Source organism: Mixophyes fleayi, chromosome 2 (genome assembly GCF_038048845.1).
Source record: "Mixophyes fleayi isolate aMixFle1 chromosome 2, aMixFle1.hap1, whole genome shotgun sequence".
NCBI classification, from domain to species: Eukaryota; Metazoa; Chordata; class Amphibia; order Anura; family Limnodynastidae; genus Mixophyes; species Mixophyes fleayi.
The window spans coordinates 42726697-42870875 of NC_134403.1; the positions used below are offsets into that span (position 1 = coordinate 42726697).

Sequence of the window (144179 nt, forward strand, 5' to 3'; positions counted from 1 at the left end):
GAGAGTAAAATATTGTATCAGATATATTTACCAAGAAACAGGCTAATGGGATGTGATCCAATTTATAAGCCATTGTTATTACCTAGATACAACTAACTAAAGCACAAAAAGTATTCCAGTTAAACCCATACTAATATTATCTTTCACTTATACATTCCAAGAAATTCCACAAGACTGTACAACTGTCCGGTGGCTCATTGCCTTGAATTGAATCAACCCCATATTGTCCTATAGATTATAACCTTACAAGCAGAACCCTCGTACCTCTTTGTCAGTCTATTAATACCCATCATCATCATCATCATCATTTATTTATATAGCGCCACTAATTCCGCAGCGCTGTACAGAGAACTCATTCACATCAGTCCCTACCCCATTGGAGCTTACAGTCTAAATTCCCTAATATAGCACCAGCCTCATTTTGTTACTACGTTAGTTCCCAATTGTAAAGTGCTACAAAATATGCTGGTGCTCTATTAATGTTATTATTAATAATAATAATAATAATAATAATAATAATAATAATAATATGTGATCAACCAAAGGCGAAAGTATGGCTCAGTTCTGTACTGATGGTTTACACACTAGTTTAATTAAAGAAAGTAAAGCAAAAAAATTAGTAACTTTGCACCTGGGCAAAACCATGTTGCATTGGAGGGGGAGGTAAATGTAAAATGTGGGGACAGATTAATAGTTGGGGTAGGGCATGTCCTAGATCAACTTTATATTTCAGTGTAAAAATAAAGCTATCACGTATTTGTGTGTAACATGAATAAACAGCCAGGATTTAACTTGTGCGCAAAAAAATAAACTAATATGCACCCCTTGCATTGTAACATGATTTTGTCCAGGAGAAAACTTCATTTTTTTACCTTACTTTTAAAAAAATGCAGATAAATCAGACATGTGCACGTCCATATTCAATAAGGATATAAAGATACCTCTGATGAATACGGGTCTATGCTCGCTCTGCCCTAACAGACACTACACTGCAGGGCAGTAGGATACCTCCAATACATATGTTGCATATACTGCAGGATACCTTCAATACACATTTGAATATAAAGTCCAAAAAGAAAGCAAAGAAGTAAAAAGAACTCAATTAATGGCACCTTTTAATTTAGTAGTTAATGGCAAAACATTAAAAAATGTAAAAAAAAAATAAAAAATTCATCCCCCTGTCCCCTAAAATACATTCATTATGATGTTATTAATGTCTACTGTACATGAAATGCATTTTTACAGTTGCTCCTAATTGCAAACACATGTTGTAGCATGCATACGCTGCCGTCATCACTAGTAATCGGCACTTATACCTGACCTGTAAATTGTGCAAAATTAAACAAAAAAACAGAGAGCGTTGGTTTAAGAAAAAATATGTCTGCATTATTATTAAAATATAATAAAAATGAATCACGTACACGTGAAAATATTCGCTCAACGTGGCCGATATAAAAATAGAATCTACAATATATATTTCACAAACTCAGTAACCTCTGCAAGTAGTGGTTGGTTATTAAAGATCTTCAGGTATACTAGTTGCAAAAATGAGTTCTGAACCACAGCGACTAATCAGTAATTAGTTATTTAACACTAACTAATTAACTAATTTACTTGGCATTGTTTTCACATTTAACATTTAATTACTGTTTCATTAACAAAGCCATTTAAACTCTGGCTGGATTACAAAAATAAATAAATATTTTATGACCATCTCAGCAGTGTCTCACACTGAAAGTGTTATTCTGTCCAGTGTTTTCTGTTGACTTCTATTGTGTTTCAGTGATACTGTTCAAATACACAGAGCATTTAAATTCCTGCAGTGTGTGCATTACTAACCTGTGAGGCTGTTTACCTGTTGCCTCAGATTTCACTATCAACGCATTTAAATACTTCCATCTCAAGAATTTCCTGAATACATTTAGTGAAGTACTATTGTGGGCGCTATCACTACTCTGATATTTGATAACCAAACTCTCTGAAACATCTTTTTATTGCAAGCAGCCATATAAACAACAATGCTGGTTTCAATCTCATTACCTGACCTTAACTACTTGCAAATAGATAGTATGTTAATGTATACAGGCTTCATTTACTGCTGTGTGTTCTATGTTTATGTCCATTTATAAATATAAGGGGAATTATTATGTGACTGATTGGGTTTATTCAGTTATCCACAGGTTGATTGCTATCAATTATTGTTTCTACTGCTGGGATTCCTGGGGACACATATTTATATATATTTATATATTTATATATAATCCTGTAGATCCTGCAGTGAACATAAGCTATACAACAATTATGACAATGCAATACTATGTGACCCATCTACTTGGATCACTGGATTAATCTTAACATGACAAAAAGGATTGTTAGATGTGTTTTGGGCCAATGTCCTTCAGATGGGAGGTTTGGCAAGAAGCATGCAGTCAACTTATACTTTTGTTGCATATTTTGACTAGCGTATGGTTTTATTTGAACGAAAAATAGAATCGGACAAGTCCTTGGTTATCACCAACAAATGCCTGTTACAGGGCTGAGCTTCTGTGTTGGTCAGTAAAGTCTAGACAAAGTGGTGAATTTAATCAAAGTGTGTCAAATTATTATTTATTTATAAGGCGCCACAGATTCCATGGCGCTGGATACAGTAAGAAGTCACAAATATATAAGGAAACACATAAGTAGCACAGATGAGTGGTAGAAATGCTATGGTGACTTACACAGAGTGCAGCAAAAAATATAGCAGTATGAACAAGGCAGTCAGACAGTAGACAGATGTGGGGAAACAGGTAGAGAGGACCCTGCCCGTGAGAGCTTACATTCTAGAGGGAGGGGTGGTGAGAGACAGTAGGACCAACTGGAATAAAATGGAGATGGTGGGCGCGAAGGAAGAGGAGGTAATGGGAGGAGAATCAAGGCAGAAGTCAGAGGCAGAGCGGAGAGGCCGGGTAGATATGCACCTCGACACAAGATCAATGATGTATGGGGAGAAGTGTTGGTAAGGGCTTTGTAAGTGAGGGTAAGGAGCTTGAACTGAATTCTGTAACGAATAGGGAGCCAATGAAGGGTTTTGCGCAGAGAAGTAGCGTAAGAGGTGCGGTGTGAGAGGAAAGAGAGCCGCAGCATTTAGGATGGATTCAATGGCAGAGAGGTGAGAGACAGGAAGGCCAGCGAGAAGGAGGTTGCAATAGTCGAGATGAGAAATGATGAATGAATGGACCAGGATTTTGGTTGTTTCCTGAGATGGAAAAGTACGGATTTTAGTAATGCTACAGAGGAGGAAGTGGCAGGATTTGGTGAGGCACTGGATATGAGCGGTAAAGCTGAGGGCAAAGTGACTTCAAGGGCGACTCCAAGGCAGCGGGCTTGTGTAACAAGAGAAAGAGTGATGTTATCAACCGGTGAAGGAAATATTGGGAAGAGACCAGTTTAGAGAGGTTCAAAAGTTGAGCAATTTGGCAACAGGCAATGGGAGAGAGGGAGCGGAGGAACTTGGAGGGAACAGGGTCTAGAGCACAGGTTGTAAAAGAGGAGGAAGAGAGAAGAGTGATGTTCTCAAATGTAAATACACTTAAGCCACAACACCACTTGTATTCTTACTTTGAATTACTATATTAATAGAGCAGCTATAATAGGTTTGTGGTCTAGTCCAGCGAAGAACAGAGAGGGTGCAGTGGCGGATGAAGAGGAGGCGTCCAACCGCGACAGGAACTAAAGTGCTGCAGGTTTTCCAGTCTTTCTTAACCAAAAAAGAGTCTCAATAGGTCTTTGGAGGCCTCATACATTTTTTTAAAGAAGCCTGCAAGGTTTCAATAGCCTCTAACCCTTCCCTCACGTACCTTAATGAGCCGCCTGACCACCTCTTCTTTCTTTGCCACTGTGCCCACTTTGCACTTCACTTCCTGTAATATTCTGTTAATTTGTGAAATGTAAAAAAAACCCCTAAACTCATTTTTATTATTTTTAACAAACATATTTCCCATGTTTTATAGACTGTAACAATAAATAACATTGAATTTGAAACTCTGAAACAAATGTTAACATTTATTAATTCCATCTTCTTGCAAAAGAAACTTGGATGTTACATTTGAAAATGACATGCAAATAAAATCTATTACAGTAACATTCTGCCTTCATAGTGTCAGTGTTTCTAGGCAGTGGCTGTGCCGGGATAGTGTGCCCTGAACTGCACTTTGTCTTTTCAATGACTGAGTGGAATAAGCTGGATCATTGCACAGCACACTATATACAGAGCATTAACCTGTGCATGGTGCCTCATTAATCAATATATAGTACATGTGCCAATCGATAGCTGTTTATTAACTGAGCTGTACAGTTAATAAAACAACACAGTTCTAATGAAACAGCCTATAGTCAGGTACATGCTGGTGTTGCGTTTACATTTTTTAACACTAGTAAACCAGATGGCAAATGCAAACCTGTCATGGATACCCCCCAACTGTCCTGATTCAAGGGCAGTAAAAGAGCTGGGGCTTACAGAACCGGGCGGGATTTTGACCCAAAGTGGTTGGGAATTGGGCACTTATGGGCCTTTCTGGGTGTGGTTTGCATCGATCAGGGTGGAGCTTATTTTGTCCCATTGGGGATGTATGGTCATGTGTCTATTATTTGCATTTTTATAACCATTTTGAGGTCATAGGAGGTCTCTGTATGTGTTCCCAAAGCATTTACCTGGAATAGATGCATATAGATAGAGTAAGATGAGTTTGGAAAAATGCAGCGCAAACACAATGTACCTGAACACTTGTAAATATGTGGATTTGAAGCAGTGGGTTGTATTTTCAGAGCCATATATTTACATTGTACTAGTGTTAAAAATGCCAGTGAAATGCATGAAATGAACACCAATGAGTACGAAGCCTTAAGCAGATTGTTTTTTTATTTGTGCCTTCAGAGTAGACCTATTAAAGGACCACAGCATCTATAACATAAAAGTTGTCTTGTAACATGTGCTTTTTGAGTACTTGCATCACTGTATGTTATGGGAATACACCCACACATTAGCCACCCATGTCAGTTATCCATCTCATGAATAGACCTTGGCGCACACAGGTTAGAGAGGCAGCGGAACAGTGTAGTCTTTGTGTGAGAGGCTGTCAAATCAATTGAGCTGGATAATTCTGAGCACTCACAGATCCTGGCTCAAGTATAATAACAGGAAGAGACATTCGATCACGCTGCTTCTAAAGAGAGGACTGAGATTTTCTGTAGCAAAGGCGAATAGGGGATTGAAGTGATGGTGATGGCTTGGAAAGTCCTTTACTATTTTAATGCATTTGCACAGCTGGGGACTAGAGACCGTTCCGGCAGCATTAGTCTTATTACAAGACACCAATCTTAGTTGAAATTCTTTCTTAGTAGACAACTCTTTACAAGTATATTGTGTTCAGCTATGTTACAATCCCTGTGCTGTAATTTCAAGCTGTAATGGCTGTAATGTAAACTGTGAGACCACTGCTGAAGGTACGGTTAGGTGGGCGTTGATAGACCTTTTATCTAGGTATCTGTGGGGTTGTTTATCTAGGTATCTGTGGTGTTGTTTATCTAGGTATCTGTGGTGTTGTAAAGCAGGGATACACTCAGTCAGTGTAACATTAATGTGAATAAGCAAAGCTCTTCCCCTCTCACATCAGAACGATTCTGCTGTGTTCTATGATCCCAGTCTGGCAAGGCAGACATTGATGTCTTATATGTGTTACCAATGACTGCTCAGATTTCAATAAACTGAACTGACTCCATACTTCTCTACATGGGTTAATAGTCTACTTCCAATTCTCTGAAAAAAAGGAATTACAGCACAGAAGATGGTCCAATTAGCTTGTGATATATATATATATATATATATATATATATATATATATATATATATATACAAGTTAACCTGTGCATGATACTCATGCATTCTAGTCAAATCAAGCTACTTAAGGTGTTAAAAAGGCTCTTGTCATGCATTTGGGCCTAGCCCAGGCCTCCTCAGGGGAAGAGCGTTACTTCCCGACGCAAGCGCCCTTTTTTAACGTGGTTTTGTCCACATGTCAACACCTCATCATTTTTTTCCATCACCTCATCCTTCATCTTCATCGCCACATCCTTCATCAAGCTACTTAAGGTGTTAAAAACTCCCCACTGTCACCCCCGGCAACCACCAACCACTCCCAACTGTCACTTCTCCTTCAAGAAATATATAGGTCAGTGTATAACTCTGCCCAGCAGGTGGTGCTGCAGCTTGGGTTTTTTTTTCCCACACACGCCACTAGGCATTTATATAGTAGATATATATATATATATATACCAATACATTGAGCTGATATTACAATATATAACTGTTTCATTAAAACATATAAATAACCATATGAACAATACATAAAGCAATATCTGAGCAAAGCAGTCATATTTTTTACATAGATCACAGTTTTGGACCTATAGAATAACTGTAAACATCAGGGGGTAAATGTATCATAGTGCGGGTTGTACAAGTCGCTGGAAATCGGCGAGATGACAGCTTAAATTTAAAGCGGCGCTGCCTTGTAAAAGGAAGTTTCCCTTTACAAGTAAACATGTCGCTGTTCAGTAAACATATGTATTTATTTTTCTTTACATAATGGTGAGCACAGGATAGCGTTTAGGATGCATTTTTGACACATGTTGAAACGCAAATTAACTGTAATGTTAGAAATGTGATTAAATGCATTTACAAGTGTGTTCAATCTGTGCTTTTTAAACCTGCATCTGTGAGAAAACAGGAAGTTGCTGATTGCATTGTGTTGCTCAAGCTAATCACTTGTGGAAATGCATAGATAAAGGCGTCTTAACTGCATCTCATTGCATTTACAATGTGCTCCCATTGTGATTAATGTAAATATTTAAAAGTGTTGATGCACTGAAAAAATGCTTTCAAAAATAGAAGTGTTACCAGTTTATTTTTATTAATTAAAAATATGCAAAGTGAATGAACAGAAGAAAAATCTAAATCAAATCAATATTTGGTGTGACCAGCCTTTGCCTTCAAAACAGCATCAATTCTTCTAGGTACACTTGCACACAGTTTTTGAAGGAACTCGGCAGGGAGGTTGTTCCAAACATCTTGGAGAACTAACCACAGATCTGTGGATGTAGGTTTGCTCAGATCCTTCTGTCTCTTCGTGTAATCCCAGACAGACTTGATGATGTTGAGATCAGGGCTCTGTGTGGGCCATATCTTCCCTTCCATTTGGAGCCAATAAGACACCTCCCTGATGGTATTGCATGATGGATAAGTACCTGCCTGTGTTTCTCAGCGTTGAGGACACCATTTGGCCTGGCCAAATCCCCAGCTCCATTTGCTGAAACGCAGCCCCAAACTTGCAAGGAATCTCCACCATGCTTCACTGTTGCCTGCAGACACTCATTATTGTACCGCTCTCCAGCACTCACACCTTCTGTATAAACCTGTTGTTTCAACCAGTGCAGTCCAGTTCTTTGAATGACTATATCCCCTTTAAGTATATTTATTGTATTTTTGGAGCTCAAGTCTCACTAACGTGACCCCTTCCAGTGGATACAGCATACACTGCTCCTGAACTCAGGGGCGCACGCAGGATTGTCAGGGGGGGGGGGTTTCCCCCCCTGAAACCCCCCCTGACCCAAAAAACCCCAAAAAACAACGAGAGAGAGCGCGGGCGCATGAGCAGCAGCTCCGTTTTCGTCAGCGCTGTCCTATACAGCAGCCGCGGCCCTGCCAAAGAAGAGTCCGCGGCGGTGCTGTATACAATACAGCACCGCCGCTGACGCTTCTTTGACAGCGCCGCGGCTGCTATATAGGACAGTGCTGATATGGTAGGCACTGAGTTAGCGCATGGGGGGGGGGTTTCTGGAGACTCAGAAACCCCCCCCCCCTGTGTGCGTCACTGGAACTTCCCACTTATTATCCTATGGCAGAAATCTGTGCTGAACTAATTAACTGATGCTTAAAACATCCTTTTCATCTAATAATTCATCAGAGGTAACTACATGAGGAGACAACTGGTAAGTTGCGGAGAAGAGGGCCTGGGTGATTTTGGAGGCCCTGGAATTAGTGTTCTCTGATTTATGCACCCATTACAGATTTTGGTGTCATAGAAATATAACTATCTTTCACTGGCACAGCAAGATCTACCAGTGCAACTGTACATACTGAAAGAGGAAATCATGAAGATCCAGAACATGACACATAATGCATCTTTTCTTATTTGCAATATCTTCAGTTATGGGAGGTTTTTTTACAGCTTTTTTTCACTTTTTTTGTTTCTCTTAGAAAAAATGGATAAAAAAGCAGATAATGTTATGTATGATGGATTGTAATAAGGCACCTGTTGTATTGCACTTTGTTCTTCTATCTTTTATCCAGCTTTAAGAATGCAGCTTGCTGGAGTTTGTGTCCATTTTTTTAACACTTAATCAAGCAAATTTAATAGTTAACCTCATTGCTAATGCATACGCAGCAGTTGTATTTCATTGAAGATTTATTTAACAGAGTTCAAGGGAAACACAGTTGGCCGCAATTGTTCCCAAAATCGCAGCTGCAAGTTATATTCACTAAAAAAACAACACAATTGCATATATATGCCGTGCTGAAACTATCAGTAAATGTGTGCAGGTTTGCACCAGTACTATATGCTCCTGGATTACCCCAGGCACACATTACATATACCTACGCCCATGTTTTTTATTTGCTTGCAAACTACATATTCACTGTTAGGCATCAATACAAATTGAAAACAGAAGAAACAACTCCCCGAATCGGTACATGCAAAAAAATTAAATATACCAAAGCCTAGTATATGCACATGCAATAAAGGAAACACCTATCAGCATCAGTGGAGCTCTCACAACAGCCAATCACATTATCATCATCCATGTCCTTGACCACCTGCAAACTATACAGTTTGAACATTTATGTATGTGTCTGTGTCCCGCTCTGCTTCTGTTCGCAATTGCGCCTTTACTGAACTCTACTTATCTCCCCCGTCCCGCCTCCTCAGGCACAAGAATCATGCAAATCTGCATACACACTTACTGTATGTGTACGGCCACTTTTCTTGGTATGCGCAGAGCAATTTCCCACAATATATGCTACATAAACTGGTGTAGTACTCTAAGATTCAGCTCCATAATATGCATTTCAATGGGTTTTCACATGCGGTGTACATGCAAAAAAAATATTTTAAAAGCATTTTAAATAATGGTGAAGAAAAGTTTTTAAAAAAGCATATAAAAATGCATCTTACTTTAAAAACCAAACATAATATAGGGAAATAAAAAAATATGCATTTTAACATATTCATAGAAATGCCTATACATATAATTACCTAGTCTGTAACGTGAGATACGAGGTCTTGTCCTGCTTCTCTCTGTGTGTATTTCAGCACGTAGTACCAAGAACATTTATGAGACTGTATTAAGCATTAATTGGGCATTGTATTAAATCTCATTCATTTTCCTGTATTATGTAGACTTAATAAAATGATGTTGATTGCAAAATGAGATCTCTGCAGACTGACAGCATCCTTTAACATCAATGTATGCATTATTGTGAATATTATAATCCAGTCTCATGGTTTTTTTGAGCTGTGGGCCTTAGGCTAGATATGGGGATCACATGTAGGGGAAAGGCAATGTGTGATTGTTATTACTTTAATGACTGTAATATCATTAAGAAAATATAAGATAATGGCAAAAAAGGTGCATGATGGGACCTGTGAGATGCATCATTTCTGCAACTAAGCAAGCTTGTTGTGTCTCAGTTTAGTACAATAAACCTTCCTTATGCATGCAGTCATTTCAGTAATCCTAATCACCAGCCTTAGGTGTTTTCTGGTGGACCGTGGAATACAGTTTGTAAAATGTTCTAAAGGTAATATGTAAGTGCCCAAAGATAGTCACAGTGCAAGACTCTCGTTCAAGACAAAACAATGACCACAAGAGTTTGATATATATATATATATATATATATATATATATATATATATATATATATATATATATTCCTTCATTGAAGCATGTCAGAAATAACATAGTTTGCAAGATAAAATGCACACATTTAACAATATAGGTAAATACAAACCAAAATTTAATTTCAACAGTGGTTACTTATGGCAACAAGGACGAAGTCCTGAAAAGACACTAAGCACGGCTCCCAGAACATCGCCAACAGTACAAGTAAAACAAAATTAAGATTGTATAGGTAAAAAAAATTAGTGATAAACACTCAAAACGTCACATAATAATGCATAATACATGGAATTCACCCCTGGAAATGAGAATATAAATGAAAATAATAAGAGAGTTATGGGTGGGTGACCAGCACAAAAATGGGTTCCATACTAAATGGTATCTCTAAAACAATTCTGAACTCGTTCTTTAATTGGGACGGACAGAGTGTCAATGAAGCTCATCCAAGTTTCAAAAAAATGCCTGGGTAGACTGTTCCTTCGTCAAGGGTGCATACACCCAGTACATTCGGAAAACATAGAAAAGTTTTTCCCGAAACGAAGAAAGGGACGGGGGCACGTTCTGAACCCACATGTGGAGAATACTTTTCCTCGCAGCTGCCATGACTGCTAATGAGAGTTTCCTACTACCCTTTGACACTTGCAAACCTCTGGGCAGTAGTCCAAATATAGTCCATTCCACTGTTAAAGGAAGATTATTAACAAGGTAGTCGTTGGTGAATCTCCAGATGTGTGTTCAGAACTGCCACACTGGCAGGCAGACCCGTAGGCAATGGGCGATATCCGCCATCGAGGATCCACACTTCGGACAGGAGTGGTCATCTGTTAAACCTATTTTAAAACAATGGGACGGGGACAGGTAGGTTCTATGGTAAATATTAAGGAACATTTCCACGTAAGTAGTTGCTGAGAGCAGTCTACTAGACAGTATTAGGGAACAAAGTAAAAAATCAGTAGTCAGCTCAGGGAATCGCTCCCTTTTTGTCCCAGTCCCGTTGTTAAAAAGTCTAAGGGGCATATTTAATAAAGCACGATAGTGCTTTTAACGGGTCATTAAGGTCCCACAGTGTCCTCCGCAAATTTATTAAGGGGGCATCGCAGCAGATATCATGGATATCTGCTGCTTTGCATTCCTCTTCGTTTTTGGGAGCAGTCATCATTCAACAGAATGGTTACTGCTCCTGGCCGCAATCTAACAAGTCCTGAAAAAAACTTGTCATGTTGGAGCTGGCGTACATCATCCTAATTGAAGAAATCTAATGCTGTCAGCTCTGCTCCGAAGAGCAGAGCTGGACAGCGCATGTGTGGAGGGATCACATGATCCCTCCCTGTCACTCAGCGCTCTCTCTCTGCAACTATCGTTGCAGAGACAGAGAGGGGATCTGTGTGCGCATGTCCAGTTCTTGGAACTGGACATGCGCAATTGAAGAGTGAAGAGAAGACCCGAAGACAGCGCTTCCGAAGAGGGGGGTAAGTATGATTTTTTTTATCACTGAAACAGCAGTTTTTCGGAACTGCTGTTTCTGTGCAGGACTGTACATAAATGTGAGAAGTAGTTCAATCCTTATCATTGCGATAAGGATTGAAAACTACTTTTCACTTTATGTGAATATTGATAAATGTGCCCCATAGTCGTGTCTGGTACATAGAGATTTATAATGAATGGAAATAGCCTCATGCTGAGGAGATTGCTTAAGAGGCAAAAAATCTAGGTGGTTTTCCCAATCAAGTCAGGAAAATGGTCTGGCCACAGCGCTCGAATAATGCTGAGGCTGAAAGCTAAACTGAATGACCTGACCACCTCATGGCGGTCCCCTGCTTGCTGAAAGCTCAAAGGCTTTTAAGTGGAGGAACCTAGAAATCACCCTACTGTGCCTAGTCCAACACCACTCCTGAGTGGTGGTAATGATATTAACAGTGTAGATAACACAGACAACTACTTCATAGACAAAATATGGGCAAACGTGACTTCAGCGACATTAAAAAAATCCAGACTTACCTTTTTAATGACAAGCGAACTATCCGACTCTGTTCTGAAAGATCCCAATCAGAAGTAATAATGCCACTGCATGTGCAGCAAGCACCAAATGCACCTGCATCTTGGACGCAATTAACACTTGCGACAGCTTGCGACTCACTACAAGAGAATAGGAGGAACGCGGAATTGTGAAGGCGTGACCATGTAAATACATCCTAGTCGCAGTGAGGCGCAGACGCAACACACGTCAAAACAGGGCTAAAGCTGTGCATCAGGAATTAGGTGGCACAAGCGGTTAGCTAGCTGCAGGAACTGCTCGCAGCTCCATAGGGTATTAAGAGTGGGACGCAATTGTGGTTGCTTGCCACTCCTAATACCCTACCAAGCTGCCGCACACTCCCACTCCTACACTTCTTAAACGGACTTTGCGTCCGACTCTAAATGAGGTCCTACATGTAAATCAGTCATGCAATGCACGAATGTTGTGCTCATCAGCCCACCTGATTTACCATATCCAGAGGAATGTGAGTAATTGAACTACAGGGCTGTATTTAGGGTTAATGCCACTCTAGACACTGTGTGAGTGAGTACACCCAAAATTAGTAATTATGTATCCCACATATCAAACAGGTCTGTCCAACTTTTTTTTTACTTAATATATTTTTATTAAGAAATTTGTCATTGAGATACAAAATATATAAATCAGCTTTGTAATTACGAAAAAAGTATCAAAGAAAATAACAAGAAAGAGAATGAAGCGAAGAACATGGGTGAAGAACAACCTCAAACTGGGGAATGGAGGAGGTGGGGGATTAACACTAGACAAAAACAATTCTTAGGACTTTGTGAGCTTACATTATCAGTTACATTATATATTCCAGATGTCACAACAAAGATTCACCTTAATCATTTCTGCGCATGACAATATCCTATTTGTTTCCAGAGTACTAGTCGTAGTGTTATCAGAGCCCTAACTAGAAATTTTAGCGCCTGGGGCAGGAAACGAAAAATGATGCCCCTTAGTCCTAAATTATAACGAAACCAATCTAAAATAATCCTAATCCTGTGCTCCCCTTCCAGCTGCTCCTCTCGCACAGACCTAGTTACAGCCCTGAGTGTTATGCATTTCCTCATTCATCAGACTCCATATCATTCACTGTATGCACGGACATAATGTGCAATTAAGTGCAGGTTGTGATATTAGCATCTTATGGTGCACTGTCTCTTATCGGGTAAAGTTGAATTTTCCAAATGTCACATCTAATGATGTTTATTAGTATGTGAATTGACTGTTTACCCATTTTTCAGCAATTTCATAGTTGTATTATGTAAGAGTGGACTCTGCAGGGATAGTGTAAATAAAACACCTCAGTATTTAGATGCTGCAGCAGTTTTCCTTCACACATGCCAAAGCTGAGGACAATGTGCAAATCGTGAGCAGCTGTTAAACACGTTGCGATGTAGACTTTGAAGTGATCAGTTGCTATATTCTATCCCATTCGGCAGTGTAACACACAAAGTGTGTTTTGTGCCAGCAGAGCTGAGATTAGCTGTTTCTTGCATTTAGATTTAGACAGGTCGCCCACCACTTGTAAGACTCATAGGAGCATACACTCTGCAGTGCATGTCCATCATTCACTACTGCACATTCATACTTCCAAAACGCTGCTGTGAAACTATACGTTCCAGTAGGCTTCACCACACCTAGACTGCAAGGGTATGTTGAGACTTACAGTTCCACAGCCACCACAGATTGCCTGGCTCTGCAAAAGTAGTAACCCCCTTCCCCCTCCCAGAATGAACAGCCTGGCACAGATAGGTAAGTAAAGGGCTCATAGGTCGATTTGTCTTCTGGGATCCCACACAGTGGTATGCAAATGAGCAGCAGGGGGCGGGACTAAAGAGGTTGGAATAAATAGTACCTGTCTGAGTTCTCAGAAAAGTTCCAGGGAAGAAGATTGAGAGTGAGGAGGTGTGACCTCCAATCTGAGCTTCTAGGACAGGTGCTAGATCAGGATTCCTGCTACATCTCGCTTGTGGTACAGGTCTGTCCCTTACTGAGTACATTGAGCTCCTGAACACATAGGTAAGTCCTCTGGTCTTCCTCATTCCAGCAGTACAGAGTGTTATGTTCTCCTCCATTTAATATGTACATGCAGTCAGTTATGAATGAATAATCAATCTGCTATACATAATAATGCGCTGAATCACACCGCGATGGCTCTAAACAAAGGTTACTTGGCTTAAAAATATGGTATGTACATTCAAAACAAAGGAAGTGACCAAAACAAAATTAGCTCATGAAATTGTATTTATAATTATCATGCACATGGGAGAATTCATTCAGAGGAAGAAAACTTCTAAATCGTGGTCACTAACCATTTCATACTGGTGGACATGGATACTAAACAGGTACGGAGGATATTATCCTTATTATACTTGTGATATATACATTGGGTGATGGGCTGTGTTTGTAGTTAGAACTGCTTGAATTTCGTTGTGAATACCCGATAAGTAGAACATAAGAGGCGAGAACTATCTCCCCTATGTAGCTCAGACAGTTACTGACCAATGTCCCTTGTTCTTCATTTATATATACTGACCGCCTAGACAACCTCGGTCCTCTGGCTGATCTGGAAAGACAGGTGCTAGCATACCCTGCCAGCATCTGGCTGGTATTGCATGCTGTGACCTGTAGTGCCACACCAACTAGAGAGACACAAGTCGCCTAAGAATGTGGAATGTGATAACTGTTTATTTGATCCATAAATTTAGGTAATGAATGAAGGTATTAATCTGGGTGCGGATAGACCGTTTATTTTTAGATCTAGAGCAATTACATTGACCTAATATATTAAAATACTGGCGATAATTATTAAGCATTAACAGTATTGCATAGACGTTTACATATTAAGCTATTAACCTTAATTATAAGCACAGCTCATCAGAGTCTGAAAGGGTTTTCTCTCCCATATATAGGTTGGTGTAATACGATAAGGGCATTTTGACATTTCAAAAGAAAACATGAACGAAATCTTCCCATAATATGGCAAAGTGTGAGATCTTTTAAATTTGTCTTAAACTCGTTTCAGGCCTATTGGGCTCTAAAAGGGTTTCCTAAAATGCCCATCAACATGTTTACTCACAGTAAATGTAATTTTCGTCGTAAAAACGCTTCCCATATGACCAGGAGAACAGGATTATGTAAAATGATGACGCTTCTAATGTTTCTGGATTATATGCAATTGTGAATGTTACAAATGGCTCTTATATAATTCAACTTTCATTGTGGAGTTAGTGGTCTTTTATTAAATGTGATACATTGGCAGGGAGGACAAAGGCCATTAAAATAGTAAAAAAAAAAAATCAGTGCCTATAAAATATATAAAATAAATAGTTTACAACACGTGCAATTAGATACTAGTGGAAGTGTACTCATCCCGATACATGTTTCAACACAACTGATGTGCTCATTATAAAACCCGCTTGTCATTAAGGGTGTATGTTGACACACCTGGATTACAGCGTAAAGAACCTGCCTATTCAGGTCATATGGAATAACCCATCCCAGGACAGCGATCTTAGTTTTGTGAAATCCCAACTCAGAGTCAGCTGTGTCTGGGAAGAACAGCGCAGGTCTGTATGGTCTTACTTCTCATTGTACTTTTATTCACTATAGTGAGCATGGATCAGTGACTAGTAAGATTAGAAGAATTTCAGTCATTTTGGCGGATTTATCATTGGTCAACAACCTGTATCTCTCCTGCAGTGGTGGGACTACAAGTCCCAGAATTTCTTGCCGTCCTTCTACTGTTACAATTTCCCTAGCCCTGGTCTACATCTTAGATGTCACAGTTGACCTCTAAATCGCAGCATCTTTCTGCGATTTATGTTTGCGATAAATCTAGGTTATTTAATATAGTTTAGTCCATAGCCTATAATTGGTGCACTGTGGCAGATGGATGCGTTTTTAGGTTAAACAATAGTTTCCCTTTCCACTCTAGCGAATAATGAATTCTGAAACACATATATTTACATAACAAATGTGTGTGTGTGTGTGTGTGTGTGTGTGTGTGCAAAGACGGAAGAGTGAGACTAATCTGCTTTATCGCATAAAGACAATCACTAAGATTTACCATTGTGGAAATACTATTAGTAACAATGTAGCGATGAGGCTTTCAAGTCTGTAAACAACTTTGCCAATACAATAATATCTTAAAGACCATAGTATCATCAGCAACAAAGTTGTAAACCATTTACTACTATACAATGCCTTGTCACCTCGCCCCTAATAAATGTCCCTGTTGTGTTATTTTATTCGTATGGATGGAATATTTTGACTGTGCCCTCCCGAGCTCATTAATCATGTATATTTAATTATCCCTGTGTGTAAGAAAGGAGAAGAGCTGGTTCTCCATCTGTAACCGCAACTGGTTGGGTTCAGTTATTATTGTGTATGTTATGTTGTGTCATCTCCAGTCACCCAAATTATATATGAAACATATATACGAATCTTGTGTACTACAGGTGTTCTGTGTTACATATTTGTGCGGTATAGTACAGCATACTTACTGTTATATACTACAGATGATATTTTGTAGAATACCGATGTTGTACATCACAGAAACATTTCGTTGTGTTTTGTAGATTAAGTTTGTTTGTATAATATACAGTACACTTTGTCGTATACCACAGATTGCATTTTGTCGCATGCCACAGATTACATTTGTCGTATACCACAGATTGCATTTTGTCGCATGCCACAGATTGCATTTGTAGTATGCCACAGATTGCATTTGTAGTATGCCACAGATTGCATTTGTAGTATGCCACAGATTGCATTTGTAGTATGCCACAGATTGCATTTGTAGTATGCCACAGATTGCATTTGTAGTATGCCACAGATTACGATTTATTGTGTGATAAATACTGCCTTTTAATTAATTGTACACTGCAGTCAAGTCACACATTACAATTTACATTTTCAAGGTAAATGGTTTTCTTTATTTTTTTTCTTAATCTATTTATAGTTTTTATTTTTAGTTGTTGTATTATGTTTATGGCAGAATGCCCTACTATCAACAAATGAGTTATATGTGCTCCAGACAGTTTCATGGTGTCAGTTTAATAGTGGCCGTAAAGGTGAAAGTGACAGTGTGTTATCACTCTTGACTCACGTGTTCATTTTAGTTATAAAAATATGTCCCGAATGAAAACAAATCGGGACATTGCGGTGTAAAAGGACACGATGATGAGCCATGGTGTTACATCGCCCTCTAGTGGTCAGTGCGTCAACGCTTTCACCTGTCCTTTGGACTTGCATGGAACGGGTTAAAACATTTACCAGAAGATGTTCTGCTTAAAATAATTTGATAAATGCGTATTGGATTATATTTTGGTTTTAAACAACCACAATTGTCTTATTTTTTAGTAATCATTGGAAATGCAATGACTACGGGTATAGAGACTCTCAATATTTAATCAATGTTAGTAAGGATGACACTTGTCTAGATCTACATATCTCAATTCCCTGTGTGGAAAGCAAGGAAATAATATCATATTATCTGCTTAACAATTTAGATGAGGTGCATTCTGTAAATGCCAATCTCTAACATTCCTGCAGAGAAGTAAGACAAATTTAAGGGCCACCTGTTGCCCATCATAGCTGTATAACAGATTGTTACATTGCCTATAGCAGAGTTAGTCAACCAGTACTCTCCAGCTCTTGTTGAACTACTAGTCACAGCCTACCCTGCTAGTCTCTGCCAGCCGGGCAGCCCCTTGTTACCCTAACTTACATTATATGATCCACTGGAAGTTCCAGTCCAGCTATTTACTGTCATTTAATTGTATATACCTCCATAATGACCTTTAATTTAATCAACCATTACAGATAACATGGATTGTAAAACTCATTTTCTTCTATTAACTCAAGAACAAATTCCAGGAGCCTGGTAACCAATGTATGCTAAAAATTACTGCTGACACCCAATTACTTTAAGTCTATTCTATTGATGTCAGTGGATGTACATCTTTCCTACCTCATTAATGTATCTTGCTGGCTCCTAGACTTGACAGACCAGTTCCTGAATTGTACATTATTTTGTCTTCCTCTGTATTCATTTGTCAGGTTTCAGTATAAAGGCGCTTTCTGTCCCATACCTTTTCTTAAATGATACTTTTCTTGCCCTGTAACCATTTTCTTTGCAATAATGTTATATTCTATCTTCCAGAAACGCTCATCAAACAACATGGATTGGGGAACACTTTATGACGTCATCGGTGGAGTCAACAAACACTCCACCAGCATTGGCAAGATCTGGCTCTCTGTGCTGTTTATATTTCGCATTATGATCCTGGTGGTGGCTGCAGAGAGTGTCTGGGGGGATGAACAGTCAGATTTCACCTGCAACACTTTACAGCCTGGGTGCAAGAACGTCTGCTATGACCACCACTTCCCAGTGTCTCACATCAGGCTCTGGTGCCTCCAACTCATTTTTGTGTCCACCCCAGCCCTGCTGGTTGCTATGCACGTGGCCTACTTGAAACATGGAGACAAAAGGCAAATGCAGAAGAAGGGACAATGTGATGAAAAGGACTTAGAGGAGTTAAGACAGCGTAAAGTTAAAATAGTGGGCACACTGTGGTGGACCTACACCACCAGCATTCTCTTCAGAATCCTATTCGAGGCTGCTTTCATGTACCTCTTCTACTTCCTCTACACTGGCTTCCAAATGCAGCGTCTTGTTAAATGTGACGACTGGCCTTGCCCAAATTTAGTTGATTGTTTCATTTCCAGGCCCACCGAAAAGACCGTATTTACCTTCTTCATGATCATTGTGTCCGGTGTTTGTATGGTCCTCAATGTGGCTGAATTGTGTTACCTAATCATCCAGGCATCTCTGAGAAGGTCTAGGAAAAATTCAAAGAAATATGCCAACTACATTGTTGGCAAAGAAGAGAAGCAGAACATAATGAATGAGCAGAAGGAGCAGTGATCTAAATCCCACGTGATTGTATCATTATTCTGATTTTTCTTCAACCTGTCCTGTCATTCACCCAACTTAAAAGTCCAAGAACTTACATGTCCAAGGAATATTTGGTACATGTGGTAGATACATATATTACAATAGTTTTTAAAACATAAGAGTACAATGAGAACAAAAAATAAAATAAACAAAAATCTTATGTTACCTAAGTAAAGTAGAAGACTGGATTCTGAATAACAAGGTGTAGGATATACTTGACTGACATAACAATAGTATTTTCTAATGTGTTTTATATGTCTTTTGGTGGGTTTGTTTTTTGCTATTTATGTTACAAACAAGAGATTTGTATATTGTGTGTGAATATTGAACCCAATAACAGATTTATCTTGCTAGGGATTGGATTTTAATGAAACACTGCCACTTTTCTCAGCAAGAGAAAATAAACAGATTTGTACAATGGGGTGGAGTTGAGGCAATATGCAGCGTCCATTAGTGAGGAGAACTTTTTTCACTGTCTCTGAATATTCTGTATATGTTATACAAATCAGTCATTAGTATTAATGTGTTCATCATTCTAAAGTACTTGCACTAACATGACATTGCCAGGATTACTAGAACTGCCTTTATAACAAGTTGTGGTGGACATGAACTTTTATGCTGCCTTCATAATGCCTGTTGCTTCGTGGACTCTGGTAGTAAAGGATTTAAACACTTTATTACACAATTTTGAACTTGAACCTCTGCATCTAATGTCCCTGTGTATGTGGGATGTAAGCGTATTTGCGCCTAGCTATGTGTGCATTCTTGTATTTAGTCATACAGCTGAAACGTTGCTTCCAACACCAACACTGGATACTGATATCTCTCCTGGTCAGAGGAGATTGTGGCGGATAACAGACTTTAAACAATGGAACCAGCTGTAATTGCAGCAATAGGTCACTAGGGGGGGCGCTTCATGTACAAATGTCAGGATGTAAAACATTTTTGTATGTTTGTTTTAGTTTGAATAAATCATTTTTACTATTCTCTCTTTCGGTTATTCAGGATTTACAACTTAATTTGTAGAATATTACATATATCAAATAGGCATTTTAGTGTTTTATGCCCCCAGTAAGTCACACAACTTTATTTATGTATAAAGCATACATCATGATAAAATATTTGCACTCTTTCCAAAATGGATACATTTGGATTAGCCAGACACCAATGTAATTTAATGTCAATTAAAGTTATGTTTCCTTATTTAGGCTGGGGTCAGCGTCAGTCCCAACCCTTTGTTGTCATCTGTGTAAAAACGGGCCACAAAGTGACTTCGGAATGTCTAATTAGATTGACTAGCCACGGACGCCTGGCTAATGCCAATATTATCTATTAATTGACATTATCCATGAACGATGTATTTTACACATAACTTATCCAGTGAAATTCGTGTTATGCAGTAACTTTTTTAATGTGCAACATATAATGAGTACATGCTTAGTTCCACGAGGCTCCACACTAAGTTATTTAACCAATATTAAATTATTACCATTTATGCTGCAGCAGCAACTTGAATGACATGGCAGAAATAGGCATAATCATGCAAGCTATGGATTTATCATGAATTGACAGGTACAAGGTCAGTAGTTAAGTAACGTCCTGACCTTTTCAGTATAAATCTGGGTCTCCTCCCTTCCCCAATATCTAACATACAGGGTGTAATGCAGGGCTCTGAGCTATTAGCTGTACCCACCAGTGACTGGGATGAGGTTTAGAGAAGTGGCATGGAGGGGCGTGGCCCAGCCCAGCCTGCTGCTAACTTGTTGGGTTCAGCCATGCATGCTCACAGAATGTGACAGCAGAGATGGATGAAGAGGAGACCCTGGACTCTATGGAATCCAATCGTGAACATTAAGACACTTCTGTCACCTGCAACTACTTTTCTAGAATTCGTTTTTTCCCCCCATCTTGGTTGTGACCAAATGCCCAGAGGAGAAAATCTATGAGTAGAGTTGGCTGGCTGCGGTCAGGACTGTTTGGTAAGGTAGCTGATCTTGTGTGCTGGGTGTTGGGCAAGTGGGAGGGTTGTGTGGTTAGGCGTACTAGCCACACTGTACAACTCACACCTGTTCACTGGCCATCCAAAATACCTCTGACTCTACAGCTGTGTGGCACGAGATAGTAGTTATATGGTGTAATCTGGCCATATCTAGGGTAGTTTGTGGTAATCCGTTTTATCTGGTCCCGATTGATTTGGTTGCAGTGATGTGCAGCAACAGTATGATTCGTTTTTCTGCATAGTATAAAATGTGTTTAACTTCAAGAGTAATGGGCTGTAGAGATATGATTGTGTACAGATTATGTTTATTCTACACTTCCAGCCAGTTCCACCCTCACATGAGAGTCTCTGATTCCACTGAATAAGGACAGCAGGGGAACAGGGATCGCTGCCCTAAACAGTCATTTGTATAGGACAAGCAATGTAAACTACATGGGCACGTATATAATTCCCAAATATATAATATATATAGAAATATAGTAATAGTTGTATGTTCACATATTCATTCACAAACATCTTTACAGACATACAATATGCGCCAGTAGTATAGTAATAATTGTATGTTCATATATTCGTTTACAAACTATAATATGTATTAATAGCAGATACATAGATAGGAGATAGATAGACATACTTACAAACATACAATATGTGCTAATTGTATGTTGTATATTAATAGTTGTGTCTATATATATATATATATATATATATATATATATATATATATATATATCTGTATATCTATAGATATAGATAGATAGAGGCAAACATATGCAAATATATTGTATATAATACTAGTACAGTAATAGTTGTGTGTGTATATACATATTTACACACACACACACACACATATATATATATATATATATATATATATATATATATATATATATGTACTAATAATATAGAGTATACTAATAGTTGTGGAACTATTATTACACACGCTTGAACGGCAATTAGCATAACATTGTATTGGATATATATGGCTGTTTACCAAACATATTGCAGTGCAGATAATATAGTGGACCATATGAAGAGGACAATGCATCTAATTAATTGCACAATTACTGTCCTTCAAATCCTTGAATTATGAGGTCGCTATTGTTACACATTGACAACCTCTTGCCCTGGGGATACCGGACTGAAGTTACCTATAGACCTGTGAGAAATATGTCATTTCATACAGCATGGATGATTGAAAACCAGCAAGAATTAACAGTACAAATGAGTTATTGTGCAGTATGTCTGATTCGCCCCAGCTCACTGTAAGCATCCGTTGACCTGGCACTATTTCTCCTGGTTCAGCACTTTTAGACTTGCTGAGATAAGCATGTCCCAGGGGTGGCACACAGACATGTAAAGCAGGGGGGATTTAATACGTACATTTGTTGTTGATGCAACTGCATTCATATATTTCATGGGCTCGTGTTGAAAAGGAGACTTAGCACGTCCGATTATTAATGTATTACAGATGTTATTATAACTTTGCTAACCATAAACTCGCTGTTGAGTGCTGTGAACGCGCAGCGCAAACATTTCATATGTCATTATATGATCATTTAATAAGTTGTATTACTGATATACACAGAAACTACAGTTTCAAACATTTTCTAGATGTTTTGTAGTATTTATACTTTAATATATCCATTCAAGCAAGGGCTGCAGGCAAACACTCACTTGCTATATTACTAGCATATAATAGCAAACTATATTCATTTTGTAGTATACCATATTTTAATGATCTGATCATCATAGAACGAATAATAAGTATGTGAGATGAAACTGAAGTCGGAACACATTCATTAATTTAAGAAAAATACGTTTCTACTTATTTACATACTCTTTACATAATCGGGACTAAGATTTTAAGTATCCTATACTTTTTAAATCGTCATAAAACTAATGAAAAAACAAGTCTCTTAAAAGATTGAAATACAGCAAAAGTGTATTATAGAAAAGGCGCCATATTGGCGATTCTGAAATTGTAGTTGGCTAATTTTAATACTATCAACATTTAAATCGGATTTAAGTAACGATCCAGATGTAATTATTTTGTCTGCCATTGTCAAAAGTGACTGCACTGTACACATTAAGCATTGAACCAAGTTGTGTTTAATGCAATTTTCCTAGTAAACATAGCATCATTTTGCAATCAGAGTACAGTTATTAATTCACATCAGTCCCTGGAGCAGAGGAACTTACATACTAATTACCTACTACAGTCACTCAGACACTTTATCTAGAAATTTCAATGATACAAGATGTTACAGCAATCCACCACCTTGATAACACCAATTGATTTCTAAATCTTATCATTGTCCTTCCAAACACTGCCACCAGAAAATTGTTTTTAAAAATATAGCAAACTATTCTAATCTCTGTAGGGTTAAACACTTTCTCTCTCTCGATTTACACAGTTTCTCTCTGCAGGTTTACACACTTTCTCTGTAGGTCTACACACATTCTTTAAAGGTAGATACACACTGGAGACTGGTTGGCCGATTCATGCATACACACTACACACGATTTACCTTCACATCTGTGCTCTTCATCTGGTCCTCTAGTCGTCTAGAGAATCAGAGCACAATGGTCACTCATTCATTCATTCCTGTCACACTGATTAAAACACCTTATTATAGCTAACCACATGTCCTTACGAATTTCATTAGCTTCTGTGACTCTGAAACAAAATATTCAGTATCAGAACGAAAGAACAATATATTACATCTACAGCACTCTCTACATTTAGTCACCGGGACATGTTCATTACCGGCATCAGCTAAAAAGACCATGACTCTGAAAACTCTATAGAGATCGTGATTGTGAGTGCATACACACTACATGATTGGAAGGTGATTGGAACGAGATTATTAAACAATATGACCAACCAAATGAAATGACAATAGGCACAGGAACAATTGTTATTCATCATGTGATTATACATACTAACGCAATATGTGGCCAAGCAGTCGTATATCGGGTGAATGGCCCGATAATCAGCTTAAAAGCCTCCAGTGTGTACCTAGCCTTACACACATTCTCTCTGTAGGTCTACACAAGTTCTCTCTGTGGGCCTCATTTAGAGTCGTATGCAAAGTAAGTTTTAGGCGCATTGACCAAAAAACCACTATCACGCATGTGCAGCAAGCACCATATCCGCCTGCATCTTGGACGCAATTTACACTTGCGACAGCTTGCGGCTTACTATGAGTGAAAGGGTGTAACGCAGAATTGTGATGGTGTGACCCCATAAATAAATCCTAGAAGCAGTAAGGTGCAGATGCAACACACGTCAAAAAAGGGCCAAAAATGTTCGTCAGGAATTAGGTGGCGCAAGTAGTTAGCTAGCTGCACAAACTGTTCGCAGCTCGGTAGGGTATTACGAGTGGGACACAACTTGGGTTGCTTGCCACTCGTAATACCCAACCAAGCTGCGGCACACTCCCACTCCTCCATGTCTTAGACGCACATTGCGTCCGACTCTAAATGAGGTACTGTATATTTACACACTCTCTCTCTCTGTGGATTTACACACTCTGGGCCTCATTTAGAGTCGGACGCAAAGTCCATTTCAGACGCATCCTGCACATTTCCAATGATGGGCATGCGCAGTAAGCAACAGTTCCCTGCAGGGTACACTGCGACAGCTTGCGTCTCAGTACGAGGGAAAGGGTGGAACACATGTCAAAACAAGGCTGAAAAAGTGCGGCAAGAATTAGGTGGCGGAAGTAGTTGGTTTGCTGCAGGAACTGGTAAGGTATTACGAGTGGGACGCAACTGGGGTTGTTTTCCACTCGTAATACCCTACCAAGCTGTGGTACACTCCCACTCCTACTCTTTCATGTAAGTCTTAGACGCACATTGTGTCCGACTCTAAATGAGGCCCTCTCTCTCTCTGTAGATTTATACACTTTCTCTCAGTATATTTACACACTCTCTCTGTAGGTTTATATACTTTCTCTCTGTAGGTTTACACTTTCTGATTGCTTTACACACCTTGGGCCTGATTCATTAAGGACAGTTAAGCAAAAAACAAACAAACGAGTAACTCTGCACCTTGGCAAAACCATGTTCCATTGCAGGGGAAGGTAAATTTAAAATGTGGGGACAAATTTATAGTTGGGGTAGGGCATGTCCTAGATCAACTTTAAATTGCAGTGCAAAAATAAAGCTATCAAGTATTTGTGTCCTACATGAAAAAAACAGCCAGTATTTTCCTTATATGCAAAATAATAAACTAATTTGCACCCCTTGCATTATAACATGGTTTGTCCAGGAGAAAACGTACAAATTTTTTTGCCGTAAGTTACTTAATGAATCAGGCATCTTCTCTGTAGTTTTACCCACTTCCCTTGTAGATTTTTTTTACCCACTTCCCCTGTAGATTTATTTACCCACTTCCCCTGTAGATTTACACACTTCCCATTTAGATTCACACACTTCCCCTGTAGGTTTACACACTTTGGGCCTCATTTAGAGTCAGACGCAAAGTCCATTTTAGGCGCATCCTGCACATTTCCACTGATGGGACATGCGCAGTAAGCAACAGTTCCCTGCAGTTCCGTCTACTTTTCAGATGCAAGTGTACACTGCAACAGCTTGCGCCTCAGTACAAGGGAAAGGGTGACACAGAGTTTTATAGGCGTGACCGTGAATAGTTCAGATACTATGGGCGTCTACCCGCAAAAACTACCCTAGTCGGATCAAGACTTATCCATATCGAAATGTCCATACAGATCAGATACATAAGGCGGTTTCTCTGGGTGCTATAGGATTACAACTCAGCACCATAGCTAGAGTATACAATCTTGATAACAAGTTGCTGTCAGCTTACAGGATATGCAGTATTGTCAATTCTAATACATGTTGATACATTTATATTGACTTCTAATACAAATGCATTATAATACATTGTATCTAATTTAATAGCTATGCAATAACACACATATTATTTTGTTAGTTATTAGCTTCAGATAGATAATATCTTCTAACCATACAATTGCTTTAACACAGTACAGGTAATGGGCGAGCCTAGCAATGTAAAGGCGGGTTCACACTCATTAAATGCTCTGCTGAGTTGAAAGCAGCCACAAATAGGTCTCTAGGAGATGTATCTTTTAAGAGTGCTTTCAAATCTAGCAAAAGATCCGTGCGTCTCTGTGTGTGTATGTTAGGGAATTTAGACTGTAAGACTGTAAGACCTATCGGGGCAGGGACTGATGTGAGTTCTCTGTACTGTGCTGCAGAATTAGTGGCGCTTTATCAATAAATAAATAAATGATGATGATGATCACTTAGAATCCTGTGAAATTTAAGGGATGTAATTTGCACTTACGATTTCAGCGTAAATTGCATCCAACTGTACATTAGGGCTCTTTCTCTGTAAGTTTACTCTGATCAGGAATTTGCACTAAAAATGAAATGAAACCATATAATCAGTAGGTGAAAATGAGACAAATAAGGCTCTATTTAGGAGAACAGGTCGTGAAATGCATTCCTGGTTTTTTAGCCCAAGCTGTGGAGCTATTATAAAACTAATGGAAAATCCTAGTAAACATGTGGTTTGGCTCTGTCCTTCTCTCCGGTTCTGAAATATTAGCATGGTACCGCTGTGGAGGGACTGGTAGCATGTGATCACTGCCTTTATCTACTTCACTAAGCTCTAGGGAATGTGGGCTCAAACTAAACCTTTGTCATAGACTCTTTACCTGGTGTTACCATTGTCCATTGTCTTTGAGGCGTCCTATAGTTAAATTACATCTCTTATTACAATCTTGGAGCTCTATTATGAAATTAGCTCATTCCTGTATTAATCCCAGATGGATGAAACACAGACATTGTGATGACACAGACAGTCCGTGTGGACTCCTTCAGATAATCTTTAATGACAAACAGCCACACCGTAAGAGACACAATGAACAATGCTTGTTATTCACAGTCTAATGATTACTGTAGGTGAAATAGTAATAATGATATAGATCAAATAAGAGGACAGCCAGAGCGCATGGACACTAGTATGAAGATATTTGCAAGAGCAAAATCATCCATAAATTATATTTCTCACTAAGTGATAGCACTGAATGGAACAGATTACTTGTTAAACACGGGTATGAATGTAGTTTACATTGTTGCACTGGATATAATATACATAAAGACATTTTCTCCTACAAATGGAGAGAGAACACTGCAGTGCTCAGTATATTGAACTAATTAATAACATAAATTCATATTATCTGTTAAATTTACACTTCACGAAATATTAACACTACAAGGATCTAATAGTTTTGATTTATAAGAATACTTAATTTATTATGCATTGTTTATATTCTACAGCTACATTAAATAGTCTAGATGACAAGATATGCACTGTGTCGTGTCGTCATTGGGGATAACATTTATAAAGAAAATATTCGTTTTCTCAGCTAGTTAGCAGTATTTAATTTCTGCACAATTCTTGCTAACATCTTTCCTAATGCTCATCATTGGAATAAATTACAAATCCAGGTGTATTACAAAACAAGAATAATCCAGGATGGTGGGGTATCGAGTGACTCTACAACAGTTGGAGAACTACAATTATTAGGATGTCTTGCGAGACAGGGACTGGTAGAACCTGCTTTTACAACAGCTGTAGAACCACAGGATGGCTTTGGCTTGTTCTAAGGGCCATATTCAATTGTTGGCGTTATAGCCAAAAATCTTGCGGCGCATGCACTATTACTGTTATTACGGTAATAGTGTGCGTAAATACAGTTATTACGGTACTTTTCTCGGTGGATTTCAGCTCGCGGCTCAGGGAGCTGCAAGCTGAAATCCAGCTTACTATTACCGTAATAACATCGCAGGGATATTCAACAATTGAATATGCCCCTAAAGGTCTATACAGAGCTGTCATTGTCTATTGATTTTATTATAGAACCACAGATGTTTATCATAGTGTAAATATATAACTAGCTGTCTAAATTTATTACCTGCAGTGGGCGACCACTAAACCTGTCTGTAAGCAAGTTTTGTCCATACTATACCTTGTAACAAAAATAATACAAACCAATAACATGTATTCACGGTATGCGCACAATATATTGCATAAACTACTTTTTACAATGGCTTAGAAATGGATTATACATTTTGGTAGCTAGCTTCTGCATTTGACATAGTCCTTATGGTTATCATTAACACACAGCAGCAACATATTCCATATTCCTATATAATAGTTATTGTAATGGATCAAAAAAAAATTAAATGGACTTGTTGATTACCGTTTAAAAAGCTTCTTGCTGGTAATATTAGTCCAACTGAATCTAACCTATAAGTTGTAATTCTCCATTTATATAATATTAACCTTTAAAAACCCTCATTATTGAGGTGAGTTAACATGCATAGTAGATGCTCTTTGCAGACCTATTTACGTGAACCAGACGAATAGGTGTTTATGATAATAATTTCATGATGATTCATTCAGTTTATGCCCATTTGAATCATATCTTGGCACCCGTTGTTTCTGATCCAAAAGACTCCATCATCCCAGTCCTCAGCTAACCTCTGTCTTATTGGTCATAGTTACCAAGGATAATGGAGATAGTTGTGAGCAGAGGCTGGTCAGCATTACATTACATTACATGACATTACATTACATTACCTTTCTGGAACTATTGAGCATGCAGTTGCTACTTAGACAACCTCTGTTTCAGCATGCATATACCCATATAGTCCAAGGTACATTTATTCTCTAACACTAATTTGTTCCCGGGCCATTTTGAGACTACTTATATCACCATTGGGTGGGGTTTGAGATTAAAGCAGCACTTGGTCTTAACTAAGGATATTTCATAAAGCCTGTGCTCATCTTATACACAGAAGACTTGATGTGTATAAGGCTACTGAAGGACGCGGCACTAAAGAAACTCATACACGCTGCAGTTCCCACAGTGTATCAGCAGGGGTGTAGAAACTAAAATTTTCATGGGGGTGCAAAAGGCCAAGGACTACTACTATAGGGCTTGGAGCCCCTTTTTCTTGCGTTTGGTATCTCATTTTACGACAGTTGTAACAGTGACTGTAGATACACAAAAACTCACAATCCTATGTTCATTTTTGTCAGTGTTTCAGGGGTTAGCCAAAAATGTATTCATACATTAAATAAGTAATATTTTTAATATTAATTACCAATTAGTACAATAGCTGTTAGGAAGATAGGTAAATTCACTTGTTCATCTTAAAAATGTACATTTTTCATGGTCATTAACCTAGTTTTCTTTGACAGCCTAATCTCATTTGATTTGGAGTATTTTTAAATCTATAGTCACTGCCTCACTGGTTATGGTATGTGCTATAAATTTAAATTGCTATATCTCATGTCTGTTACTGGACGCACCGCATGAAATTTAGGGTAAAGGTAAAGTGAATAGTTGTTCATCATCAATACAGGTTATTTATTAAATGTTTATGAACACAACACTTAGAGTTGATTAAATAAGCAAATCAATCAATCTGTATTAAATCTATACTAGGGCAATCTATATTAAATAACATTTGGTAGTTATACTAAGACAATCTTTCATCTAAAAAAGTTTCACAAGTTTAGAACAGATACCATGACTTCAGAAAGTTGCATGAAGGCTTTTGTTTAGAAGTTCAATGGGGGGGGGGACGGGGGGGGGACGGGGCAAAACACAGTCTTTGCCCACCCAACCAAAATCATGGGGGGGGGGGGTAACTGTCCCCTGTGCCCTTCTAGTTCCTATACCCCTGGATATCAGGATATTTTAGATTTAGTTGGTGCAATATGCTACATATTTTGCCCCACATGACTGCTGATTGTGATCCAAATCTGATAGGTGTTGATAGGGACTAATAATCGAGTATGTGTGCATCACCATCCCCCATGGCATCTGTAAGTTCAGATCAAGTGCCATGTGTGGCACTTGTGTGACATCTGAATCTTCCAAATATGAAATGAATGATAAGAGAGAATAATAACTTGTACTCAACTGTTTGCCAAGTTTAAATACACTGTCAAACATCTTAAGTACTGTCTAAGTATGGGGACACTTAATAAAAATATTTCAGGACATAGTTAGCAGTTATTTTATATATGGTAACTAGTATTTTAGATTTAGCAGTTCTTTAACGCTGAGACTGTGGAGATAACTTTTCCATACAAATGATCCTGGCCATGTTTTAAATAGTTGAGAATTGAGATTGCAAAATGTTTTGGTGTTGGAAGACTGATTTGGTACTTTTAGTAAATGGAATTGAGATGTATGACTCTTATATTTTATGTTAGTTGAATTCCTTCTGCTGATTGGTGAAAGCAACTGACATATATGTACGGAAATTACACATCTTCATTTACCATGTTGGCGGTACTTCAAAATGGTGACATGATCTATTGTTTAGTTATGTATATTTCCTATTGGATGCCAAATAGAGTAAAGCAGATGTAAAATAAATTCCCACTAATTTTGTCACTCCAGGTCAATCAAGAGCCTGTTTTCAAGAAAATTGGCATCTAAAGATTTCCCACTGGACTATCCTAGAAAAATCAGGACAGATGGGAGCGCTATGTTAGGTGTGTGGGAAGGTATTGACTTCAAGAGTTAGGATCCTTCTTTAATCATCTACATTACATGGCCAAAATATGTGGACACTCCTTCTAATCAGTGTGTATCCATTTCAGCCACACCCATTGCTGCTAACAGGTGCATAAAATCAAGAATACAGCCATGTAATCTCCATGGTCAAACATTAGCAGTAGAATGGGTCATATTGAAGAGCTCAGTGACTTTCAACGTGGCACAGTCATAGCAACTTTTCAGCAACTCAGTGTGTCAAATTTCTGTCCCAATAGAGCTGCCTTGGTCAACTATAAGAGCTGTTACTATGAAGTGGAAATGTTTTCGAGCAACAACAGCTCAGCTGTGATGCAGTAGGCTTCACAAGCTCACAGGATGGGGCCACCGAGTACTGGGTTCCAGGAGGATGCTTCCTACCAAAATGAAAACTGCCATATATAAAGTTTGGGAGGAGGAATAATGGTCTGGGATTATTTTCCATGGTTTAGCTCTGGCCCCTTGGTTCCAGTGAAGGGAAATCTTAATGCTACAGACAGAGAATTGCGTGATTCCAACTTTATGGCAACAGTTTGGGGAAGGCCCTTTCCTGTTTCAGCATGACAATGCCCCTTTTGCACAAAGCGATGTCCATGGAACAATGATTTGCTGGGTTTGATGTAAAAGATCTTGACTGGCCTGCACAAAGCCCTGACATCAACACCATCAAACACCATTGGGATGAATTGTAATGCCGACTGCGAAGCAGACCGTACCGCCTAACATCAGTTCCCGACCTCACAACTGCTCTTGCGGCTGAATGGATCAGAATCCTCACAGCCATGTTCCAAAATCTAGTTGAAAGCCTTCCAAGAAGAGTGGAGGCTTTTATATTGGCAAAGGGGAGGGGGGGGGGGGGCAATTCCATATTAAAACCAATACTTTTTTTAATTGAGACGTTCAGCAAGCACATATGTATATGATATTCAGATGTTCACATACTTTTGGCCATGTAGTGCACTTGTAGTTATCAAACCCTCTATATATTCATAATTGGCAAAATAAGCTAATGTTTATAAAAATAGTTACTAGAGTATATATAATTTCTACTTAAGTGTTTTTCTCATACAATCCTGACTATTTATTTGTATATAGATGTATATTCTCATCATGATGAGCTGTTCTAGCTTACCGCAAGATTACCGCAAAAAAGTGTAGCTATTCTGGGCAAACATACATTAATGCAAGGTAAATGATTACACATTCTATATAAAAGTCTACATACCTCATATTCCACACAATAAGGCTTGTTTATAAACTACAAAACAGGCAGATATACGTTGCTTCTTTTCATGTTATTTTGCATTTTTGCTGTCCAAGCGTATTTCAAAGTGTACGGTCACTTCCTTGTCTTTGAAAACACCCTCATAAAATATATGTGCACCTAGTTGTTGGCTAGTGGATACTCCTGAGAGCGAGATGATATTGGGACTGTAATTACCTGTCACTTTTGATTGTGTTTGAATGTATTCATTACATTGGCTGAAGTAAGCCTATAAATTTGTGCAATTTGAGGGTATGAATTGCATCTCATTAAAAGTATAGGATGAAATCTGCTTTCTGGCACCTCAAGGTTGGTGGATAATTCAAGTCCTTTTGTTGGGAGTTAAAGGCTGGGTGCTCTCTCCAACCATTTATGTCATTAAATTAGTCCTTTCTCGCAAAATTAAATGTTGTTTCTGCTCTTCAGTACAAAAGTAAACCTATTTCACTCTTGCGAACCTATTTATTAAGCCATAAATCATGGCTTTTTCTGTATGGTTTAGACATTTCTAAGTAACACATCTATGTAACAAAGGCCTAACCAAGCATTAGGCTAAGTATCACATTATACCGCTGTCCCCATAATTTTCAATGGGGACTAAGGAGTGGGCCAATTGAACAAGCTCCAAAGAGCCTAGCATTTTGTAGCTTGATTCTGATGACTAACGCCATCTGAAGATGGTGCTAGCTGTTCTGCCCTATGGGGAGAGCATCTCAGAAGAAGGATCTTCGGATCCCTCTCCGGCAGTCTTCGTGCTCTCCCCTCTGTTAACTAACAAAAAACAGCTCAGTACATGCACAACCTAAGGTTGCTGCATGCGCATTAAAGATTTCAGGTCAGATTCCAGAGTTATTGTAAAACTAAAGTCATCGCCAGGACAGCCTCCTTTCAGATGCGCTGTCTCAATGTCATTTTTTAATAAATGGCTGCATAATATCATCCCTTATCAATGCGATAAGGGATGATAATTAATGGGGGGGATATGCGCACATTCACAAATAGGCACCTTGGTCAGAAACATCCTTGATCCACCTTCCATCCAAGCTCCTGCACTCCACCAGGCACTGCCAGCTTGACCCAATAATCCATGTGACCACACTTGTACAATAAAATAGGTTTCCTGATGTCACAAATGAGCAGTTTCACATTTTGCAATTTCTAATTGACCCTTATTATATGCAGATCCAGAGACACTCTTTATAATTGGTAAGAGTTTTGGTTGCTATAAAAGAACAAAGTACTCCAGTGTATGTTACTGTACACTGAATTTACACTTACTATAAGTCTGATGCTGCATCAGGATTATGATGGATAATACCCATAGATGTTCTCTTCTTCTACAAATAAAATAATGTCCATTTAAAATGCTTGTATTCAAAAGGATCAGTATCCTGCAATAAATAAAAGTGTATCCTGAAAAAATTCCCAAATTAACTAATACTATGTTTCAGGTTTATTATATATAGGTGTGATATAAATTATAAAGTTATTATAAAGTTAATTGTTAAACAATACAGATTTGTTATTTCATGTTTATGTAGTGCAAAATGAATGGTAAAAATTAACTATTTATTTATATAGAACCTAATATGTAACTTTATGTAGATATATTATAAGCACAAATAAATAAGAACAGCTGATTTATAAGGTGCCACAGCTTTATTGCACAGTGGACAGTGGGGAAAACAGTGCATACATAAAACAGGGACATGTAAGGTAGACAAAATAAATGCAGACATGAAAACAAAGGGTATGGAGGCTTACATTGTAAGTCAAAGCACAGCTAAAACAAGAGGAGTGATAGTGGAGATTGGGATAATTGTGACGGTGCATTACTGCTCCCCCTGCTGCTCTCTCCTATGGGGTCCTCTCACCCACTCCGTCAGACCTCATGACCGCCCATACAGTGGTGGTGGGGATCCTCCTATCCCCCAATTGTACCTTTCTTGTAATGTCCCTTGAGCCCTCCCTTTCATTCTCTTCCTTTAAAGTCCACTCTATCGGTCTCTTCTACCCCACCCATCAAAGTGTCTCAGTCATATACCGCCCCCCTGGTCCTACTTCCCAATTTCTTGATAATTTTGCTTCCCCATTACCTCTCCTAAGAACTCCCCTCCCACATCCTAGGTAACTTTAACTTCCCCATCGACAACTCCACAGAACCAGTGTCCATCAATCTTTGTGCCCTTTCTTACTCCCTTGGCCTCTCACAATGGCCCTCTTCCCCATCCACTATCTCAGTCAATCTCTTGACCTTGTCCTCTCCCATCAATGTGCTCTTTCTGACTTCTTTAACTCTCCCTTCCCACCCTCTGACCACCATCTCCTCTCCTTCACTCTTTCCTCATCTCCTGCACCCCTCCCCACTGACAAATCTATTCTTTCTATATGCAATCTTTAAGCTTTTGATATTTTTGCCTCTTTGCTTTAAACTATCATTTCCCCTCTATCCACCATGGCCTGCCCAAGCCAGGTGGCTTCCCTGTACAACTACACCCTCACCACTACTCTTGACTCTGCTGCCCCAGCCTCTTCTGTCCACCTTCGATGCTCCAAAAACCCCAACATTGAATCTTCAAATTTACTCGGTTCCTTCAAACTGCTGAAGACCACTGGAGAAAATCTTGTTCCTTGGCAGACTTCCTTCATTTACAGTTCCACCTGCTCCCCTGCTAAACAATCATTCTTCAAGCCTCTCATCTCTTCATAGTCCTCCAATCCCATGTGCCTTTTTGCCACTTTCAACATACTTCTCCTCCCCTCCCCTCCCATCTTCCCTTATTGTCAGTGACTTTGCCTCCGTTTTTCACTTCCAATATTGATGCTATCAAATAAATCTCACAAAATCCACTCTTCTACACCCCTACCTCTCCACCCTCCTCTCCCTCCAGCCACCACCTCTAGTGCTCCTTCCGCCTCACTAAGGGTGACAAAGTCCATTCTTTTATATTATCCTCTCCACATTCAACCTGCCCCCTAGTCCCTCTCTGACAACTTCCTCATGATCATCCAATCTGGCTTTTGCCACCTCCACTTCACAGAAACTACCTTAACCAAAGTCAACAATGTTCTTTGCTCGGTCAAATCCAAGGGCCAGTTCTCCATGCTTATCCTCATGGACCATCCCAATAATAATAATAATAATAATAATAATAATAATAGTATAGGTTGGAATGGGGTAGGCTCTAATATAAAGGTGGGTTTTCAGACAATGTTTAAAGTTTTGAAGACTTAAGGAGAGTCTATTTGGGCATGGTAGGGTATTTCTTGTTCTTCTTCCTATTATTATTATTATTATTAATAATAATAATAATAATAATAATAATAATAATAATATCACAGAAAGATAGATAGCTAGATAGATAGATAGATAGATAGATAAATAGATAGATAAAATATTGCTCATTGCAGTCTCAGGATAAGGTGACATTGGGGATGTCTTTAATTCCTGTGTCACATTTGCACAATTTAATGTTTTAATTACATTGGTATTTTTGTACATATAAGCTTTCTCACATATGGCTTTACATAGACTTGGACTATAGTCCGTCTAAAACGAGAATAAATTGATGTCCAAAAAAGGCACATTCTACATAGTATGCTATCTCAAGATACATCCAGATTTGAATCACTAGTATATACACTTGGTCTACGCCTGGAGTAGACAAAAGCATATACATTTGGTTTACGGCCGACCAGTGTTAGTATCAATATATTGGCATATTTGTACGAAGCCCAATATTTTTGTACTTTTGTCACTAGCGCCCATTATTTTTGTACTTTTGTCACTAGCACACATTATTTTTGTATATTTGTACGAAGTATTCAAATTGTGCACAAGATAATACTCGAACGATGTCATGTACATTACAAAATTGTTACTCATATAAACGAAAGTCACATTTATAATACCAATAAAAGATTATCTTCTTTCCTACAGTGCTCAGTAATCAAATAGCAATAAAGTAATGCAAATAAATCACAGATATTTAACAACATAAGTGTATCAGACTGCTTATCACTGGTCTAATTACATATTGTTTTATTCATTTGGTAACTAGTGAAGAGAAAAGGAGTATGTATGTAGTTCAGGTACTTGGCTCAGATTTTGATGTAATTAGTTCAAGGTAGTTTTGATCATTGTGTTTGCATAGAGCAGATAAATGAGTGTGATTTTAAAGAAAGAGTTTTGAAGGGTTGGAAGACCATTCAAAATGTTTCCATGGGACTCAGTAATTTTTAGTTACGCCCCTGCAATGAATGTCCCCAACCCACTGAGCTCAAATGATAAGGGGGGTATAATTAGGAAAAAGGGGAGCAGTATTGAAAGTGAGACATCCAGGGGTCCCAAACCTTATTAAAAGATTTGGCCGTGTTCCGTATAATACTGGTCATGTATTCCATCTTATATGTTTGCCAAATCCTGTTAGTTACAGCGGCAAAAGAAGGAGAGGCAACCTGTTTCCAATCTATGGCAAATTGACAAGTGGCCGCTGAAATAATGTGACGAGCAAGTTTATTTTGGTGTCTAGTGGCCATTGGAAACCCGAGGGGAAGAAGAAAAAATTTAGGGTCAAGGGGTAAGGGAATTTGAATTAACATTTCTATCAAAGCTTTAATTTCACGCCAGAAGGGAGTCAATTTCGGACAGTCCCACCATATATGTAGGAAAGAGCCCACGCCAGAGCATAGACGCCAACATCTATCAGAGGAATCAGGCAGTATTTTTTGTAATCGAGTGGGAACATAGTAGCACCGGAAGAGGAGTTTGTAGACATTTTCCTTTATTCGGACACAAATTGAGCTGGAGGCCGCATTGCCTCGGATTTCCAACCACTCCTCCTCATCAAGAGGAGAGCCCAGATCATGTTCCCATGCCAACTCATTAGGATCACGAGGAGGAATAGAGGGAGCAACTAATTCAGAATAGATATTAGATATATGACCTGACGTCGATGCCTGGCGCAGACACAATGTTTCCATTGTTGTCAGAGGACGAGAAATAAGACTTACTTTGGTGAAGGAATGAAAGTTGCGAATCTGCAGGAATTGGTAAAATATACGTGTGGGGAGGCCAATTGTGGCTTGAATGTTCGTGAATTGGGGAAATAAAATATCTCGAGTTATGTCATTTAGGAAACGTATCCCTCGGGAATGCCACAGAAGGAACGCGGAATGGTGTAGGCCTGGAGGGAAGTCTGGGTTATTAAAATGAGGGATTATTGGTGATGGATGCGGAGAGAGGCCATAGAGCCGGATGGATGCGTCCCATATAGCCAGTGAGTGGGAGATTATGGGATGAGACGAAACCTTTTTGGGGTGACGTGCCTTCGGAATCCACAGAAGGGAGGCAGGAGTAAGCATTCCCAGACTTTCAGCCTCTAATGTCACCCAAACCCTAGAGGAAGTGGGACCGTTCCATAACACACACTGAGCGATTTGGGCCGTTAGGTAATATTTTTTAAAGTTAGGTATACCCAGACCACCACCCCGCGAGGACCTCTGCAGGACCCTGAGTCGTACTCGTGGGCGCTTACCTGCCCAAATGAATTTAGATGACTCAAATTGAAGGAATTTAAATACATAGGGGGGAATTCGGATAGGTAAGGTTTGAAAAAGATATAATAATCTGGGAAGGATATTCATTTTGACTGAGTTTATCCGGCCTATCCAGGAGATAAATTGGGGAGACCAGGCGTTAACATCTTTCTTAATTTGGGAGAGGGTATGAGGAAAGTTAGCTTGGAATAAATGGGAAAGATTTTTGGTCAGAAAGATGTCCAAGTATTTTATTTTATGGCGGTGCCAAGTAAAGGGGAAAGTTTGATCTAGAGTTAACTTATCTGTTTTAGAAATATAAAAATCTAAAGTTTCAGTTTTGGCCGGGTTAATTTTATAGCCCGAGAAGTGCCCATAAGTATCTAATTCAGAAAGGAGAGAGCAAAAATACCAGTCAGAAACCTACCAGAAAAGCCCATCGATTCGAGGACCCCCCGCATAAATGTCCAAGAGATGCGGTCAAACGCCTTTTCTGCATCCAAGGCCATCATGAGGGAGGGTAATTTTCCACTATGAATAGTATGGATCAAATTGATGGACCTTCTAATGTTGTCGGGGGCCTGTCTCCCTGGGATGAAGCCCGTTTGGTCCGGGTGGACCAGTTTTGGGAGCAGGGGGTTGAGCCTGGTGGCCAAGATTTTAGCGTAAAGCTTGAGGTCTACGTTAAGTAGGGAAATGGGTCTATAGCCCGAACAGTGGAGAAGGTCCTTCCCTGGTTTGGGAATTACTGCAATATTGGCAAGAGTAGTGGCAGAGTCAAAGGAGGCCCCCTCCAGAATTTGATTATAAAAGGATGTTAGATGAGGAACGAGGTCCACAGCGAACTTCTTGTAATACTGTGCTGTGAAGCCATCTGGACCCGGAGCAGAGGCGGATTTAAGGGATTTTATAGCTAATTTAACTTCATCTGCAGTGATGTCCCCATTTAAGCAAATGAGCTGGGAATGAGAGAGATGTGGGAGCGGGGTATTAGCTAGATACGACTCCAGAGTTTCAGATAAGAGGTCCCCGCGGGGCGGGGGGTCAGGAAGGTTATAGAGAGATGCATAGAAATCTCTAAATTCCTTAACAATTTCCAGAGGATCATATGTTATTGAACTAGAGGCCTTCTTTTAGAGTTTGTCAATAGCCCCTCGGGTACGCCTCTGACGGAGCTTCTGAGCTAACAACGAGTCCGCCTTGTCTGCCTTGTCATAAAAGCGTTGCTGAAGTTTCTGTAGTATGGAAGCCGCACGTCGAGACAGAAGGGAATTAAGCTGGCCCTTTAAAGAGTTAATTTGTGTTAATAGAGATGCATCAGGGACAAGCTTATGCTGTGTTAGAAGAGTGGAGATACGTTGCTCTAATGAGGAGATTTCTAGGGCGGCTTTACGCTTTACCTGCGAGGCAACACTTATGAGTCGCCCGCGAATAGTAGCTTTGTGAGCTTCCCATATTACGCCAGGCGCTAATTCCTGAGTGGAGTTCTCTTGAAAGTAATCATATATAGCTGATGTAATGTCCATAAAGGAGGAAGTATTTAAAAGCAGGGAGTCGTCTAGGCGCCATCTAAAGGGGCGTGGATAATGGGGGAGGAGGTCGAGAAGAATGTATACCCCCGCATGGTCAGACCATGAGAATGGGACAATGCCCGCTTGAGTTGTTAGGGGTATCAGAGATTGGGAGACATGAATCATGTCGATGCGGGAGTATATCTGATGGGGAGCTGAGAAATGTGTATAGTCTCTCGCAGTGGAATTTTTAAGGCGCCAGGTGTCATGTAGAGAGTGTTGTAATAGCAAGGCAGACAAGGTGGAAGAGTCCTTGGAAGAGGGTGTGGGGAGTCCGCGAGAGGGGATGGAGGACCTATCGAGGAGAGGGTCCAAAACAACATTAAAGTCACCTCCCAATATAATGTGACCCTGGGCCAATCGCTCAATGTGTCGAAATAATATTGGGAAGAACTGAGCTTGATCTTGGTTTGGGGCATAGGTAACGACTAATGTGGTTGGGTGGGAGCGGAGCGTCCCCATTACCAATAGGAAGCGACCTTCCGGGTCGGAATATGTGGAGGAAAGCTGAAATGGAACCTTATTGTGGATGAGAATCGCAACCCCCCTTTTTTTACAGTTAGCTGAGGCAAAAAAAGTCTGGGAGAATTGCTTACCCTGGAGTTGCGTGTGTGAACCTGTGAGGTGAGTTTCGTGGAGGAAGACTATGTCCGCTTTTTTCCTTCTGCAGGCTCCAAGGACTATTGTGCGTTTGCGGGGGGAGTTAAGGCCGTTGACGTTAATGGAGAAAAGTTTCAGGAGTCATGGAGGCCAAAATGATGTATTCTTCGCTAAATGACACATCTGGAAGCTGTAACAGTAAGAGGGGTAGGACCAGGGAGCTTTAAATGGGGGGGGGAAGGGGAAAGGGGAAGAGGGAAAAGGGAGGAGAGGGAAGAAAAAGCCACTAAGAGAGAAAGGAAAAAGAGAGAGAAAGAAGAAGAAAAAGAAAAGAGTAGGCCAATTGGGCAGAAACCCTTTAACGGAGGGATCCAGGAGGGATCCAGACATATTGTTAGTAAACAACATATAGCTAAACAAAAGTCGTATAGGGAGCGTGGGGGGTGGTGTGGATACATCCAGTCAGGTTTGCCACCTGAGTCGATGTCTCTGTCTAAAAAACTGGATACGGCTTTTAGAAAGGGATTCACATTCACAGGTTGCTCCATTTGATTTTTGACGATGAGGTGCTGGGATGTGAGGATCTACATGCTAGGATGTAATGGAACATGTGTGAGTTCTGGAAAAAAGAGGGGAGATAATGGAAGTGGGGTTCATTTGATGAGTGTAAATAAATAAATGAATAAATAAAGCCAAGGGAATTTGGCAAGAAGAGAAGAAAAGTCTAGTTTGTGTAAAATATAAGAATTGAAATATAAGAAGAGATATTAGGTGAGAATAGGAATGAAGAAATAAGTTGCAGATATAGGGTCTCATTCATCAAGAAATAAAAAACAAACGTAATGTGCTTTTTTTAAAAAATAAATAAATAAATAAATGCATGTACATCGAGTATACGCAGTCTGTATTTGAAGATACGTCTGTTGATGAATATGTGTCTAGTTCCGTTCTGCTCTAACAGACAATACACTGCAGTATACGTGCAATACATATTTGAAATATCAAGTCACAAAAGAATGCACAGAAAAAAAAACAATTAATGTCACCTGTTAATAATATAGTTATTAATGACAAAACATAAAATGATTTTTTTTCCATAAAATACATTTAATACGATGTTATTAATGCCTGAAGTACATAAAATAAATTTGTATGGTTGCTCCTGATTGCAAACACATGTTCTAGCATGCATACACCGTCGTCATCACTAGTCATGGCACTTACATCAGATTATAGCTATTGCGAGTGATATGACTGAGAATTATGTACCCTAGTGATGCCCAAAGCTTAAATTGGACACTGCTTCAATTTCCAAAGATAAAGGCCAGGTACACACTTAAGAATTTTCTGACCAATCTGTTATCTACAAAGATTGTACCTACGATTGAAGGTCCGATGGGTCGGGCGGTTCATGCATACACACTAAACAATATTTACCATCAGATCTGTGTACCTTATCTGGTCCTATAGATGTTTAGAATATGACAGCACAATACACACTCATTCATTCATTCTTTTATTCATTCATTCATTCCTGTCACACTGATTCACCGCCTTGTTATAGCTATGCACATGTCATAACGAATTTCATTCGTTTCTGAGATTCTGAAACGAAATATTCAGTCTCAGAACAAACAATCAAATTATTCCATCCAAAGCGCTCTAGTAGATCCTTGCTAAAGACCTGACTTAAGAGGTAGAAACGCGTTGGATTGTAAGGGCTGTCTATTTTGGAATAGATTGGATCCTTGTATCACCATCTGATGTACCAGAGGAACAAAGTTTGAGCAGACTCCCGGGAACTTACCATCATACGCTCATTCAGACTTCTATCTGTGTTCTTACATATGAATTGGACGGTGAAGGATTGACTTATATCACACATCATAAGCATTGGAGCACTTAAGGCGAATATATATTTACTGTCTAGTAAGTAGAACCACAAAGGAGAGGGAACACAGTGGAACTTACTACATGAATTCACATTTGACTGTTTAAAAGAATCAATTGGATTCTTTGCAATGCTGAATTATTAGTATTATTTTAAATGATGTTACACTATGTTGTATTTTGTATTTCTTTTCACATGTCATGTATCACTGTATACCTATGAGGAAGAAGTTACCACCATAGTGTGACATGTGAATCATCTCACCAGTTGAATTTAAGTATTCTCTCTTTTTTATTTATACTGCAATTTGGTGTATTGCATTGGTTTACTATAATCTGATATTGGGAGTTGTATATATGTGAATACACTCAGTAGCGCAGGAGACTCTTATCAATATATATATATATAAACTTGTCATTAAGGAGCATATGTGTGGTTCCTTTAAGAGAAAACATCAGCAACTGTGAATGGCGCAGCTTTCCACTTTTCACATATATGTTTTTATATGTAAGTGAGTTCTCTGTACAGCGCTGCGGAATTAGTGGTGTTATATAAATAACTGATGATGATGATGATGATAAACTCCTGTTCTGCTTGTACTTAGTCCCAACTCAACTTAATGCTATCTCCTCAGCCTCCTCAGGCCTCTGCTGTCGTGTTTACAGTGCTGAGGGCATCCTGTTCTGTATCTGGTGGGTTTGCCCCGGGATAGAGGGGTTCTGACGAGAAGTCTGTGATCTAGTCCATGCAATCACACAAGTGTACCTAGCATCTAACCTCTCTTACTACCTTCTACCATGTCCAATCCTGGACACAGAAAAGCACATTCAGAAACTAACAGGCCACATTTTCACAGCAGCTAGGTGCCTGGTAGCTCTTAACTGGACAAAAACAGATCCCCTCAAGATTCCTGCCCTTATCAACACAGTCTGGCAGATCTATAATTTGGTTATATCACCAACATAATTTATGACAGCCCGAATCAATTTATCAGTGCCTGGAACTCCTGGTCTGCGCACTTTGAGCCTGACCCCATGTCACACTAACAATAGAAACTAGTGTTCTTCTAAGGGTTGCTCACATGCACACTCAATATCCAGTATTTTGACCTCCTTCCCGCCTCTCTTCCCCATACTAGCGTCCCCCTGTTTCCCCCCTATCATATTCCCATGAATCTCTTACGAACGATCTAATATACACTCACCAACCTCCTCTGTAGACTTTTTACCTAACATTCTGTTTGTAGAACTCTTTTCGGGATCATAAATATAGTCTTTTTTGGCTGTATGTTGTTTTCTTACATGTTACCCTAACCCCTCTCATACCCTAGTTCTCTTTTGTATGCTTTCCTCCCTTTTTTTTTTTCTTTATTGTTGTATTCTCAGTTTGAAATTTGAAATGTGAGGAAATATCACACCACATTCTCCATACAACACCTCACACTCTTACACCATAAAATGATGGAACAATTGCTGGTTGACTGTTCTGTAGTAAAAATAAACATATTCCGTTTTTTTAATGAAACCTTTCCTTGAAAATATATGGAAATAATTTCTCCTATAATACCAACATTTTCATGTAATTCATAGATCTGATTGTTTGCACTGGTAGCAATCAGTACAATATTTAAAAAATTATAGTATCTCCAGCTCCAACTAATACAAATATGCAGCCACAGATATACTATAATATGATTTACTCAGTATATGCCAGAAGAAGGAAATGAAACGAATCATACATCACACATAAATTTTGCAGATTTTTTGGCTGTTAAATATGATTAGTCACAGAGCCATGTTTTTCCCCAAAATTATATAGTTACTATATGCCAGATTGTTATTTGTGGAACCTTGCTAACATAAAGATGGAGTCACAGTTATCCCAAATAGCATTACTTTTAGCTTCTTATTCCATTTAGAGATTATTAATTATCTGTCTGAGAGTTCTGGAGAGTTTTTGTTTACCAAAAAGGGGGCTCTGACAACTTTTGCCTGTAGGAAAACACAAGCAAACGGGACTGTGCGATGCTGAGTGTATCTGTCCTGTTAATCTTTTAGATACACTGCTTAAAATCAAGACTACAGTGCTTGGTGATCTGTAAATCAACTCTTTTCTAATGAAGGTACTTTTCTCAGTTCCCACTTATGGGCAACTTAATGCTACTATGATCAAGTTTAATGCAGTTATGGGTTACATCTATCAGTTTTGTACAAGATATTATTCTTTCATACAATAGATATATACATAAACTATTCAATTCAATGACCTTACTCAAGTTAATTTAGTCAACAATCAGTTCCTTATATTCTAATATTTACTTAATATTATTTGTCACAAGTCTAAAGCAGAAGAAAATGATTAATTCTTGTTGAAATGAGAAACAATTGAATACAAAAAAACTTGATGCTCCATGTAGATATTTTTTTCATAATATCTCCATAAACAGTTTGCCCACATATAGCAATAAATCTATTACTGTTTTCTTACACCTTATTTAAAGTGACCAAAAAATCTAGGTGTCACGAACACTCACCTGAGTCTGTGTGACGTGTGTGTGACACAGGGTTAACCAAAAAACAACCACCTGGTCTGTCTAGAATGATTAAATCCTTCCCTATCTAGCTTTGCGGTACCAACTATGCCACCACTAAGGTTTTTTTTATGAAGAGCTGAAACTCTTATTTAGGAAGCCTTCGGTTCTCCCGAAAATTAATCTAGCACAATTTACTTTAGTCAGAGTTAACATAAACCACAAATGTTCTCTTCGTTTTAATTATGTAGTGTCTTGACCAAACTGTCGCATAAATTCGTGAGAACACAGACACTTTAAATTATTAAGTGTAATTTAATATTGAAAATACATCCACAATGCTTAAGATCAAACAATTAAGAATATGACATGCAAATATAATGCAATGGTTTCTTATGAAATAAAAAGGATAAAACACAGAATTGATATCTCACTTATAATCAAGTTTCTGATGCAGGAAAAATGAGACACTCTTCAATATCAGAATGACTCCCAAAAGTAAACAAATTCTAAAAGTCACAGTGCAGTTTTAAAAACAAGCTACAGGGCTCACAGCCAAGCTTCCTGTAATGTCAGAACAAAAAGGTATGTGAGAATGCAAATTAGGGATTTATGACTCTGCTGGAGAAACACCTTTTAAGTCAGGTTTTTGTTACCCTGTCCTAACTTTTCACCAGTATGACTTACAAACATGATTTTACCTCCACACAACAGGTCATAAGTTCCCCTTCATCTGCATACCAGACATGCCTCTGGCAAGTATGATATTGTAGAAAATGATATGATATTTTCCTGGGAACCTATTCAGCTTGAATTTGTCATTAACATATAACCCTGTCTCTGCAGTCGGCATGTCTGAGGCCTCCCAGACATGTGTTAGATTTCATTGTCTTGAAAGAGATATTTTCAAAGGCTCCCACGTTTGCGACCTGCCATAAATGATACAAGGTGCTACAATGGATCCAGCCTCTTATCTACCAGCCTTTTCTGGGTAGATCAACATAAACAAAACACATTGATTTAAACAGCTCCTCTGAGCCATGTCAACTATTTCTAGGAATTAATTCACAAACGCATATTTGCAGATTTATATGCCTAAAAATTAGCTTGCACATGACACTAGGTGTTATATTTACTAAACTGCAGGTTTAGGCCTATAGAAACCCATCAGATTCTAATTATCATTTTATTTAGTACATTCTACAAAATGACAGCTAGACTCTGATTGGTTGTTATAGGCATCCTTTCCACTTTTTCAAACCTACAGTTTAGTAAATATACCCCTATAACAAGGAGAGCACAAGTGGGTCTCCCTGTCATAGTGAAAATCAGCCCCAGGATGGTCAGTACAGGGCTGGTATTTCTTTGGCCAGGTGCCTCCATTCCCTTAATCCGGACCTGGCCCTACATGTAGACCCCACAGAAATAAATTGTCCCATTGAAATTGATGGGCACATTGATTTTATAGTGAAAAGTTCCCCAGCGATGTTAATTGTTTTCCCCATATCAACAGAGATTTGAAAGTCTTTAAATGGTCACTATCAACTTTGGAAAAACCCTTGTGATTGGCTGCCAGTGAAGGGGAGTTCTTGGCCCTAGTGGCAGGCAGCACTAGTCAGTAGGTGGGCCATTTTTATGGGGATTTATCAAGTTTATATTTTTCCCATTTGGACTAAGACAGATCACAAAAGAATATATTTTTTTTATCCCCCATTTGGGCAGCTTTAATTTTATACTTAAAAAAGTGTTGAACAAAGGTTGGGGAAGCTTTTCTATTCAATTAAATTTTATTTTCAAATTGTGTGTGTCTTTACTCTTTTGGTATAATGGGTTGCGGTCTTAGGGACCACTCAGATGGCAAAGTTGCCACTCCAGGGAGTCTCAATATTGTTTATTAAACATCTCCCTCAGTCCAGGGTGGCTGGGAAGAGCCCCAGAGATTTTGAAAACAACGCTGGTAACAACTGGGATTGGGGACACTGATTTTGCAGTCACGCCAAAGAAATACCAGCCCTGTACTGACCATCCTGGGGCTAATTTTCACTATGACAGGGAGACCCACTTGTGCTCTCCCTGTTATTGAGGAAGTCAAATCGGACTGTCTAGCACTCGTGCTTCTGTTCCCCCTTGTATATAGGACGTCAACTCAGACTGTCTAGCACTAGATCTGGTTGAGTATTTGGTGACGTGCTGATCATTTATTTATGTGTTACTTTGCTGGTGCATGGAAACCCCTGTCTATCCCAGTTTTTTTTCATCTCACTGGTTTTAAAGTAATCACGAGTGTATGAACCAGAATCAATGCAGGAGTTTCATAGCTTGTGGGTCTCAGCATTATGATGCTGAAAAAGACCATTCACAGATAAGTACTTTTAAGGGATACACTTCATCGGCAATGACATTTCAAAATATTGTGGCATTTATACATTGCTGTACTTATTTGAAGGGGCCCATGAAAACACACCCCACACCATGACTCCATCTGCATTGTTTACATCTCACCAGATGGATCTGAGGATTTTTATCATTTCTTGTTACTCCCATCAGCTTGAAACAACAGAAACTGGAATACATTGGGCCGCTAGAGCTTTTTTTCCAAATCTTCCAGTGTCCAATATTATGTAACTTGGCCAAATACAACTGCACTATCATATTTTTCACAAGACAGGACCAGAACTCAGGTAGTTGACTGTCCTACCTCTTATGTGACAAGGAAGGTGCATGCTGATATGCATCTCTGTGCACCACTGGTTTCCTCAGCTGTGAGTTGCCGGACTGTTGCTCACCTGTTCCTCTAAACAAATTACCAGCACTGACTTTTATAATCACAGATCCATTCAAGAACACAGGATCTTTGTTGACTTGATGTTATTTGGGTAGTTTTTTGATTCGCCCATGTTGTGTGTGAAAGTCCCATTTGTGTTGCTATCCCTGATGTTCCCTTGCCAGTACATCTAGCACCTGCTACAATTTATGCTCAATATCAATTAAATCTTTTGTCATGTCCATTCTCCTTCTGAATTCAACACACTCAATCCTTTAATACCTGCCCACCTTATTCAGATAGCATGGTCTGCAGGATGACATTGTCAGTCATTAAGCAATCAGTTACATGGAAAGCCATGTGTACATAATAAATTGGTCTCTCTGTACTCAAGAATTTAAACTTACCACCTACAACAATCTGATTATATGCTCACCGAAAAACTAGATCTCTGACCAAATTAGTAACACATGGACAGTTAGGGCTAGATTTACTAAGCTGCGGGTTTGAAAAAGTGGGGATGTTGCCTATAGCAACCAATCAGAGTCTAGCTTTAATTTATTTAGTACCTTCTACAAAATGACAGCTAGAATCTGATTGGCAAAATCCCCACTTTTTCAAACCCGCAGCTTAGTAAATCTAGCCCTTAGACTGTACATTTTTGATCATATATCAATGAGATTAAATAACAAGAGGCTGAGGCTACTTTGTAGATAGCTGATACTGACATTCACACTCCATTACAAAGGTTTGCTGACATTTTGTAACTAGACTCTTGAAAATCCAATTAATCCTTATTGTTCCTGGCCCACATATAGTGCATAGCAAAAATAATGACAATTTACTCTGCGGGACCAAATTAGACAAAAAAAATAACAAAGGAAAATTATAACCATAGCCTGCAACACTGAGAGTTACAGAGTCAGTTATACTAATGGAGAAAGCTTTGGGATGAGTGGGTGGGGGAAAATAAACAGATGACGTGATCAGTGATAATACATGAGAGACAGCACATAGATATATATATAGAGATTTGAAGGTGAGGAGAATATTAATAGTACATGTCGATGTATCCTGCATGTAAATGGTGGAAGTTTTATCATTGGCATCCACTTGTTACAGGAAGTGTTTTGTTATACAGGAAAGGCTCATGCAGCTAGTAGAGACACACTTCTGCAGCTCTCCAGAATCCTGTGGTGATTTGCACACAGACCACTTTACATGGTGTCAGAAGTCTGATTGTGATGGCGCAATGTCTCCGGACGCATGATGGCGCAAATTCAAGAAGGAATATTATTATTATTATTATTATTATCTTTAATTTATAAGGTGCCACAAAGGGTCCGCAGCGCTGTACATGGCATATACAGAAAACAGTGAGCCATGACACATGATACAGAAAGAACAAAAAAAATAATTAACAAAAATATAAACACACAGACACAGATAACATGGTAATGCAAATCAAATTATTTCTGTGACAATGAGTGAAAGTGATGGTAGAAATCAATGAGAAGTAGGCCGAAGCTTAAGAAAATAGGGCTAGGGAAGCAGGCCAAGATGTACAGAGGGTGATGGAATAGTTGAAGGAGTACACAAGGAAAGAGGGCCCTGCTTCTGAGAGCTTACATACTAAAGGAAAGGGGGAGACACAAATAGGGTGGTACTAACTGGAGGAGAGAGCCGGGACAAGGAAGTTAGGAGCAGGACTGATAGACTTGAATAAAGAAATGAGTCTTAAGGGCATGCTTGAAGCCTTTAAGAGTAGATGCTAACCTGATGGAACGTGGAAGATCGTTCCACAGCTGGGGAGCAGCCCGGTCAAAGTCCTAGAGACGGGAGTAAGAAGAGGTGATCAGTGAAGCAGTGAGGCGGCGGTCACAGGCAGAGCGGAGGGGGCGGCAAGGAGTGTAGGTAGAGATAATATTGGAGATGTAGGGAGGGGAGGATTGAGTAAGAGCTTTAAAGGTGAGGGTGAGGAGTTTAAATTTAATTCTGTAGGCCATGGGGAGACAATGTAGGGACTGTTGGAGGGAGACAGCTGAGATAGAGCGGCAGGAGAGAAAAATGAGGTGGGTAGCAGCATTGAGGATAGACTTAAGAGGGTTAAGGTGAGAATCAGGTAGGTCACAGAGAAGGAGGTTACAGTAGTCAAGGCGAGAGATTACAAGCGAGTGAACGAGGGTTTTCGTAACTTCCGTGGTGAGAAAGGGGCTTGTCTTGGATATATTCGGAAGGTGGAAGTAGCAGGATTTTGAGAGGGACAGAATGTGAGGCTTGGAGATGAGGGAGAAATCAAGGCTGACCCCAAGGCATCGGACTTGAGGGACAGAAACAAGGGTAGGGTTATTAATAGAAATAGAGAGGTGGGGAGATGGGAGAGTCCTGGAAGGGGGGAAGACGATAAGTTCAGTCTTGGAAATATTGAGTTTAAGGAAGCATTGGGACATCCAAGATGAGATGGCCGAGAGACAACAGGAGACACGAGACAGAGGGGAAGGGGAGAGATCAGGGGATGAAAGATAGATTTGGGTATCATCAGCATAGAGGTGGTACTGGAGGCCAAAGAAGCGGATGAGGACACCAAGGGAAGAGGTGTAGAGGGAGAAAAGCATGGGGCCAAGAACGGAGCCTTAAGGAACGCCAATAGCGCATATAGTGATGTGCTAGGCTCTCAGACAAATCAAAAAAGGTACAGGCATGTACCCTACTCAACCTAGCTGGTTCTGAAGCTGTTGATAATGTAGACACATTTGTCTGTTTGTAAGGGCAGGATCAGGAAGATCCAGACACACTAATAAAAAAATTTGATAAGATATGTTTACTAGTGAAAAACAGTGGTAGTCAGTTTTCCGAAGAGGAAAACTGCAACATTACATACATTGACATTAATATGTTAATTACTACAATCCGAGCATCTAACCAGCAATGTGACGAGAATCACACTGCCAGCATTTCCTGCTATCGGACTTTATAAATTGACAATGGCACCAAATGTGACATCATACACACACACACATACACACACACATAGCACAAGCCCCAAAACACCTATTGACTGTTCGCACACTGTGAATCGAATTGCATACGGTGGCCAGGTGATCATGACCATGGGTGTGGCCACGATGCACTCCACAAATGTCTCACTGCAGTTTCATATAGTAGATGGTAATGTCAAACTGCTCCTAAGTTTGCTGGACATCATAAAACTGGGGTTAATAACTTTAAGTGATGATGTGCATATCACTCAACAAGATGTTCCAGAGTTAAAAGACTTTGCTGATCTGTTCAATTGCTATACCATTGGAAAACCTCAAGTCACCTATCGCTTGCATTTAGACAAGACTTTTAATCCCAAAATATGTGCTCCCAGACATGTGCCTCTTGCCATGAAGGCAAGTGGTAGAAGCTTTCACGTGGGTGTTGGCTATAGTTGCTACAGTATAAAAAGATGGTTCAGTACACATCAGCATTGACACAGTGCATCTAAACAAAGCTCTGATGAGGCCACATCACCCCCTCAAGACTGTCATAGCTGACATGCTAAATGAGAACATATTTACCACTCTGGATGCCAAATGTGGATTCTGGCAGATCATATTGGACAAGGAATCATCCATGCTCATCACATTTATGAGACCTGTAAGCAAGTACACCTTCCTCCGAATGTCCTATGGCATATGCACTTACAGTGAAGTATTTCAACACGTTGCATGGAGCATCTTTTTGAGGGATATCCTTGTGAAATCATTATAGAGTACGTCCTCATTTGGGATTGAACCATGAAAGAACACAACGTGCACCTCCGCCAGGTCCTCCAAGGAGTCTTTGAGATCAAGTGGTTAAACCCTGACAACTGTTATTTCAGAGTCACTGAGGTTCCATATGTTGATCATCTCCTAATTTCAGAGGGTGATTCTGCCAGATCCTGCCAAGACACAGACTATCCAAAATATGCCTACCCCCACAGATAAGCTGAGTTTGCAGCAGTTTTTGGGTACAACCAACTCCTTTTTGAAAACTTCTGCCTCACTATAGTGAGGTAACAGCCCCACTCCGCCAGCTTTTGCACAACAATATTGAATGGTGTAGGTTGGACTGCCATGCTGCTGCTATTTCTTGCCTCAAGGCAATGTTTACTTCCAGCCTGGTGCTCCTATTTTTTGATATGCATGTTCCTGTTGTGATCTCTGTCGATGCCTCCCGGCATGGTTTTGATGCTATCGGTTTGCAACATAACAAACCCATTAGTTTTACTTCCACAGCCCCTACTGAAACTGAGTCGCATTACACTCAGATTGAAAAGGAACTGTTGGCACTAGTCAAAAATTTCACAAGTTTATTTATGGGCGTCCAGTGCTGGTTTAGACAGACCATCAACCACTGATTACTATTCTACGCATGCACATACTGCCTCAGCACAAATTCAATGTTTCATGCTAAAGCTCCAAAGGTACCATCTGGATGTGCTGCATAAACGTTGAATGGGCTTCCATGTAGATGATGCCATATCAAATGCTCTCCTCCCGGACTCAGGTGTCCCTTTTGCTGATGGTGACCTGGATGTCATGGAGTTTGATGTCCTCTTCTCCAGACACATGGAGGAGCCCTGTAAACTGACACTCATGGATGCCCTTTGCCAAAGATTGTCTTGTGTTAGTCTGCATGGCTGGCCCTTCTCCTCCAGGGAACTGTCTCGTGACCTCAAGTCTTTCTTTGCCTTCCACAATGAATTAACCCCGCGTGGTCAGTGTTTCGTGATACCCTGTGCCCTTCAAGGTTTCTATACTCTGCAGGTCCACCAGGGGGCACCCTGGGCATTAAGCTACAATATGGCGGGCTAAGGATGTCTTATTTTGGCCCTTTATGACTGTAAACATTGGGTGGGTTGTATCTGTCTGTGCCCCCTGCAATGCTTTATGGGCCCATCTTAGAAACATAGACTTTGACGGTAGATAAGAACTACTTGGCCCATCTAGTCTGTCCATTTTTTAACCTATGGTAACCTCAACCCTATTTGTTCCTTTGTTCTTTGTAAGGATAGCCTTATGTCTATCCCAAGCATGTTTAAATTGTTCTACTGTATTAGCCTTTACCACCTCAAATGGGAATTTATTCCACTAATCTATTACCATTTCTGTGAAGTAATTTTTCCTCAAATTTCCTCTGAACCGACTTCCCTCCAGTTTCAGTGCATGTTCCTATGTTTTAATACTTCTCTTTCTTTTAAGAATGCTTCCCTCCTGAACCTTGTTAAAACACTTGATAAATTTGAAAGTTTCTATCATGCCCCCCCTTATCCTTCTTTGCTCTTAACTATACATATTAAGATATTTTAGTATTTCTGGGTAAGTTTTGTGCTGTAGGCTATGCACCATTTAAGTTGTCATTCTTTGTAGTCTCTAATGTATTCATATCCTTCTGGAGATATGGCCTCCAGAATTGAACACAGTATTCTAGAAGAGGCCGTACCAATGACCTATACAGTGGCATTATTACTTCTATTTTTCTGCTACTGATTCCTCTCCCTATGGAACTAGACATTTGACTTCCCTTAATCATTGCTTTATTATATTGCTTATCTGTATTTAATTCTGATGAAATAGTGACTCCTAGATCCCTTTCCTCCTCAGTAGTTTCCATAATAGAGCTGTTAATACTATATTTAGCTTTTTTTGTTTATGAGACTCAAGTGGAGGATTTTGCATTTTTTGGCATTAAACTGTAGTTGCCACACTCTTGACCATTCTATAGGACATGCCAAGGAGCCGCTTGGCATTTTAGAAGACATTGAGGTCTTAGCAGCATTAAGAAGACAATCTTTTCCAAGTTCGTCAGTGTTGATCGTGAGGTTTTCATTGATGTAACGGACTGCTTCTTTGCAAGCCAAACGATAACCTCCAATTATGGATGTGGGGTGGATTTTCTGTTTCACCAGCTCATCAGCATTCTTCAGTAACTCTGCAGCAATAATCACTATGGATGTTGTCCCATCTCACTCTTCATGAGGTTCCTGCAATCCCCTGGTCCATTGTTGCTGTAGATCTCTTTTAATGGAGGGGGAAAGAGCACCTGGTGTTAGTGGATTCATATTCATGATTCAAGATAGATTATCTTCCTAAACTGAGAAGTGCCACAGTCATCAACAAAATGAAAAGACACTTTTCTTCACATGGCATACCTCGCAAGCTACTTACTGACAATGCCATGCAGTTCATGAGGGGTGAGTTCCAGAATTTCACCAATGATTGGGACATTTCACAGGTCACCAGCAGTCCTCGCTATCCATAGTCCACCGAATTAGCAGAAAGGGCAGTACATTCTGCAAAGTCCCTGTTAGACAAATGTTATAGAGATAGATCTGACGTGTTTATGGCACTCCTCAATTTGAGTAATACTCAGAGAGATGAACTTCCCTCTCCTGCTCAATGTCTTCTGTCCTGGTGTACCCGCACCATCCTTTCTACCACCAAGATCAAACATGGACTACAAGTTGATAACAACATGCACGATTCTTTGCAGAATTCCAGGTTGCGGCTCAAAGCCACTCGTGATAAAACATCCCATTGTTTCAGACTGTTGTTCCCTGGGCAAACGTCTGCAATTAGACCCTTGTCGGGTTTTACAGAGTCGGGACTGTGCATGGATTTTCTAATATGTCCAACAGCTATGTGGTGCACTCTGAGGTGTTTTGAATGAATGCAACAGGTGTCATATCCTAGGTGAGTGTGAGCCAACACCTCCACCTCACCTGACACTGACTCAGTTTGTCAGAACACCCCTCATATGGACAATGGGTCTCCTGAAGAAACATCTATTGGAGTTCAGGACAGTGCCCAGTAGCAAGCCTTTTCAGACACTGGAAACACTATTAGCCTTTTTATTTGTCACCAGATCTGGGAAAATTTCCAGGCCTAATCCAAAATCCCAGGGCTATATTACTTAACCTCCCATTTTCTCAGATCATGTTTTTTCTTTGTTGCACACTGTTCTCGCATTCTATACCTGTCAGACTCTCTTATACCCACACACATTTTGATTGTTCTTTATGTTGAAAATGGTGGAAGTTTTGTCATTGCCATCCACTTGTTACAGGAAGTGTTTCCTTACACAGGAAGTGTTTTTTTTTATACAGGAAAGGCCCCTGCAGCCATGTTCTTTTTAGCATGACTGCAGCTAGTAAAGACACATTTCTGCAGCTCTCCACAATCCTGTGGTGGTTTGCACACAGACCACTTTTCAGTACAGATTTAGAGCAAACTCATATCTTGTTAAGAATAAAATAGTTTGCATGTTATAAATTTAAAACATGTGTCTGTTGCAATTTTACTATATATAATTGGCTAATAAATTTGTAAATGCCATGACTGTATTGGAAGTTAAGAGCACATTTATGTACAATAGCCTATTTTTAATTTGCTGGATTTTTGGGGAAGTTTTAATGCAGATATTTGTGCTCTAGACTGTAAAGTCTCACGAGCAGGGTCCCCTCTACCTCATCTCACATCTGCACCTCCTTTATCAAACCTGTCTATTCTCTTTTCATGTGTGATTATATTTTGCATGATTTGTAACTCTGACTGTCCGGCTCTGCAGAGTTTTGTGGTACACTACAAATTAACAATGGTAATAAGAACAATATGATTAAAGTAACCATCGTTATTAAGGTGCATCCAATGGTATAAGAGTAACAGATACCGTTTTTATTATTCCCTGGTTCTTAATTATTTACAATTTCTTGTATCCATTTCAGAATTTGAAATTATTTTTGTTAAAATTGTCAAGATTGAAGCCTCAGTTTGTTGAAACACAGTATATATACTGATAATATTCTTTTTATGTCATTAGACAATGAAGCAAATGAGTTTGTATCACTTTAGTTAACTTGCAAGACACAACCTCTAATGCTTCATAGAAGTTTCTTTATTAAGTAACATTAATATATTCATTCATTAATTATAACCATAACTTTGTGACTTGAGTGGCTGTGTCCTTTTGTACGATTATGTCATCATTAACACCATACTAATGATTACGTGTTAACTTTTCAGGTTAGAAATCAGAAACAATGGGTGACTGGAGTTTTCTGGGAAGACTATTAGAAAATGCACAAGAACACTCCACTGTCATCGGAAAGGTCTGGTTGACCGTATTATTTATCTTCCGGATCTTGGTTTTAGGAGCAGCAGCAGAAGAAGTCTGGGGCGATGAGCAGTCTGACTTTACTTGCAACACCCAGCAACCAGGTTGTGAGAATGTCTGCTATGACAAAGCCTTCCCCATTTCTCATATTAGGTTCTGGGTGCTCCAGATTATTTTCGTGTCCACTCCCACACTCATCTATCTGGGCCACGTCCTGCACATTGTGCGGATGGAAGAAAAGAAAAAAGAGAAGGCGGAGGAGCTAAAGAAGTGCATTAAAGGTAATGATGAGAAGGAGCTTCTCCTAAAAAAGGGAGGTGAGAAAAAAGAGAAACCCCCAATCAGAGATGAAAGGGGAAAAATCAGAATAGGAGGTGCCCTCCTCCGCACTTACGTCTTCAACATTATTTTCAAGACTCTGTTTGAGATTGGCTTTATTGTAGGACAGTATTTCCTGTATGGTTTTGAGCTTAAGCCCCTTTACCGTTGCAACCGTTGGCCTTGCCCCAACACTGTGGACTGTTTCATTTCCAGGCCGACGGAAAAGACAATTTTCATCATATTTATGCTTGTAGTGGCTTGCGTGTCTCTTTTGCTGAACATGTTAGAGATATATCACTTGGGGTGGAAGAAACTCAAGCAGGGCATGACTAACAGATATTTACCTGACCCTGCTTGCAATAAAGCAGATCCTCCTAGTCCACTCCCGCGAACTGCCCTACCGAGCATGGCTTTCCCACCGTATTATGCTGATGCAGCTTCTGCCCCAACCATGCAACATGTCTATGCTAGGTCCCCCCTCTCTGATTTCAAAATGGCATCACTTGCAGAAGAACCTCTTGACCCATCCTACTTCAGTGGCCGCCTTGATCACCATTCGTTAGCCAGTGAACAGAACTGGACCAACCTGGCAGTGGAGCGGGAAAGAAAGCCTGGATCAAGCAGTGCTAGTGCTTGCAGTGCAACTACTTCTGCTCCAAGCAGTGTAAGAAATGAGGGAGGGAGCGAGGAGGTTGTGGGACCAGTCGTGGCAGGAAGTGGAAGCAACACAAAAGCAGAAGTAGATGAGAAACCAGCCACTACCACCGTAGAGATGCATCAGCCACCAGTGTTGATAGACACGAGAAGGCTCAGCAGGGCTAGCAAGTCCAGCAGTAGCAGAGCTAGGTCAGATGACTTAGCCGTGTAGCAGTGGAGCTAGCAACACATAGAGAACCTAATAAATCAGCGGAAGAATTCGCTGTGTATACAAAAAGGAAGAAATACATTAAAAAAAAATGAAACATATTCTGTTAACCCATTGAGTGATAGTGGTGCCTGCTTCAGTCACCTCTGCCATTGATTGGATTTTAACAAGTCAATACTATGTAACATATGAATCTAAGTAAAAGAGAGAGCTAGATTAATAAAGTGGCGAAGAAAGCTATTAAGCTTGTTATCCCAAATTCCAAGCTTGCTGTTATTGCACACTGTGAGTTGTAGATAGAAGTTTGTTATTTTTTTAGATGAATTAGACATTAGAACTTTTAGTTTTTATAACTGCAATAAAAATATAAATAAATACTCAGTGTTTTTTACCCCCCTAAATGCTTTCATGAAGGAGTGAACAAGGAAAGAACTGAAGACTAAACACTGAGATGGGTATGTACTAAAAGTGCAAGTAATGTGCTGTACAGAAAGAATACAAAATGCCATCACTACATTCTTAGCCTATACTAAGGGATTTTAATACATAACAATACTGTATTATGATCATCAGTAAACACCACTGACTAGAAAGGTGAATTATAAATTTATAAAAATGTAGTCCCCTTAACAAAGTGATAATAAGTACATGACAAAAAATAGTGTGCTATGTAAACATGCTTTAACTGTACTGTCATTTATCTGATGACCATTTGTGTGATATATATATGATCAAACAATGTTTTTGTTTATGTACTTTTACCTGCCATGAAAATAGCAACATATATGGTCACTCCAGTGTGCAAATAGATATTCTGCCAAGAACCAGATTTCTTGCCTATCCAAACCCACATCAATGACCTAGAGGTCATTGTTAAAAATCATATATTTTAGCAAGGTATGTGACCCTACCTGAACTTAACAGAAATGTTCTATTAATAAAATTAGCAATTCTTGTAAATACATTCTACATTTTAAAGTTATGTTTTGTAATTATATTTCTACATGTAAATTGTTTTTACAACATATCTAGCATCACATAGAAATATTTTTGCTGAGTATTATTTTGTGTGACAAATTCACTTTAAGGCAGAAATTCATGCAGCTGGACATACTGATAATAATGTCATTTGATTGGCACTTGAAGGAACAAGAACAAAATATAATAACAAATCAACATTCATTTTTAATGTAACAGCAGAATTTGTAAAATTTCAGGGAGCTTCCACAGATCACCTCTTGCTACATCTCATATTACTCTGTATATATTTTATCATTTTAATACATGTTCAATAGCAGTAAAATAAGCTTTTGGCAGATCCAAGTTTGCCCACGTCCTGCCCAATCAGGTGAGGGGAAAAATATTAAAAAGGGCTGTTTTTTCCTCACCACACCTGATTGAATAGGATGGAGGGGAACACAGATTCAGCAAGGTGTATATATATATTGTTATAGAAACAAGAATCACAAAAAAAATGCACAAAAATTTGAAGCTTTGAGCCATTTACAGCAGCAATTTTTAATTGCAGTTACTGGTAAAGTCTTCACTGCAAATTGACGCAAATTGTAATTTCACATCACTGTTCTCCCAATTTGCAGTTCACTGTAATTTATATTTTAAACTTAATTTAAAGTCAAACTATATACTGAATTGTATCAGTGGGGGAGTTTGAGGACAGCTGAGCGATATGAATCTTTGCACATTGGTGAGCATTTACTGAAGGTGTAAATTTTACTCCAGTTTAGCAGGTCGTATATATGTTTAAAAAAATAGCTTTATCCTAATTGGGTTTTGGAAGCAAACCCAAATTTGCCAGGCTGTTGTAATGCTTGTATAGTTAATAAATAACTCCAATTGGTTTTAGTCAGACCTAAAATTACAGAGTAACACCATGTACCAGAACTTCACATAGTCCACTATAAAAAATAAATAAATTTGTTTTGTTTATCAATATATAGGGGGCATGGATTTCCAAAATGGTAATGCAGTTTTGTGAGAACCCACTGTAAAAATGTTATATTATGACAAATGTCCCTAATTTTATATAGTCAGTAATAATTTTTCTCTTTCTTAATACAGTGGTGAATTTAACAATCTACTGATGTTTTCTTCCAGAGATGTTTCTGATTTTTGTACTTATTGTTATCTGATGGAATGTATCCAATCACTGTTGAAATGGCAACATGTTTACATACAGAATATGCACATCCTAAAATGCACATTTTATATATTTTTTTTCAAAATATTCATATCATTCACTGTATAGAAAAGTTGCTCTGTTTTGACATTCTGTCTTTAAAATATGCTTATTTTCCTCCACTGTAGCAGTAGTTATTTGAGAAATAGTGGTTGTTTAATAATATCTATTATTATTAAGAAAACATTTTGAAAAGAATTAAAAAAAACAACCAGCCAAAATGAAAACGATTTTTTCAATAAATTAAAGCTGGGCAAATTGTTATTGTGTGTGTGAGGAAACAATATAATTTAAGCTACATAAACACAATCTACTGTATGCACCTATTTTCAAATGTGGAAATTACAAAGTTGCATGAAATGTAACGAATCTCAAGGAATATCAGATAACCAAAGTGGTTGGATGTACTTACATGAATCCACTGTGTTATTTTCTCTAATAGTCTTTCATTTGGCGGCATTAATCATTTTTTATCAGTAATAGGAAATCTACAACTCACAGATTGTATGTTGTCAGTTTAGTATGATTCAGTAACAGCAACATGAAACAATATTTAAAACTATATTAATGATTATGTTAAACATTACATGTAGACTCTGCAAAAAATGGGGTCTACATTCATAAATCTTCTGCCACAGTAAACACCCTCCAACTCTGAAAATGATGTCTTAGCTCATATAATGGCCGCAAAATGTCTTCTAGAACTCTAAAGATCATTGTGGCAGAATACTGCTGACTAAATATCATTACCAATGGTACTTGTATTACAAAATAGAAGACTAATATTTTTAGTTAACTTGTAGCAATTAGTTAAATATAAAATATATCTACATATATATATATATATATGTATATATATATATATATATATATATATATACACACACACATATACGTTGCTATACTGAAAAAAAGTGGATGTTTTCTATCTGAGCAATCAAATAATGTTACAATAAACCAGAAATGTTTTTTTTTTCAGGATAGATCATTGCCATTGGATAGAAATTATTGTCATGTTTTCAGGTCAATTGTCTTTAATACACAATGGTAGCTGAAGTTACTTTTAAGTAAGAATCTCAGAACAATAGGAAATTCTGATTGTGTGAACAGGTGGGCTGTTTGAAGATTTCAACCTACTTAGAGCAAATGTTGAATTGTTTTAAAATTCCAAAGTATAGAAAGAGTTGCACTTTGAAAATTATCAGTAAAGCAGTATTGTTATGTTCCCAGTAGTTTATAGTTGAAGGCATGTTATGATTTACTTTTTTATGAAGATATTTATTTATGATTTGACTTTTTTTCACACATTTCAATACACAAAAGTGTTTTTTGGAAATCTGCTGCCAAATAAAGGTCTGCTTTCAGCTCCATAAAATTTCAATGATATACTTACATACCCATTTACTAGAACTGCATAACTAATTTTGATCAGTTTGTGCAATACTTTCTCAATGAACCTGTCTTCATTATCAGTTTGGAATATATTTACAAAATAAGTTGACATTTTGTGAATATATTTCATTATAGTAACATTATAATTACAAAAAGAACTTTCATCAATCTACTTTAACTTCATTGACATGGTAAATTAAATATTTTCATTTAAAAGAAATATATATAGGTATACGTCTTTTTTATTTTCCAAAAATATTACTAGGACCAGAAAACTGTTGAAACATATGATACATGGAAAAATATTGGTCCTTTTTAATTTAAAGCTAAAATTGACTTTTTTGTCAAATCCCTACAGCTATTAAGGCTTTATTTTTCAACTGTTCTTGCTTTATTTGCACCAATTTTTTTTATTGTGAAATGTGTGCAATATATTTGTAACTTTGGTTTCTTGAAGTTTACATTCATCTATTTGAATTCTTAATTGCACATTTGGACAAAATGCAGATTTTTAAGTTTACATTGGTATGATAAATGTAACAATATTTCCTTAAAATGTGTTGACCCTAAAAGCAAATGTCTTAAGAAAACACAGGCGTAAGACAGTACATTTTAAGCATAATTTCTGAAACACATTTGTTGCACCATCTTCCCTCTGTTGGTTTAAGCTATTATATGTGTCATGTTACCATTTTTTGCTATATGTTTTTTTTGTCATTTTGGAAAATCAGGTTATTTAGATGAATACTAAATTAGACCCAAAATAATTAGAGGTAGTGATTTGTTTAATGGTTTAGATTTTGGGGACTACATGACTTGCATTAGGACTAACAACATTTTGTCTAGCTTATTTCCAAATTAATAAAAGTGTTTATTTAATTTTGAAATTGTTGTTTTAATGAAGCTCACTGCAAACCAACTTACTTTATCTGACAAGTTATGCTTAAAACAGAATAGGGTTATACATTAAAAAGAAAAAAAAAGAAAAGAAAAATCTAGATCATGAGTTAAAATAAATAAATAAATTTATTTGGCATCAGTCCCCAAAATGTTGTCCATTAAATATTTTTAAATTACTTCATTTATTTCCTTATTTTTTATTTTGTTAATTTGCACCTTCATAGCAACATGACAAATATAATACAACATATATCCAATATTTTCTAGATTAAGAGCAACACAGGTTAATAAAAAAATTGAGATTAATCAAAGACTTCCTGCAGGATTTTAGCTGTTTAATGTAAAACATGGTGTATAAATTCTACATTTTTTTTCATAGATATCTTGATATCAGCATAAAGTAAGATATTGATTATTTATACAAAGCCTCAATTTAATGTAATCAGTCAAACACTTCCAAAACATCAAGGAACGTATTTTTAAAGTAGTAAAGCATTTTATAACATGAGGACGAAAGAAAACTATTTTATCTCCAATGTCTTTCCTCAATTGCAAATTGGAAGAAGAGAATATTATCTTCAATAACACAACCATATATTTCGAATGCATGGGAAAAATATTATAGTAAAAGAATGGTACATTATTTCTGCTACTCAGCCCATCTGCATAATTTCTATGAATACTGTATTTTGGAAAACATACCTTGATTTACAAATAAAGGTATGTGTTGCAGCTGAAAGCTTACAAAGAGGTTTATTGTTGCCTAAAATATGTTTGTCTATTCATTACAAAACCTTATAATAAAAGGAAACATTTTTTCTGGGCAGTCAGGGACATGTAATAACAAACAAAGCAGCAACATTGTTTAAAGTGCTGTCTTTAAAGAAGTGCCTTGTGTATTAAATTCTGTAAGGACAAGTTGATGTAAATGTTAATTTACCTCAAATGTTTACAAACCTGTTACTAAATAAACTTTTTGTACCAAAATATGGCCTAAAACTTATTTTCTTAAGACCTATTTTCTTAACCTTTTGCATGGCGCACAGCGCATTTTACTGTATTGTATGTTAAAGCTGAAAGCACATATTCTCTGCATAAATCCATGCTTATTGTAACACATTTCTGGATTCTAGATGAGTAGGCAACAAAAAGTATTGACTATCCAACTATCAAGAAAAATTAATGCAGTATGGTGTTTAGTAGAGATTATTGTATGGGCGTGATTTATTAATGGTTATTTTTCAAGGTATGACAAAAAAAAGTTAAGATATTTCACCTAGTGAAGAAACCAATGATTGATGTGCAAAAAAAGTTGACTATAAGTGCAATAATAGGTGAGATATAAGATGAAGACCAAGAATGTTCTTAAGGTATCCAAACTTACTGGAAGTATAAATGTTCGAAGACTTATGAGTTAGAATGACTTAGCTTAGGAGAACAATAAGCACAACTGAATGGTTATCCATTTCATAAAGCAGAAAACATGGTATAATAGAGACATACCATTTTTACCATGAGATCTTGAGTTCATTTACTATTTAGGTCTATATCCAGGAGAAGACTAAAATAGTTATAACAAGTAAGCAAGTGGACAGTAAGAGTTATGCACATAACATTGTTAAAAGAGAATGCAATTGACTGAATTGGAAACTTACACTTTAACAAGTGTTCTGGTTCTATTCTGGTGTGTTCTGTTTAATGTATGCCTAATGAAATGTGATTAAACACACTGCAAGCATATGTATGCTAGGCTAAGAAAGGAGAAGAGGTTCTTTAAAATGTAGAGCTTTGACAAGGGAAAAAGGAAACCATTCATTATACAGTAAACAGAGACATGGTAGATCAGTTTTTAATGAAATATATTAGAAGGAAGGTTCTGATCATTTCAGTCTGGGACCATTGTTACAATAGACACTTAATAGAGAATGTTGCTAACAGGGAACCAAACTGGTAGCCTATTCTCCTCTGTCTGTGAAATTGAAGTAAAATGGACGAATTAAGATGTAGTTTATGGCGGATGCTACAATGGAATGTTGAGTCCCATAGTTTACCAGCCAGAAAATGACAAATATCTGAAGCTTCCATGGGGACAAACAGCAGTGATTTGGAAATATAGTTTCCCTGTCTTATAGAAAGCACCTTAGACTTTTTTAGGTGTCAAAATTCAGCATTGGTATAGGAGCAGAAATATTTGTCTCTATTGACATATGTCAAATTGGCGTTTTCGAATCTATATTGTACTAACTATTGATTGATAAGCTAAATAGAGACAGCAGTTTCAAAACAATAGTAAAAAATGTCAATATGTTTTATAAAAGAATTGTAGCTTACCCTCAGAAATCTATTTTTTACACCTTTATCAAAACAAGCTAGAATTTTGAAAGCCCACTGCACATGTCACTTGGGTGTCATCCTTGCCATTCACCTTTAACGGAGCCACACTGCCATTGTAATATAATCTAGTGGGTGGAGTTTGTGCTTGTCATCTGGTGCATTCACTGTGTTTCGGGGATGCAGAACCTCGACATATGTCAAGAAGAAATTTCTCTATCTATACCTTATGAGAATGGAATCACAATAATAACAAGGAAATATTTCTAATTTCTAGTACACCAGTATAACATCTCAGGAAATGTATTTCTACAAGTCCTTCCATTAAAGTTAGCTAGGTGTAAGTCTTGTCATGGGCTTATGGATTTATTATTCCAATTGGACTACTTCAAGACCGAAGAAAGAAGATTACATATGGATTTAAATTAATAATAAATAGTTAAAATGGCTTTTTAGGAGTGTTTATTTTAACTAGAATACTTTTGGTTTATGGTTGTATGTTTTTATTTTACTATTAGTTACAGTTGTGGAACTACATGTTTCTGCTGGCCCTGTAGTCTCACAAGCTTCAGTATGCTATGGCAGCTACTGGCAGCCATGAATGTGCTAATGCTTGTAGTTCTACAAGGGCTAGCATGACAAAGCAGTCTATCACTGCTGGGGCATACTGGGCTTGTAGTTCCACAACAATGCTTAATAATTGTTTAATGGACCACTATTATCTCGGTGTACACCCCCCCACAGGGTGTCAGGAAGAGCTCCAGTACCTTTTAGCAAAGGGTTGGTTTGCCCTAAAGGGTTGTTTTTGTGGGCTCCATTTTCCACCCCAGGAATTCCATTCCATGGTGACCTGGCTTGGTCAGGTTCACATTATAGCAGGATGACTCCACACTTTGAGTCTCCCTGTCATAATGTGGACAGCTCAACCTGTCATAACCTGGTTCTGGTTGTCGCTTTCTGCAGGAACCAAAACATGTTGCTTCCTACTTTATTGGTAACATGCCCAAGTTAGAGTACTAGTTTTGATTACTTAATTTAGGTGGTAGGGGCATGAAGGCTTTTAAAAATTATTTATTTAATTATTATCATTATTGTTTTTTTTGCTAAAATACTGAAGACATGGCAGTAATGATCATCAACTGTCATATCTTTACTTTAAAAAATAATAAAGTATATGAAAAAGAAATTCCTCATGGCACAAAGTATCAACCTTAAAGTAAGTGTGTCAAATCCTGCTACTTTGAAGGACCCTGTAAGAAGTCCTAATAAAAAAAGACCATAACAGCGCAAACGATTTGTCACAATTAAGCGTGGAGAAATAATTTAAAATATGTATTTAAACATATAAATTCTAAATAATACATAGTAACATAGTTGATGAGGTTGAAAAAAGACACCAGTCCATCGAGTTCAACCTATTTGGATCTCCTGCGATCCTGCACTTATATTTGAAATTGATCCAACCGCCAAACTGTTCCAATTGTAAAAATTTCCCCAGACCCAGTATTGCAGTTCTATTTTTACCCTATATCAACTACTATCCTTCATTTTGATTAACGGTCGTATCCCTGGATACACTTTTCTGCTAAAAAAATTGTCTAACCATTTCTTAAACATATCTATTGAATCTGCCATCACAACATTCCCTGGCAGTGAATTTAAACTGGCTAACCTTTCCTCATAAATTAATGACTCCATAACCTTTATCAATTTTGTCGCCCTTCTCTGAACCCTTTCAAGTTCCACATTATCTTTTTTATAGAGTGGTGCCCAGAACTGTACTGCATATTCAAGATGAGGTCTTACCAACGATTTATACAGTGGCAAAATTACACTGTCTTCCCTTGCATCTATGCCCGTTTTTATGCATGCCAATACTTTATTTGCCCTTGCAGCTGCTGCTTGACATTGAGCACTATTGCTAAATCTACTGTCTACGAGCATTCCCAAATCCTTTTCCATTATAGAATCTCCTAAATTAATTCCATTTAATATATAGATTTCTTTCTTGTTTTTGATCCCTAAATGCATAACCTTACATTTATCTATGTCAAACCTCATATTCCATTTGGCTGCCCAATGCTCCAGTTTATTTAAGTTCCTCTGTAGAGAAGCTACATCTTGCTCAGATTTTTTTTTACCTTACAGAGTTTAGTGTCATCTGCAAAAATAGAAACTTTACTCTCTAAACCATCACCAAGGTCATTAATAAATATATTAAAAAGAAGTGGCCCCAGCATGGAACCTTGAGGTACTCTACTTAAAACTTTTGACCAGTTAGAAAATATTCCATTTATCACAAATCTCTGTTCCCTATTCTCTAAGGCCTTTGCAAAATCTAAGTAGACCACATCTACTGTGCTGCCTTGTATATAATCTATACACAAAAATCACAATTTATTATTAACCGGTGCACCGTAGCTACAAGATATTCTCCAACAGAATGAAATCATAAACTATCTCATAAATAACTGATATATACATTGTTGGAAATAGTTGATGTGGAATCTGTTCTATATACTTTAGGACCCAAAATGGACAAGCTACAAAGAGTCATATGTTCAAATTCAGTTCTCAAAAGCCATAGATATGTAAATCTTAGTGCTGGATAGAGATGGGCGGGCTCGGTTTCCTTGAAACCCACCCGAACTTCGGGGATCCGAGTACCGAGCCGAGTCGGCTCGGCACTCCCGCGCCTATTCGGATTCCAAAACGAGGCAAAATGTCATCGTGACATCGTTGGATCTCGCGAGTTTTGGAATCAATAAATACCCGCCTCCACGGCGATCTAGCGCCATTTGAGAGAGGGACAGAGAAGGGTTAGGTCACAGTAGAGCAGGCAAAGTGATGGGAGTAGAAAAAGGAGGGTGTGTATTTTTCTGATTTTGCACTACAAAGTGTTTGGGGTGTCATATTTTCCCCCTTCTAAAAAGCTGTATTTCTGAGTGCTGAAATCCTAATAGCACTAGATTTTTCTGAATTTGCACTACAAAGTGTTTAGGTTGTTATATACCCCCTTATAAAAAAGCTGAATTGTCTGAGTGCTGAACTCCTAAGACAGCACTGTATTTTTCTGAATTTGCACTACAAAGTGTTTGGGGTTTCATATACCCCCTTCTAAAAAAAATGTATTTTGTGAGTGCTGAAATTCTAATATAGCACTGTATTTTTTAGGGAGGGCCTAGCAGGGATTAAACTGCATTTTTATGAATTTGCACTACAATGTGTTTGGGGTCTCATATACCCCCTTATAAAAAAGCTGTATTTTCTGCAAAGGATGGTGGAGGATTATTTTCAAGAGTTAATTGAAATAAAAATGTCAGACAGTCCCTTTCCATACTGGGAGGAAAACAAGCCATTTGGAAACCCATGTACAAACTTGCTTTGCAATACCTAAGCTGCCCACCCTCCAGTGTGTACTCAGAAAGAGTTTTCAGCACAGCTGGGAACCTTGTCAGTGATCGACGTAGGAGATTACTTCCTAAAAATGTGGAAAAGATGATGTTCATCAAAATGAACTACATCTTCCACAAGGAAGGCCTTTACCGGCAAATACATCCTAGAACTGACACTTCTCTTATGGCGGATTCCAGCGTAGATGAATTAATAGTCTGTGATGATAATGTACACACTGATGAGGGTGGGGATGATGCTGAAGATGATGATGACAACATCTTGACAGTGTAGAATTAATTTCACAGCACTGTTGGTCTATCATGCCTTTAGGGCATTGATAGCTGGTTTCGTGGGGCCCAAACAAACCAAGCACTTCGGCCACAAAAGTGGCAGCCCTTGTTGCTGAAGTGCTTGGTTTGTTAAAGTGTGCATGTCCTTTTTAAGATCCAACATAAGGGTGGGAGGGCCCAAGGACAATTCCAGCTTGCACCACTTTTCTTTTCTGCCACTGCTGTGTGGCAATGTTTCTATAATGTGCTATGAACTGCCATGTGTTTGAGCCGTTACTAATCGACAGAGCAACCAGGCAGCTCGCTGTAGTCCTTTGTAAGATCCAACATATGGGTGGGTGGGAGGGCCCAAGGACAATTCCATCTTGCACCAGTAATCTTTCCTGGCACTGATGTGTGTTTCTGCCATTACTCTAACAAGCCCATTGTTAGCTTGTTTAGGGAGTGATTAAACTGTATTTTTCTGAAGTTGCACTAATAAGTGTAGGGTCTAATATGCATCCTTATAGAAGATCTGCTTTGGTCATTTTTATTAATCTATAAGTCTTTGCAGGCTTTTTTCTGAATTTACATTAATAAGTGTAGGGTCTAATACACCCAAAGACGAGTGCTCCATTGCTAACAGTCAATGATGAAGAGGAAGACAAGCAGGCTTGTCTGTAGAATTAGCAGGCAAATTTAACAGTGTTACATTGAATAAACAGACACATAGGGGGAGAAAGAGAAGAGGGAGACAGAAAATTAATCATCTTCCTCTTCCTCAGGACTGTCAATGGTGTTATAGTCTCTTAGTAGGCTGTGGATCAGCCTGCGATACTCCTAGATGGTCATCTTCTCCCTTTTCAAGATGAGGCAATTCCTGGAAAGCCAAATAGCATCCTTAAAGCAGTTCATTAGGCTCCAGGCCTCCTGGATTGTCCCAATGATGTAGGTCCCAGGAAATAATCCATAAAATACCGAATGGTATGAAAGGCAAGTTCTGGGCACACTGTCCTTATGTTCATGTTCCAAGGCATCCAACAGTGCCTGTATAGTGGGGCAGTTCAAAAAAAACCCGCTGTGCTGTTTCCCTTCTGGTGATGCAGAAGGGGCAGTGGACATATCGGCACAGGTTCCGGGAATGCAAGAATGTCCTGAGAGGCAGATATCCCTGGATAGCCAAACATGTGTTTCGTTGTGTTTGTAATCAGCACTTTACATGAAAGGTACCTAATTAGATTAGAATTGTGTGGGAATTGGGGCTGATTCGAAGCTCACTGATGAACTGGCTTTTTGCTATGAATTTCAATGGCTCTTTTTAGTGCATTGTCTGGCACCCTGGATTGGTGTGTGTCTGATAAAAGCACGCATCTCGGGGGGGGTTCAGCGCTCGTTGCCATGTTTTAGCTGTAGAATTACCTCACTTATCCAAGAAACAGGTGGAGCGATCCAATGCACCATAACTGGTTTCATGATCCAAGGACAATTCCATCTTGCACCACTTTTCTTTTCTGCCACTGCTGTGTGCCAATGTGTCCTAGATGTGGTAGGAACTGCCGTGTGTTTGAGTCATTGCTCTGTCGCTTACCATCCAGCCAGATCGCTGCAGTATTTGGCTGAAAGTGTATGAAAAGCATATTGTGACCTGTGAGATGGTAAAAATTTAATGGAAATCACTGGAATTTAGTGTTAGTGAGGTTAATAATAATGTAGGTACAAAATAATACCTAAATTATGTGATTTTAGCCCCAAAAATGGAATTTTGTAAAAAATGGCTAAACAAAACCAAAAGCAAAACACGCAAGGGTGGTTTTGGCAAAACCAAAACCCGAAGGTAATCCAGATGCAAAACCAAAAGCAAAACACGAGGGTCAGTGAGTCATGGCAGTTTAAAATGTTTTAGGATCTTTTTACAACAAGCATATGAGTTCACATATATGAAATCAGTTCATCAGCGCCATAGGTAACACCACTCTTGATACCGGAACCTCTGATCATGTAATCATCACAGTTGTTAATGTTATACTTTCATTATAACAGACACATATAGGACACTCTTTAAAAAAAATACTTGCAAATTTGTTATCAATCTCCTGGAGGTATCCCTTTCAGTATCTGATCTTGGTAATCTGGCACCAGCCTTTAGAAGGTATGCATAAGTAACCGATAAGCCTCCAGCAGCTTGGGCTCAGACAATTGCAATTGTTTGCTGGATAGAAGGAAATATTCACAACATATTCATTTAGCCGGGCACTGGTCAAATATTGAAACTTTACAGTTTCATCAGCCAACTGGAGATTTCTTCAGAGGGTAAATAGTGAGCTTCTTCAAATCTAAAGTTGTGCTTCCAGTTATTACATCCTAAGCAATTAACCTGCAACTGTGGATCTAAAGCATCCCACACCTTAGCTGTTCGCTGGCCATAAGGCCTCAATTTTAAGCCTGTAGGTTTCCCTCCCAATTTAGACTGCAAGATTGAGGCCTATTCTACATCAGACCCTTAGTCTTTACTAATGAACTAATTACATGAACTGAAAAAGGATATAGAAGTATAATCCAATATAAATAAATTGGTATAAAACTTTAAGAATGTGTTAAAGTACATTTTTCACTTGGGTCTCAAAAACCAAAAGACTTAAAATAGTATCAACAAAACTATAATGGAAACTATAGAGGAGAAAAGGGATCTAGGAGTCACTATTTCAGGTGAGGTAAGCAAAGAAACAAAGTAATGAGAAAGCAAGTCAGATGCTTGGTTGTATAGGGAGAGGAATTAGTAGCAGAAAGAAAGAAGTAATAATGCTACTGTATAAGTCATTGGTACGGCCTCACCTAGAATACTGTGTTCAGTTCTGGAGGCCATATCTCCAAAAGGATATAAATACATTCGTGACTGTACAAAGAAGAGCAACTAAAATGGTGGAGAAGTACTAAAACACGAGGGCATACACTGAAACTGGAGGGAAATAAGTTCAGAGGAAATTTGAAGAAAAATTACTTCACAGAAAGGTTAGTGGACAAGTGGAATGACTTCCCATCAAAGGTGGCAGGAGCTAATGCAGTAGAGCAATTTAAACATACTTGGGCTAGACATAAGGATATCCTCAAAAAGAACTCAGGGTCAAATACGGTTTGAGGTTACCATAGATTAAAATATGGGCAGACTGGATAGTCCAAATGGTTCTTATCTGTCATCAAAGTCTATCTGAGGTCTTGGTGTCTAGTAATAGCCATGTGTCCTGAGTATATTTGTTAGTGTACTCCTCATTATAGGAGAGGCTATGTTCTTTAATGCAGGTTAGGTTGCATTTAGACAAAGCGGGGGTCATTTATGAGAGGCAAAATATTCAGGGAGATAAAGTTTATTTGCAACATTGTTATCGGTCCTGTGTGCCCTCTTATGTGGCTGAAGGTTTTACAATTGCAGCAGAAAACAGATGGACAATGGCAAGATTTACCAGATTGCATTATGCCAGGGCATTTTCTATGCCTGGCACAATGCAAAGGCAAACAACTTATTTAAATGGGCAAATTTGGAAGTGTGCCATTCATAAGCAAAAGGCAGCAGACCTTTTCCAGAGCACAGACAAGCTGGATTGTTACTCCTGTTAGGAAGATGTAAAAACGTAATTTTTCATTGGGATTTCATGACTTGTAAGTCAAATGATTAGTTAATTTGGAAAAAATGTTTTAATGAAGTGTTTGGGCCACCCTGAATGGATAGATTGCAGACTGGTAGTAGACTCATCAATTCAGACATATGCATGACTGTTGCATGCACCAATTTCTGTGCACTGTACATAACTACTTGCTAGATTGCAGAAGATTATGTGCTATGTCACATTTATGCAGCTTTGTAAATGATAGCCAATACTTCAGTAGCTGGTGATCTTATTAGTTATTTTGGGGACAGATGATATATATGATCAGGGACAGGCATCTTCCCCCCGGGCCGCTCAGTCTAACCGCTGTTTGGGCCGTCTGTCCCGCCCCCCCCCCCCTGTGGATGCAAGCGGTGCCATCCGCATAAACTGAATATTACCAGCGGCGCACAGGCGGACGCATCACATGACATGCGATGCGGCCGCGCAATCAATATTTTATGTTAATGCTGAGGTTATGAAAAGAAAAGTCTCTGGTAAGAGTAGTTTAGGTTCCAGTGATTGGCTCAGAGAGGTTGGGGTCAATCTAGTGTGGTCTCCTGTATGCTGCACAACCGTAAAAAGGCTACAGCAGGCATAGTGCTGTCACTGACAGTTATATACCAGTTTTCCTTTTCCCAGCATATAGGAAGGACACAAAAGAGTTTGAAAGGTACAGGTGATAGAGAGACAGAAATATGTAACCCTCAGTTGAATATGTGTAACATTGCAGATGGACTTTTTGTGGGTTTGCTTTGATTCGAAGTTGCGTATCTGGTTCAACATGTTCCTCACACTTGGGGTGCTGGGCCCATAATCTATTGGCAAAGTGTATTGAACTGTAATAGGTGTCAGCAGGATGTGAACAGGATGTCAGGCCACACATTTGCAAACTTAACCAGGAATGTTAGTTTAATTATAGGATACAGAGAATTATATGTAATGCAGAATACAGGTTATATACCTTGCAGCAAACACACTTTTTTAAATAATGTATTTGTATATACACTAGATGAGTGGTACACGTCCATGCCGCACAGCGTCACATACAGCACATATACCCACCTCCATGCAGTAGTGTTGTCTGATACATGTATATAACAAGGAAGAAGACACTGCCCTCCGTGCAGATCCATTCTGTCTCGTATGCAGTAGCGTTATTACACAGCATGTACTCAGTACTTTTAGCCAGATATACACATAAGAGAGAGTTGGGAACTTGGGGAAGAGAAGTCACGCATGCGCAGTAGGTATGTGTGGACTGGAGACCGATGGTGCCACACTTCCAGTCACTAGACCACCGAGAACCTGGAGACAGCGAACGGCGCTGACCTCCCAACAGGCTGCAGGATTGGCCCTTGTGTGACAGATTTTTGTTGTAGTGGACATACACAATGCCGTTTTGGGGGGGGGGAGAAAACCCGAATAGAGTTTCTCTAGAAAAAACAATTGTTATCTCATTTCATTAGTGCTAACAGTAAGAATCTCTCGTCTCTCAATGAAAGTGAAAAATAGGAGTTTGTATATACTCATTGTGACTGGATCACTTATAAATAACTTATAGTAAAAATGTATTTAAAGGAAATATAACAGGGCGCTTATTTATTTAATTGCAAATGTACTTATTTTATATATTGTGTGTATTTTGGTAAAGGAAATAGCTTTATTTCTGAGACCAGGGGAGGAAATTCGTTTTGTTTTGTCTTTGCTAGAGGAAATGCATAATTTTTGAGGTATATATCTGATACAATAAGCATTTCTTGAGGAAGTCTTTGTGTATTTTGGTGTAGGGAAATGACTTATTCGGGGCTTTGTAACTTTTCTTTGGGAATTCTCAAGTGGAGGAAATGTGTATTCTGCAACTGTCTGAAAAAAGGACCCATGTTAATCTCATGTTAATTAGACCTTTTGATGTGTGATGTCCAAACACTCCTGGAGGCACAGGAAGGTTTAATTAGACTTGCTGATAGATTTCCTCTGTGTCTAAAACAAGATGTAGAAAATCACAGCAAATTTTAGGATATCACAGATAAGTGTAAATATTGTTAGCTTTGCATTGCATGTAAATCGATGTTTAGGTAAACATTTTGCATCCTGATACTAAAAGTAACTCAGACCTCAGGGGGCTGGCTTACCCTGTGAGGCTGTGTCCAAAACTGTATAAAAAAAGCACTGTTTTGTATTGAAATTTGTTCTTCTTGGTTCATCTGACCTGCTCACTGGTACCTTCAACCAGTGTGAGCAAATAATCATCACTTGCTTAAAAAACCTGCTTGGAAACTTCTCTATCCCTGTGACCTACAGATTAGACCCAACTCTAATCCATTCCTGATTTCTCCTACCTGCTACGGATCCCTGACCCGGACTGCTCCTGATCATCTGCTCCTGTACTTGGCTACCGCCTCCTACCTACCAACTGCAGTATGGAATATAAATTTCTACTACGCTAAGAGTTAAGACCTGGGGGCATCCAAGTACATGTGAGTGCAAGAATCTCTACTGGAAAGGAGGCTGCTATAAGCAAAGACCTCTGTTCTTCAGTTCTAGAAGTTCATATCAATAGCCAGCATCCATAATATTATAACCGGCCACAATGGAGGACTCTGCCTTATGGAACCCAGTCAAAACAGCCCTAGTACAGCCTTGCTGCTAGCTGGCTAGATCCAGACCATTTCACAACTTGTCCAGGAACTTTCACTCCATTTATCTGCTCAGGAGGGAGCATAAAGTCCTCACAAGCCACTTTGGCTCCTGCAGTAGAGCCTAAACTGAATTTACCAGACCAGTTCTCTGGGGACCAAGCTCTGTTCCGCAACTTTAAGGAGAGCTGCAAGCTCTAAATTTGTTTAAGACCCAACTTCTATTGCTCTGAAAAGAAAAGGGTTTGTATGGTCATCTCCCTTCTCCAAGGTGACCCTCAGTCTTCAGCTTTCAGTCTAGGTTCGACTAGTCCTGCTCTACTGTCGGTGGATGTATTCTTTAACGCTCTGGGTCTGCTCTATGATTATCCTGACTGGGTGGCCTCTGCTGAATCTCATCTAAGGGCCCTGAGACAAGGTCAGTGGAGTGCCGAAGACTATTGTGCTGAATTTTGATGCTGGTCAACAGATAATCAGTGGAATGATCCTGCACTCAGCAGTCCATTCTGTCTCAGCCTGTCAGAGCATATCAAGGACTCGCTGATGCTGGATCCCTCACCAAATACCTTGGAGAGTCTCATGCAGTTGGTAATTAAGATTGATTAAAGGATCAAAGAAAGGAAGGCTGAAGAGAGCGTATCTTCATGCAAATAGTAATCATATTTCCTATGCACAAAATACAGACACAAAAAATACTTACACAATAATCACCACACTGAAACTAGTGACAAGTAGAAAATACCTAACGTTGTACAGTCATGGCCAAAAGTTTGAGTATGACACAAGTATTGGTTTTCACAAAGTTTGGTTCTTCATTGGTTTTTGTCAGATGTTGCTATGGTATACTGAAGAAAAAAATTACAAGCATTTCATTAGTGTCAAAGGCTTTTATTGACAATTACATTAAGTTTATACAAAAAGTCAATATTTGCAGTGTTGACCCTTCTTTTTGAAGACCTCTGCAATTCACCCACGCATGCTGTCAATCAACTTCTGGGCCACATACTGACTGATGGCCGCCCATTCTTCCCTAATCAATGCTTGGAGTTTGTCAGAATTTGTGGGTTTTTGTTTGTTCACCCACCTCTTGAGGATTGACCACAAGTTCTCAATGGGATTAAGCTCTGGGGAGTTTCCTAGCAATGGACCCAACATTTTGATGTTTTGATCCCCGAGCCACTTCGTTATCACTTTTGCCTTACGGCAAGGTGCTCCATCATGCATGCAAAAGGCATTGTTTGTCAGCAAACTGATCCTGGATGGTTGGGAGAAGTTGCTCTTGGAGGACGTTTTGGTACCATTCTTTATTCATGGCTGTGTTCTTAGGCAAAATTGTTAGTGAGACCACTCCCTTGGCTGAGAAGCAACCCCACACATGAATGGTCTCAGGATACTTTACTGTTGGCATGACACAGACTGATGGTAGCGCTCACCATTCCTTCTCCGGACAAGCATTTTTCCAGATGTCCCTAACAATCTGAAAAGGGATTTATCAGAGAAAATGACTTTACCCCAGTCATCAGCAGTCCAATTCCTGTACCTTTTGCAGAATATCATTATGTCCCTGATGTTTTTCCTGGAGAGAATTGGCTCCTTTGCTGGCCTTCTTGACACCAGTTCATCCTCCAAAAGTCTTCGCCTCACTGTTCGTTCAGATGCACTCACACCTGTCTGCGGCCATTCCTATGCAAACTCTGCACTGGTAGAGCCCCGATGCTGCACTGAACCAACTTTAGGAGACGGTCCCTGCACTTGCTGCACGTTCTTGGGCACCCTGAAGCCTTTATCACAACAATTGCACCTCTCTCCTTGATGGTCTTAATGATCCGATAAATGGCTGATTTAGGTCCAGTCTTACCAGCAGCAATATTCTTGCCTGTGAAGCCCTTTTTGCGCAAAGCAATGATGACTGCACATGTTTCCTTGCAGGTAACGATAGTTAATAGAGGAAAAACAATGATTTCAATCATCGCCCTCCTTTTAAAGCTTCCAGCCTGTTATTCTAACTGAATCAGCATGACAGAATGATCTCCAGCCTTGTCCTTGTCAACAATCTCATCTGTGTTAACAAGAGAATCACTGACCTGATATCAGCTGGTCCTTTTGTGGCAGGGTTGAAATGCAATGGAAATGTTGTTTTTGGTATAAAGTACATTGTCATGGCAAAGAGGGACTTTGAAATTAAACTGCAATTCATTTGATCACTCTTCATGACATTCTGGATTATGGGCAAATTGCCATCATAAAAACTGAGGCAGTAGACTTTGTGAAAAATAATATTTGTGTCACTCTCAAAACTATTGGCCATGACTGTAAACACTGACAGGTAAGAAATGACAACAGCCTAAATACCCACATGACAAAAATTCTGACACATATAAAATCCCGACAGTGTGTTTGCCGACTGTGAAAATGCTGACAGGCACACTGCTAGCATTAAGATGGTAATGCGACCAGGTCCGCCGGCTATACAGCTATCATGGAAAATCCCCATACAGTATAAATAGCCCTCACATCAGTTTATTTCTGATTCGCGTGTTCCTCCATAGAGAAGCAAAAGTCTGATAGTTTAGAATGGCTTGTTTTTTTGCCAAACCTGTTCCTATGGAATTATTATGGGGTCCTTTGGAATGAAGCAAAGAAGATCTCTCAAGCCATTCTGGAATCTTTTGGGGACCTTTGTACCAAAGAAAACCATTGAAAGCCCTTGGGCTTCATAGGGCTGATACTTTGAAAGTATTTCTCTTCAGCTCTTACTTTTCACTAGACTTAAAGTCCACCTACCTAATCGCTGAAACAATGCAGGTGTGTATGCCTGCTTTATAAAAATCAGTCAGTCTGTAAGAGTCCTTCCATACATTGTCCTCTAAAGAAGTTATATTAACTATAACAAAATGCGTCAGTAAATATTACTGTTACCTTGTAATGATACTGGTGGTATTATCTGAAGCCCAATAGCCAGCGAGTAGTCAGACGTTTGCTGGCTCGGTACACAAGAGGGTAGTCAGACGTTTGCCAGGCCGATACACAAGAGGGTAGTCAGACGTCTGCCGGGTTGGTACACAAGCAGGTTAGTCGGATGTTTGCCGGGTTGGTACACAAGCTGGGTAGTCAGACATTTGCCGGGTCGGTACACAAGCAGGGTAGTCAGATGTTAGCCGGGTTGGTACACAAGCAGGGTGGTCATGGATACAAGGGAGTGCAGCAAGTAGCATGAGCTGAGCAGGCAGAATACTCAAGCACATGTCTGAACCAGAAAGTGCCGATTATAGGCCCAAACAGGAAACAAGATCCAAAATAGTTTCTCCTTGATGCCATTCTGGCCATCTTGGATAAGGACAAATCTGAGGATAAGTTTACAAATACTCTAGTGGTCAGAGGTGCAAATATCAAAGTTATTCCTTACAGCCTTTCGATAACATCCTCTGGATGGTGCTTTGCTGGATTTCTCTGGGTATCTTTAATAAAATTCAGGCAACAATTAGGGTGCATGGACAAACCTTTCTGGTTCCCATGAATTGTCTTCTGAACCATATTCCTGCCTTTGTATCAAATATTGAAGTTTATTTCTAAATATTCGTCAATCTACTATTTTCTGCACTATAAATTCTTCATGTTCATCAATTTGAACAGGATCCTGAGGAGGCAAGGTGCGACAGGAAAAGGATTTCAAATTACTGGCTTCAGTAAAGAAACATGGAAGACCGGATGAACCTTCATAGCTTCAGGGACTTCAAGTCAAAAGTCAGATGAACTGACTTGTGCCAATATCTTAATGGGACCTATATATTTTGGTCTTAGTTTAGAAGTAGGCACACTTACTTTTAGATTTCGTGTGGAAAGCCAATCGTCTACAATGTTTAAAACTGGTGCAGTTTTACGATGCCTGTCTGCAATTCTTTTATATCTGTCCTGAGCATGTTGCGATGTCTCTCCTAATACTTTGAGATTATATAGTAGCGACTCTAATCTAGATGTAACAGCAGGAATAGAAGAATCCTGTTGAAAATTGGGTAATAGTTTGGGATGATAGCCCAAATTGGCATAAAAAGGACTTTGTCTTGTGTATGAGTGTTGTGAGTTGTTGTATAAAAACTCTGCCATTGGCAAAACATTAATTCAGTCATCTTGCAGGTGTTGTTTCAGTGTCTCGTTGGTGCTTTCTGTCTGTCAATTGGATTGGGGATGGAAGGCAGTTGATAATATAATATTAATATTAAGAGCACTACAAAACTGTTTCCAAAAATGTCAAGTAAATTGCACTCCTCGGTCGGAAACAACATCATCAAGAACTCCATGTAGATGAAAAACTTCCCTGATTAGTAATTCTACTGTTTGTTTTGCAGAAGAAAGTCCACAACAGGGCACAAAATGACCCATCTTTGTGAGTCGATCTACAACCAACAGAATTGTAGTCATACTTTTGGATGATGGTAAATCCACAATTAAATCCATGGAGATTGAACCCCATGGATGACTAGGGACCGACAACGGCTGTAAAAGTCCAAGCTAAGCAGTGCGAGTGTCACACTTCTGGTATCACAAACGGAACCCAATAGCCAGGTATTTCTGAATTCAAAAGGATTTATTTTGGTATACAAATAAATCTCCAGTGTCCAACAAATAAAGTCCAAAGTAACAAGAGTATAAAGGTCTGGTGGAAGTATCAAGTACTTGTAGTCCAAATCACAAGGAGGCAAGGTTCTGTGGAAGCATCTGGTTCAGACACAAACACAATACTCGTGCAAAGGCTTCATAACAGGAAGTGCCTTTTCTAGGCCCAAACAGGAAATGGGATCCAAGATGGAATCTTCATGAGACAGTCCCGGCCATCTTGGATAAGGGCTACTGTAAGGGCAAGTTCATAACAGAGATCCAAGATGGAAACTTCATGATGCAATCACGGCCATCTTGAATGAGGGCAAAACTAAGGGCAAGTACATAACAGGATGCCCCCTTCTCAACGACGTCCTCTGGACGACTTAGGACCAGGCTTCCCAGGATGCTGTCGATGAAATGCTTTTACCAAAAGTGGGGCATGAACATCCTTTGCAGATTGCCAAGAGTCATCTTCTGGCCCATATCCCTGCCAACGTAGCAGATACTGTAATTGGTTTCGAAACATACGAGAGTCCAGGATCTTTTTGACAATAAATTTCTCATGCTCATCAACTTGAATTGGCTCAGGAGGAGGCAAAGAGCGACCAGGAAATGGATTCTTAACTGAAGGTTTTAGTAATGATACATGAAAAACAGGATGTACCTTCATGGAATCAGGAAGATCCAATCTAAAAGCCACTGAACTAATCTGTGCAATGATCTTATATGGACCAATAAACTTACTTCCCAACTTAGCAGATGGTACCTTCATTCTCAAATGTCTAGTTGACAACCATACTTCATCACCAATACTAAAAGTTGGAGCAGCCCTTCGTGATCTGTCAGCATCACGTTTATATCTTTCTTGAGCAGTTTTCAAAGTCTCTTTTAATAATTCAAGATTATTTTGCATAATAATCAGTCTATCTTCCACAGCAGGAATTGGAGAGTCACAAGGTAGATTGGGACAAATATTTGGATGATATCCTAGATTAGCATAGAAAGGGCTAAATCTTGTAGATGAATGTTGAGAATTATTGTATGCAAACTCAGCCATGGGGAGGATATCAACCCAATCATCCTGTAGGTGACAAATATAACATCTGAGATATTGCTCAAGTGTTTGGTTTGTTCGCTCCGTTTATCCATTTGACTGTGGATGAAATGCAGTGGACAAGTTCACCACAATGCCAAGGGATTTGCAAAACTGTTTCCAAAATCGTGATGTGAATTGAACGCCTCGGTCTGACACCACATCATTAGGAACGCCATGCAAACGAAAAACTTCTTTTATAAGTAAGTCGGCTGTTTCTTTTGCTGTAGGAGTACCCTGGCAGGGTATAAAGTGAGCCATCTTTGTCAGTCTGTCAATTACCACAAAGATAGTGGTCATATTCTTAGATCTCGGAAGTTCTACAATAAAATCCATGGAAATGGAATCCCATGGACGTGTAGGTATTGGCAAAGGTTGTAGTAGTCCAAAAGGAGAAGGACGAGGAGTCTTAAATCTGGCACACGTTGTACAAGAGGATACATATTTTGCTATATCTTCCTTATAGTTGGGCCACCAGAATGAACGGCTTAACAGTTCTTGAGTTTTCTGAAGTCCTTTATGGCCTGCTAATTTAGAGTCATGGAATAGTTGCATGACCTTTAACCGTGCTTTTTCTGGAACGTATAGTTGATGTGCCATATGCCAGACTCTGTTGTCATAAGATAATTTAACATTTTTTGGAGGATTCATGGGGGTAGAATCCATATCATATCCATTCTTGATCTCTGTTAATAACTCCATTGTACAAATAACCCCCAAAAAATTTGAATCAGGAATTATTGTTTGAACAGGCTTTACCTGTTGAGGATTCTCCGCATAAGCTCTTGAGAGGGCATCAGCTTTTCCATTCTTCGATCCAGGTCTATAGGAAATTAGGTAATCAAAACGGCTTAAAAAGAGAGCCCATCGAGCTTGTCGGGGAGATAATCTTTTTACTGATTTAAGGAATTCCAAATTCCGGTGATCGGTGAGGACTATCACTTGATGCTTTGCACCTTCTAAAAGATGTCTCCATTCTGAAAAAGCAGCTATAATGGCAAGAAGTTCTTTATTTCCCACATCATAGTTTCTTTCAGGAGCAGTCATTTGCCTTGAATAAAAAGCACAGGGGTGAAGTAACATTTTTTCTCCTACTCTTTGTGAAATTACTGCTCCTATAGCTGAATCTGATGCATCAGTTTCCAAAACAAATGGGAGTGTAGGATCAGGATGAATTAATATAGGAGCTGACGTGAACTTAGTTTTCAAAATGGAAAAAGCTTTATCAGCTGCTGGTGACCACTGAAAGGAGGAAACCTTTTTTGTGAGCTGAGTAATGGGGGCAGCAATTCCAGAAAAGTCCTTTATAAAACGTCGATAGAAATTAGCAAAGCCCATAAATCGTTGCACATCTTTGATGTTTTTAGGTATGGGCCAATCTACCACAGCATGCACTTTACAGGGATCCATACACAGTCCTTGAGGGGATATAATGTAACCCAAAAATTTTATTTGAGTACGATGGAATTCGCATTTCTCCAACTTGATGTATAATTGGTTTATACGTAGCTGTTGTAAAATAATTCGAACATGTTCTTGATGTTCTGGTAAAGAATTAGAAAAGATAAGGATATCATCAAGATATACAATAATGAACAGATCAAGCAAATCTCGAAAGACATCATTTATAAAATGTTGGAAAGTAGCAGGGGCATTACAAAAAAAACCGAACGGCATCACGAGGTACTTATAATGTCCATACTTTGTTCGAAAAGCCGTTTTCCATTCATCACCTGGTCGAAAGCGTATTAGGTTGTACGCTCCTCTTAAATCAAGCTTTGTGAAAATACTTGATGTCTGCAGTCTTTCCAATAATTCTGGGATGAGAGGAAGTGGATGTCTGTTCTTTATAGTAACTTTATTTAATTCTCTATAATCAATGCATGGCCGCAAAGATCCATCTTTATTTTTTACAAAAAAAATAGGAGCCCCTGCTGGAGATTTTGAAGGACGTATAAAACCTTTAGTTTCATTTTCCTCCAGGTAAGTCTTTAGTGTCTTTAATTCAGGATCAGCTAATGAATAAATCCGACCAAAAGGAATAGCAGCCCCAGGTAATAGATCAATGGGACAATCATATGGTCGATGGGGTGGTAATTTGTCAGCATTTTGTTTGTTACAGATATCTGCAAAATCCTGATATTGAACAGGCAATTGTTCCTCCACAGAAGAGGGGGACACTGAGATCTGACTCTCCTCCTGTGCAAGCGGGACCATACCGATAGGATCTTGAAACGTTACGGTTTGAGACTCCCGGTTAATGGCTGGGTTATTGTTAGTGAACCAAGGGAGATCCAAAATTATGGGAAAATTTGGAGAAGAGATGAGAAAAAAAGTGAGTTCCTCCTTATGATTGGGTTCTATCATCAAGGACATAAGTTCTGTCTCATGTGTGATGGGACCAGAATTCAGAGGGGACCCATCAACTGTCTCCATCAATACAGGGGTCTTTCTTTCTTGAAATACTATATGGTTTTGTTTAGCAAAATCTATATCCATGAAATTACCATTGGCTCCTGAATCCAGCATTGCCATGGTTGAAATAAGTTGAGAGTTTATCTCAAGTTGTATTGGTATTGAAAAATGATTCTTTATTCTTCTGTTCTCTCTCTCCAATGTAGACAGTGAAGAGATTTGAGGAATAATAGCATTCAGTTGATGTGAGCAGCATGAAATAATAGATTCCTGGTCAGAGTCTTTAGGTTCCATTAATGTAGCAACTGTCTTGCGAGGTCGTTGAGAACAATTAGAAACATAATGTCCAGATTTACCACAATACAAACAGAGATTTTCTTGTCGTCGTTGATCTCTTCTTTCAAAAGAAATCTGTTTGCGAATGGTATCTATTTGCATTGGCTCAGACTCCTCAATTTGTTGTGTTGCAGGAGTTCCAGAGTAATTTGATATTGCTGGTTCTGAATAATTAGGACGAGTCCACATGGAACCCCATCTATCTTGTTTCCTCTCCATTTGACGAGCATCAATACGAATACAATGTTTAACAAAGGCTTCAAATTCAGTGGGTGCATCAGCTCTAGATAATTCATCTTTAATGAACTCAGATAACCCCTTTCGATAAACAGACAGCTTAGCTGCCGAATTCCAATCAGTGTCCAAAATACATCTTCGGAAATCAGAGGTGTATTCAGCCACTGAACGTCTTCCCTGACGCATTTTTAATAAAACTGACTCAGCAGTAGCACTTCCATTTAGATCATCAAATATCTGGTTCATTGCATCCATAAAATTAGAAAGATCTTGTAATATGGGACTTTTTTGCTTCTATCAAAGGAGAAGCCCATGCCAAGGCATCATCTTTCAACAATAAAAGAATACAACGTACTTTCTGTACATCAGTCAAAAAACAAGTAGGATGTAAATCAAAATGCATATTACATTGATTAATAAAACCTCTGTATTTTTTACGATCACCTGAGAATCGAGCCGGAGGTAGTGGGAGTGTGGGCTGATGTACTGCAGCTGAAGGTGCTACAGCATTAACTTCTTGAAGCCGCACCTGTAGTTCTGTAATAACTCCATTTTGTAGCGCTATTTGATCTTTGAGTTCATGAACATTTATTTGCAACTCCGTTACGTGTTGATTTTGCAGTTGAAAATTATTTGTACACTGGGTCTCCAGTTCTTGAAATTTTGCATGAAATTCCTGTAGTTGTCTCGAAGCAGAATGCATGTGGAAACTCAGATCTGAAAGTCGCTGTAAAGCAGATGGTTCTGACCCGGCGGGCTCCGTCATTTTGGGCACGAGTATCCTGTCACACTTCTGGTATCACAAACGGAACCCAATAGCCAGGTATTTCTGAATTCAAAAGGATTTATTTTGGTATACAAATAAATCTCCAGTGTCCAACAAATAAAGTCCAAAGTAACAAGAGTATAAAGGTCTGGTGGAAGTATCAAGTACTTGTAGTCCAAATCACAAGGAGGCAAGGTTCTGTGGAAGCATCTGGTTCAGACACAAACACAATACTCGTGCAAAGGCTTCATAACAGGAAGTGCCTTTTCTAGGCCCAAACAGGAAATGGGATCCAAGATGGAATCTTCATGAGACAGTCCCGGCCATCTTGGATAAGGGCTATTGTAAGGGCAAGTTCATAACAGAGATCCAAGATGGAAACTTCATGATGCAATCACGGCCATCTTGAATGAGGGCAAAACTAAGGGCAAGTACATAACAGCGAGAAGTCTTAAACCAGGTACAATTGCTACAGGATGATTCAAATCTGTTAACATCCACCTTGTATTTCAGCCACCAGAAGTAACAAGATAATAATTCATGAGTCATGAACAAATTGCAGTACTTTTAATCGTGCTGCTGCTGGTACATACAAGCGATGTTCATACTTCGATATGTTATCTCGATAGGTCAAGTGTAAATCTGTAGGGGGTTCTAAAAGGATCGGATCCATTCTGTAACCCTCTTTGATGTCAGATAACAGCTCACCAGTGCCAATAGCTCCCAGGAAATTTGACTTAGAGTGGATTTTCTCTTCTGGCTTAACCTGTGGTGAGTCTTCCAGATATGCTCTGGATAGAGCATCAGCTTTCCCATTTCTGGTTTCCCATCTCCCATTTCTATCCAGGTCTATAAGAGATAATAAAGCAGGGGCGGATCTAGGAAATTATTATACCCCGGGCGATGTTTAAAACACAATCAGAGCAGCCGGGCAGCACACTGTCACTGCTGAACAGACCTGCACAGTGTGTAGCTGTCAGCAGAAAGCCCCTGCTAGGGGGGGCGATAGTCTTTGATTCACAAGTAAATGGATGGATTATTTGCAGCCAACCAAAGAATTCCCAGAATAATGGGAAACTGAAGAAAAGAGATCAGTAAAAAACTCAGAGTCTCTTGGTGATTTGGCTCAATTATGAGGTCCAGGGGTTCAATTTCATGAGTGACTGGACCAGAGTTCAAAGGAGAACCATCCACGGTTTCCATTAACACAGGTATCCTGTTTCTCTTAGCAAACATAATGTCCATAAAATTGCCGTTCGCACCAGAGTCCACCATTGCTGTACTGGAATACCAGTGTGCACCGATCTGGACCGAATTGGAATTGAGAAATGCGAGTTATTATTCCCCTTATTTTTCTCAGCTGAAGCTAAGGAGGAGAGACAAGGAATAATTGCATTCAAATGCTGAGGAATATAACAAATCACAGACTTCTGATCTGAAGAGTCTGCATCTGCTTAGGTGGCCACAGTCCTCTGAGGTCTTCTAGGATAATTTGAGACATAATATCCTGGATTTCCACAATAAAGACACAAGTTCCCTTGACGTCGTTGCTCCCTTCTCACATTGGAACTATGTTTGTGAAGTGTGTCTACTTGCATGGGTTCAGACTCAAATTCCTTAGTGGATTTGACCTCAGAATTTCCATAATAGTTTGAAGTTGTGAGGTCCCAATAACTGTGGTATGTTCAGGTTAAGGCCCTCCTTTCTTGTCGTCTCTCAATCAAACGAGCATTAATGCAAATGCAATGGTTGATGAAAAGTTCAAGCAGAGACCTTTAGTGGTCGGAGGTGCAAATATCAAAGTAATACCGTACAAACACACTGATATATTTATGTATTATTTTTTTGCTGTACTGTGAAGGATTTGATAGAATTGGATCTTCCTAATTGTGATTACATGCACTGACTTTGGGAGTTCAACTGAGGGAGTTTTGCAGAGTGTCAGCTGCCTAATTATTCCACGGTGCTATGGACCTTTTAGAAACAGACCTCACAACAGCTTATCACTACTCTAAGATCAATAAAATGGCCCAATTCATTCCACTGGCCAGACTACAGTGTGCTAGAACCTTGGCCTCCCTGTTTAGCCATGCATGTCTTCCGGCTTCATGGACTCCCCGTCAATATCGTATCAGATCGTGGTTCTCAATTTATTGCCACATTCTGGAGATCTTTCAAATAAAGAGCATTAACCAATCCTTAGAACAATTCCCACGTTTATATGTTTTGAAATTTCACAACAATTGGGCAACCCTGCTTCCATAGACAGAGTTCGCCTACAACAACGCTTGCCATTCTTCTACATGTGCCTCTCCCTTCTTCTGCAACTTAAGATTCAATCCTTGGCCCATCTCCTTGGCCTCTCTGATGCCTTCAAATCTGCCTGACGCCTGTAGTACAGCTAATCGCCTCACTCGAATATGGAAAAAAGTTCATGCTGCTCTCAAACAAGCCTGATTTGGTTCTCAACCTGGGATATCAAACTCCGACAGCCTTACAAGAAACTTGGTCCCAGATTGATTGAGTCTTTTGTCAACATTAAACAAGTTACTCCTATGACCTTTAGGTTGGATCTCCCACTCTCTCTCTCAGAATTCCTAATACCTTCCATTGTTCACTTCTCAAATCAGTGTCCATGTCCAGCAAGTTCAGGCCCCATCGGGAGCTCACAGACCTCGTCCTGTCAAGGTCAGCGGAAGTCAGGAATTTATTATAGAGAAAATTCTTTACTCAAAAAGAGTCCTAGTCCAAGTCCTCAACAGGAAGGGGGGGGGATGGGTGGCACTGTTACTAGCAGCAGCATTGGTGGCTCACCTGTCTCTTGGAAGCTGGGACACTCTGTAGTATGTCTTCGTGACACGACAAATCTGACATTGGCCCCACAATGATTACAGCTTCCTGTGGCTAATTACATTGGGCTGTTGCCCTAACGTTTGATTGGCGGCTGTGACTATTTAAAGTTGTGTAACCCACTAACTGACCTGCTTTATGTGCTGTGGATACTCTGTCTGTAGGATTTTGATTAATGTTATGACCCCTGGCTGATTGAACTCTGATTGCCCTGACCTCTGTTTTTTCTTACTGGATATCCTTGCTTGCTGCCAGTCCTGACCCTTTGGCCTGTCCCTGATTTCTCCTGCTTGCTACAGACCCTTGACCCGGACTACTCTTGACCATCCTGTACTTGGATACCTCCTCCTAACTACCAGGTAAGTTATTAGATATAAACGTCTACTACACTGGGGCGTGGCCTAACTGCCATATTGGTAGGAAGTGTAGTCTTGGAGCTCTGTGTCCCGGGACCCCTAAACAACATCTTTTGGGGCCCGTTATCTAGCCACAACCATCCAGAGGGCTGCCTAAGTGCCACAGGCATAGCTGGAACCGTCAAGTGCCGCACTCGAGGCAGAACCGGTTACTCCCTGGATAGGAAAGTGCTGCCGCCCGGCTGGAGTGTATGGGATCATCCATCCTACCTCCCTGAGTACTGCTACATGGTTCTCTGGCCTCCTGCCCTGCTCCGGGTACCTCCCCGCCGGCTGTGAGTCTGTACTGGAGATCAGACTGATTGAGGAGACCAAAAGAGGCCACTTCCGGTCCACGGATGTGCACTTTCGGTCCGCGGCTGTGCACTTCCGGTTCGCGGTAACAGAGACCAGATCCCCGGCCTAAAGTTGGATAATCCCTGGGCACCACTAGGTCCTCCTTATATACCCATCGCCAGCGAAAACCGGAGGTCTCGGACACCTGCACTTCTGGTTCGCTGCTGGGACGCTGTCTGCGGGCTTCTATCATTGATGTCTCTGTGTCTTCATCATTAAGGCCCTCGGCATCCCTCTACACCTTGCCTCACCCGCAGTGCCTAAAATAAGTGAGTTCAAGGCATCTAACTCCATTGCCCCAACCTGGGGGTAAATGTATCAATATGCGGGTTCTTCAACACCCGCGTGTTCAGCCTCTTCCGCGATTAAATTTCAAGCGGCGCTGCATTGTAAAGGGTTAACTTCCCTTTACAATGCAGCGCCGCTTGAAATTTAATAGCGGAAGAGGCTGAACACGCGGGTGTTGAAGAACCCGCATATTGATACATTTACCCCCTGGAGTGGCAATCTGATTGGCCCGATTAGATTTTTTTGGGCAATTCCAACACGGTGCTCTGCTGCCACCAAGTGGACACTTACTAATACTGCATGCTGGGGACGTGGCTTTGTTGTCAACATGGCCGGTCAGCTTTTCTATCTGCTCTGACCCGTGTAGCTCTTTTGCCCTTTATATCAGATCTGTATTTGAGTGCATCTGTGCCCAACTACCCCCATATGGTAGGGGAGACTCGTCACCAGAGCCAACTGTAACCTAGGGAGAAGCAGTCCCGCACACGCTAGACCTGCCGACGGCTCTGCTTTTGTCCAACCTGCTGGATGCTGTTTCGGTGCAGTGTCCCCAGACACAGACTCCCACTGCCTGCTGGTATCGCCACTAGTCAGAATCGCAGGCTAGTGACTGGTCCTGGCTATACTCAATAGGTCCCCGGCAATACTAACCAAGCACTGTCTGTCGTTAGCCACCTATACAATAAAGCTCTGATGTGACTTAAATGTGAAATTAATAAGATTCTCTCCGTGTTTTTATTACTCTGAAGATGGGAGTCCGGGGGTTGCACCCGTCCAGAGCATTACTAAATGGGCAAGCATCTTCTATACACAAGCAACACTTTTTATCTAACCCCACTATAATCATGAGTAAAGCCGCCTCTAAAATTAAAAGAGGGCAGAACGCTGAAATTACCCAGCATTTTCCTAGACAGCATTAACCAATTCCGGCTGGCTCTTCAAGAAACCGATCATCCCGGACGAGGATATGGAAGTTGAAGATGTCCTGGCAACGAAAAATGATATCTCCGATATCTGTTACCTCCTCAAAGATCTTAAACACTCCCTTACTGCTGAACTTCAGAAGACTGTGGGGGAATTGAAAAAAGACATTTCTGACTTGAGCCAGTGCACAATACCTTGGAGCAGTTCCAGACACAATGTCAGACCTTTCAAGGTGAAACCAGATGGGATTTGGAATGCCTTAGCAGGGTACTCGACTTTCTATGGGATAAGAACGAGTACCTAGAAAATCGAGAGAGACGAAATAACCTTTGTATCTGGCATATCCCGGAGGACATTGACGCAGCTTCACTAGAACCTTATCTGCTCCGTCTTTTTATCCACTTGGACCCGTCTCTCTCCAACTCACAGATTCAAATAGAGAGGGCCCACAGAGCCCTTCGGCCTAAACCTAAAGACTTGGCCCCACCCAGATATGTCATCCTGAAACTTCTTTCTTTTAAAATCAAGGAAAGGATCATAACGAGCGCCAGGAATTTTAAGTTTATCTTTTTAGAAGGTTCCAAGTTACAAATATTTCAGGACTTAGCTCCTTCTACAGTCGCTAAGAGTAGGGACCTTAAAGAAATCACAGTCGCTCTGAGAGACCAAGGCTACAAGTACCGATTGGGTTTCCCCTTCCGCTTGGGGGTGATGGCGGAGGGACGCCAAGTGTCCATTAGATACCTGGAAGAAGGACGCCATCTCTTGAGTAAACTTCAGATCCATCCATCTACCGCCCAGCTCCTGAGGATGAGGCCTCAAACTTACAACCTGCCTGACTTTGATATGAGTTGCTTTCTAACTTGTTATTTATTTTTTTAGATTATTTGAATCCAGGTTGTGTTTCAACAGGTTCATGTTCTCTCTTTATTCGCTGCTCAATTGTAAGATAATATTGTATAGTTAGACCTGCCCCTTTAGGGGGTTTACTAAACTTTGTTGTTTTGGGTATCCTATGTCCGCTCACTCTAGTGTGAAACTTTCTGGACGCAGTGCCGAAACTTGGAAGTAAGGAGCTTTAAATTGTCACCCATCTTCCGCACCGCTCAGAGAAATTCCCCAACATATTTTAAAGTTCAGCGGTTTTCGCCGGGCCTTTACACACTGGAGGTAGATTCCATATTATCTTATCTTATTTGATTAGTTACCCTTTGGTTAGTTTGCTGCATGTATTGATTTAAAACGTACTTGACCCTATTAGTCACGTTATTCTTTTCATACTTGAATGCTCTGGACGGCAGCAGCCACCTACGACGGCTGCCCCACCCCCCCTACCTCAAGACAAAGGGACTGCTATAGTCTTTACCAGTTAAAGGATAGCATATTGTCATCTGCCTTCACAGCGGTTACAAGTCCCGAACTCGAGCCTCCCCTCCCCTGGGCTCCCAACAAGTAGCGGATTTCCCACACCAGGGATCCTCTGACTGCTTTCCCCTCCCCTCTCCCCTCCCCTCTCTAACTACCCCCTTTCTTTCTCCTCTTTGAACTACTCCCCTGGTTTATCTAGAGCAGCCATATCTATAAAAATTTTTTTGCCTCTTACCGTTTTATCATTGACTGTCAAGGGGTTGAATACTCCTCAAAAGAATTCACTTTGACATTCTTATATTAACAAGTACCATGCTGATATTGTTCACCTACAGGAGACTCACTTCAAGAAGGATAACCACTCTTAGCTGTCCTCCAGGAAATACCCCACGGTCTACTACTCTAACTACACTTCCAAACGTCACTGGGGGTTGCAATTATGATACATAGCTCAGTCCCCCTAGTAGTATCCAAGACAATCGCAGACACCGACGGACGCTTCCTCATTATATTAGGTAAGATTAGTTTTATACAGATAACACTGATAATGACATATGCTCCTAACACGGGTGACTCCCTATTTTTTTCATACTTTATTTCGTGAACTTCAATCCCACCGCTCGGCTGGGGTCCTGTTGGGAGGTGATTGTAACACAATACTTTCCCAAACCCTAAATTGCTCAACTGAGCCTTCATTGCTGGCCCATACGCTGGGCTCTAAATCCCTGAACAAACATGTTGTAGTGGCAGGTCTGTTTGATTCATGGCGGGCCACATTCCTCTCTGCAAGAGAATACTCTTTTTATTCTCATCCCCACGACTCATATTCAAGAACTGATATGATTCTATGCTGTACACATCTAATGTCTTCATTGATCTCAGCTGATATTCATCCCAAACCTTGGTCTGATCATTCAGCAACCAAGGCTACTTTTGATTTTGCTTCCTCCGGAAGGGGGGCTACATGGAAACTGAATGGAGGTCTTCTTAGGCTCCCTCATTTTCAAAACCTTTTGAATGACAAATTGAATGAATACTTTGAGATTAATACCACAGAAGACGTTCGATTCCCCATTACGTGGGAAGCAAACAAAGCAGTTATCCGAGGAGATATTATTACATTTGCATCATCCCGTAAAAAACAGCGTATGGTGCAGATTGATTTTCTCTCTTGACAGATCCTCGCACTTGAATCAGAAGACAAACATATACACTCCACCCAGTTATTAACTCAATTTACTAAATTATGTGGGGAACTTAGTCATCTTATAGACGGAGAAGATCCTCTGATGGGTGGGACAGAGGTTTTTTGAAAAAAGTAATAAAGCAGATTCACTGCTAGCAAACAGTCTTAAAGCCAAAAGGGCTTCTCAAACAATCAACGTCACCCGGGACTCAGGGGGCACGTTGTCCTATGATTCTCAAGTACTTAATAGAACCTTTCGTTTCTTCTATGAGGCTCTTGACAACCAGCCAACCCAGAGGCATGTTGACATAATCAATTATTTGCGCTCCTGCCATCTTCCCACTTTAGAGGGGTTGTCTGCAGAAATAACTGAAGAAGAGGTTAAATTTGCCCTTAGTTCACAGAAGCCCTCTTATGCACCAGGTTTGCCCAAACTATCGTCCTATTTCCCTTCTTAACACAGATATCAAACTTTTCGCCAAAATCCTAGCTAATCAGTTGAATGAAGTCCTGGCCGATCTCATAGACCCAGATCAGGGGATAAATGAATCAAGCTGAGAGTTTTCCAGCGGGTTTGATAAACCAATCATATTCTAGCTATCATTTATCTAGTACATTCTACAAAATGACAGCTAGAATCTGATTGGTTGCTATAGGCAACAGCTCCACTTTTCAAACCTGCCGGAAAACTCTCAGCTTGATACATTTACCCCCAGGTGGGATTCATCCCTAACAGGCAGGCTCCCAATAACACTCACAGAGTAATAGATTTACTTCACTATATCAATTCAAACAAACTCCCATTGCTGCTTCTGGCTTTGGACGCAGAGAAAGCATATGATAGGGTTTCTTGGTCCTTCATGTTGCCCACGTTAGAGGCTTTTGGCCTCCTAAGATATTTTTTAAAGAACATATCGGCCTTATACACTAATCCCACCTCGAGGGTTGCAACCAACGGCCAGGTGTCTAGTCATATCCAACTACATAATGGCACGAGGCAAGGCTGTCCGCTGTCCCTACTACTGTTTGCTTTATGCATTGAACCTTTGGCAGCCAAAACATGCATTAATCCTGACATAACAGGCATCTCCCTGGGCGATGAACAAAGTAAAATTTCCCTCTTTGCAGACGATGTCCTACTAACATTGACTAACCCAACTGTTTGCTCCCAAATCTAATGCTAGAACTCGCGCATTTTGGTAAGCTCTCTGGTTATAAAATGAATGACTCTAAATCTGAGGCGCTGCCGCTTCATATCCCACGTACTACTAGAGAAGCTCTGCAACTGTCCTACACCTTCCAGTGCCGTCCCCACTCAATTAGGTACCTTGGGATAAACATCATCAAGCATTTCTCAGGATTATATAAATCAAATTACATGCCCCTAATAACAAATATACAACAAGAGTTATCCAAATGTGAACCCATGTACATCTCCCGGGTAGGCAAAATTCAGATAATCAAGATGAACATTCTTCCCCGACTACTTTATTTATTTCAGAGACTCCCAGTACCAATCCATTGCAAAACTTTAATAATTCTTCAATCAATCTGCAACCGCTTTCTATGGCAGGGAAAGAAACCCAGACTAAGTAAGACCATGTTGGCTAAGCCCAAAGAGGCAGAAGACCTAGGCCTTCTGTTATTACATGAATACTACCTGGCCATGCAAATGAGTAATGTTTTCTCATGGCACCTCAACCCCGGCCTTAAAAAGTGGGTGGACATCGAAAATGCTTTGTCCACAATCGCTCCCCTGCACCACCTACCATGCCCTCCTAGATCTAGCAGACCTGCCTCAGCGTACTTTTGCCCCTCTATATCTCTCATACTAAAAACATGGGACCTGGCCAACAAAATACATAGTCTGGCCCCTTACCCGTCCCCCTTGACACCTATTTGTACTCATCCACTTTTTCATCCAGGTAGGTCCGAAGCGATGGCCGGCTGGTGGAGAAGGCACAAAATTTAGCATTTTCTACATATTGTGGGGGAATCTGCTCCAGCCTCATATGAAGAAATTAGGAATAAATGCCATCCACCCCCTCCGGCACACTTTCAATACATACAAATTTGGAACTTCATACAATCACAAGATCCACCCAACTGCGTAAATTATCCCCATTTGAACAGCATTGCATATATTCTGCAGGTCGCAGAGGCAATATTTAAATTATGAAAGTAATAAAAATGATGCATACACATTCCGAGTATGGAACATCAGTTGTGAGGATCTGGTGCCGTGTGGGAACCTTTGCATTTTCCCTTAAGGGCGTGATTACAGCTTCGTTCTAGTAAGCATATACTCGACAGGGGTCACATATGAGTGAAGACACGGGTGCCGTTTAAAGTTATCCATGCACGGGATTCTTTTGGAAGATTTTTATTATGTCTATTTATGTGTTGTGCCAACATACTACACTATGATATTCTCTTTGTATGTATAATCTTGCATTCCAGAGAATTCTTCAAGGACATTGACCACATGTGTCTATCCACAACTACTTATTAGTGTGCGTGAAGGTAGCGCCATATGTATGTATCTTTTTTATTTCTTTCATATCGACTTTGAAGTGCAAGTAGAACTTTTTTGATACCTACTAGGATGCATACCGAGTGAGGCGCCATAGTAACAATTCACATTTACCATTTAAATATTTAAATTATGTACCGAATGCTTACAGCCCCATTAGACCAAACTCCCGAGCCTCAGGAGGAGGCCTGGCAGCGCGACCTGGGGGTTTCGTTGGACAGCGAGGAGTGGTCTATTATCCGAACAAGAACAGCGAAGGTTTCCATTACGCAGGGATACAAGAAAATTGTTATTAAAATTATTCACGTTTGTACCTAATCCCAGAAAAGCTGCATCGTATGTTCCCATAAGTTTCTGATCGTTGCTGGCGCCTCTGTGGGGCCAAGGGAACTTTTATGCATATTTGGTGGGACTGCCCTGTTATTCAAACCTTTTGGAACCTCACTCTGGCTATGGTACGCAAGGTAACTGGCATCAGAGTCACCAAGGTACCGGCTAAGATCTTTAAAACGGCAATGTCCGGACCCCGCAGACTAAGTGTTGAAACAGTCAGCCTGCGAGGTCCGGACATTGTCGCTTTAAATTACCATTCAAGTAAATCGTGCCCACTTCACACTGCAGTGCTGGATAGGTCTCCAGTCGCAATCGCCGCCTGTCAGACTGCGGTGCCATCGAACATCTCCCTCGTCGTCTTTCAGGTAAGTCTGCTACTCTTTCAGTCGTCTTCTTCTGCCATCGGGGTTTTATGTAGGAATTACACTTGTCGGAATACTCAGAATCGCTCATCAGTACCCCACCCATTAAAATAAGGACAGTAATAGAGCAAAGAGTGGAACACAAGCAAAAGTGAAGAAGTGAGCAAGTATGTGGAAGTAGATGTAGTGAGAAATGGTGTAAGAGTCATAGCAGGAATGGAGTAACTGGATGGTGGGAGTGAGACAGGGCCTGTTTCCCGGAGTTTTTTTAAACAGGGAGATTGTAGAAATGTAGCATTTGCGAAACGAGGCAGATAAATTAAGGAAATAGAGAGATACAATTAGCATTTTTTAAAATCAGATGCACTTGTATTCAAGTAGAAGAGGATCTCAAGAAACATTTCCATTTTAATAAGTATAAGCATGCTCTGGCTATACAGTACTTGCTGTATATAGACAGACAAAACACATTGCAGGGTGCACACAGTGCATTGTGCAATATAAAGTCTTATCAGAATGCATGAAAAAAAGCAGCAAATATATATATCAACACCTCTCAATACTATAATCATTAATAAAAATACATATATAATTAGTTTTTTTTATATGACATATATGTATATGTGTATATGTATACACACACACACATCCATAAATTGCATTTTGATGGCAATCACATGTTCTGGCATGCATACACGTCCGCCAACATGTCCCTGTAGCTGATGTAGTGATTCGGTTACAAATCACATACCTCAGCGATGCCCAGAGCTTGAATCGAACGAATGTGCATATGCACGACTTCGGCACGCACTTACTATACATTGTCTACATGCATATGGCCTTCCTTTCCTAGTTCTGCCCTAGGCTGTCGGAAATGTCATTGTGTTTGAACTTGAAATGCACGCACTTGCATTCGCTTGCGTAAAATCCATTTATGAGCATGCACAAAGCAATTTCATGCAAAATAGTGCACGCAATGGGACTTACGTCCGAAGTTTAATCAGACCCTTAGTATGGAAAACATGTCACCCCCTAAAATTAATGCTAAGATATAGTAAGGCTAATTTATAGACAAACTACATCTGAGCTAATTGGTCAGCTGATCAAAACATTTTCTCTGTTTTAGCCTAGATAAGATCCAGGTCAGCTTGGTGTCATAAAATATGCCATACTGATCAGCCATATAACACCAGTAAATATTATTTTCTAACAAAATGATTTTACATTCACTGAAAAAAACACAGTTGCATTGATATATGGCTCAGACACAGGAGAGGATAACATCAATAGTACTTAAATTTACATACCTGGGGAAGAAAGAGAAGAAAGATGGTTCTGTCCAAACAAATTGCTGAGGATGATACAGTATCTGTTGTGAGATCCAATATCTACTTGAATGTACTGCAAGTATAAAGGATTTCTGATCATTTCACTTTTTTGTTTTGTATTATTCATTGCATTTCCTATCTGTAACAATTTTGTGTAATTACTATGAGCTTTTATTACATTAAACGTTTATTGAGTCAGTGTTATGCTTTAATTAAAGACTATTTGCTTCCAAACAGACTATAGTCTACTATAGTACTCTCAAGGTTTGAATCTTTGCACACTTGATTTAGCAGTGTAATGAACACACAAATGGACTGTAGTTCTGAAGTATCAGCAAATTATTCCTTGCTTAGTTAAGCTTGTTAATCACTTTAGACAGAAACTTGATTTGTTTCATTTTTGAAGCATACATGACCAGAGTAGTATAAATTATATTGTTAATGGTGAAGATCAATATAAATTATTTAACCATCTCAATCTACTGAGATGCATACATTTAAATGTCACTGTGTTCATAATAACTATAAGCACCCTACTTGCTTTCATTAACTCAGAAACTTTAAAGGCATAACTTGCAAATTAAAAAGTTTCACTCAAGTATATATATATATATATGTACACTGTATTCAGAGTTGAAAATGCGTCTAGGTCTGAATGAGTAGCAGATGCAACCAACCACTTGACAGCAGACACACCCCTCGAACATTTTCGTCCAACATACGAACATGTTTCATTTTATATGTTATGAACGACATTGTCATGAAGCATCATTTAAACTTGAATATTCTAGTTAATACAACAAGTACGACTTCCTGACGTGTACAATAACAGAAAACTTTACTACAACGTACTCAGCAAATCCTAATCTATGGCCGATCAACTACTATCTGCTACTTCCACCCGGTGGCAGTCATTATTCCTAAAGACTACATTCCGACAACAGTGAAAAGGACATGAACATGCCGACTGGCGTAATTAGCGACTTGGAGGAATTTAGACTTCTTCAAACAGTGACCTAGAACAATTGCGACTGCTGTCATTACTCACATCTCATTAATCAGACTTCCAGGAAAACTGACATAGAACAATTCCGACACAGGAACATACAGGCACAGAGATTGCCACCTTAATAGCAGCAATGTAACTCTGGCCATTTAAACCGATGTCAATCTCTGTGCTTCTATGTTCCTTTATCAAAATTGTTCTATGCCAGTTTTCCTGGAAGTCTGATTTACGCGATGTGATTAATCACAGCAGTCGCAATTATTCTATCTCACAGTTTGAAGAAATCTAAATTCCTCCATGTCACTAATTACACCAGTTGGCATTTTCATGTTCCTTTCAAAGTTGTCGGAATTGTGCTCGTCGCACAATCATACCCCATCCCTTTCACCTGCCCCTGACACCTGCAAATAAAACAGCTCTTTCAGTTGTATCTGTGATCACATCTCAGTCAAAATCCATATGCAATTACTTGAACATGCTCTTACTGCTTACATTAGATCACGCCTTCCCTCCCCAGTCAAGCCTTCTCAGGCAAAAGGAGTCGTAAGATAAAAAAGCTCTTAGATACCTGACTTCATCTGCTATACAATGTGATACCTTTATCAGCACATTAATGCTTGATATTAAAATAACATCATATAAATGACTAACATACAATTCAACATTGTTAAAAAGCAAAGAACACTGCCATGTCTAAAACAGTAAAATATATAAATGAGTAATATAGAATATGTAATTATTATCAATCTATTATTCCCTGTACCTATGTCAGGAGTGCAAAACCAAAAAGTGATCTGTATGCTTCTATTAACCTGAAATAATTTGGCTATTATGCTCATAATAAACAACGAGTGGCTCATTTAGAGTTAGATGTATTTGCACTCCGAACGTACGCAGAAAAAGATGTACACAAAAAACGCAGTAGGTATATTGGACATATCTCAAGATGAGATCAGCACAAAGCAGTAGTCTTTGCGATAGGTATACATCTGTGGTAAAATGGTGTAATCTGGGAATATTTTTAAGGATTTCCTCTTATCTCACCAACCATCCTTTTCAGTCTCTACATATGACTCCACACCCCCCTCATTTCTTGTCTGTCAGAGTTCCACAAGGTTCCGTTCATGGCCCCCTGCTCTTCTCCCGCTACACCTTCTTCCTTGGTGTCCTCATCCACTCCTTTGGCCTCCAGTACCATTTCTATGCTGATGATACCCAAATCTATCTTTCATCCACTGACCTCCCCCCTTCCCTTATGTCTTGTGTCTCCGGCTGTCTCTCGGCCATCTGATTTTGGATGTCCCAGTGCTTTATTAAACTCAATATTTCCAAGACTGAACAAATAGTCTTCCCCCCTCTCTATTTCTGTTAATAATACTTCCCTCCTTTCTGTCCTTCAAGTACGATGCCTTGGGGTCATCCTCGACCACTTCCACTCCTTCAAACCTCACATTCTGTCCATAACAAAATCCTGCTACTTCCACCTCCGGAATATATCCAAGATACCAAAACTCTTATTCACTTTTTTGCAATCTCTCGCCTTGGCTACTGTAACCTCCTTCTCTCTGACCTACCTGACTCTCACCTTGCCCCTCTTAAGTCTCTCCTCAATGCTGCTGCCCACCTCATTTTTCTCTTCTACCGCTCTATCTCTGTTGTCCCCCTCCACCAGTCCCTTCATTGGCTCCCCATGGCCTACAAAATTAAATTTAAACTCCTCACCCTCATCTTCAAAGCTCTCAATCAATTCCCCCCTCCCTACATCTCCAACCTCATCTCTACCTACACTCCTCGTTTCCCCCCTCCACTCTGCCAATGACCGCCTCCTCACTACTTCACTGATCACCTCTTCCCATTTCTGCCTCCAGGACTTCGTCCAGGCTGCTCCCCAGCTGTGAAACGATCTCCTACTCCCCATTAGGCCTCTACTCTCAAAGGCTTCAAGCATTTCCTTAAGACTCATTTCTTTATTCAAACCTATCAGCCTTCCTCCTCACTCCCCCAGTCGGTACCATCCTATTTGTGTCTCCCCCTTTCTTTTAGGAATAAGCTCTCACAAGCAGGGTCCTCTTTCCTTGTGTTAACATTCTAATATTCCATCACCCTCTGTATCTCTTGGCCTGCTTCCCCAGCTCCATTTGCTTAAGCATAGGTCTACTTCTCGCTGATTACTACCATCGCTCTAACTCACTGTCCCACAAATAATTTGATCTGCATTACTATGTTACCTGTATTTTTATTCAATCAGTACGTCTGACCTTTGCATTTTGTTCTTCATGAATCAAGGTATGTGTTATGGATCACTTTTTTCTGTATATGCCATGTACGGCGCTGCAGACCCTTTGTGGCACCTTATAAATCTTCTGTCAATATGTATATATATATATATACACAAAACAAAAAGACAGTTGTCAGCGCTTATCCTTTACACTGCATATCTGTGTGTATCTAGCAAAATGAAAACATGAGGTATTAGTTCATATTTTGTTCAAAACATTTAAGCATTCCCAGCGTCAAGGGCACCTCATTATATGCAGGTCCTACACTGACCTATATGCTTTAAACACCATTAAAATGCAGTTAAAATCAGATGCACTCACCTCCCAGGTATAGGGCTGGCTTGTGAGCCACACCCAAATTTGCCTTAAAACAGGCTTGATGGAGCCGCACTCGCTATATCCTATATTATACATGGTACCAGCTGCTTGGCAATAAGCCCGCGCTCGCTATATCCCATATTGTACATGGTACCGTATACAATATGGGATATACCAAGCACGGGCTTATTGTCAAGCAGCTAGTACCATATATAATATAGGATATACCGAGCGCAGGCTTGTTTTTTCTCTGGTTTTGTTAAAATATATATATATATATATATATATATATATATATATATATATATATATATATATATATATATATATATTCACATACATACACATTATACATAGCTTGCCTATCTTTATCTTATTATACATATAAATTAAATATATAAGAGAAATGAACTAAAGGGCAGTGAAAAAATTAATCACATGGGACATGGAGGATGGGAAATGAATTACAGGGGAGTAGGAGAGTGTTTGACTTAGTGCTCTTGTCAGGACAGCAGGTAAAGTTGGAAGATATGTCCCCCGTTGTGCTGCTCTACAATGCAGGAAACCACAAAGGGCAAATCACATGCAGTAAACAGGGTTTGCACATGGCATTTCAAGAGAAAAAGGGATGTGCTGAAGAAGGACTAGCCCCATCTACATTCAAACATTTGGAAACCCCCCCCTAGAAATCCTGCGTTTGCCTCTGGATCCATTGCACATAGAGGAGGGGAGGGCGAGCCACCAGAAACACAGAGATGGCTGCAAAGAAAAAACTGACAGATGGCAACTCCCATAGTATGCCACCCTGGGGCACAGGGATATTTAACCAAGGAGCGTCTCAACGCTGCTCTGACATCATTGCCACTGGGACAGTCAGAGTAGTTCTGAGTCACTCCTTACTGATATTTGAGCTGGCGCCTAAACAGCCTTGCGTCCTGGGTGGTTTCACATGCCACACTACTTATGGCCCTGCTCCATGGTAAGGATGCAGCACAGTGGCTGACTGGTTTAGAAAGAACACAAAAGGCCAAATTTACAAAGTGTGCCTAGGTGTGTTGAGGTGTAGAAGCACCTCAAGAGACTGTAAAAGTGTAAACGTCACATTACATTTCATCCTACTACTACTACTACTTTAATAGCACCCGTTTAATTAAATGAAAAGTTTCAGTTTTTCACCTAAAATACCTTGCAATATTTGAACAAACTGAGGCCTGGCCAATGCTGCTTTTGCACTGTGCCTGATTTTGCTTTTAATAAACAAGCGCAGGTTCTAATTGCTCGCAAACATAAATAGCTTGTTTAGGTGATCGTTATGACAGAACTTGTCACTGGATCTAACTGCTCTAAAATGTGGCCAGACACTAGGATCATTAATCCAGATACCCTCATGCCTCTACTGTGTACGTGGACAAAATATTTTCCAACATTTTAATCCAACCCACTGATATTTGTGTGAACATCAGAGAAGGCACCAGTACCAATGATTCTGGTACATGCAGTATTTCTAGATTGGTCAGCTCCTGCACTGTTTAATTTAAAATACAGGCTGAGCTAGTTCTGTCAAAACGCATGTCTGAACAAGTTCTAATTGTTGACTCAAACCATCAATACAATCCAGTGGAGGGGATTAAAACATAATATAGAGATATACAGGGGAGCAGTGACAGGACAATCCAAATAATGTAAAGGTGCCCTTACACACTGCAATATTTCGGGTCAACTAAGTAATTTTTAGACCTAATTGGCCTTAAATGGTAGGATGTATGGGCCAAAAAGATTGTTGATGTGCATCCATAAATTAATGGGATTGTATAGATGTTGACTGGGTATGCCGGTATCTGATCATATAAGGTCATTTTCAAACCACTCTAACTCTGCCCTATATTGCTCAAGAGCTAAATGGTAAGATCTTTCACATTTGACCACATGTGCTTGAAAGTGTTCAAATCTGACAGAGGTGCAACCAGTGGACTTTCTGTCCGAAAGGGCTGGATTTCCCAGGCACTTTAACTCCCTAATGGAATTCAGGACACAAATTGACTATACCCAAATCTGTCCACAAACGCTCATATTTGTCAGGCGCCGTCCCCGCTGTTCTTCCGGTTTGCGGGGATGGACGCCTGTGGAGCCTCACTTGGGGCACCCTGTTGCTTAGCAATATTTAAACCTGGCTCTGGTGCCATTAGGGTGCCAGAGTAACAGGTTTCTGTCTCCAGCAATACCAATGAGTGTTTCCTGTTGTGACCCGGCTTCCCTGACCATCCTCCTGTGTATCTGCTCCCCTGTTGTAACCCGGCTTGTCGACCATCCTCCTATCTGCGGGCCCCACTTTGTTCCTGCCACCTTGGCCTGTTTGACTACCCTTCTGGATTCTCTTTTTGTAGCTTGCATCCCCGATTGGCTTGACCCGGACCGTCTGACCCTTCTTTCACTACACCGGCAACTGGTTAGTAGGAAGGCGACCTGCGTGCCCTGTGCAGCGAAGTCCAAACCTCCTTGCGGTGGTCCCTGGCGAATACCAGGGGTACGTTAGACTCCGCACCTACTAGTTCAGTAGTGCTAATACCGGTTAGTGTTCTCAGATGGGTGGTAGAGACCCTTTTGGGAGGGCTTACCTAGGACGTCTGCGCTTTGTTTTTTTGTTGTTGTGAGGGTGGGTGCTGCCTTGACGGATGGTCCGGATGTTCCAGTTCCGGTTTTTGTTGGTTGTCTCCTTGTTGTTTCCGTGGCGCGACCTGTGAGGAGAAAAAATAGGGGAGGGGGAGGGAGAAAGAAAGAGAGAGAGGGAGAGCGAGAGATAGAACAGGCGAGGCAGTATACACGATTGCGGCCGGGAATTGTTTATAGCTCCTTTGTCAGTTTTGGTCCATAGCTCTTTTGCCTTGTTTATAGCTCTAGTGCCGTGTATACTGTGGGGATAATAGGGGTGGTTGGGCTTGGGTGGGCAAGGGGATTAAATTGCCCTGTCTAAAGCTTGTAGTAGAAGCTTTGCAGAAAGTCTGCTAATTGTGACTATGCCTGCTTTCCTTAAAAATATATTGGTGTGTATGGCTGTGGGGTGAATAAGCAAGCTTGATCTCCTTAGAGTATAAATTTGTATGGTTCCCTTTATAGGGATAATGTGTAGCGACTAATTTCGTTAAATATGGTATGTGGGGAGGGAGTGGTGTCTCTTAAGGAGAAATACGTGGATACCTGCGGGGAGTTTTAAAGGAATAAATGTGTTGTGTGTGCTTTTAAAGTGGGTGGATCTTTTGGTAAATAGCGTTATTTGCTTTTTGCTCTAAAAAGGGCAGTTATTGTATTAACCTTGTTATCTTGTAGTTTGTCGGTGGGTGGATGATGTAGTAGGTGTTGAGAAGTAGCGTAGGACGGACAGTCGGGATGGCTGCGGTTCTGCGACTCTCTTCCTGTGTCCTTAGTTCCGGTTTGTAGGCTTGGAACGCACAGGCGCCTGTGCGTTCCACTGCAGAGCTGAGTCCTCTGTTCATGCTTTTTCTTGTTTGCTGTAATGTGTGCCGGTTTTCGCTGAGCTTAGTGCTTTGTAAACGCTTTCCGGATTGTGGGCAAATTTCTCGTGAAGTGTTCAGTTCCAACGCGTTTCGTCCGGGCGGACATCCCTGACGAAGTCCGCCCGGACGAAACGCGGGTACCATAAATCTAGACTTTTTTTCCCCAAAATATGGACTATTACTGGTATGCTTTATTTCACAGAACAATATCACTGAGCATTTCCAAGTCTGTTGTTTCATATATGTTTATTTTTGCCTTTAGTATTCCTTTAAAGCAATTTAGTAAGATGCTTCTAGTCTTTAAAAAGTTATTTCCAACAAAAATGCAACCATCTGTTCATAGCAGTGGGAAACGACAATGAATAACCCTTGGTCTATATAATGAATGAAAATCATAACTGACCATGTTAAAGTTGTATTGTAATTGGCCTGAGAACAGCTGAGTCATTTTCCACAATCGGACCATGTCTCAAATTGATTAAAACTGTGGGAAAATGATTGAATATTTGGAAGCTATCACTATGAATTAGAAACACAAAAAACTCAGGGGATATCAGATAAGTGCTGTATATCCAGGAAGTGGCTGCATCTTGCAAATATTTAATCAAAAGAAGGCTTAGTGGAAGCTAGTGTGCAATGTTCATATAAACTAGACATGTATTTGAGTTATATGCACTTTAAAAAAAAACAAATTTTCAATTTTGCAATTATCAGATTTATAAACAAGGGAAAAAACCACTAATATAGACTTCTGGCATTGGGTAAATTAATTAATCATTAAATTTGTTTAAATGAATTCACCTTATCTTGCTGTCTCCCTCTCTCCACTTCATCCACTTCGTAAACCTCTACTCTGCTTTTCTGTGCTTTGGCCTGGACAGTAACAGCTAAGGAACCCACTCATTTTGCATTGATGCCACTAAGTGGCTACTAAGGCAGGCTGGTCCAACAACACCAAAAAATTAGGCAGATGGCACCACAGCATATACAAATCTTACATCAGGGTATGAGCTGATCATGGCGTGAAGTAACCCATGAGCTGATCGTGGCGTGAAGTAACCCTTGGTGCTAGGTCTTGATGCAGGAGACCAATACGCTACCTAACATTGTTGTGGTGGCAGGAAGGGACTTGAGTTTTCCTCCTTAACAGGAGCTAGACTGTCCTGAACCCCCAAAGGCTTTTTTGATTTACCTTCCTCTGGATCAAATCCTTCACTTCCCATCTATGCTGTGATGAATGCTGGTAACATTTAACATCGTAGAGTGCCTGGAAATGACTGCATGTTGCTAAATGTAGTTAAAATATGAATGCAGGTGACTGCTATCGCCCTGCGTTGTGGTTCGACCACACTAACAGACTTCAGTCATTTCGGAAGTAATCAGGCAATTTGACCTATGGGTCCAAGTGACGGGTTATAATTTAATTGTATATGCATGTGGCGAGCTTCATTTGGCATGTCTGCCTCTCTACATAGCTTGTGCAGTGTAGCCATGTTTTATGTTCAAAAGAAAAGGAGAGGGGGCTGTTGTAGCAGTTGGATTAGCATTACCAGGCCCCCACTACCTCGGGACCTCCACTGCAATGGCTACAGTTCTGCCCCTGGTGCTGTGTGTCACTAAGTTTGAGAGATAACAGTCTGTTAACTCTTGGCTACCTTTAAACCTATAGGCTTTTAAAATTATAAGCAGATATTAGATCCAAATTAGAGTGCATCTAAAAGTATTAGTGTGCAGGGAGCTCCATCAAAGCCCCCCCCCCCCCCACCTCACTATAAGATGTTCCCAAAGTGTAATAAAATAAAAACAATGAAAAATATAATGTAATCTATAATAAAATGTTTTACAAATTTCTTTTTAAAAATAATTTCCTTCTTTCCCTAACTTCTACACCACATAACATGTCAAGCACAGAAAGAATGTTACTCCTAAAGCCCTGGAATTATAATAGCCCCTCAAATTTAATTTCATAATCTCAGCCCCCTTTATCCCACACTATACCTATAACTGTTACAAATTTTGTGTAAATTACACGTTTTTGTGTCCATACACTTAAGACAACTAGTTCATTAAACTTTGGAGTGAATATCTGGAGTTGTTATAATTATGTGCAAATAATTCTGGAGATAATTTACTAATTTAGAAAATGTTTAATATACTGCCCATAAAAATATTAATTATAGCATGCTATCATTTTGAAAGCATATCTGACTTGCAATTAGAAAATAAAATCCATGTGTGTGGACCCTGAAATAAAAAAATGAATGCTAACTTAAGTCAATACATTGCAAAATCTGAAATTCAGCCTGATCGTGAAGAGGCAAAAACCCTACGGTCTTGAAGTGGTTAAGAAGAGAAAGCAATGTAGAAATAACCAATCCTTTCTTTCTATTTGTACTTGGCAACATTGTATGTTACAGTATAGGGGGTATATGCTGTGATTAGCCTATTACAAGTACATAATATTAACTTCACATGATTGTTATAAAAATAAAGAATATATAAATGAATATAACACTTTTAGTTAATTGGGCAATACCCAGCAGCAAACACGGAAAATAATGTGAACTATAATATACACAAAATTTTATAGAACTGCGTACGTTTAAAATTAAACTTAGTTATTATTAATTACAATTCCCTACGAACTGACTTTTACCTCAACTTAGCAATGCTTTGTACACATAATACTGTAAATAACTAACTATTCCTATCTTATGCACTACTGCAGTCAAGTGACTAGCAGAATATTAGTAAACCTTAACTTTGGAAGGAGCTATTTATCTTAAATTTGCTCCAGGGGAAATCCAATTTCTCACATGAGGTATTGATGATGGCTTTTTTGTCCACTCAAGTTGGTCTGTGTCCTCACTCCTTCAGTTCTTTGTCTTTATCAGAGAAGATCTACTGCTCTCTTCTATCGTTCCTTACTGGCCCTTTACGTTTACTCTGTGTCTTATTACTTGTTTTCCTGACAGTCTATGTCACAACCTCTCTCTGTAGCTCTTCTTTCCTGTCACACTCTCCTGTATCTCTCCTTCTCTGTCACAATCATCATCATCATCACCATTTATTTATATAGCGCCACTGATGCCGCAGTACTGTACAGAGAACTCATTCACATAAGTCCCTGCCCCATTGGAGTTTACAGTCTAAATTCCCTAACATACACACACACAGACAGACAGATAGAGACAGACTAGGGTCAATTTTGATAGCAGCCAATTAACCTACTAGTACGTTTTTGAAGTGTGGGAGGAAACCGGAGCACCCGGAGGAAACCCACGCAAACACGGGGAGAACAAACAAATGCCACAAAGATAAGGCCATGGTCGTGAATCAAACTCATGACCCCAGCTGTCACACTCTCCTGTATCTCTCCTTCCTGTCACACTCTCTATAGCTCTCCTTTCCTGTCACACTCTCCTGTATCTCTCCTTCCTGTCACACTCTCCTGTATCTCTCCTTCCTGTCACTGTCACACTCTCTATAGCTCTCCTTTCCTGTCACACTCTCCTGTATCTCTCCTTCCTCTCACACTCTCCTGTATCTCTCCTTCCTGTCACTGTCACACTCTCTATAGCTCTCCTTTCCTGTCACACTCTCCTGTATCTCTCCTTCCTGTCACACTCTCCTGTATCTCTCCTTCCTGTCACTGTCACACTCTCTATAGCTCTCCTTTCCTGTCACACTCTCCTGTATCTCTCCTTCCTGACACATTCTCCTGTATCACTCCTTCCTGTCACACTCTCTATAGCTCTCCTTCCTGTCACACTCTCTATAGCTCTCCTTTCCTGTCACACTCTCTATAGCTCTCCTTTCCTGTCACACTCTCCTGTATCTCTCCTTCCTGACACATTCTCCTGTATCACTCCTTCCTGTCACACTCTCTATAGCTCTCCTTCCTGTCACACTCTCTATAGCTCTCCTTTCCTGTCACACTCTCTATAGCTCTCCTTTCCTGTCACACTCTCCTGTATCTCTCCTTCCTGACACATTCTCCTGTATCACTCCTTCCTGTCACACTCTCTATAGCTCTCCTTTCCTGTCACACTCTCTATAGCTCTCCTTTCCTGTCACACTCTCCTGTATCTCTCCTTCCTGACACATTCTCCTGTATCTCTCCTTCCTGTCACACTCTCCTGTGTCACACTCTCCTGTATCTCTCCTTCCTGACACATTCTACTGTATCTCTCCTTCCTGACACATTCTCCTGTATCTCTCCTTCTTCTCACACTCTCCTGTGTCACACTCTCCTGTATCTCTCCTTCCTGTCACACTCTCCTGTATCTCTCCTTCCTGACACACTCTCCTGTATCTCTCCTTTCCTGTCACACTCTCTATAGCTCTCCTTCCTGTCACACTCTCCTGTATCTCTCCTTTCCTGTCACACTCTCTATAGCTCTCCTTCCTGTCACACTCTCCTGTATCTCTCCTTCCTGTCACACTCTCTATAGCTCTCCTTCCTGTCACACTCTCCTGTATCTCTCCTTCCTGACACACTCTCTCAGGTTTTCTTCCTCTAACTGTCTCAACCCTCACCTGATGTTACCATGGTAACTCATGCAAAATCCATACTTCAAACTAACAGAACTTTAACAAACAACAAACTGTCATTTATAACATCTGCCATTTATAACAGTGCTGATATATCAAAAGCTGATTGCCAATGCTAATATGTTAATAAACATTTTTAGCTGGTACAGTTTACATTTTAATGAGCCTGCGCACCCAAGACTTATTTGTAAGACACCACAGTTGTCAGGGGCCTTCCTTCAGCCTCTTACACATCCACCCCTCTTACCATTGTGCCCAAGGCCCTCAGAGACCCCACGTTGTTATTAGGTGCTGTTACAAGGATGCCCCAACTATGGCTTCTAGTTCCACTTTCGTGAAAAAATAAAAAAATAAATTGTTTAAAAAATATATAAAAAAATTTTGAATGGAAGCAATCTAATTCAAAGAAAGGCTTTATTTAAATAAATAAAGCCTTTCTTCAGGTATTCCCACCTGCTATCGTAGCAAGAGAAATCATACTGCTCACCAGGTCAGTGGAGGCTGCTTCTGCAGACTTCCAGTTCCACATTTTAAAAATAAAATAAAAATAAAAGCACAATATAGATAAAAAAATGTAATAACTTTATTTTAAAAAACAAACAGAAAAGAGTGCTTTATTTTACTAATATTTATTTCTTCTTGTGGGCAACCCTAGCTAATACCATCCTGATATGGAGATAGCTAGAGGGGGGCAGCAGAACTATCTTTCACCCGTTCATAAGTAGACTCATTAGTAGTGTTTTTATTTATTTATTTATCTATTTATTTATTTTTTTCAAATGCCCACTTGCTTTTAAACAAATAAAATGTCATTCACTGCTCCACAGAGCAAAGGGAAATTGAGCTAGCAGAGCTTCCAGGAACAATATTTTTTCCCATTGAAAGGTTATGCATCTATCCTACAAATTAAAAGACAATATCATAGGGAAGGAACAAGATGCCAGTCATTACTTTACAATTGTTCTTCTCTAGTGCTGCAACATATTTTTTAAAAATAAATAAATAAATGCACCAGGTGTTCTCCGATATTTTTCTCACTTAAGCTAGGTACACACTACAGGTGTACTGATTATTGGGCCAATCACACAATAAACTACTGTTAGGTCATCATCACCATTTATTTATATAGCGCCACTGATTCCGCAGCGCTGTACAAAGAACTCATTCATATTAGTCCCTGCCCCATTGGAGTTTACAGTCTAAATTCCCTAATATACACACACAGACAGAGAGAGAGACTAGGGTCAATTTTGATAGCAGCCAATGAACCTACCAGTATGTTTTTGGAGTGTGGGAGGAAACCGAAGCACCCGGAGGAAACCCACGCAAACACAGGGAGAACATACAAACTCCACACATAAGGCCATGGTCGGGAATTGAACTCATGACCCCAGTGCTGTGAGACCGAAGTGCTAACCACTTAGCCACCGTGCTGCCCCAATATCGCATTAGTATGTATGCTTCAACGATCCTGTTTTATCACACCAAAGCAAATCGTATCTTTTAATTTGATTTTATAAACTGACTAAACACCACTATGAACGAAGGAATGTTGTCGGACAAATTCTGAAGTGTGTATGCATTAACGACCAGCGGTGTAGGCAGATCTCCTTAGAGTTTACAGAGTCACAATCTTATTATCGGATGGTTATGACATATGAAGAGCACAGATCAGAAGGTAAATCGTGTAAAATCATGTAAGTGTCTACTTATGAATCGGTATGCTGATCGAGACTCAGTCACTGGTAAAATCATTAAAGATGTCGCATCGGGATAATTTTTTTTTACTGTGTACCTAGCTTTACTGTTAATTTACCTTGAATACCTACATGCTTCATAAGTGAGAGATTAACAAACTGTAAGATTAGTGCCAGAATCAGCGATAAAATTAGTATTTAATTATTTAAATTTAGTTATTTAAAATGCAAAAATAATAAAAAATGCAGGAATTTTTATAGTTGATCACCTTAATCCCATGTATCCAGTTTGTAAACTTGCTTTATAAAGGGTACATTCTGTATTCTGAAGTTTATACGTTATATAAGTTTATAAGTGGGTTGAACATTTCTGTATCTTCTATCTACTATAATATATAAAAGCTATTTTTATAAAAATTTAAATACAGGAAATACTGTGTTAAAATCAACTTAATTATTTTAACTTTAACACTTGTCCTGTTTTTTCACATTGATCACACTGTAGTCTCTTAAACAAAACATTTAAAAATGCAGTTGTCATCCATTCTGCTCCTCCTGTAGCCGTACACTTTGTTGTTTTATAATAAACGGTGACATTAGTTCATATCATGTGATTAGAAAGGATTCATCTCACATTAGAGCCCATAATCACACCCTATAGTCTCATTTTCACGTTTCTCACTGGCATATCCTACTTGACCCTGCTTACAGCAGCACTTTTATTATCCTGCCTAAAAGGACAAGGGATTGAACAGAAACAAAAAAATGCAGGGGTGAAAATTTGCTTTCACACTCGCAGCTATGTGTTGGGTGCTGTTATAGCTCCAGAATAGAAAAAGTCTGGAGTCCAGCCAGCAGCCTTCCACCCATAGATGTCTGCATCTTCCAAAATATACTCAAGCTGCTTATAAAATACTAGCTGAAGTATCCACGGTTGCTCGGGTTTAAATCTTCAAGTTATTAAGTTATCAATGAGTCGGTTGTAACTGTCAACATTTTAAAAATAATTAGCAGCTAAGATGTGATCCAAATCCATCCAGTGAAAGGCCCAGAATAGGATCCCTGTGTCAAAGTTCTGGGCAGTGTACATCAATGGGAGGTCCGTCAGGGACCCTAACCCTTCCAAATGGACCACCTTGCGTTGATTTCATCCCAATCGGTGAAGGGGTGTCCGAATATAAGCTCAGAACAGGCTTCCTAGGTCAAAGTTCTGCCCAGTGTACACCAACGGGAGTCCGACCAGGACCCTAAGCCCCCTAAAACCTGGCCAGGGTCCAACTGCCCATTCGTTTTATCCCAATTGGTGCAGGGGTGTCTTAATGCCGGCTCAGAAACAGCTTCCCAGGTCAAAGTTCTGCCCAGCATACACCAAGGGAAAGTCCGATAACCCCCATAAAACCTGGTCTGGGTCAAACTGGACCACCTCGAGTTGGTTTCATCCAAATCAGTGTAGGGGTGTTCGAATGCAGGCTCAGAACCAGCTTCCTGAGTCAAAGTTCTGCTCATCGTACACCAATGGGAGGTCTGACTGAGACCCTAACCTCCTAAAATCTGGCCAGAATCCAACTGGGACACCTCGTGTTAGTTTCATCCCAATTGGTGCAGGGGTGTCCGAATGCATAACCGGACAGACAAACAGTCCAATGATTTTTATATATAAGATATATATGCAGATAGATCACATTGGGCCTGAGTCATTAAGGAGAGGAAAGCATAAAGGAGGAGGAACTTTGCACCTGGGCAAAATCATGTTGCATTGGAGGAGGAGGTAAATGTAAAATGTGGGGACAGATTTATAGTTGGTGTAGGGCATGTCCTAGATCAACTTTCAATTTCAGTGTAAAAATAAAGCTATGAAGTATTTGTGTGCTAGATGACAAAGCAGCCAGTATTTAACCTATGTGCAAAATAATTAACTAATTTGTACCCCTTGCATTGTAAAATGGTTTGTCCCGGAAAACATTTACTCCTTTTTTTGCCTTACTTTCCTTAATGACTCAGGCCCATTATGTTTTTAGTGAAATGTAACAAAATAAGACACTATAGAAAACTAAAGGATAATTCCACAAAAAAACAAATTTTAGGTGTTGAGTGGAATACCATAAGTGAAACCGAGTCACCAAAGGATACTTAGCTGGCGCCACATGTTCAACCCCTCCAGTGGGTCTCTCAACGTCCTGCATGCTCTGCTAACTCCTGTATGCTTACACATGCATGACTCTTACACTCATGCCAACTGTAATCATTAAATGTTCCTGGCTGGACCCCAGGTAAGTGAATTGTGGTGGCCAGGTTTCACTTATAATAGTACACCCAAAAACTAAAAATTATTCTTTTAGGGTAAAATGCACCTCATCCCCTCTATTCTTCTTTCATGGAGAGGTTTAAATACTTCTTTGGAAGATTGCGAGTCTCTTACGGGTTACACTATCTTGGAACTCAGGTGCTTTATTTCCAAACTATTTTTCAAAATAAAATTATTTCCTTGGCATTTTAATTTTACCTCTAGTTTGTGTAGATGAACTGCTCTGTTACAAGGATCTCACTAGAAACCATTATCAATGAATGCTTTCTAGTACAAAGAGTGTTGCACTTACATAACATATAACGTTTTATATTCTACAATATCACTTAATGTGAACGTTCAAAACACTTAGCAAAACACCACCGATTTCCTTTTTGCTGCTTACCGCAGGTATAAAAAATCATTTATCGGGCAACTTAACAAAAAACAATCTCACCATGGCAGCTGAGCAATGCTCAGTACCCCGGCCACACTGTCCGGCAGTGGTTAGCGCAGTCTTACTGCTCGCCAGCCCAGTTGAGCGTGCTTCTGAAGACTTGGACTTCCAGTTCCAGATTTGGGGAGAAAATAAGTTTAACAAAAGATGTGTCTGAATCTGCATATGGACATTTTAGGAACGCATGCACAGTAAAATTTGTGTGCACTAAGAAAATGAGTGTATCCCCAGCCGCTGAGACCCCAAAGAATAATGGTTAGATAGGTGAGTGTACTAATTACTATCTATTATATCTATTATTATTATTATTATTATTATTATTATCTAATATGTGAAAAAAATCTATAAATAAGCAAACAAGCAGAATCAGGTAGTTCTGTGCACTTAAGGTACATTGGCATAGCAGCTGACAGTCCAGCAGTATTCACAAATATACTTAGAAAAGCATGTGAGACAGCCAAACAAACATTGTAAATCAAGCAAAACATATAAAAGTTAATTAACTACAGTAACTGCAAAATATGTGGACAGACATGTATTATATTTCTAAGGGTTTGACTCTGTCCAGGGCCCTCTCTGTGTGTAGTTTCTATTTTCTCCCTGTGTTTGCGTGGGGTTTCCTCCACACTCCTGACATGGTTAATTAATTAACTGGTAGGTTAATTGGCTTCTGACAAAATGGACCCTTGTGTGTGTGGTAGGGAAAAGAGTTTGCAAGCTACACATGGGCAGGGACTGATGTGAATTATTAAATATTCTCTGTAAACCACTGTGTAATTGGCAGACGCCGTCGCGCCTCCTCGCTGGCCGGGGACGGACATCTTCTCCCCATTGCCACGGCAACGGGACGCGCACCCTGACTTCCTGCGCTGACCGCCGCACCACTGCCCACCAATGAACACTAACCTCCCACTATTTATTGCTGGCTCTGACACCATTATGGTGCCAGAGCGACTAGTTTTCTAGCCTCCAGCACTCCTATGCTCCTAAGCATCCTGACTGATATACTGTGTCCCGACCCGGCTCTCCCTGACCTTGATTTGGAAACCCCTCTGGATTTGTGCTGTATTCTCTGGTTTGACCCTTGGCTTCCTGACTACTCTCTGTTTCCTGATTTTGTACTTCATTTGCCCGCATGGTTCCTGACCTCAGCCTGTACGACCACGATTCTCATCGTAATCTCACGGATAGCTTCCTGGGAGGGCCGAGACCTGCACATCGTTTGCCGCGATATCCAAACCTCTTTGCGGGGGTCCCTGGTGAAGACCAGCGGCGCGTTAGACTCCGCGCCTCCTAGTGTAGCAGTGTCAATATCCACAGGTTTCCGCATACCTATATCGTGACAGTAATATTTAGGTGCTTTATAAATAACTGTTGACAAATAGTAAGTAAAAGCATACTTGCCAACTTTTTGATGAGCCCATCCGGGAGTTCCAGGACGGGGTGTGGGCAGAGGGGGCGGGGCTTGATGAATTGCATAATTTTGACGCTATTCATCAAGCCATGCCCTTGTGACGCAATGATGCGAACGCGTCATTTTACAATGGGAGCGGGGCCAAGATGGTGTGATTCTTTGTAGGGTGCCCTAGTCTCCCGGGAGTCCGGGAGACCTACCTGGAATTTGGGAGTCTCCCGGAATTTTCGGGAGAGTTGGAAAATATGAGTAAAAGGTGCCTAGTAATGCGCTGTCTATATGCAGTGGGCCTTGAAGGCGCAGAGTATTGGTGTCCTCCATCCTCAAGTACTTTGCAGATAGAGAAATTAATTATAACCCCTGCTAATCTGGTAACACCCCATTAATGTACCATTCACCCCTTAAATCTCATTTTATGGTCATAAAATCTTGTTTTTGCATATATGTGCAAAAATAGGCAGATTCTTGCACCTAGCCTGAACTTAGCAAATAACTCCTTCACCCACACAACATGTCCCACCAGAAGATGTCAAACTTTGTAATTGCCATTTTGCTGTAAAACAAATACATCCAATAAGAAATAGGCACATGTTGTCACAAAATGGAATTTGCACAGAGGGATCACAGTTTTTCACTATTGTAAATAACCCAAACAAAGTACTCTAGTGCAAAAAAGTATAACATGCTTTATTGATGTATATAATTTTTTTTTTTAAAGATGAGGTATTTCGTACAATGTGTTTACATTTATTTTAGCACTTGTTGTAGTAGATCTGAAAATATCAGCAACCACACCATAACATTTTTATACACAGTAATTATCGATCTTCGTTCTTCTGTCCGGAAACAAATCAAGGTTAGCACTAGCAGGTTGTAATAACCTTGGTACACTGATTTTCATCCTGTAAAAGAACAGAAACAGCCTGAGTGTCTACTGCTGAGTGTCATGCTCCCAACAAGAGTAGCATCTCTTCAATAATGGTAATTGGAAAAATAACTGCAAACAGATTTGACTGTACTTGCACCTGGATCATGTTCCACAATCAGCAGCAAGTCATCATCATCATCATCGACATTTATTTATATAGCGCCAGCAGATTCAGTAGTGGTTTACAGTTGGGAACAAACAGTAATAAAACAATACTGGGTAATACATACAGAGAGGTAAGAGGACCCTGCTCGCAAGCTTGTTTGATACATAAGGATAAGTGCTACATCATATTGCATATTTGTCCAGCTAGAATGCAAAGTAAATGTATTTAAAAATGAGTTGGACCTGCTGGCTGCATCTGTGCCAGGGTTTGATATTACAGTTACCCTATCAAAACCATCATCATTTATTTATATAGTGCCAGCTATATAAAGTGCTGTAGCGTTTTACAATTGGGAACAAACACAGTAATAAAACAATACTGGATAATACAGACAGACAGAGAGGTAAGGGGGCCCTGCTCACAAGCTTACAATCTATTGGATCAGATTTAATAGAGGAGACTAGGATACCCTATTTATCTACTTCAAATTGGGATGTTGAACACAGGACTCCTCAAATAAACCTCTAAAACCAGGCTAGTCTCGGTTCTGGTCTTTACAAACCCCTTTTTCCCTTAGAACTTGCTCTCCTGAACATGGTTGCGCACAAAGTATACTACACAGCTGAAGAAAAAAAAGGTCCAAATCTCCAAGCAGAGGTCAAGGCAGATGGCAAACAATATAGTTGTCAGGGTCCAGACAGAGGTCAGGGCAGGCAGCTAGCAACAGAATGGGCAGGGTCCAGACAGAGGTAAGGGCAACAGAAGGCAGAATGATCCAAGAACCAGAAATAAAGTACAATGATGCCCTACACAGTACACTACACCTATCAAGGACAGTAAAGCGAATAACTGCCTGCACTAATGTATTTGTTGAGCTGAAACTCACATTTTTATTTCACACAAGCACACATTGGCTGTCAAGATGGCAAATAATACAATATCGAAATCTTGTACTTGTCATTGCAACAGGATTCAGTTGTGAAATATGATTAAGTGACTTGCACAGTCTTATTTTATTACCAACATTAAATAGAAATAAATAGCCGAGACATTAGTATTCATACATAGCTATTACACATCAACTGAAGGATTGCTTCCAGGCGGTGGTACACCCTCTGCTATCAGAATACAAGATAGTCCTCACTACAGATCTCACAAAGAGAAATGGAATGTGTGAGGGATTAAGCTGTGGGCTTTATTTATGTAGCTAGTGCAGTGCCCCGGAGGAAAGATAAGACTGGTGCACGTGCAGACTCTCATGTGTTAGGAGATGTGTCAGCAATTTTTCAGTTTAATAAAGCTCCAGAACTTGATCCAAGCTTGAAATATGTAATTGTTATTGTGATATTATTAAGCTTTTCCTATAATGCAATATATAATATATAAATGTAGAAAATGAAAGCAAGTAGAGGATTCACCTTGATATGGAAATATAAAATTGTCATATTAGTGCTATACTTTGCATTCATAATGTATAATTATTAATATTATTAACCACATATATATATATATGCTGGCACATAGTGATTTATATTGTTTTTTTAGAGTATCAGACTATATTTTGCTTTCTTATAAATATATTTATATTTAACTAAAATGAAATATAAACAGGGGGTGCTTATGTGGTGCAAAATAATGTCACTGTTTATTATAAAAAAGCTAAAAATGGACACGTACCAGAAATAACATGAAACCAAGTATACCACAACAGAAGCTGTAAGATATAGCTGTCTCTGCTATCTGGATACAAGGACATGAGCAGCAAACATAAAAGTTTAACATTCGCCCCAAGCCAAGACCCAAAGATGACCCAACTTTGATGTCTGTTACTCATGTCCGTAGATCCAGATACAAAGTAAGTGTTTGCAGCTTGAGAAACAGATAGAATGTCTGAAGGGTGAGCCAGAAGGGATGACGACATTCTTCCGACAGTTTTATAAATACAGTAGTAATGTTGACAGTCACAACGTCGACATTCAAAGGGCAATGCCAGCTGCCGAACTGGATCCAACACAAAATAGTTAATACTAAAAAAAAAACACAAACAGGTGCCCCCCACCCCAACACATTAACCTTAGTATTGCCAGTGAACTCGCTGGCACAATACAGTAAATAAGCAAAAACACAACAATACAGTAAATAAATAAAATAACAAACTACAAAAGCAACAGTTTATGGGATGAGTATTAGCCAGACATGCCCCCCATGTATAGCAAATTCGGGGTTTAGCGCCACGGGTAACAAAAATCCGCGCCCCATAGAGGTGCGAGCAAAAATGTGCTTTACTTTTTACCGTAGCAACTGTAAAATGCGCGACCGCAATGTTCTGAAGAGCATTGCGGCCAATTGAATCTGTCCCTTAGTGTTGAAAGTCTCTGACTGTCCTTAGCACTGAAATAGAGCTTTCTCTATTGAAGAGTGAAGGACAACTGTAGGGAAAATGAGTATTGTTCAGAGCAAGCTGGGTCTCAGCTTCAGGGAACAGCAGATTCACTTGAGAGAGGAATCATAATATGAACTAATGCATCATATTTACATACATACAGATTTGCAATAGTGAGAATAAGTGCTGACAACAGCTGTATTTTTATTTTGCATCATATAGAGCATTTCTATTGCCATCTAGTTGGTACCCTTAATAATATTTATTTTCTATTTTATTTCTAAATATTGCCTAATGTTGTCCATCAAACCTGTTAAAAGGTTTTTTGAGTGTGGTTTAATAACCAGCCCTTTGTTACATTTCAGCCTCCTTATCTGAGAGGTTAGTGCATTTGATTTTAATTACATTTCAATGCTGTTTGGAGCATTGATGTTAGTGTAGGACCCCTTGTTGTTGAGTTGAGAAATGAAGGGCCTGATTCATGTTCGGACATAAGTCCATCTGTGTGCCGTATGTTGTGTAAAATAACTGTGCACATTCTCAGAAATGAACCTTACGTCAATGAACACAATTGCATGCAATTCAGTCCGTACCCAAATGACAATTGCTACGGTCTACGACTTGAGGCAGAATAGAGGAGGGAAGGGGCGGATAAACCTATGCAATGAACAGTAAGAGCATGCCGACACAGATGGGGCTGTTTCCAGTCCTGGGTTTCTTGTAAGTACACTTAGGGCTAGATTTACTAACCTGCGGATTTGAAAAAGTGGAGATGTTGCCTATAGCAACCCAGTGTCGGACTGGGGCATGAAGGGCCCACCAAGGGTGTGGCCAGCCATCATAGAGGCGTGACCAGACACTAGAGGGGGAGTGGTCAGCTCACAAAGGACAGCTAGCACCATAGTGTAGTATATAAAGAATGTAGTGTGTATATAAAGAGTACACAGTCTTGACCTGCCCCTTAGATTGGGCAGAACAGTCACCAAATATCGGGATTGTCCCACTAGCCCAGGCTTGACTAACCTGTGGCACTCTAGGTGTTGTGAAAGTACAAGCCCCAGCATGCTTTGTCAATATATAGCAGCTTATTTCTGGAAAGGTATGCTTGGACTTGTAGTTTCACAACACCTGGAGTGCCACAGGTTAGCCAAACCTGCACTAGACTCAGAACATTTGACAGACTGTCCTACCTGTTCTTGTCACTTTTACCACCTGTGATGCTGGTTTCTTTAGTTGCGGCTTGTCTGGATTCTGGAATGTTGGGGGCCCTATTTGGAAAAAATAATGGGTACCTTTAAAAAATTCCAACCAGCCCCGGCGTTAAATCAATAGGTCCCACAATTAATACTTAGGCCTTCCTCCAGCCCCCACATTAAATTAATAGTATTCCCATTTAATAAATAAACCTGATACCCTCCCTCTAAACAGCCCCAGCAATAAATTAATAGCATTTACATTTAATACATTCATTTCCCTCAACCATTCCCAGCATTAAATAATATTCACATTTAATAGATAGCCCTCCTCCCCACACTCAGCCCCACATTCAATTATAGACCCAAAACACATCAGCATTAAACTAAAGGTCCCATCACCCCCTCCCTATAGTATTCTCTGTGCAGCCCCCTCCCTATAGTTTAGTATAGAACGGCAGCCCCCCTTTAGTTTAGTACCCCCAAACAATATTGTGCCACACAGGAGTGTCCCCAATGTTATCCCACACAGTAGTGCCATGTTATGCCACACAGTAGTACGAAAAATTCACAAATGCCACGCTATAGTGTCCCCAATTCATATTATGCCTGCAATAGTGCTGCCCAATTCATATATATATATATATATATATATATATATATATATATATATACATATACAGTGATAGCACAAAAAATATAAACAAGTGGCTGGAAGCTACTTACCCATATGTTGATTGTAGAAGCCTATCTGCCCCTTGATGCTCCCGACAACCTCTCTACTTCTGATGATCCGGCTGCCGGGAGCATCAGGCAATCAGCTGACAGGGGGAGGGGGTGGGTCACATGATCGCAGCTGCGATCGCATTTGAAGCAGCGGGGACGCTGGGGAGGACAGCGGGCACCCTAGTGTGGACAACGGGTCCCCAGGTGCAGCTCCGCCCACTTTTAAAAGGGGTGATTTTTCCGGTATCCCAGTGGGCCAGTCCGACGCTGTAGCAACCAATCAGATTCTAGCTGTCATCTATTTAGTACATTCTACAAAATGATAACTAGAATCTGATTGGTTGCTACAGGCAACATCTCCACTTTTTAAAACCCGTTGTCTAGTGAATATATCCCTTAGTTTCAGAAGAATCATTTGCACCTGCTACAGGGCAGGTGTAAGTGCCGACTGATAACTGGCATAGTCTTTGTTTGGAAAGGTACACAAATATGTGCCACTAACTAGCAGAGAACATGTGTATGCAAGTAAAATAGAACATAAAAATGTAGAGTACACTTTAAGAACATCTTGATTTATGTATTTAATGTAAAAAAAAAATCTAAAAAAATAAATATTTTTTAAAACAATCATATTTTTATTAATGGTTATACTGTTTAGAGCTGTCCATTTATTTTATAATATACATATACATATTAGAGATGTGCGCTGACCCATGTGTTTCGGCTTTGCTATCAGTTTTGTCGAACAAATGTGAAAGGTTTTGGTTTTGGTTGTGGTTTTGGATATGGATTTAATTGAACATCATGAAAAATAAGTAAAATAATGTCATTTTGAGCTGTTTTTGCTCCTGTATTACTATTTATAGTATTAACGTTAATTTCTAGTCATTTCCAGTCTATTTTCTAATGATCCCTTTGCAATGGTCCCAATTTTCACCAATGTTGGCCAAAGTCTGCAGTGAGCTGTCTTAGGGCCTGATTCATCAAACTACGGATCTTCCGCATCTTGTGGATGATACAATAATCGTTTCTGTGCATGCATGAAACCGGGAGTTACACTACGGAAACCACCACAATCCGTTGCGCAAACTGAGAATATCCGTTGCGGAATCCGTGTCTCAAACTCCATCGCAAATGCTTTTGCGAAGTTGTCTGACCACTTAAGACAAAAGGGCGAGGAATAGGAGGGAAATGGGAGGGGAATGGGTGGAGTTCGTAAATAAGTTGAGAAGAGTAGGAGTTATTTCGTAGGACTTGAGAAGAGTAGGCGTTCCCTTCATCCGTGTAGGATAGTTGAGTACAATTGTGTCTCAACTCGTTGGTCAAAGTTAATGCAGCTCAGGGACATGTTTAAGTCCAAAACAGTTAGCTAAAACAACAATTAAACTGGTTAAAATGCATTGTTCGTTTAAAATAATCACAACTAAATATACACAACATGCATATATCTTAATACATATTTTTATTCGGGGGGGGTTGACATTTATTTGTGATATATATAAAAGATTAAACATTGGCTACGTTTGTGTAAAATAAGCCTCTTTTCCTTATAACCACCTTTGTAATAAATGCCACTGTAAAGTGCTTGATGTCTGCTGATATTTTTGGCTTTTGGGGTAAATCCGGAACTGCCGGAACGCCGGAATGAGTCTGCTTAATATAGCGCCCTCTGCTGCTTGGTGTGTCTTGAGTAAAGCTGGCTGTGTTTTCTATGCCTGTATACTGCATTTTGGTATGCTACACAGATATGTTCTCTGGAATATGCCGGACAACTTTGGCGCATATTACAATATTGCATAGATATATATATATTGGAGAACCTACCTATATATATTCCAGTTATCTATCATAACTGCCTTAATGTATGCCGGAATGGATTGCTGAGAGCAATCCCCATTCATTTCGGCTGCCGGAATTGATTGCTGAGTGCATTCCCCATCCATTCCGGCAGCCAGAATGGCTTTCTCAGTGCATTCCACACCCGGAATGGATTGCCGAGTGCATTCCCCACCCATTCCGGCAGCCGGAATGGATGGTTAGGGTATTGTAAACACCATTCCGGCTGCCGGAAAGGATGGCTTAGTGCATTGCACACCCGGAATGGAGTGCTGAGTGCATGATTTAAACAATTTTTTCTTTTATCTAGTGCAAATATTAAAAAAAAAATTGTTGCAACAAAAACCTGTAATTATAAGCCATTAATATTTTTAAACAATATTTATGCAAATTAAACTGATGGTTTTTTTTCCCCCAATTGCGAAATTAAACCAAGCGTACTCTTACACCAGGGATATCAACACAAATATGTTAAGGATATTAATGATCCCACAGAGAAAAAAGCGTTAGTTGAGTATTCGAACTCAGGCTTGCACAGTTGCAAGCTGGATTGGCTAACTGCTACACCAATGTGTAAGTGGTGAAAACAATATGTGAATGAAATATAATACAATGAAAAGCTGAGCAGCAACTTCTATCATAACAAATTTGTTTCCTTTTTAAATTTTAATTGATGTCAATACTTCGAAATATTATACCCAGAAAGCACTGGTACATGCAGAGGGAAAATGTGGAAATATAGTCATGTATACTAATACTAACAAAAAGTATAATAATATTACTTGCACTTCAAATTGTTTTTATTTTTCTTTGGTTATTTTGGGCACTTAGGGTTTTTTTTTTTTTTACCATTCATCTGTGGATATTTCCTATGTCTTTACAATCAAGTTATTTGGAACAACTGCTTTTCTGTGTTGTAGCTGAACACAATGTTCCACATGCCATATAGCCATATTACACACCAAAACATTTACTTATGTACTCTTATATAAGTGACAGAGTGGAATACATCCATTGAAACATGGAGATATACAAAGTCACAACAGATACAGGCATGATTCTGGGTTCAAGCTCATGACCTTGCTCTTGGCAGTTCATTTTTTTAACCACTAAGGTATACTTCAGATTGAAACACCCATGCAAAACAGCACATGAACTATTTGCAAAATAAAGTGTTAATGACCATAATTAAATGAACAATTGTACACACATTCTTACTAACAGACATAATGGATCAAGTTTTGTTTTTTAAAAATGAAAACACGAACGTCTATAGTAATGCATTGTGTGTGAATTCACCATCTGAAATAAACACAAACTTGTTTTAATCAGTATAAAATGCAAAGAGAGTTATTCTTAACCAGCGTTACATAGACCCAGCATCAGATCTCATCATGTGATACCTCAGTGGGCCTATACACCTGCATATACTTGTTTCATTACAATCCACTATAAAATACTACCTTAACCAACACTTGATGTTGGTTAGGACTCTATAGTTAGTGTGTTTTGTTGCTGGTGATTTATATAGTGGCCTTTTATTTGTATTGAGGTTTTTTTTAGGTTACTCTTTTATAGGCACTTTAACTGTTTGTAAGATGTTTTATGTTACACAATAACAGTGCATCTCTCTTTGCAGATGTAATGTGCATTTTAATGTCATTTGTCTATTGTTATTAATTGTAAACTTTTTTTTGGTTTCTTGGGGTTGGGTTGTGAAGCTTTTCAATCTTATACCTATTAATTGAAATCTTATGTGGTTTTGTGAAATTTCCATGGTGCATGTTTCTCCAACAGATCCCCAGCCCTCCTAAAACTGTGGAGCCAGGACATCTCAGATTCCAGTTTCCACATTCCTTTGCAAGGTAAAAATGCTTTCAACTATGGTTTATATCACACTTTTTGAAATATCTGTCATTTTCACCAAACTATTACATTATGATGAAAGTAAAGGCCTGTTTAATTTTTATAAACTTATACAAATGTAGGCACCAGATTGTTTGGACATAAACAAAAGTGTACCTTTGAATTCTGCTAAATTAAAATGCTGCCTCTGGGCCTGCTGATTATCAGATGTGCTTTTATAGCCATAGCAGTTTGAACAGTAATTTTGAGGTTTGATTGGTAGTTTGGTTTTAAATGGGCCAAACTAATAGCTTTCCTTGATGTACTCCCAGGCCTTAGGTGGAACATGTCTGGCTCACCTGAAAATATTCAGTAATCAAGGAGGATTGGCAATGTTAATTTCTTGCAGAATGATCAACACATGGAGGTTTTGCCTTTTGCAGCTTGTAAGTGTAACACCCCCCTAGTGGTGTTTTAGTTAAACCTTTACCTCAGTGAATAGAGGAGGGGTCACCTAGAGGGTAAGATAGAAGTTTCTGAAAAGTTACATAAACTGGTTACCATGGTGATAACCCAGCCCAGCCTGTGAGACTAAGTGAGAGGAAGGAGGGGCTGTGATTAAGGGGGGATAGGAACTGAGAAGGGAGACACAAGAGGAGAGTTGTAGCTGGGGACCTGGGGTGGAAGCTCCCAGGATCCCCCAGCATTCCCTGGAAGTCTGAGCATGGTGACTGAGCCAGGGCAAGGAATGTGTGCACTGGATGAGGGGGAGAACTCCATGCCACTATAGAGAACCCAAGAGAGAGGGGGACACTTTGCATGGAAGAGGCCCTGGAGTGAGGGCTGCTACAAGAGGCCTGGTAGCTGTAGTGTCAGATCCTGAGGCTGAGAGTACACAGAGTGACGTGTCAGAGCACAGGAGACATCATCCCCGCAGAGGAGGGGTGAGCTGCAGTTGAGAGGTACACAGAGTGTGTCAGAGCTGCATGGAGGAGAGGCTGCCTGCCTATTAGCATCCATGCATGTGCCCCTGCAGAAAGGGTATCTGCAGTGAGTATGGAGTGTAAGAGAGACCAATGATTTATGTTACATAACATCTGGATAACATTAAGAACTGTGCAGGAGGAGTAATGAGATATATTTGCAACCATATTCGTATTGCTCATTAAGAACTGTGCTGGAGAGAGTAAGGAGCTGTACATATATTTCTTTATTGCTGCAACCACTATGATTATCGTGCTGGAGGAAGAGTGTAAATAAAGAGTTGAGTTTGTTATAGAGATGGTCTGGCGCCCAAATTATTGTGACTTCTATTACACTGCACCAAAGTGACATTACCTGTGTCCCACTAACTACAAAGAAACACCTGCATGTGCAGGGACCCCCTTATCATTTACACCCATGCCCATCAGCTAGCCAGGGCTTGAGAAGGAGGTGCACTGTGTACCCTTTGCACCCCACACTACACACAGTGACAGGGGGTTACATAAGTATCTAGTTATGTTCCTTGTATGTCATTTGTGGACTTGTGTTATATATTGTAGATTTTAATGCTTGAAAGTACATGTGAGTACAAAGAACACAGGCAACTAATTGCTAAACTTAAAATGGGCAAAGGTTGATTGCCTTTTCTCTCATATTTTAAACTGAAAGAAGACCGGTATTATGGGTTTCTGCATGACCTGGCTTGCAACACTTCTAACCAATGATCTGAAACCAACATGCATGTGTTTTTAATTTTTAGATTACAAAAGAGTTGGTATTTGATTCTCCTACACGTCCTTCACTCCATTGTCCATCTAGACACATATCTTTTCTGGGTCACTTACTACCTCTCCAACAGCTCCTGTACTATACCCACCTCTGGCACGATCTTCCTTCCAATATCACTCTCTATTGAGGTCTAACAATGCTTTTTTTGTTTACAAATGTTATACTTTAATATTGAACACCAGGGAAAAAATGTATCAATGACCGGATTCTTCAACTCCGGCGAGATCGGCTTCTTCAGCGCTTAAATTTAAAGCGGTGCTGCCTTGTAAAGGGAAGTTTCCCTTTATAAGGCAGCGCCGCTTTAAATTTAAGAGCTGAAGACGCCGATCTCGCCGGAGTTGAAGAATCCGGTCATTGATAAATTTACCCCCTGGTGTTCAATATTAAAGTATAACATTTGTAAACAAAAAAAGCCTTGTTAGACCTCAATAGAGAGTGATATTGAAAGGAAGATCGTGCCAGAGGTGGGTATAGTACAGGAGCTGTTAGAGAGGTACATTTACCCCCAGACGTCACAACATTGGCTCAAGCAAATCATGTTCTATAGGGTTCATTCTTGTCTCTCATGCCACAGTTATCAACTGGTATCCAATGTCACTCACTCAATAACACCACTATACCCGCTGTATATCATGAAATTAATTTTTCATGTAAGTTTGTGATGAGGCTAGGAGGAGCACATTCCTGAGGCAAACTAGGGATCAAAAACTGTAACTTTGAACCTTAACAAAACCATATCAGCAAGTTATGTCTTAAATAACGCACAGTTATAGGCTAAATTCAGTATATTTCTGTATTCTTTTTCTGGTAGTTAGCTCAAAATGTCACTTTATTTAAACATTTACAGAGCCACTTTTGGCTAAAGTAAAAGACACTTATGAAACTTTTGCATGCCCTGAAAGTATCCTGTTAAGTGTATTAGCGATTAAGCGGAGTACACTTCACATTGCTCCACCTCTTTGCTTGGATACAACACTTGAATGACAGGCAGAAATTTTGCATGCATGTGTCTTAAAGTTCCGTGAGTAATGCGAGCACGCCCTTCACGTGCTCTGAGAAGCAATCAGAGCGCAGAGTTAGCTACGCTCACTGAAAAATGAGGTCTGCTATGTTCTCCAGACGTGAGCTCAGAGTTCTGACCTATCCTTGCCCTCGGGGAGATATATTAGTAATGAACTTAGGCTGCAGGCCTATAAAAGGGTCCGCAGATACCTCTGTCTGCAGTTCAATAGGCACAGGTCCATAATTCAGCTCCACAGGCGCTGGAGCGACCTCCACTGACGTCAACTCCAGCTGCTACGAGAAGAGATAGAAAGATGTGAGTACTGTATTGGTCACTTAAATTCGAGCATATACATGCTTATTTAGTATAATGTTCTCCAAACGTTAACCCAAATCACATGACATGGCCACTACATGTCAATCTTCCACCACACTAGAAAGGGAACTTCCCCTACAATGCCACCTGCTTTTGCTCCTGCCTCCTAATTTTTGACCCTGAATCTTTACTTTCTTAAATGATTGAGGTTCAAACTCCTGAATATGAAAGGAGGTTTGGGATTTCAACTCTCCAACTCTGGACCCCAGTGCTGTGATGCAGAAGCGCTACCCACTAAGGCAACTTAATGTCCTTAGCTTAAAAACATTTGGCAGATTACTGTGGCAGATGTGTTTTTATTATTGCCAAAAGATTTGAACGCCAACTTTGGAAACCATGTCCACACGTACAGTTATCCTTAGCTGAGTTTCACATAATTAGAAGCTCAAAGATTTGTAAGATCACATATAAGGTCAAACCAAAATGCCTACTTTATTATATATACCTAATCAGTCATTCATTTTCTTGCTGTTTGATTTGTGATGGTGCCCCAACAAAGGACGATTGCAAAATGATGGTCAGCATCAGTTATTTATATAGCGCCACTAATTCAGCAGCGCTGTACAGAGAACTCATACACATCAGTCCCTTTCCCATTGAAGCTTAAAGTCTACATTCCCTTACATATGTACACACACACACACACACAGACAGACAAAATTCACAAACATATACACAGACTATAGTCAATTTGGACTTGCAGCCATTTAACCTAAGAGTATGTTGGTGGAGTGTGGGAGGAAACCAGAGCACCTGTTGGAAACCCACGCAAACACAGGGAGAACATACAAAATACACACAGATAAGGCCATGTTTAGGAGTCAAAGTCATGACCCCAGTGCTGTGAGGCGCTAACCACTAGGCCACTGTGAGATAGTGCACATTTCTAAGGCCAAAGCAATCATTTGTTACAGGCAATGTGAAGTGGTTTGTGTCTGTCATGTTTATATCCTTTTTCAGTAGTTAATTTTTTTTGTTGGTGGTGGCAATTAAAAGTTTGACAATGTTCGACCATATTATCAGACTACATCTATATTAAGCAGGTGAATGTTTGAAAAAAGAAAATTAAATAGTGTATTGTTCAAACAGTACGTAGACGTCAGCAACAATGGGTGGAGGAGGGGAAGCAACAGGAGGAGTACTAGGGCCAGTCTGAGGCGGAGGGCCAGGGCGAGGGCCAGTCTGAGGCGGAGGGCCAGGGCGAGTCGGAACACGAGGGCCTGCTGGTTGGGCAAGAGGCACTAACAGTGCACCAGGAGGAGGAGGTGCCTCAAGTTGCTAAGGCCTTGAGAGATAGTAAGGATTTGCTTTAAAGGCTGTACATAATTTAAGTTCAGTTCAAAGACCATTGTATTGTTAAAAAACCCAAAATGTCGCACAAGTTCAATTCAAGTTGTCTTAAATGTGAAAGGTTTCCACCATGATGGGACTACAACGTTTTTGGAGTAAAAACACTCTACACGGCTCCCCCCCCTTCCCCCTGGCCACAACACGTGTGTGTGTTCTGGCACACCAAAGTCTTAGGCCTCTTGCTCCAACTGCATTTGGCATGCCATTAGACATTGCTCAATTTAAAGTAATGTAATAGTACACATCTCTACTAACTCCTGTCTGTTTGAAAAATTAGGTTGTCATGAATTTAATTTTCATTTTTTATTTCTTTTAACAGCACACATGGAGGAAGGTGGAAGAGGTAGGCCATCCGTAGTAATAGCAGACACATAATGTACCCTGGGGGCAAGATTCATTAAAGAAGGTGTATTGCAAATGCCATAACTAATTAACTACTTCCCCAAACCATGTGCCATTGGAGTTGTAGTGCAAGGTTAACTTAGCCAGTCAAACATTTAAGATAACATCCAAGCTTCACACAGATCAGTCCATGTTTGGAAATTGAGCTCAGTCCTGGAAGGCCAAAGTGCAAGCGAGAGGAACCACCATGCTACTCGACTGTGGTTAGCGTTCTATTTGGGTAAAGTTGAGTACATCACATAACCTGTAAGTCATAGATACAGTTTAAACTAGGTTTCCAGGCAATGTTGCATTTAACTTCAATGTGCTTTCCAAATCCACCCCCCTCTTAGGTCATTCCTAGTAATAAATGCCAGCATGCACATAATAATGTGCATGTGAACTGTGGGCCATGGCGCTTTATGAAAGTTAAAAATATTAACATTGTGAGCAATGGAAAAAGTAACTTGCTGTAATAAAGTTGGAGTGGTAGATACATGTTAAATTTGAAAGCAGATTTGACATTGTGGTCGAGCGTGTAGGACAAAGTAAAACAAAAAATGGTTTGGGGCAGGTTCCTGTGGCGTTTCTTAGATTAATGATTAAAGTCCGCAATCTGCACACAGATGTTATGGGCATGCTTGGTATTTGAACTCATGATGGCAGTTTTGTGAGGCCAAAGTGATAACCACTATGCTACCTGTGAGATTCCTATTTTGTATTAATAATGAAGAGTACTATTAACTAGCACTTTCCTCTGTAGCACGCATGCTGTATTGTTGCTCTTCTCCCTGTTTTTTCAAATTGCAGTTTGTGTTAGTGGTTAGCTACTCCACCTTCCAAAAATGGAGTCATGAGTTCAAATCCAGACTCACAAACTCTATCTCTGTTGTATACACTCCTCTGTGTGTAGCGCTCATGGAAGAGTACGCTATGAATTTTAATGACGAGCCAGATCGAATTATAAAGCTACATATACATTTTTTCCGCTTCTTTATGCATTTTATAGTAATCAAGCTATGTACATGCATTTTCCATGATATATGGCCAATTGAACTCCAAATCAAACAAAGCCATTATATAATCTGTCTTGTAGGAAAAGTGTTGATTACACTAATTAAAAACAATCCAAAATCATTGTTCAAAGTGTACCAACTATGTGAAACTTGATAAGGAATAATTAGGTTACAACTTTCTTGTATAAATACCCACAGGATTGTGTTTTAATATGTGCAAGCAAACTCGTTGCACCTCCCACATTGGCAGTGACGTATACATTGCTTAGCTTAATGTAGCGGAAGTGAATGTAGAGGAGCTGGTGAACTGAGTAAATTGCTTAAGTTCTGTTGCTTATTGTTTGGCATTGCCTAAAGGACCACATGTGCGTGTGTTTTTCGACTTTGCGCTACTTATTTGTAGAGTGTATCTGCCTGCTTCACTTAAAGTACTCTACGAAACTTTTTTTCAAACCCTCCCTATTCGAATCCCCCCCTACGTATTTAAGTTTCTCCAATTTGAGTCCTCTAAATTTATTTGGGCAGGTAGACGCCCACGTGTTCGGCTCGGGATTTTACAGAGGTCCTCACGGGGCGGGGGTCTAGGTATACCCAATTTCAAAAAATATTACCTATCAGCCCAACTTGCTCAATGTGTCTTATGGAACGGTTCTGGGTCAACTAGGGTCTGGGTAATTCTGGAGGCTGAAAGTCTGGGGATGCTTACTCCTGCTTCCCTTCTGTGTATTCCAAGTGCACGTCGACCCAAAAAAGCTCTGACCCATAATTTCCCATTCTCTAGCTATATGGGACTCGTCCATCAGGATCTACGGTCTCTCCCCACATCAATCGCCAATAATTCCCCTTTTTAATAACCCAGATTTCCCTCCGGGCTTACACCATCCCTCGTTCCTTCCATGGCACTCCCGAGGGATACGTTTCATAAACGACATAATTCACAGTGTATCATTTCCCCAATTCACAGACATTCAAGCTACATTTGGCCGCCCACACGGAATTTCTATCAATACTTACAAATTCGTAATCTACATTCCATTACCAAGTTGCGCCTTACCTCTCGTCCTCTTACAACAATTGAAGCATTGTGCCTGCGCCAGACATCAACGTCAGGTCTTATATCTAATATTTATTCTGAATTACTCGCTCCCTCTACTCCTCCTCGTGACCCTCATGAGTTAGCATGGGAACACGACCTGGGCTCACCACTTGATGCTGAGGAATGGTCGGAAATTCGGGAAAATGCCTCTAGCTCAATTTGTGTCAGAATAAAAGAAAATATATATAAACTCCTCTTCAGGTGGTATTATGTTCCTACTCGTCTACAAAAGATACTGCCTGACTCCTCCGACAGATGTTGGCGTTTGTGCTCTGGCGCAGGTTCATTCTTACACATATGGTGGGACTGTCCAAAACTGATCCCCTTCTGGCGTGAAATTAAATCTTTGATAGAAACAGTGATCCAAATTCCCCTGCCCTTCGACCCTAAATTCTTCCTTCTACCCCTCGGGTTTCCCATGGCCACTAGGCACCAAAACAAACTTGCCCGCCACATCATCTCAGCAGCCACATGTCAAATTGCCATAGAAAAGAAGCAACTCGCTTCCCCCGCACTTATCTCTGTTACTAATAGGATTTGGCAAACTCACCGGATGGAGTACATGACTAGCATTATAAGAAACACAGCCAAATCTTTTAACAAGGTCTGGGATCCATGGATGTCATTCTTTCAATACCACTCCCCATTTACTTAGTCTTGCTTAGTCATGCTCCATACCCATCTGCAACCCTCCCACTCCTCGCCTCATTGCTCTTAATTCTTGGGAGATCTCTACCACACCACCCTTTCCCCTCCTTTACCTTTCTCTTTTTCACTTTTTTCTTTCTTTCTCTCTCTTTCTCCCTCTTCTTTCCTTACTTTCTCTTTTAAATATAAAAATATACCGGTCTTTCTTTCACATTATCTTATAGAATCTGACCAATTTCCTCTCCGATACGTGGAGAGCTCTGTTCTATTAATTTAAGTATTGATTGATTTTTTTGTTTTCTGTATGAAACAACATGTAATTGTATTACAGTGTTTTTCCTGTGTGACCGTCAATAAACACTTGTTTAAAAAAAAAAAAAAGTACTCTACGAAACTTACGATGCGGAAGACACAAGATGCGTACCTTGATGAATCAGGCCCTTAAGCTTTCTCTGAATTAAAATTTAATTAAAAACATAATAAACTGAATACTGTTGGTATCTTCCTTTCATTGCACCCAAACCTCCTTTGCATGTTCAGACTTACTATTTGTGTAATTGAATAAATAAATAACCACAGGGACACCAATGTAAATTTTGCAAAAGGACACAGATTTTATTTAAACAAAATGGTGGCAAAGAGAACAATGTGAGTTAGCTAACAACTGATGGCAAAACCAAACAGTGGAGGATCAGATTGCTATTGCACCACTGGTCCCAGGTTCTAATCCTTTACGATGTTACGGCATCCTAGTAATCGTCAAAAGAACTAGCAGGAGAGGTCTTCACCTATAGCAGCCGCCTTTACTATAGAGTTGGATGCACTCACAGGTACTTAGATGCCCCCGTTACTTAACTCAATATAGGAAAAGCTTATGAGCAGGAATCGGTAGATAGGAGAAATGGGGCAAAGAACATGCATGTCATGACAACTCAAGAGGCAGCAAAAATTTAATTACAGCCGTGCGCCTTGGGTGCCTGTCACTAGCTGGGACGTAGAAGAAATGTGAGGCGTCCCGGTTGCCCTGACGTCAGAATAAGTAAACCCCTTCTTGGTGACCGCCCTGCTGCAAGTCTCGGGCAGTTCCCGTTACCCCAGGGTTGGACAAAGCTTAGACTGGGGCAATGATTTTTCTGCCCTCCCTCCCACATAAATGTTTACAAGTCCCCTAGTTTAATTCAGAAGGGCAGCATTATGGCACAGAGCATATAAGGCTGTTATCAAATTGATCTTAGTCTCTCTTAGTCTGTTTGTGCATCTAAGTTAGGGAATTTAGACTGTAAGCTCCAATGGAGCAGGGACATGTAAGCCAGTTCTCTGTACAGTGCTGTGAAATTAGGGGCACTATATACATAGCTGATAATTACGATATAAGAAAAACAAGGTAGGAAAACCTTGCTCTTGGCTACTGATGAATCCTCTGGCAATATATTGTGTGCCTAATCTTTGAATTTTTGCAGTACGGGTGCAAGACACCTATGTGTATTTACTTTCCAACATGTCTAACTCTATTCATTCATACCACTGTCCATCCAATGACCTCTGCCTGTCCATTTAATTACAGCTGTGCGTCACGGCTGCCTTTCACAAGCCGGGATGCAGCGTCAGTATGAGGCATCATGGTTGCCCTGGCATTAGAGTGAGTACACCTCTGTTTGGGGACCACTTCTGCTGCATGTCTCGGGCAGTCCCTGTTACCCCGGGGTTGGACCTAGCCATCCATCTCACATAAATGTTTACAATTCCCCTGGTTTGATTCAGAAGAGCAGCATTATGGCACAGATGTACCTCACTCTAAGGTCAATGCCAAATACTTGCACCATTTAACATTGTGCCCGCTCATTATCTTTTAAATGTCTACAATCGGTGTCCATAGTTGTCCACAGTTGTCTTAAAGAAGGGTTTTATAAATCTGCCACCAGTGCATTTGCTTTCTCCAATTCAATTCTAAAAATAATTAACCATATTTTACAGTTCTCTAAGTCCATTACTGAGCATAAATCATCATCCATCTATACATGTATTCTTTGCCAAGTCCAAAATCTGTCCTGTTAATTTCTCAGAATGTGGACTTTCGATTGCATTGTCAAGGGGGATACATATGTACAGATGTATAGGGTGATACAGCGGCTGCTGTATAGTACAGTGCTGCCGAAACGGAGCTGCGGCGCATGCGCGGTGGCTCTCTAGCTTTTTTTTTGGGGGGGGGGGGGTGGGTGGTGGAGGGGAAACCCCCCCTTAAAAATCCTCCATGCGCCCCTGTTGTGGGCACCAAATCTGCACAAGTGTAAGTATTATACATACTTGCATGTGGTGGAAGGGCTACTATTGGCCTATCTGAACTGTCTTCTTAAATTTTTCTTACACGGCACTAATAGAACATACAAATATAATTTATATACATTGCATATTTATACACATGGGTCTTGGGGAGCACCTCCATTTGAAAGTCTCGGGCGGTCCCCTTTACCCTGGGTTGGACGAAGCTTACCCCGGGGGAATGATTTTTCCTCCCTCCCTCCCCATAAATATATACAAGTCCCCTGGTTTGATTCAGAAGGGCAATGTCACTCACCGGAGTGTGAGTGCCTCCACTCTGGTACGTGGTTCTCCATCTTTCCCGCTTACACCTGTGTTGAACCGCGGCCACCCGCCATCCTGTCGCACTGCACATGCGCAGGTCCCTTTAACAACTACACCTGACCACTAATGTGATTGATGGATCAATCACCTCACCCTACTTAAGGCACCTGCAGCCTTAGGCAGTTGCCTGATCTTGGAGTCTCATTCCCAGTGATTCTCTATAGGTGTCTGCAGTTTCCAAGCTGCTTCCAGCTCTACACATCGGCGGTTCCCATACCCGCTACAGCGTGTCTACTCAGCTGATCGGCTGCAGTTTCGTAGCTGCTTCCTGCTCTACTCACCGGCGGTTCCCATACCCGCTACAACGTGTCTACTCAGCTGATCGCTTCTTCAGCTTCCCAGCTGATTCCTGCTCTACTTGGTATGCATAACCACTATTGACTATTATTGTTTACTTGCATACCTATTGAACTATACGTGACTACTGCACTAAGGTACAGTTACCTATGATAGACTGTCTATGCTACATTGCCTGTTTATCCGGACAAGCTTCTCACTCAGCCGCGGTATGCTCTCATCATATTGACTTTGTTGTTACTTGCATATCCGCGCTGACCCGCTTCTCCACGCTGCAGAGCCAGCTACTATATTGACAGACTATTCATTGTACTTTTTGGTAAAAAAAAAAATTTTGGTAATAAAGAGAGACTCAATCCTGATATGAATGATGCTACTGTACAAATACTCAGTCTAGAAACTGAGGAGGAGAGACAAGCTTTACAAACTTTGCAAGAATTAGACACCAATTCTGGTCAATGTTTATTAACGGTTAAAAATACAGCAAAATTACAACTGAAGAAGAAATCTAGATTTTCTCCTGACCTGTCAATATGCCCACAAGTTAGAATATACAGGGATCTAGTATCAAGGGATCTTGACAAATTAATGGGTAAAATCAAATATTCACAGCCTAAATGTAATCTCACTGTACAAGAGAGGAATGCTTTAAGGGATTTAGAATCTTGGAAGGACATAGTGATTAAACCCTCGGATAAAAGGGGGGAATATTGTCCTATGGCCAATATCAATGTATAAGGCTGAGATATATCGCCAATTGGATGATCCCTTATGCTACAAAAGACTTATTTTTAACCCCACTGCTAACTTCTTGTCAATGTATATGAATTTAATAAAACGAGCCTTCAACAATGGAATAATATCGAAAATGGACTTTGATTTTCTTGAGGTAGCAAACCCAATTATTCCAACCTTATATGCTCTATCGAAAATTCATAAGAATGACAAGGTTCCACCAGGGAGACCCATAGTCTATGGGGTTGGAAGTCTGACTGAAAAAGCCAGTCAGTTTGTAGACCAACATTTACGTGAATTTGTAACGAGTTTGCCCTCATATACAAGAGATACTTTGGATGTACTATCCAAAATTAATGATTTATCAGTTAATAGCAAAACCATGTTGGCATCCCTTGATGTGGAATCCCTGTATACAAATATATTACATCAATATGGCATTCAGGCAGTTCGACATTTTCTAGACATGAAGATCCAGAGTGAATTTAATACATTTCTGATTGAACTTCTTGATTTTGTTTTGACAAAGAACTACTTCCTATTTGAGGATAAATTTTATCTTCAGATCAGAGGGACTGCGATGGGCACATCTTGTGCACCGACGTATGCTAACATCTTTCTCGGCTGGTGGGAACAACAATTTGTATTTAATGATGATAATGAACAATATACGAGCCATATATTGTTATGGCTTCGCTATATAGATGACATACTAATATTATGGGATGGTCAGGAAAATATGTTTCAGGAATTCATTGGAATTCTTAATGACAATAATCTCAATTTGAAATTGACTTCAGATATTCATAAAAACACTATAAATTTCCTTGACCTACAAATACAAATTAATAGAAAAGGGAAAATTTGTACTGATGTCTATAGGAAGTCCAAAGCTACGAATAGTTTGTTACATTATACCAGCTCCCATTTTCCCCCTGTCCTTAGAGGTCTCCCTAAGGGTGAACTTCTTAGGACTAAACGTAACTGCTCAGATGAGAATACTTTTCAAGTAAGATCTCAGGAATTGCAGACAAGATTAAAACGGCGGGGGTACAGTAATAAAATTATACGGAAAGCAGTACACTCGGTCCAACAAACAAATAGAGAATCATTAATTTATCCATCTGCAAAAAATAAAGTTCAGGACTCTGGAGTTAGAATGATTGGATCATTCTGTAACGAATGGAAGGCTATTTCAGAGATCTTTCAGAAACACTGGAATGTATTATTATTAGATGAGGATCTAAATCAGATTTTGCCCAACAAAGTCTCCATGTCTTGGAGAAGATCTAGAAATCTTAAAGACCAATTGGTGCACAGCCATTTCAGTTCCCACAACAAGATTCCTAAGACAACTATAGGATTCTTTAAATGTGGCACGTGTAAGGCGTGTGAGTATTGTATACAAACTAAAGAATATACTGACCGCTATTCTAAAACTTGGCGAATAACTGAGTTTCTGAATTGTAACTCTATCGGTGTGATATACTGTTTAACTTGCCCGTGTGGGTTGAAATATATTGGTATGACAAGTAGGCCGTTCAAGAAACGCCTCTTAGAACACGTAAACAATATTAAAAATGCCTCTCGGGATAAAGATAAATTCAAACCTTTGACAACTGTGGAAAAACATTTTTTATTACATCATAGCAGTAACTCCAAACTATTATCAGGTTTTGCCATGGAAAAGGTCTCATTGGGAATCCGTGGTGGTAATTTTCAACAGGAACTCCTTAAACGAGAAGCAAGACAAATTTTCATGATGAATAGTTTGATCCCAAATGGACTTAATGATTCCAATAACTTTATGGTCTATTTATGAGGATAATTATATTGCTTGTTGTGTGTCTATCTTTTTATATAAGATTTATCCATATTTTCACAAACTGTAGGTATAGTTTCATACCAATCTCCAATCACTTAAAATATTTGTCCACTTAATAAAGTAACTATATTATAGGGACCATATGTAGTCCAAATGTTTCACCTTAAATGCCCTCCTCTTAGTTTTAACATGGGCTCATCTAATCGTTAATTTCACAATTTATTAATTTTTATAGCTTAATCTTTATGGGCTTCATATTTATCACTTTTATTTTATTTATTTTATTCTCACTATATATCTTTTCCACTTTGATCCATTCAGATCTTGAAGGGTTCAATATGGACAAATCTTAATCTAGTTTAATTTAGAATGTATAAATACAATAAGAGCTTCACACATTATAAAATATATGTACAGGGAATATATCAATTGAGTTAATGGGATTAAGCATTGCTGGATTATGTCACTAGTTTAGTAATTATCAATAACATACTTTACATAATCTGTGTTACCTAAACACAAATGTATAATAAGCTTTAATTTTAATCCTTACAAGGTATAGGATCAAATATCATCATATACTTACCATATTATGTGGAGATTCATTCCCTTATTTAGACTGCTGTAGTATTTTAAATAAACTGAAACAGTTCCAGAAATCTCAATTCAGTATTCACATACTGTTTGTTTACATGCTGATAAACGGAAAATGTAGATCTCCAATCCTCTATCATTGGGAATGGCTAAACATAAATTCTATCAATAGGATAGGCTACTTCAACTATCAATCACGGAAATCATGAGACACGGAGTCTCCGCCTATTGTAGAGTGACACGTCAGATCAGTGGGCGTGAACAGCTGCATAAATACTCTCAATCTCCCTCATTTCTGGTTGCCTTGAAAAAGCATGTAGCGAAACGCGCGTTGGCGTTTACCCTGCTGCTGCAAACATTCACTCCTTGCTACCTGCATTAACCTAACTATTACCCACCCTTGTATGGGTCATTTAATAATCTAAATGTGTGTGTGTGTGTATGATTGCCAAACGGCACTACCGCTACTTAGTAGGTGAACTAACAGACATATCAGGTGCCTGATTGGTAGCAGTATACTAAGTGTGTGTATGCAGGACTGCACAAACGGCACTATCAATATTAGTAGGAGAACTACAGACATATCAAGCGCCTGTTTGTTAGCAGTTCAGTAGTAAATTACAGGGACAAAGGATTACTAGATTATACAACTTAATCAATACTAGTCAGAGTTCCTTTTAGCCCCAGTAATACTACTTAATAATAATATATATTAATACTCAACTTGGTGTGAGCTTATATAAAGATGAGTGTTTATTGATGTGATTGTATATGGGATATACTTATATAATAAAATGCTCCTTACAGTCAAAAAATCATCAGAGGTCTGAGTCAACATATAAGCTCATTACCTTATAAATAGGGATGTGCACCGGCGACTTTTGAGGTCTCGTGTTTTGTGTTTTGGATCCGGATTTTCGTTATTTTTGAGGTTCGGATTTGTCTCGCAAAACACTTGACGAAAGGTCTCGGTTCGGATTTAAGGTATTGGATTCGGATTTTTTTTGAAAAAAACATAAAAACTTTAAAAATCAAGTTTTTGGGCTTATTTTCACTCCTAGGCTATTATTAACCTCAATAACATTCAATAACAAGCATTTCCACTAATTTACAGTGTATTCTGAACACCTCACAATATAGTTATTAGTCCAAAACGTTGCAACAAGGTATCTTTCTGGACTGCGACGAGGAGTGGGTCACCACAATATATATTAAAAACCCTGAACTTTTATGATTCGCACCAATAATTGTACCTGGACTGCGTAGAGGAGTGGGTCACCACAATATCTTAAAAACCCTGAACTTTTATGATTCGCACCAATAATTGTACCTGGACTGCGTAGAGGAGTGGGTCACCACAATATCCTAAAAACCCTGAACTTTTATGATTCGCACCAATAATTGTACCTGGACTGCGTAGAGGAGTGGGTCACCACAATATATTAAAAACCCTGAACTTTTATGATTCGCACCAATAATTGTACCTGGACTGCGTAGAGGAGTGGGTCACCACAATATATTAAAAACCCTGAACTTTTATGAATCGCACCAATAATTGTACCTGGACTGCGTAGAGGAGTGGGTCACCACAATATATTAAAAACCCTGAACTTTTATGATTCGCACCAATAATTGTACCTGAACTGCGTAGAGGAGTGGGTCACCACAATATATTAAAAACCCTGAACTTTTATGATTCGCACCAATAATTGTACCTGGACTGCGTAGAGGAGTGGGTCACCACAATATCTTAAAAACCCTGAACTTTTATGATTCGCACCAATAATTGTACCTGGACTGCGTAGAGGAGTGGGTCACCACAATATATTAAAAACCCTGAACTTTTATGATTCGCACCAATAATTGTACCTGGACTGCGTAGAGGAGTGGGTCACCACAATATATTAAAAACCCTGAACTTTTATGATTCGCACCAATAATTGTACCTGGACTGCGTAGAGGAGTGGGTCACCACAATATATTAAAAACCCTGAACTTTTATGAATCGCACCAATAATTGTACCTGGACTGCGTAGAGGAGTGGGTCACCACAATATATTAAAAACCCTGAACTTTTATGATTCGCACCAATAATTGTACCTGGACTGCGTAGAGGAGTGGGTCACCACAATATATTAAAAACCCTGAACTTTTATGATTCGCACCAATAATTGTACCTGGACTGCGTAGAGGAGTGGGTCACCACAATATCTTAAAAACCCTGAACTTTTATGATTCGCACCAATAATTGTACCTGGACTGCGTAGAGGAGTGGGTCACCACAATATCTTAAAAACCCTGAACTTTTATGATTCGCACCAATAATTGTACCTGGACTGCGTAGAGGAGTGGGTCACCACAATATCCTAAAAACCCTGAACTTTTATGATTCGCACCAATAATTGTACCTGGACTGCGTAGAGGAGTGGGTCACCACAATATATTAAAAACCCTGAACTTTTATGATTCGCACCAATAATTGTACCTGGACTGCGTAGAGGAGTGGGTCACCACAATATATTAAAAACCCTGAACTTTTATGAATCGCACCAATAATTGTACCTGGACTGCGTAGAGGAGTGGGTCACCACAATATATTAAAAACCCTGAACTTTTATGATTCGCACCAATAATTGTACCTGAACTGCGTAGAGGAGTGGGTCACCACAATATATTAAAAACCCTGAACTTTTATGATTCGCACCAATAATTGTACCTGGACTGCGTAGAGGAGTGGGTCACCACAATATCTTAAAAACCCTGAACTTTTATGATTCGCACCAATAATTGTACCTGGACTGCGTAGAGGAGTGGGTCACCACAATATATTAAAAACCCTGAACTTTTATGATTCGCACCAATAATTGTACCTGGACTGCGTAGAGGAGTGGGTCACCACAATATATTAAAAACCCTGAACTTTTATGATTCGCACCAATAATTGTACCTGGACTGCGTAGAGGAGTGGGTCACCACAATATATTAAAAACCCTGAACTTTTATGAATCGCACCAATAATTGTACCTGGACTGCGTAGAGGAGTGGGTCACCACAATATATTAAAAACCCTGAACTTTTATGATTCGCACCAATAATTGTACCTGGACTGCGTAGAGGAGTGGGTCACCACAATATATTAAAAACCCTGAACTTTTATGATTCGCACCAATAATTGTACCTGGACTGCGTAGAGGAGTGGGTCACCACAATATCTTAAAAACCCTGAACTTTTATGATTCGCACCAATAATTGTACCTGGACTGCGTAGAGGAGTGGGTCACCACAATATCTTAAAAACCCTGAACTTTTATGATTCGCACCAATAATTGTACCTGGACTGCGTAGAGGAGTGGGCACTGGGCACCACAATAAAATATATAAAAAACCTTCAACAGATCTGCATTACACTACACATACGGCTGCTCCTCCATCCTCTCCATCATATACATGTTGGAGTTTTAGCGTGTGACAACCTCTTGTTTTTGATAATGTCAGTGCATTTTGAATATTTTTCAATTTGCCCCACACCACTGAATGTACTTTATCTATGATACGCAATACGCATCTATCTATCTTGACTGCGTAGTGTGGTGGCCCCGGTACACAATTTGGTACCGAGGCCACAATATAATTAAAAAACCCTCCACGTGTCTGAATTCCACCAAACAAGTATCTGGACTGCATAGTGGGGTGGCCCCGGTACCCAATTTGATACCGGGGCCACAATACCTCCTCCAAACATGGTACAGACAATTCGTCATTGAGATCCCAGACAGACAGGGTCAAAGTGTTATTGTTTGACTTTGTAAACCCAAAAAACTGTCCCTGTTGCACATAGTCGTGCAATGAAGACTGACTTTTTCATTTAAAGGCACGATCTTTCAAGTGTAGTGTTTGTAAGTCTAAGTCATATTATACTTTTGGTAAAATTGGTTTATTTTGTTCCTCTTTATGGTAATTAATTAGTAATAGAATTAAAGTATGAAATAGAATTAAAGTATGAAATAGAATTAAAGTATGAAATAGAATTAAAGTATGAAATAGAATTAAAGTATGAAATAGAGTGGTATAGAGTTGTAGTGTGGTATAGATAGAGTGGTCCACACAATATAATAATAAAACCCTCAACTGTTCTGAATTCCACCAAACAAGTATCTGGACTGCGTAGTGTGGTGGCCCCGGTACACAATTTGGTACCGAGGCCACAATATAATTAAAAAATTGGGCATCAACTGTCACCGTTGTTTAATATCTGATACACCTAAATATGGACTGCACAGTGGAGTGGCCCCGGTAGTAAATTTGGTGCCGGGGCCACAATACCTCCTCCAACTTCCAAGTGTAGTGTTTATAAAGACAGACAGCGTCGAAGTGTTATTAGTTGACTTTCTTAACCCTAAAATTGTCCCTGTTGCAAATATTCATGCAATGGACAGTTACTTTTCTATTGAAAGACTCAAGCTTTCAAGTGTAGTGTTTATAAAATATAAACAACAATACAGTAGTTTTAGAGCACGTCAATACCTCTTGTTTTAAATTATGACACGGCATTTTACTTTTGGTTTAATTTCTTGAATTTTTTTACATTTGGTTTTACTTTTTGAACATGGCAAACGACTGTTGATTGGTCATATAATGCAAAAAAAAAAGTTCCAAGATGGAATTGTCCTTGGGCCCTCACACCCACCCTTATGTTGTTGAAATAGGACATGCACACTTTAACAAACCAATCATTTCAGCGACAGGGCCTACCAAACAACTTTGGCTGAAATGATTGGTTTGTTTGGGCCCCCACACCAAAAAAGCTATTCATCTCTCCCTGTACAGACTAAACAGGCTCTACTGAGGCAAGATGTCGTCCTCATCCTCAACCTCTGATTCCTCTCCCCCTACAGTGTGTACTTCCTCCTCATCACACATTATCAATTCGTCCCCGCTGGACTCCACAACCACAGGTCCCTCTGTAGTATCTGGAGGGCAGTGCTGTACTTCATTGAGGAATTGATTATTCATTTTTATAAACATCATTTTTTCAACGTTGTGAGGAAGCAACCTCCTTCGCCGCTCACTGACCAGGTTCCCCGCTGCACTAAAAACTCTTTCCGAGTACACACTGCAGGGGGGACAACTCAGGTAAAATAGAGCCAGTTTGTACAGGGGCTTCCAAACTGCCTTTTTTTCCTGCCAGTAACAATATGGACTGTCTGACATGTCTACTTGGATGGTGTCAGCAAAGTAATCATCCACAATTTTTTCTATTGTGACAGCATCCAATGCAGCGAGAGTAGACATGTCTGCAATGGTTGGCAGGTCCTTCAGTCCGGACCAGATGTTATCAGCATCCCCGCCAGTGCCTCTTTTGGGAAAACTGAGCTTTTTCCTCGCAGCCATAGATGTGGAAGAAAATGAGGGTGGAGCTGTTGGCATGTCACGGTCCTCTTCAGAGGACAATCTCCTGACCAGCAGGTCTTTGCACCGCTGTAGACTTGTGTCCGCCGGAAACAGAGACACAACATACGCTTTAAACCGAGGATCGAGCACGGTGGCCAGAATGTATTCCTCTGACTTTAAAAGAGTGACCACCCTCGGATCCTGGCAAAGCGTACGAAGGGCTACATCCACAAGAGCTACATGCTTGGTGTAATCGCAATGGCTTACCAGCTCCTCCCTCACTTTCTCCAGCTGCTTCTGCAACAGCCTGATCAGGGGAATGACCTGACTCAAGCTGGCAGTGTCGGAACTGACTTCTCGTGTGGCAAGTTCAAATGGCTGCAGAACCTTGCACAACACGGAAATCAGTCTCCACTGCGCTTGACTGAGGCGCATCCCCACTCCTTTGCCTATGTCGTAGGTGGCTGTGTAGGCCTGAATGGCCTTTTGCTGCTCCTCCATCCTCTGCAGCATATAGAGGGTGGAGTTCCAGCGCGTCACAACCTCTTGTTTGAGGTGATGGCAGGGCAGGTTCATGCTTTTTTGATGTGCCTCTAGTCTGCGGTAGGCACTGGCTGAATGCCGAAAGTGTCCAGCAATTTTGCGCGCCACCGCAAGCATCTCCTGCACACCCCTGTCACTCTTGAGGTAATGCTGCACCACCAAATTAATGGTGTGGGCAAAACATGGGACGTGCTGGAAATTGCCCATATTTAATGCCCACACAATGTTACTGGCATTGTCTGACACCACAAATCCCCATGAGAGTCTAAGTGGGGTAAGCCACTGGGAGATAATTTCCCTCATTTTCTCTAATATGTTGTCAGCGTTGTGCCTCTTATTAAAGCCTGTAATGCACAATGTTGCCTGCCTTTGCATGAGCAGCCATTTTGTAGATGCTGCTACTGATGCAGCTGTTGCTGTTGCTGCGGAAGGGGATGCATCTACCCAGTGGGCTGTCACAGTCATATAGTCCTTCGTTTGCCCAGAACCACTTGTCCACATGTCCGTGGTTAAGTGGACAGTGGGTACAACCGCATTTTTAAGAGCACTGAGGACACTTGATCGTACTTCTCTGTACATTTTTGGTATCGCCTGCCTAGTGAAGTGGAATCTCGAGGGGATTTGGTACCGGGGACACAATACCTCCATCAACCCTCTAAATCCCACTCCACTGATGGCGGACACCGGGCGCACGTCTAACACCAACATTGCAGTTACAGCCGCAGTTATACGCTTTGCAATAGGGTGACTACTATCGTATTTTGTGGTCATGGCAAACGACTGTTGGACGGTCAATTGTTTTGTGAAAGACTTAGCGGTCTTACGACTTCCCCTCTGGGAAGATGACCGACTAACAGCAGCAACAGCAGCAGTGGCAGTAGTAGGCGTACCGCTGCAGGATTCCTCGGATGAATCCCGTATTGAGGAGGACTCAGTCTGGCTGCTGACTTGGGCTGCAGGACTGAATCTGATGGAGATTGTGGAGGAAGTTGACGAGGAGGGTGTTGCTGGTGTGTATCCAACTGGACCACGGGATTTAGGTGTCCCTGTACCGATGAGGGTCCTAGCCCCAGTTCCTGAACTAACCACTGAACTATGAAGGTTATTCAGGTGACGTATAAGGGAGGATGTTCCTAGGTGGGCAAGATCCTTACCCCTGCTTATTTGAGCTTTACATAAGCTACATATGGCCATACATTGGTTGTCTGGATTTGGATAAAAATAACTCCAGACCGAAGAGGTGCATTTTTTGGTCTTCTGACCAGGCATGACGATGGGCTTTTTCATCCCATGGACATCAGCTGTTTCCCCCCCTGGTGCCTCATTTACAATAACCACATCACCATCCTCATCATCAAGTTCCTCCACAGCGCCAGCTACATCATCAATAGCCTCCTCCCGAGCCACCTCTTCCCGTACAGTGATGGGAAGGTCAGGCTTGACAACCACCAACACCCTTGGACTCGCCTTGGGGATTTGTGATAATTTCTCTTTAGAAGGCAGAGTTGTTTGCTGTTTTGTTGCTGACAGCATGACTCTCTTCAATTTTTTGTAGGGGGGGGAGGAGGAGGAGGGCTAAGATCCGTGGGTGAAGCTGAACCACTAGTCATGAACACGGGCCAGGGCCTAAGCCGTTCCTTGCCACTCCGTGTCGTAAATGGCATATTGGCAACTTTACGTTTCTCCTCAGATGATTTAAAGTTTCTCTTTTTGCTACTTTTTCTTAACTTGGGCTTTTTGGATTTTACATGCCCGGTACTACGAGATTGGGCATCGGGCTTGGAAGACGACGTTGATGGCATTTCATCGTCTATGTCATGACTAGTGGCAGCAGCTTCAGCATTAGGAGGAAGTGGGTCTTGATCTTTCCCTACTTTATCCTCCAAATTTTTGGTCTCCATTATATGTAGCACAAGATACTGCAGAATGTGTGAACTTGGTAATATTGCAGTACCAATGGACTTATACTGCTGGATTGGTTTTGCAAATTTGGTTATAATTATTATATATATTTTTATTTTTTTTTAAATTTTTTTAATTTTTAAAAAACTTGGGAATAGTGGGGAAAAAACTATGCCCTTAGAAGCACAGAGCACAGGACACAGCACCACTGGACTGAACAGGACACGGCACAGGACCCAGCAGCACTACGGAACTCAGCAGGACAGAGCACAGGACACAGCACCACTGGACTGATACTGCAGAATGTGTGAACTTGGTAATATTGCAGTACCAATGGACTTATACTGCTGGATTGGTTTTGCACATTTGGTTATAATTATAATATATTTTTTTTTTGTTTTTAAATTTTTTATTTTTTTTTACTTTTTTTTTATTTTTTAAAAACTTGGGAATAATGGGGAAATAACTATGCCCTTAGAAGCACAGAGCACAGGACACAGCACCACTGGACTGAACAGGACACGGCACAGGACCCAGCAGCACTACGGAACTCAGCAGGACAGAGCACAGGACACAGCACCACTGGACTGATACTGCAGAATGTGTGAACTTGGTAATATTGCAGTACCAATGGACTTATACTGCTGGATTGGTTTTGCACATTTGGTTATAATTATATATATTTTTTTTAATTTCTAATTTTTTATTTTTTTTTACTTTTTTTTTATTTTTTAAAAACTTGGGAATAATGGGGAAATAACTATGCCCTTAGAAGCACAGAGCACAGGACACAGCACCACTGGACTGAACAGGACACAGCACAGGACCCAGCAGCACCACTGACCTCAGAAGGACAGAGCACAGCACACAGCACCACTGGACTGATACTGCAGAACACAGCACAGCACAGCACAGCACAGAACTAAACAGCACAGAACTAAACAGCACAGAACTAAACAGCACAGAACTAAACAGCACAGAGGACCACCTAACACACCCTCCCTCTACCCTGATCAATGCCCGAGTGAAGATGGCGGCGACTAGCGGGGAATTTATAGGATCCGAGTATCGCGAGATCCGACAACGGGATTATGAGTCAGAGCCTCAGTTTCACTTTTGAATTTGGCGCCAATACCCGGATCTGTCTCGGATCCGACTCGGATCCGCAACGTTCGGGTGGGCTCGGATTTCATAAATCCGAGTGCGCTCATCCCTACTTATAAATTGTGTCAATTATAATCATATGACCATCGGTTCCAATCAAGATAACCATAGTACACACAGCATACATTTTCAGTTGCAATGGTATCTTAGGTAGTCAAATATAATTAGAATAGGAGTGACTATTATATACTGATTATCTTTATATATATTGATAATAAGTAGCAGGGCATAGCAATTCAATTTGCTATTTTAATTCACTTTAGTCACTTAAATATTTCGCTATTCAATTAGGAGGTATATTTTAAGTATATTAATAAAGTAAAAGTTTTTTATTTTTAACAAGAAGATCGCTGAGTGCCTTCCAATACACAATTCTTCCTATCCTCTTCATGCTTCAATATTCATTGTACTTACCTACTTGTGTTGTACAAAACTCCTTTCTACACGCGCTGTTTCCACACAGCTACAGTTTTCCGTTTCCACACCACTCTCCTGCACCTGGACAAGTCCTCATTCCTCCTCACAGCAGTGGTACAACTTGCTACACGCAGACCACTGACTTCCCTGCTACCTACCAGCACCTGGACAAGTCCTCCTATCACAGCAGTGGTACAACTTGCTATACACAGACCACTGACTCTCCTGCTACCTACCTACACCTGGACATTCCTCATCACAG

General features: G+C 39.9%; 2 protein-coding genes and 1 long non-coding RNA gene across 5 annotated transcripts; 2 read left to right on the forward strand and 1 right to left on the reverse strand.

The window, feature by feature from the left end:
* Positions 1-13902: 13902 nt before the first annotated feature.
* GJB2 (gap junction protein beta 2) lies at positions 13903-19981 on the forward strand. 3 transcript variants are annotated; one of them, XM_075198866.1, is made up of 2 exons: positions 13903-14053; positions 18201-19981. In XM_075198866.1, exon 2 carries the CDS (start codon positions 18219-18221, stop codon positions 18963-18965), a length of 747 nt encoding a protein of 248 aa, XP_075054967.1. In that variant the 5' UTR covers positions 13903-14053; positions 18201-18218; the 3' UTR covers positions 18966-19981. The 3 variants fall into 3 exon arrangements, with proteins under 3 accessions (XP_075054967.1, XP_075054966.1, XP_075054968.1); XM_075198865.1 differs by lacking the exon at positions 13903-14053 and adding an exon at positions 14286-14379; XM_075198867.1 differs by lacking the exon at positions 13903-14053 and adding an exon at positions 15497-15603.
* A 688-nt stretch (positions 19982-20669) lies between these two features.
* GJA3 (gap junction protein alpha 3) lies at positions 20670-56996 on the forward strand. The gene is made up of 2 exons (XM_075198868.1): positions 20670-20974; positions 54815-56996. Exon 2 carries the CDS (start codon positions 54832-54834, stop codon positions 56092-56094), a length of 1263 nt encoding a protein of 420 aa, XP_075054969.1. The 5' UTR covers positions 20670-20974; positions 54815-54831; the 3' UTR covers positions 56095-56996.
* Positions 26349-104668, reverse strand: LOC142140894 (uncharacterized). Its single transcript, XR_012688581.1, has 4 exons — positions 104158-104668; positions 94206-94299; positions 33148-33260; positions 26349-26404 (listed from the first exon to the last, which is right to left on the reverse strand). It is a non-coding gene; the product is annotated as an uncharacterized LOC142140894 (long non-coding RNA).
* Between the last annotated feature and the right edge of the window lie 39511 nt (positions 104669-144179).

What these genes read in the sequence shown, in the direction of transcription:
- GJA3 (XM_075198868.1), top strand. Translation starts at nt 54,832, where the DNA reads ATGGGTGACTGGAGTTTTCTGGGAAGACTATTAGAAAATGCACAAGAA.